A 128,686-nucleotide genomic window follows, 5' to 3' on the forward strand; every position below is an offset into this window, starting at 1 on the left:
GAATTCAAGGAGGTCTAAAACGTGGAGATTCGTCAAAATCTCGTTATTGAATTTTTTTTTTAACAATTACTATACTCTTTCTCTATACTACGTATACAAGAAAGTAAAAAAAAACAATGTTTTAAAATTTAATATAAAGTAACAATCAAATTTGTGCTATGATATTTTCGGGAGTTATTGATGGGAACATATTTTAACGTAAGCAGTAATATCTCTAATAATAGTAATCCTCTTCTAGTAATTCCTTCTTTAGAGTTCAGAAACGCATATGATTACTTACACATAAGTACTTACTTTTATAAATAAGATGACAAATATAGTTTTGGTTGAGTATGAAAAAGATGTTTCTTAAATATGATACATTCGAAAATACTAAATTGGCATAATCCTTTAAGCTTGAAGAGATAACAGTGTATCAATGTCGACTGCATCATTTTCTATGTGATTATCACGTATCACATATTATCTTTTTATTCAGCAATTTAAACATGAATTCCAAATTTAATTCCACATTTAATTATAAATTTCATGTACCAAATCTAATTATCTAATCTTTTTAACGTGTGAGTAATTGTGTTCATACATAGACAGACAAATAAGCAGACAAAATATCTTTTGGCAACTTTCTTGAAAAAAAAAATCAAACTAGATATTCAATTTCGATTCCAAGATTACACACTAAAATTCAACATTTTAGTTTGTTGGGGTTTTGAGTTATCTAATTCACATACCGACACATACATAAATTGCTAGAAATCCAAGTCGTCGATGGTTTTAGACAAAAGTATATTATGAGTGTGCTATTATAGAAATCAAACAATATGCCAAATTTCATCTTTTTGTTGTGTTTTTGAGTTATTGTGTCCAATGACAACCCAAAATTAAAAGAAAAATTAAATTGGTGATTGCGAATTTTAAAAATTTGCAATCATAAAATTTTAGAACAATCTGTATGGGGTTATATATCTGTAGGAAGCTAGGAGAAATTATTTTATAATGTTTAATTCGTTTCAGAAATGTGATAAACTAAAAGAATTTTTTTTTTACCTAAATATTTATCTCTTGCTTTGTATGAAGTTTGGCAATCTATTTTTAAATAGCTTCCTGTTGAAAGACTTAATCATGGCGCCATCTATCTGCAAAGAAGTTTTTTAATCGATTGAAAAATTTGTACCGAAGAGACAGATAAGTAAACGAGGTAATATTGCATTGTCATACAGTTTTGAGCTATGTTTAAAGTTTTCATTTCATCGGGGAGTTAGTTTAATATCGATAGCAAAATTGGCACCGAACAGTTAATGAAAACGTGTTATAATAACTTTTTTGGACTAAGATAGTTAAAAAAATGGAGCTTCATCAAAATCTAGAAGTTGTTTTGATTAATGTATTCCTTTTTCACAGATTCGGGAAATAAAGTTATAGATTAATGATCCTTTTCTTAGAAGTGTATGCCTGCATTCCATTCATGACGTAATGCAATAATCTACAAGATATACTAAGCATTAGTTACCTTTATAGTGTTTATATTTCTGTACGTTGTAAATTAACTAAATGCCGCACGAATTCTAAGCCTATACGACGTTTAGCTCCTGTTACCAAAACACTTTTCACATCCATAATATAAATCTATTCCAGAGGTGAATGTTGGTTCGACAATAAATTTCTTTCTTGTCCAAGATCCTTGTTTTGTAAAAAAGCATTTTGTTCGGATTTTGGGATAATGAGATGCAGAAATACTTTTATTAAGTTCTTTACTTTGAATGAGTCAACAAATTCCTTCATTTGTATAAAAAATCCTAATTAAATACGAGTCTCCTGCATAGAGCCTATTATTCTCTGAAGAGACAATTTAATCCTTATTTAAAGAACTGTTGACATCAAAGGAGATGTGTTAATTATTCAGAAAATAAACGTTGTATTTATTATGATCCTGAAATTGCTATCTGGTACAATCAAAGAATTAGTTTTCTGTCGAATTTGTTTCTTGTAAGTAAGAATTCAAAACAACTAGCTACCATTTGCGACTAGCTTGTTCGCCCTGATTATTGACTCTTTTTTAAGCTATTAAAAGAATAATATAGAATGTATTTAAAAAAAAACTTCAATTTGTTATTTGATACGAATGAAAGACATGAATTTAATTGAATTAATCTGCTATGACTTACTGTGGATGGAAGTTAAAGAATGTGTATAATACAAAATAAAGGGTGTCCTAAAAATTAAAGCCAGATTTGAATTTTCCAGCATTATGCAGTAAAGTATTGGCAACAGTATTAAAAAGTCATTTGACAGCTGTATGTTTAGGTTAGAAGAAAAATTATTACAAGATAGAACAACGTGTTTTCACTGTCGAACAATATTAAAAAAAATAATAATAATGAAAGTCTGGCGGCCACAGTTCGAACATTTTCGAACTGTCCCCTTAGATCGTGTGATTTAACACCATTGGATTTCTTTTCATAGGGTTATTTGAAATCAAAGATCTATGCCAACAAGCCCACAAGCACGCATGCATTGAAGGAGGAATTCAATGCTGCATCAATGAAATTCAGCCACATTTATGCAACATGGCATGGACACTTTCGATAAAAGAATGCGTTTGTGTCAGCAAAGTCATGGCGGCCCTTTGTCCTATTTGTTATTTCATACATAACCCTATTCGGCGTACTTTACGTTTCCATAAAAATATAACAATTTAAAGAAAAAAAACCTTGTGTTTTTTATTTAATTCAAATCTTGCGTTAACACTTTGTTCTCTCGTGTAACACTCCATTTTTACTAACCCTAAATTAACAGCTGTCAAATGTTTCTTTTTAATAGGGTGAAAAGGTTGCGTTAATTTTGGGACACCCTTTAAAAGTGGAAGTACAAATCTTATTTCGGACCAAAGAAAGCAATTTTTAAATCTTAATTTTAACACTGGCAAAAGCACGAGATCGAGTGTTTTGATGGATGAATTTTGAATTCCTTCATAACAATAAAAATATTATTACAAATTGTTCATTAAATTCAATTTTTTTTAAAATTATTAAAAATGAAGGAAAAGTTACGTAGAAATGAATTGATATCATTAAAAAGATATTGAAGAGGTATGAGACGCGGGAGGATAGAACCTGGGACCTTTTCGTTAGCAGTCCAGTAACGATCCGATTTTACCAAAACAGCTGTTGGGGTAGAAGCGCTGTTACTGGCTTATATGCAATTCACCACAGTACTCTCCCTCCAGTGAGTCGAAGGGGAGACGAACGATATGGCGTTGAGTGGTAATATATTGAGTAGCTGTTGTCTTAATGGGTCTGTACCCTATTTTGAATAGAGCCAAGCGTTATGGCTAGCGTTTTGTGGGTGCTGAGGCGCCAAGTGTGTCTGGCGGCTTTGGGGTTGCTGCGTCACGTGAGTCTGACGACTTTGCTGCGCCAAGTGAGTCTGGCGACTTTAGTTGCGGGTAGATGGTTCCACAGAAGCTGTACGAAGGTTGAAGGTTCAGCGTCCGAGGTCACAAATGAAGAGGTATGAGACGCGGGAGGATAAAACCTGGGACCTTTTGGTTACCAGTCCAGTAACGATCCGATTTTACCAAAACAGCTGTCCGGGTAGAAGCGCTGTTACTGGCTTATATGCAATTACCACAATATATATTTTTTTAATTTTGAGACAATGCAAAAACCAGTTTTGTGAGATAATAGAAAATATGGTCATCAATTTCCATAGATAAGAAGTAGTAACCACCTAAATGGCGACATTTAAGCTTGTTATTGTACCAACAATTGTTTACTATTACCAAATTCTTGGTGGTACGGCGAGCTCTCACCAGAGTATTTGTAATAATATTTTGCAGCTTCCTTAATTAGTGAAGCGCTGAATTTAGAAGAGTTCTGAAAATGTTTAGTCAAGCAGTATGAAATGCTCGTCGTTTATATCTGGCAGATGTCGTTCGACAAAAGGTAATAAGAGCGCCTTCTTTGTCACGTACATTAACGTTTTGAATATAAAGAGAGTGGTATGGATTTATGAATGTTATCGATAGATTGCTTACTTTTTCAGTACTATAACGTTTAAAAATATTAATTGAATTATAATTGTCGAACACCTTTAAAATTTATTTTCGAATGCGTATAGTAAAAAAAGAAGATAAATTGGTTCGATCAAATGTCTGATAAAATTTTTTCAAATATTTTTTTCTCTCGGAATTTTAAGATTGCAATAAAATGTATTTATGAGCCAACATGAATATTTTTGCCATTTTCAAGTTTGAAAGATTATGTAGTAAGAAAAGGTAGGCTACTCACACAGATGAATACATAGTATCTTACGTAGTCTGATATATTCCTCAGAGCGTACTTACTCTTTTTTTCTTTTCAATATACTCGCCACCTTTGGCGACCAGTTAGCTTACCCAGATTATTGACTTTTTAGGTTGTTAAATGAATTAAGGAATACATTAAAAAAGATTTCACCTTGTCATTTGGCACGAATGAAAAAAAATGAGTTCTATTGAATGAGTTTACTACAAATTAGTATATATCTTAATATATATAAATTACGTGTCACGTTGTTTGTCCGCGATGGACTCCTAAACTACTTAACCGATTTTAATCAAATTTGCACACCGTGTGCAGTTTGATCTAACTTAAAAGATAGGATAGCCCTTTTTTGAATTTTTAATTAGAATTTTAATTATTAATTAAAAACTAACTTTCCCGCCAAAAAAATCTTCATTTTCCCCACCGCCAAATGAGTACGGCTTCAGTTTTTTTCCCAACAGTCATGAGGCTAGCCTTAAGATTTTTCGGCTGATTATTTGAAACGATTCTATTTATTTTCTTAATGTTTGATGCATTTAAAATTAAACATTGTTAATGAATCGATCTTTCAGATTCATTCGTAAGTACTTTTGAATTAAAATAAAACAGAATAAAGGAAATTAAAAATTTCTAATCTAGCGTTACCCCAACTGGCGTAGAAAAACTCACGCATTTGCGTTACGTTTCGAATCCGAATGTTCGAAATATTTATGATCCTATCCGAAAACGTTTCTCAGGAATAAGATATCATTTTCCACAATTATTTTTTAATGCATACAATAAATTTGATACGTTGCAACGGATAAAGTATCACGATCTTATGTTTGAATTTTGTATTACTGTTCACGGTGGCAATTCTCAGAAATAAGATATTTTATTTGAAAATGATTAATTACAAACGTTTTAATGGATCACTGATTAATATAACATACTAAAATTCTGCTTTTTTTTAATTATAAAGAAGTTTGGAAAAATACTTGGAGGGGCACGCGGATAATTATTACTTTTCGTTTTGAATGAATTCCGATTCTTTATCTGACTGTTTACTAAGAAAAATGTTGTACGGCAATAACATTTGTAACCTTCATTGAATTTTCAATTAAATGATTTTATTTCTTTTGTTAAGGATATCGTAAAAAAGGTAAGTGAACGAGCCAATAATAAGTTCCTCTAATCGGATAATAAAAAAATATTAACTCATTTGTATGCTAAATGAAATTTAATCTTTTTTTATATAAATTATTGAAGATATGATAATAAAAAATGGTTACAATAATCGTTTCAGTTTTTCATTTCTTTACTAATAAACTGCATGTACGTATCAAGTTATGTCAGCTATCATCAACTCAGCTATCATTCACTTCAGCTACAATGCTTATCATTATTTAATAAATGTTTCTGAAACTGATTTCATTTTGTAAATGAATTTTGAATTATTGCAACAGACAAATGTATCAATGACGGAATAAATCTCATGGCAACTTCATGTGTGGAATATAGAACTTTTTTTTTTTAATCTTTCCTTTAAGCTGAGGAAGCCAGAATCTGTATCACTGAAGTTAGAGGATTTATTATACATCATAAAGGGTTTATACTAAGAAGGAAGGTGTTAAGAAGGAACAAATTATTTGTTCATTATTTGACAGTCACAATTATTTGTTAGCTCCAAGCGATTCTAACAGATGGCGGTATCTGTTGACTGGATTGAATAAGTATTCTAACAGATGGCGCTGTGTTAAAAGTACCAACGTTTCACATAAGCTATGATTTAATGGCATAACCACCACGTGTTGCAGAGGCTAAAGTATAAGTTAAATTTATTTCGTAGTAAACGCAATACAATGAAATTCAATTGTTCTTACTTTTTCAATTTTTGGTATTAGCATAGCCGACCACGTGTTATTTAGACTGAAGTATAAAATGAATTCATATTATAGTAAAAGTAATACAGTGGAATTCTTCTTGCTTTTTAATTATTAGTGCTTCATTGTTCAACAATCTTTAATTAAAATATATACATGTAAGTATTATCACATAGTTATATTATTATATATTTGCTATACATCAAATCACACTGTATGATATATGTATTTTGATGGTTATGAGGTATTTAAGGCTTCAGGATCAAAAATTAATTAATATATATATATGAAAAAGTGGTACAAAGCTTCTCACACTTTTTCAATAATTGTACAAATATTTTTTTTTTCATTATTTTTATTCAAGCTCTATTAAAAATTATTTTGCACTCCTCATTTCAATGTGTTATAATAGCGCGTTTTTCAGTTTTTTTTAATTATTTGAACATTTAAATTATTATTTTCAGTCGAATGCCACCGAAAAAATCTAACCTCAACAACGAGCGGAGCAGAGAGGCACGACGCAAACGTGTTGAAAGAGCTCATCAGTCGGCAGAACAAATCGCAACAAGAAATGTTGTTCCTCTTTCTGTCATAGATCCCAAACCCACACACTTGCAATGCATTCGTTAACAATCAAAATATTCAATAGAAATAATTTGTAAGGCAGAACAACGTTTGCCGGGTCAGCTAGTTACAAAATAAAACCAGAAGTGGGCATTTTACTACAGAGTTAACGATTAAAAAGCACTGATTGAATGCTTTGATGTTGAAATCTGGAGAAAAAGGAATCTATTTAACATTTATATAGTTTAAAAGATGGGAAAAAAACTGAATTTACAAGACAGCAAAATTTAGAAGATAGATTTATCGCTTCTAATAGCTCTATAATGTCATGGGATTGGTCTCCATAAGAAAGGTTCATGCATACTGCCGCATTGAAGAAAGAAAGTCGAATCTCCATGGCCGAATGGTCTTGGCACTGGTCGTATTATCAGGAGACCTTAAGTTCGAATCCCGCTAGAGACAATGTGATTCATAGTATATATAAATATTTAATCCCTTGATTTTATGTTTTTCTTTATTTCATGTTCCAGAAGATACTGGACATTTCTTTAGTTTACCAGACAAGTGTTCTTAACTTTCCCTGCTAGTATAAAAGCAGAAGATTTGTCAGTCACTGTGTTCTGAGTTCAGAGTTCAGTTAATAAATTGGTTTAGCTCTACTTCTTGTGTGTGTCATTGAGTTCCACACTAAAGAACCTACGTGACACCTAAAGAACCTAAAGACATACAATGAACAGAACAGAACCAAGACAATTGAAATAACATGGCTTTAATGTCTGACAGTTTAGCGGAATCAAGTATATGAAGTTATATCTAAGCAATTTATCTGAAATCAAAGATAGCCAATATTCCTGGTGAACCATCTGATCGCCTGAGGCGACTAGTATAGGAAATAAGACAAATAACTTATTTAAAATTTGCGTACTATAGATTCATTGCTCGAAGAGGAAATTAACATTATTGCTATAAGCCATTCGCTTGTAATAATTTAGATTCTATTATCATATCGATAAATCAAACAAAATTCAGTTTAATGAGTCGTATAATATCAAGGACAATTATAAACAGCTACTCCAACCTATCCAAAGGGATACGGATATATCTGAATGACCGGCCGCCACGAAAGCATTGGCAAGAATTAAGGTTGTGTCATAAGGGCCATCACTGGCCACGGTACAATTACTCCCGTAGGAGGCACATCCCGTCATCGATAGGGGGTAGTTGATTCCACACCATTTCTATTCCCGCCAGGGTGACGAGAACCAACCACTGCAACGTAAGCTTTCAAACCAAACACGTTCATTAATAGAATTAACGCACATGAAGAAACTCATTCGATTTTTTAAAATCAGCAATTTAATCAAACTTTAATTAATTACAATCAGCAATAAAATTTTACTTTTAGCTATTTTAACCAGTAGTTGGCGTTTGTGTACAACACTGAGACATTAAAAGTCATTGTCTTAAAAGGGAATCGGTGTTCCGTCCTTTTCGATGAGGGCCCCGTTGTGCGATTCATTGAGTTTGCCCATCATATCAAACACTTCTCGCACTCCCTCTGAGACTTCTAAAGGGGCCTCTTTCTTTCCCATGTCCGTCTTCAGCCATCCCGGGTGGATGCAGACGACCAAGATGCCCTTGTCCTTCACTTTAAGGGAAATGATTCGCATGGCCATGTTCAAGGCCGTCTATAGAGAGAAAAAACAAAGTAATAATATAAACAAAAAACTCTCTGTCATATTCTCTAATAAAGGTATTATCCCAGAGAGCCCCTTGCATGGCATTGGCGTACAATAGCTACGAAATAATTTTTTGGTGTGAATTCAGCATTTTTATTGAATCTATCGTGTTACCCTTGGCGAGTTATTTGGCGATTAATTCCTGGCATGCGCCTTAATGATATCCGAATATCGAATTTGTGTTTGAGATATGTTTTTCTCAACCAAATGAAATAAAGATGTGACACAGAACTACGCTTGTAGTCACAAATTCTCATACTAAATTCGATATATTTAAGTTGTTGTAATTTTGAGTAATCGTGTTTACTTATTTCTAAAAATATAGACGGACAGACAGTCAACCCGTAATTAGATTTTACTCAAAATTTGGCATATGTCTACACTATAGATGTTAAATCTGTGTACCGAATTTTATTAATTTAGCTCTCTTCGTTTTGTATCTATCGTGCTAACGTATATTCAAACAGCCAGACAGACAGACTTCCTTTGAACAGATTTTACTCAAAATTTGATAGAAATCTGCAAATTTAATGCAAAGACCCTTACACCAAATTTCCTTTCTTTAGCTCATAGCATTTGTTAGCTATCTTTGTCGCAGATCGACAGCCTGACGAATATTTTCCAAAAATGTGTTTTCTGGAATTAGGGAGGTCTAAAAGGAGAAGTTTTATCGATATCGCGAGTTCGAATTTCTTGACGATTACTATAATTTCTCTATACTACATATGCGAAAAAGTAAAAATTGCAAAACATAATTTATTCTAGCATAAATTACCATTATATGGTATTATATGGCGCTAGTTGTTCAAGCATACTTGTTGACAAAGGTCCTCGAATTTGAGATGAGTTATACCAGTTCGCATTTCGAAATGGGCTGAGAATTAGACTCTCCTTTTGTTGTGAAGAGTTGAAAGACTGTTATTGAGGACTGCTATTGTTAGAATGACGTTACTTGAAGCAATTCACCGAAAACGACCACGCAGTAATGGTGTTCATGCCAGGCTAATGTCCTTCAAGCCCAAGATTTGTCACAAAACTTCAAGTGGAGTTTTAGTTGTTAAAGGCATCGAATTTTGAAATCAATTTTTAACCGAAGTTCCGCATGCACACGGGATTAGAGGAGATTAACATTAAACTTACCATGCAGGATCTCATGATCTTTTCATGGACTTTTATTTTCTCCTATTCGAAGTATGGAACAATTATTGTCATCATCAAAAAATCGGAATTCCAAATTTTGACGAATCTTCATGTCTTAGACCTCTTTGTGTTTGAAAAATATATTTTTTGGAAAATGTCTGCCTTTTTGTCTGTCCGTCTGTCTATCTGCTGTCTATCAGCTGTCGGATGAAATTTAACTTATGGTTTTGAGCAAAATCCTTTGAGATGAAATCTGTCTAACCGGCTTTTCGAATATAATTAAGCATGATATCTACGAAACGAAGAGAGCTAAATGAATAAAATTTGGTACAAAGATTTAACATCTATATTGTAGACACCTACCAAATTTTGAGCCAAATCCAATAAGGGGCACACCATCTGTCGGGCTGTACTTCAGAAACACATAATCGATCGCGGTAACAGAAAAACGCAATGATTTAAATATATCAAATTTGGTATGGGATTTGGGTACTACAAGTGCAGTTTTATGTCCAATTTTTGTTTCAATCGTTTGAAAAAAATACAATTAAAACACAAATTCAATTTTGGATTACTATTAACCACACACTGAGATTAATAACCAAAAAATTTGGCAATACAATCAATAAAAATGCCAAAATTTCGAGAGTATTATGCGCAAATACCATGAAAGGCGCTCTCTAGTTAAACATTTTTATTTGAAAATATGCGAGAAAGATTTGGAGACACTACTCCCACTTTTTATCTTTAAAAGTTCTTAGAAATGATATTATCATTCGGACATTTGACTGTACTACTTTTAGTTAAATATACATAAAATATATTTTTCAATATTCAACCTTTTCTTGTTATTATTTTTACCGAAAGATGTATGTAATTTGGATTATTTACTGTAACATGTAATTTGATTCGTCAAAGTATTTATATGAAATACATATTTGTATGCACGTTTGAGTGCCAAGCCCATTGAAAAACACATTTTTGCTATTGTTTACATAAGTTTGAAGAAAAATATTGATAAGTTCCAAGGATGCAGAAGCGGATATTAGGGTTATTGTGGTTGTTGTCTCCACGGATAATAATCTCACCAACGCATCACTAATTGTAAAATTATCCGCGTAAATAAAAGAAAATCGCTAAAATTTGCCAAGAAGGTGTTACACCTTTCATCAAAATTATATAAATTGGACCATTGCGCGTTTACTGTTTACAAAAGTGAGCCAAGAATCAATGGCAGTGGTCTTCCTAAAACTTTCATACTTTCTAAAAAAGTTATTCTCCCCCCCCCCCTAAAAAAATGGCGGACCTTAGGCAAGGCAGAGAATACCTTACATTGCATTTGCGTATAAAAGCTATGAAATATTTATCCTTGGCGAGAACTTAGCAATTTCGCTGAACCAATCGTGTGATTTTTGGCGAGTTTCTTAGCAATAAATCCTTGGTATGGCTTTAATAGTAACCGAAAATCGAATTTGTACTTCAGATGAGTTTTTCTCATTTGATTGAAACCAAAATTTGACACAGAGCTACTAGTATAGTCACGAAAGCACATACTAAATTTGATACATTTACGTCACTAGTTTTTGAGCTGTCTGAAAGTACAGACGGACAGACGTTCAACCACTAGTTGTATTTGACTCAAAATTCGATCGGTTTTTACAATATAAATATTAAATCTGTATATCGAATTTTATTCATTTAACTCGCTTTATTTTTTAGATATCGTCTTAACTTATCGTCTTTAGGTATCGTCTTAACTTATTCGAACAACCGGACCGACAGACTTCTTCTGAATAGATTTTGCTCAAAATATGATGGAAATCTATAAATTTGATGTGATGTCCATATACCAAATATCATCCGTATATCTGAAAGTGTTTTGAGTTATCTTTGTCACAGATAGACAGATGAAGAGACAATCATTTTCCAAAGATGCGTGTGTGTATATGTGTGTGTTTAAGTCATGGAGCACTAAAACGTGGAGGTTTATCAAAATCTCGAGTTTGTATTTCTGGATGATTACATTACTTTCTCTATAGTAAGTATAATAGAAAGAAACAAATAATATATAAGAAAAATTTAAGTCAATTCCTACTTAAGTCAACAAATTTTTTTAAAGATTTTAGTTACTTTTTATTATTTATATATATATCTTATATTATTTATGATTGGGTGTCACGTCTCAGAGCTTGGCGACAAATTTGGCGACGTTTAAAAATATGTATTTGAGCTTGAGTGGATGAATTAAAAGTATTTCATTAACGATCGAAAATTTGAACAAGATATATATATATATATATATATATATATATATATATATATATATATATTTAATGCTATTTTGGTTGAAGCAGAATGCAGGTTCGAAGCAGTGAAGAGACTTTTTACTTCTAATTTAATTTTAAAAATTCCGGGAAACCATAATTATTTACGGACGGACAAGGCACGTCTGCCACTGCGCGAAACAAAAGCAGATGTAAGAAAAGGACTACACAGAGGTGGTGGTGGTTAAAGGAGAGCCCGCTTCCAACAGAAGCTATCTCCTGTAAATGGCAAGAAGTTGATGTAAAGTGACTTGGCTTTACATGAATGCCATGGACATTCAATGTTCTTTAGCGTGAGGTGGTTGCACTTGAACTGGCGCTACTCTGCGAAGCAGAGAAGGTGGAACGCCTTCCAATAGGAAGTCAGCAGCAGTGGGGAGGGTGCGTTGGGTTGCAGTGCGGATCGGAGTGTTTAGCCGGCAGAGAGTTTTGTTTACAAGGTGAGTTAGACTATTATTTGTTCAGAGCCAATTAGCATGCGCTCACATAGGTTGGAATACAGTTTGGTATAACATGTCAGAATGGAAAGTAGTTATGAAGAGATTTTAGATCAGCAGTACGTTTCTAGGTCTAATAATATGTGGTTGGGGGGTATATTTTTCTATAGCTTGGATTGCCTCATTTTCGTGTTCATCAAGTTTTTTGAAGAAATTGGTTGCAATTTCCTGAATGGTTTGCTTGAAAGTTGGGTACATGAGGGCTTTGTAAATTTCCGAGCTGGGCATAGCCCAGGTAGCGCCACATATCTGCCTGACAATTCTATTCTGTTGTCTTTCAATTATTTTCAGGTTTGTTTTGGCTGCATGTCCCCAAACCTGGCATGCGTATGTCAATATTGGATGCAAATAGGCTGTGTAAATAAGTATTTTAGTGTCCCTGTGCATCTTGGAATTCCGAGAAATTAGGGGGAAATATCTGCGCGATTGAGCTCGGAATTTATCCCTTACATAATGAAAGTGTGCCCTCCAATTTAATTTTCTGTCCATTATGACACCTAGGTTCTTGGCTTCCTGAGACCACGGGATGTACTTTCCTTTGATTTTTAATTCTTTCGAAATTTTTGTCTCTGGGAGCTTTGTGAAGAAAAGGACTACACAAATGATCACTAGTCTTATATAACATGGGATTTCCGGCCACGCGCCAATTGAATACACGTGTTGACATTTGACAAGGGCAACGGAAGTATCACTTTCATTTGATACGTAGTACTGATGGCGCAATATTTTTACAAAGGAATCAATAAAACCGAAAGTGGAATTAGATTAGGAAATAAGATAATACTTTACTATGGGCTAAATTAAGATACAGTTTTGGAAATTAATTTGGATTAAAGAGTTTAAAATATCATTACATATATATATATATATATATATATTGTTACAAAATTTTTCTTCTACAACAAATACCGCTAATCAATTGTAAATGCGCAGCACATTTAATTGCTATAGTTCAGCAGATTTCTTGCTATCTAATTCTCCAAGTCTCTTATTTTGTCGGCGACTCCGACTCCTCTCACACCCGCCTTCTGACGATACACACAACTTCTTCCGATACACACGACACGACTTCCTCGTAGCTTCTGAGTGCCCGTCTTTTATAGTTCCGGGAGGCGGGGTTAGAGTCTTCAGACCAATCAGGGCGTACCTGGCTGTATCTCGGGTCTTAGTGGATGGATCGGGAAAGTTCTCGAACTTTCCAGTAGTATCCATTTAGTCGCCAAACTCGCCAAATTTATCGCCAAGCCTCCAAATGCTCGCCAAGTCTGTCGCCAAGCTCTAAGTTCATTGATCTCAGCACGTACAGGACCGATCGTACAACGGTCTTTCTTACGATGACTCTATTCGTGCCGGGTAGCAATATTATAGGTTTGTAACAATATATATATATATATATATATATATATATATATATATATATATATATATATATATATATATATATATATATATATATATATATATATATATATATATATAGGGAGAGTGTGAGCTAATAGTAGGAATTGAAAAAATAGGTGCTTGTACTAAGCTCAAAGTACAAAACTATAAATATTGGAAAAATGATAATCAGATATTTGAAATTATCGGATTTTGCAATAGCATGAAATTTGGTGTAGATACCACGGATCATATGACAAGAAAAATGAAGGGCTTTTTTTTCAATATATTTGATCTGGCTGCATTTCATTTATGGATGTTGTGCACAGAATCAATAGGAAAATATAACAAGGAAACAATTCTTGTTCAAAATGTCGGAAGAGCTTGTTGAAGAGTATCAATAGTTTTATTGGAATGATATATAGGAAATTTCTACTGCTTAAAGTTTGAATTTAAGTGTGCAAAAATATGCCAAATATGGTTTAAAAAACAAAACAGATCTATAAACAACTGTGTTAAGTGTAAAAAATATATGCATTTGAAAATTTTGTAATATGAAGTTCCAAAAGTTGGAAAATAATTCGGTGAACGTGAAAACGGTTTTTACCTTATTTATTTCCAAATTAAATATTTTTATATTTCTTTCAATTTAATAAATAAAGAAGATTGAATACACTAAATTGAACTAAAAGCCCTTTTTTGCTATAAATTTAAAAATATATAACCTTTTAATCAGAAGGTCGTTTGAACCTTGTTACTGAAAAAGGCATATGTGAAATGTCGGTAAGTTTAGTGTTCAATCCATCGAGACCGAACGATTTCCAAACGGTGCTACATGGAATTTTAGAGAATAGGTTTGTATTCAGGTGTCATCCTCGTCATCGATGAACCAAGTTTCAAATTTATGAAGCTCATTTATAGCTTCATTTATACTCCTCTTATAGTTTCAAACTGAGACGTTTATGTAATATAAATTAAACTAACCCAGAAATATATTAAGGAAAGGCAAGTTTCTATTCGGCTGCTAATGGTCCGATTCCTTAAAGTTCCATCGTCTCTAGGTTTTTGGCGAAAATTATGCACTGCTTTAAGAAATATAGTTGACTCAATTAATACCTTTTCTCTGACATAGGAATATTGGAAATATTTAATTTAAGATTAAGAATATTTGAGCTCATAGTAAGGAAATTACAGTTAATGTAATCTGATGTGCGTGTAACTTAACAGTGGGAATATTTAACCTAAAATTAAGAATATTGGAGGTCCCAGTAAGAATATTACAGCTAATGTAAACTAACGTACATGTAACTTAATAGAGGAATTATTTAAACTAAGGTAAGAATATTTGAGCTTCTAGTAAGAATATTACAATTAATGTACATGTAATTTAACAGTGGAAATATTTAACCTAAGATTAAGAATATTTCAGCCCCTAGTAAGATTATTATAGCTAATGTAATCTAACACTGGGAATATTTAACCTAAGATTAAGAATATTTGAGCTCCCAGTAAGAATATTACAGCTAATGTAACCTAACCTACATGTAACTTAACAGTGGAATTATTTAAACTAAGGTAAGAATATTTGAGCTTCTAGTAAGAATATTACAGCTAATGTAACCTAACCTACATGTAACTTAACAGTGGAATTATTTAAACTAAGGTAAGAATATTTGAGCTTCTAGTAAGAATAGTACAATTAATGTACATGTAATTTAACAGTGGAAATATTTAACCTAAGATTAAGAATATTTCAGCCCCTAGTAAGATTATTATAGCTAATGTAATCTAACACTGGGAATATTTAACCTAAGATTAAGAATATTTGAGCTCCTAGTAAAAACATTATAGCTAATGTAATCTAACAATGTCAATATTTAACCTAAGGTTAAGAATAGTTCTGATATTAGTAAGAATATTACGGTTTTTGTAATCTAATGTACGTGTAACTTAATAGTGGGAATATTTAACGTAAAGATCAAGATTATTTGAACCTCTAATAAGAATATCATAGCTAAACATTTTAATATGGCTACTGGAACTTGTGTACACTTGTGTTCCTTTTTTCTAGTTTCATTTATATAAAACCAACTGACCTTGCTGATCCTGTATCCTATAGATCGCAACCAATCCGGGTCATCTACCTGTGCGCCGACAGATGCATATTTCGAAGTTATGCTGATGACTGCTGCTCTGGACACGCTCATACCAGCATGCGTCTTACGAGCTGCTGCTTTTTCTAGAAGTGGAAGCATTTCCTAAAAGAAAAATTGAAAGACTTAGGCTGTACAGTTTTATAAATAATTACAATTGGAAACTGAGAAACTGCCGGAGTGGTCTCGTCAAAACTTTCTCGCATACTCTTTAATAATAGTGTTGTCCCAGAGGACACCTTGCATGATGTTACCATGCAATAGTTACGAAATATTAAACTTTGGTGTGAACTCCTTGCGAGATTTTTGGCGATTAACTCTCACAAACGGTTAAAGGTTTCTGAATAAAGGATTTCTATTTTATACACTATAGAAATCCTTTATTCAGAACCGAACCATTTGAAATAAAAATTTGACACAAAACTACACTTGACACAAAATACCATCCAAATTTAACCCTTTCTAGGGCCGTGGGAAGTATGCTTCCCACCAAATTTATCAATCTTTGTATGAAATTATGTAGGTTGGCATAAGTTCCGATAAATTTTTTTAGTAATTCAGAAACTTAGATGCTTCAGTTCTTTATCTCAGACAAAATGATGTGTCTTGAATTGTTACTTAATTATTAATTAACCAAATTAATTAATGAATCAAATTAAAGTTATCTAATAAGCTAAATGAATCTCTTTAGTTAATCTAATTTCAAGCCTACAAATATTTTAACATAATATGACTAGAAAAAGATGGCCCTTTAAAGGTTTAATACGAATTTGAATGCTGGAAGAATTTAATTTTTACCAATAGAAATTTTCTCTACAACCTTCATATTTTTGAAGATTATATCCACTAGAGAATCTCAACGATTCTTAAATCGTCAAATTCCATGTATAAGAGACAATTGTGCTGTTATTTTAAGCTATAAAGTATATTTCCAAATACTTCTGCCTGTTTGTCATCTTAAATTGGTACTAAAACAAGCAACGAAAGTTTTGCAATGAAAGTAAAATAAAAACACTTGTAAGTGGCATGCTCGAAGAAATTTGGAGCTTTCCTCTACTGTCAATTCCGAAAGATTTTGGTATTCTATTTGAGGTACAATCCCCTCAATACGAAGTATTTCTGGGCCAATCGTTGTAATTTGGAAATAGTTCATATTTTGGCCGATAGGTGACACATCTTTCCTATCTGCCTATTACTCCATCTACTGAAATTTTTTGGATAATCAACATCTTACTTCATTTGAAGCGTTTACAAGGTATTTAGTTTATTCTCTACGATCGTCAAGAGACATTCGTACTTTTCTTGGAAGTAGATGATCTAGGAAAGTGTTTATAGCCTTTCAGAAAGTGACCCAGGATAAATGAATATTGGAACTATGACTTGGAAAAAATTAACTCGCCATTGAAGCGGTTTAAAGCTAGAAGTATCAAAGGAAGTTCTTATTTCTCTTACCTTAAAAAACAATATGGGTGCTATGGTATTGGTTTTAAGGTGGAAGAGCAAGTGTTCCTCTGTTATATCCTCGAATTCTAACTCTTGGAGCACTCCAGCATTGTTGATTAGAAGGGTCAGTCCTTTATCTTTCACCTTATCTTCCACGACTTTACGAGCGGCTGTAATATCCTTAGGATTATTGACATCTGCGAAAAGTCAAATATTTTATTAGTCAAAGAAATAATTTTTTAGTTTGGGAAATAACCATCTTTGGGTATTTCATCTTCATATTATCATTTAATCTAAAGATGGTATATAATTAAAGTTCCACTTTGAAATGGTCATAAAAGGAAAACTACTGGACCAAATGTTAACAAACTTGATAATAATTTAAAGGAGGTCCTAAGAATTTCTTTTCTGCCCCAAAAAAGTTCAAAAACTCAATGCCAGAGGAGAAATGGCGCCGTATGCATTATTGTTAAGCAAAATAGGAGAGGAGGACATTGGTTTAAAATGTGTTTCATCGTTTCTGAAACGTGCTACAAAGCATGTTCTATGTGGCCTCCACCATTTTCTGAAAGGAAGTTAAATCGCATTACTGCATTCTCAGTAGTAGCTTTTAGCACATCAGGAGGAAAGTTACGCACATGTCAGTGTATCGCTTCTTTCATTTACGCCAAATTGTTTATTACCATAAACAGGGCTTCTGAAATAACACACAGTGAACATGCTTTGTAACAGGTTTCAGAAACGATTAAACACATTTTAAACCGATGTCTTCATCTCCTATTTTGCTTAATAATATTGTATGAAGCGCTATTTCACACCTGGTGGTGAGTTTTTGATTTTTTTTTGGGCAGAAAAGAAATTCTTAGGACCTCCTTTAAATTATTACCAAGTTTGTAACATTTGGTCCTGTAGTTTTCCTTTTATGAACATTTCAAAGTGGAATTGTAATTAATTACCACCTTGTACATTTGATATAAATGTATCTTCTGTAAATTACACTGTTAAATCGTCTCTTGCTGTATTAACTCTTTGAGGAGTAACTGCATTAACTCTTGCTTTCTCGTGTAGGAAGTGTAAAGGAAAGTTCTGCAATCGTCAAACAATTCGGAGTCGAGGCCGGCGTCCTTGCATAGGGGTAGCGCATCTTCCCTGTGGTCTGGGTGTCCCGGGTTAGAATCCCGGTTCGGCCATGGTTGTTCTTCATCTGTGTTCTATCTGTGAGGTGTGTGAATGCGCCCCCCCCCCCTGTAAAAAGGGGTTGCGCAAGCGAATGTGTGTGTTTCATCTTCATATGAGCTAGAAGTCAGACTTCTGCCCTCGGGTGCTCGGGGGTCTTTACCCTCAGAAGCTACTGCACCCCCCTTCCGTAGTAACGCGGACACGATATCATCATCATTCGAAGTCGAGGTTTTCATGAATCTTTACAGGCATTACTGAATCCTAAAAACAGATTCTTTTAGTATTATATTTGTCTGTCTGTCTGCCTGTTTGTTTGTGAATATGATAACTAAAAAAAAAGCTTTGAGTTGAAATTTGGTACATAGAATTACGACTGAATTTGTTGACTTCCATGAAATTTTAAACGAAATCCATTTAGAGGATGTCTGTTTATCTGTTGTCTGTACGAGTACAAACGAACTCGATAACTGCAAAACGCAAGAGCTAGATAAATGAAATTTTGTAAACAGGTTTATCAGCTAAAATATAGAGAGTTAACAGATTTTTAACCAAATCCGTCAAAAAATTGACTGTCTGTCAGTTTTCACTTTCACATACATGCAAATTCAATAGCTTAAATCAATAAAATTCGGTATGCTGTCTTGTGGCCATAATTACAGTTTTGTGCCAAAGTTTGGTACCAATCAGCTAGCAAAAAGGTGTCCAAAATACATATTTTTGTAGTAGATTCAGTAAAAATACAAGTTCCTCGCCAAATATCTGTTTTTTAACTATCGTTCATTAATGCCATGAAAAATATTCGTGGCTTTACCTAAAATCCACAATCTTATGCGGAAGAAGGGAAACAAAACTTTTATTAGAGAATTTGGGAGAAGGTTTCAGGGGGTGCATTCCTTCTGGTTCTTTTCAAATTTTCTTGCATACTTTCTAATTAAAATAAAGTCCTCGTATTTTCATTATTTGTCCTCTTACCTACGCATAAAATTGTGGACCTTGAGAAAGAGAGTGAACGTCACGACTTTTTCTTTTCAGAGTACTTCAAATACAAATACAAGAGTGGTCACCCAAAAACATTCTCGCATACTCTTTAATACACTTGTCATGCACAGACCGACAGACAGTCAACCCGTTGTTGGTTTTGGCTCAAACTTCGATACGTGTATGTACTAAAGACGTTAAATCTTTGTATTAAATCTTATCTATCTAGCTCTCTTCGTTTTTCAATTATTGTGTTAGCTTTTATTCAAACAGCCGGAAAGACAGATTTCTTCTCAGCTGATTTTACGCAGAATTTGATAGAAATCTGCAAGTTTGTTGAAAAGATCACATACCAAATTTCAATTGTCTAGCTCAGCGGGTTTTTGAGTTGTCTTTGTCACAGAAAGATAGACGGACATTTTCCAAAAAGTGATTTTTGAGTTGAGTCAAAATCTCGTGTTCGAATGTTTTGACTATTACTATACTTTCTCTATATTACCCATGCGAGAATATAAAAAAGTTATGTGCATCATAGTAAAATACAGAAATTCAGCATTTGGCATTATCTCTATACAACTGAGAGTGTGGTGAAAAGCTTATAAGCCAGATAACAGCTACGAAGCAGAGTAATTACTTTTGTTTTGTGGTCTTGTTACTCGGTTGCGAACCGCAATGTCCCAGATTCTATCCTCGCTCATAACCATCCGCTATATTGGTGACCTCGGACGATGAGCCTTCAACTTTCGTACAGCTGTTGTGGCGCCATCTACCCACAGCAACTCAAAGTCGTCAACTCACTTGACACAGCAACAGAAAAGTCGTCAGACTTACTTGACGCAACAGCAACCACTCATCCACACTTGCTCGCTATAACGCTTGGTGCTACTCAAATGGGTACTTGTGTGTTAGACTCAACAGCTAATACATCACCACTCAATAGCCGTATCATGCGTCTTACCTCCGACTCACTGGAGGGAGAGTACTGTGGTGAAAAGCTTATAAGCCAGATAACAGCTACGAAGTACGAGTAATTACTTTTGACTTGTGGTATTGTTACTCGGCTACGACCCACAAGGTCCCAGGTTCTATCCTCAATCATAACAATCCACTACAAGAGCAATAGTTATCTATCTATTACGTCAATTTAGATTGCGATCTTTGGTAAGTTTCTGACGATTAATTGCTGGCATGCAGCTTATACACAAATACCTTAAAAACCAAATGTGCATTTTGGACGCTACTGACCAAATGAAATCCAAATTTAACACAGAACCACAATGTAATTTATTAAAATCATTACGTTTTTAAGTTGTTGCGTTTACATGCATATGGAAATATAAATCGATAGACAATTAGTCTATTTAAGGATTTGGTTCAAAATCTGATACGGATCTGCATTTTAATTAGGTGCGAAATATCTGTACTTAGTTTTTTCTATTCAGTTATTGTAATACTGATATCCGCACAGCCGAATAAACAGATTTCTTCTGTATGAATTGTATGAATTCCGTTCAAAAGTTGGTCGAAAATCTTTGAATTTGATGAAAAGACCTTACACAAAATTTCCCTTTGATAAGCTCAAGGTGTCATTGAATTTTTGTGTTTATAGACAAACACACAAAATTCCAAAAATTGTATTTTTAGAACTCAGAGAGGTTTGGCACATGGAGAATTGTTGAAATCTCGATTCGTATTTTTTTTTTTTGACAATTACAATGCTTTCTATTTGTAATTTCACATACGAGAAAGTAAAAATACTGGTAGCGGATTTGGATTGGACTGGTAGTGAAATTCAGTGCGAAATACCCTTTAGTCCATAAAGGAAAGTTAACCCAACTTTCTTTTGAATATATTTGATAATCCAATTCTAACACACACTACAAAGGGAAAAACCAGTAACTTATTTAACTTACTAGGAGATGCTTAGTAAGTTAAATACCAAGGAATTTTTATTGTAGAAGGTTATAATAATCTGAAACGGACCTTAAGTCATATAGTAATGAGTCAGCAGTTGAGTACAGCAGAGAAGAATAGCAGACGTTTGAAGAGACGTAAAAAGTTATGTGAAGTCTCTCTTCCTACTGAGTTCTATCTGGCCAATTTTTGCTGTTGCGGTTGCTGTCTACCTACTAGTGTGCTGCTGCTGTTTGTTAGTAGTACTATTCTTGTGTACGCTCGGGTGTGTTTTGTTGTCTGTATTCGTGTTGAATAAATGTAGTTATTTATAAGTGAGATTGTTGGAACACACACATTTACTCGCTACAGTGAACCCGCTTGATTGTCATCGATTTGATAGAGAACATATAAATATCCACCACGTTTAATCCATTTTGTATTAACTAAATTTCACAAAATTCATAAATTTTTTTAATTAAACTTAAATTTAAAATGAAATAAAAATTTGAATTGGTGAAACTTGTGACTTTTGGGTGCCAATCTAAAAGATTAAGCAAGTGACTGATGCTGAAATTTTGGAACTGTTCGAAAATCTATGAGGATATACGAAGTTAAATTTGAAGGTAGGAAGATAGTTAAAAGGGAGGTTAAATCTTTGGCTATTTCAACGAAGAATATAAAATATAACTATGTGATCTAAGATATTGCCCACGCCAAAAGGAGTTTCTTTTTTTCTAATAGGCAAGTCCATTTTTTATCAACTAATATAACATACGACTAATTTTGGCTCACCTATTCAAAACGTTATTTAAAAACAGATTAGATTTAATGTATCTGTCTACATTTAAAAGGCTGTTTTTGGTCAAAATTCACAATTTTTTTTATCTTTTTATTTTAAAACCAATTTATTTGGGATTCCAAATTTGTGTTTGTTTTAATTCTACGATAAATAGAAACTGAGGTATGTAATTTTTTATAAACCACTGAAACGAAAATCGAAACTACCAACTGGAAGTTGAATGTTTTCAGCATTTTGTCAAATACACCTCTCTCTGAATTATAATTTATTTTATGATGTGTTGTATCATTACTCATATTAGAATACGTTTTATGTAGTTTTAATGCCGAAAGGATTGGCAATTATATCTGCTTTTGAACATTGTTTATATTTATAAAGCTTTTTTAGTATAAGGCAAATGAAAACTTAAAATCAATTTTTTTATGATGGGAAAAAAACAGGATTTCGTAAAAAAAATTCATACGCAAAACATGATATCTTAAAAACTTATTACTACTAAAAAAATGAAACTAAAAATTTGCATATATGTTATCTGAAGTATTATAAAGACAATGTACTAGGTAAATAATTTTAAAATGAGTAGCTTTTGTTTTAGAGCTGTCTAATGTAATTTTCAACATCGAATTTTGCGAAATTTTCTATACAGAAATACTCGATAAGCTATAACTTTTTTGAAAATGTACATATTTCTTAGATTCTAGTTCATTCCTTTCACCATAGCTGTAAGTATGTTGTGTATACAAATAATCGGAATATGTGCAATAGAATTTTTTGTGGAGTGTTTTGCTTTTTGTTGATATTTTCACTACTTTTTACTCAAATTGATGCATTTTACAGAATCTCAATTGGTCCAAAATTTCCTGATCATATTTGTAATCACATTGATCCAGAAAATGAGCTGAAATAGCTCATTAGAGGGATTTTCAAAAATTTGTCGCCATAGGTAGACAGATTCCTTGAAAACAATAAAATTTCATCGCATCTGTTTTTAAAATTGTGTACTGTAAAAGATTATTTTTAGAGAAGGGATAAATACCAACTCTGCTTTCATATTCAAATATAATAGTTTCGTTTAGTTAGATTAGTGCACCATTCGAAAGCTACACGAGCACTAATTTGAAGCGGAAATATCAATTTTTAATGACGTAAAATGAGAGAGTGATGTAGCTCCTTCTCTAAATACTGCACTCAATTATTATTACTAACAATTTATTCAACATGCAATACGCCCACAACATAGTATTTACAAAAATAATAGGCACTCAAAATTTGCCATTTTAAAAAAATAATCGGCACTCAAAATTTGCCATTTTTAAAAATAATCGGCACTCAAAATTTGCCAATAGCCCATAAAAATTATAAAAAATATTGTTACTGAATTCGGGGGTTCCTTCCAATTTGTTGGTCGATGAAGAAACACAATCAGAATTCCCTGAAGTAAACGATAGCTTTTATTAAACGCGAAGAACACGAATACACACACAACGAATATGCAGTCGAGACGAGCACAGGCAACACATTGTTGCACATTGCAACAAACAGTAGCTCACAAGTAGTAATCGGTAATAATAACAACCACAGCACACAAAGCGGCCAGACAGTATTCAGCAGAAGGAGGGAATCTACGTAGCTTTACTTTACGGTCTCTCCAGACTTCTGCAATTCACCACTGTCTCCTCGCTTTAGGTCCAACTGCCGACACACTACTACACGACTCGAAGCGCAATAAATACTAAGACTCGGCACACAGCTCAATTCAGCAAATGCTTGAGCTCCACACAACGTTTGCGCTTCTTTGGACTGGTCCAACTATTTGCCGCTGACTCTTTCCACGATTACCACTCAATACACGACTGACCTTTCGGCTAATCTGGAACAATGTGGTTCTGGAACAATCAGGCATATCTCGGTGCCTATTGGCTCAATTGCTAAAATTCTGGAAGTTTTTAGTACTATCTATTTTGTTGCCGAATTCGTCGCCAATTCGCCAATGGTCGGCACGTTTGTTGCCAATTTGGCATCCACTCAGCATCCAAAACAGCTCACTGTAAAACGGTCTTTCCAGTGATTTGACTAACATTGCTGAGAAGCAACATTACAGATTTGTAACAATATATATAATATTTCAGTTATAAATGTTAAAAGGTCTTTATATCTTTAACAAAGAAGACAGATGTTTTATATTTATTTTATTGAACTCCCCTTGATAGAGAAATGAATTCAGTTAAATGAAAACAGAATTAGCAAAGATGTCTACATAAATTTACACTTACCAGCTTTAATCAAAACAATTTCAGTTTTCGTAGTTTCTTTCTTGATTTTCTCCAGATCCTAAGAAAAATTTAACCGATTTCAGATCTCACATTTAATTTAATTTTCAGGTACTTACAATGTATTCTTACTCAAGATAATAGAGTAGAGAAATGTCTTTTCAATGTTAAACAGTGCAGAAAATGATTTGAATGATCGAATTGAATTTCAAAGTAAATCATTCACAGGTATTTTTCTGCACTATTTAAATACTATACATATATATGTAATGATATTTTAAAATTTAAATTTAATCTTAATTAATTTCCAAAGTTTTATCTTCATTCAGCCCATATTAACTTCCTTCCAAAATATTCTCTTATTTCCTGATCCGATTCCACCTTTTTTATTTAATTAATGCAACGGAAACTCTGTAAAATTGTTGATATCGACCAGTTCCCACACTCAGAGTGAAGGGATAAAAATGAGTCGATCTAACACATTGCTTTAAAAGATTCTTATAATTCCTTTACCAAAATGGACACATGTAAAGAAATCCTTATCAAAATCTCACATTTTATAATCACGAGAATAAATCTTTCATTAGATTTTCCTCTTTTCGTTGTTGTGTCGTTCTGTGTTGATGTACTCTTCGCTTCTGCTTATACATAAACTATGCCTCCCGGGATGGAATAAAAGCGAAGTTTAAAATTCGAAAGTGTCTTCTCTCTCTTCGGTTATGATTCTGCTTAAAAATCATTCTGCTTACATACTATTTATATAATAACATATAATATACAGATGTAATAATATACTGTTAATATATTGAAGTAATATATGTATTAGCTATAAAAGGCTAAGATAAAGTTACAAAAATCACGTTGATGCCAACAGTTGGGCATTTTTTACTTTCTCATATATGAAATACAGAGAAAGTTTTGTAATAATCAAAAAGTTCAAACATTATATTTTGTCGAATCTTTAAACTTTAGATTTTCTCCGAGTTTGAAAATCCCTTTTTTTGGCCCGATATCTGTCTTTCTTTGACAAAGAAAGAACAGCTTTGAATTATATATAATGTATAGTCTTTAACACGCTTGTAATTATTAGCTTAACATGGTTATAATTATTAGCTTTGAATTATATATAATGTATAGAAGAAATTCGGTGTGCAGTCTTTGAATCAATTTGTAGATCTCTATGAAATTTGAAACGAAATCCATTCCAAAGAGGTACGTCTGTCCGGCTGTCTGATTGTAAGTTAAACTGATAGCTACAAAACGAAGAGAGGTAGATAAATAAAATTTATTTCATAGATTTAGCATTTAAAGTGTAGATATCTGTCAGATTTGAAACTAAAGCTGCCAAGGGGTTGACTTTCTGTCGGTCTAAAACATGTAAATGTGGAAACTAAAAAACGCAAATATAGGATATTTTGAGACTGAAAATGTTGGTCTTTTTTTTAATCCAGTTTTCACATAACCCTAGTTACACGCATGCTTATCATATTACCATGAATGGTATTTGCTTATTTTTGCGGCCCTGGTTTTATCGCCAAGATTATTGCATTATGTATAAGAAAGCTTGGCGATCTCTTGGCGTAATTAAAAATGTATGAACTAATTATTAGATTAGGGATCTTAGAATTAATATCGCAAGAAGAATTTATATTCGAACAGCCGGGCAGATAGACTCTCTCTGACCGGATTTTACTTATAATTTGATAGAAATCTGCAAAGTTAGTATAAAGATCGTATACCAAATTTCATTCATCTAGCTAAAAGCGTTTTTGAGTTATCTTTGTCACATGCGAATATTTCCTAAATATGTGTTTTTAGAGTTCATGGAGGTCTCAAACACAGAGATTCTTCAGTTCGTAATCACATTTGTCCACAGTAGAAATTGTTCATCAGCCGACTAACGTGGATAATAATATTATTATAATTTACTTACAATTAGTTAATTTTAATGATGAGTTAGTTGCAGTCAATTAATTTTAATTATAAATTAGTTGAAGACAAGAAAAAAAATCACCTGGATTTTGGCTTTATCTCTGTAAGTGGCAAAGATGATTTGAGGAGGTTTTTCCACATTCACCAATTGTCTCACAATTTCCAATCCAATGCCTCGATTACCACCAGTTATTAATGCACTTTCAATTTCCATTTGTGATGAGGATAGTTTTAACTGTCCAATAATTTAAAATTAATTGAAAAACTTATTAATTTTACTTTAAATCCACTGTTTTTCTCACTAGAAGTATTGGCATTCGCTGTTTTGTCTGATTTAAAGGAATGCTAGAAAGGAAGAGTGAGATAAATGTTTCGAAATGTGACATTTAAGTTTTATTTTATACAGTGTGATTCAAAAGGAATTAGCCTAAGGATGAATGAGGCATTTTAAGGTATATCAGTTTTATATCAGGAAATAATTCGGCACGAAACATGCTTGTGAAACAAGAAATTATTTTGTCTAAATTGAATATTCGACAACATGAGTCATCAATGTTTTAACTAAAGGCATAGAACCAAAAGAATTGAATTGTACAATAATTCAGAGATAAAAGACATATAATGTCTTTTATCTGTGATAGAGGTGATAAAAGACAGTAAATAGAGGTGAAAAAGAAGTGGCACAATGAACCCTTAATGAGCGTGAATTTGCTAAAAGCGGTTTTGCTTATCATCACTTGATAGCATCTATCACAATTTTCCAACTTTTACAAAAGAAAAAAGAAAATTAATTTCAAAATAAAAAAATAGAAACTAAATTTTTAAAAAATGTCCATTTTTAACTATCCTCTTATTGTCTAACCTGTTGTTTACAAGCTGGCCAATAAACTATTAAAAGTTTTAAAATTAAATTCAACCAAAACGTTTTATATGAAGTACTTTTTTATTCGTTAAAAATGGACCCATTTAAGGCAGTTAATTCAACTTGAAAACACAGGCTGGCTTAACTGGTTTAATAATAGGAACTAAATAAAGTAAAAATTCTACATCTTTAATTACTACCTTATATGCCAATCAGGCCAATAAACAATTAATTTTTTTTTAAATTTCATTCATCCAAAACTTTTCATATGAAGTTCTTATTTATTAGTTACAAATGAACCTATTTAAGACAGTTAATTCAATTTAGAAACACATCAGGAATATTTTCTTAACTAGTTTAATAATAGGGACTAAATAAAGTGAAAATTCTACAGCTTTAAGTACTACCTTATTGCCTAATATGCCAATCAAGCCAATAAATAATTAAATTTTTTTAAAAATTTAATTCATCCAAGACTTTTCATATGAAGCACTTATTTATTAGATAAAAATGATCCTATTTAAGGCAGTTAATTCAACTTAGAAACACATAAGGAATTTTTTCTTAATTGATTTAGCAACAGGAGTTAAACAAAATAAAAATTCTACAGTTTAAATTATTTCCTTATTGTAAAACTTGCTGTTTACAATCAGGCCAATAAACAATAATTTTTTAAAATTAAATTCAACCAAAACTTTTCATATGAAGTACTTATTCTTATGTTAAAAATGAACCTACTTATGGCTTAATAAGCCCAAAATTTGATTTTTCTTATTTCTTTGGATCGTCTGTTTTTGCCTTAGAATGATTTATACGTTTAGCATTTTATTTTGATGGTTTTCAAAATTGAAATTTAGAATTCTGTTTTCTTTGCTATGCCAAAGCAAATCAAAACCAAAATGGCTTCAAGAAAAATCAAAATCAAACTATCGTTAACGGAACACAGAAAAATCTGCTTATAACGTTTATGGAGGGTATAAAATGCAGACTTTATATTCAACTTTTACAAATTTTGCTTATAAATTTATTTTATAAAATATAAAATTGAAAAAGATATTAAATGAGTTACTTGCAAAAATAATTTTTGTATCTTGACAAAATGGCCAATGCCTCTATTTTGAGTTAGACTGGTGATTGAATGTGTGATTGTGATGTTGTTTAGTAGAAAATTCGCGGCCACATGTGCGTGACGGAGCACTTGCTTTTATCTGTTTTGATTTAGAAATATAAAATTTTAGTTTGATGCGGTAACAAACGCCATATCTCAGGCTTCCAAAAATGACCTCTTGACATTTTATGTAATCCTTTTTCATGAATTAACAGAAAATATTTTTTTAAATGAGAGAAAAATTTTCTAAATTATTTCCAACATACCAAAAACGTGTTGATTTATGCATATTGTAGTCATTCGCATGAATACTATTAAGTGTCCACCAAGTTTTTAATTTATTGAAAAAAGGTATTCTTAGTATAATGTAACGGATTCCTTTTCTTTGACAGGTTTAAAACTTTCTCTTTACTTGAAATGGAGGCTCTTTCAATAAGAGCAGTATAGTTTTTTCTTCGATAATTTCATTCGCACCCGGTTTCCGTCCTCTTCCTGGCAACACACCCTTAGTCTCCAGTCTCTTCAAATTTCATAATCCTCTTCTTCAAACCTTGCTTCGACATGGGCCCTTTTTGCAATTTCTTTCAACGACGATATTTACGCAGTGCAGCTGAGCTATTGCTGCCGTGTAATGCAACGAAGAAGAAAAAATAAACTCACGTACAACTTAAAACATTTTGTTATTGAATTTAGAAGATGTGTGATAACTCAACTCTGTTTGGCTAAGCTTTGATATACAGTCATTTGGCGCCTTGCGAGGTTGGCAATTTTTCGGTGGTGCTTTTGTTAAAGTTACACTATTGCTGCCATTCGCACCACATTCGGCCATTTCGCAAACATTTGGCGATAAAGTATTTTTTTTTTTGGCGAAAATGACTGTGAATCAAAGTTGTTCCCTCTGTTTTGTTGATCTACTTTTGTTCGAGAGATTTAAACTATGCTTTGTTCTTACTTCTGGTAATCTTCGATCGCTATATTTAATGCCATGTAAAATTTAGTTGTTTATGTCATCTTACTTTTTATTTACTAATTTTAATAAGAACACGCCTAATGTATGACGGAACGACTTCTTCCTTTTCGCTTTAGTCATTACAGCCGTTTTGGTAAAACAATTTTACCAGAAAAGCTTGATCTTTCTTCTGTAACAGCATGATTAACGGCATAGACACACAGAATGATTTTCGGGCTCTGATTGCAAGTCTCTCTGTAGGTTTGACTAATTTGCATAAGAAAATCTTAAAAAGTGCCATCTGATGATCAAAACTTGAGTTATTTTTTTCATTGCAGAAATCTTTTTCTCATGGTCCATACAACGTATATACTAAGGTCTGAAGGCTTTTCAAACCCAGTTTTAAAAAATCGTTTTTTTAAGGTGAATTTGTTACATTTGAAAAGTGGTAAATTTTAAATTAAGTTCTAAGCTGTAAATTTAATTAAATTTTAAATTAAGAAAAACTGTTTTCCGGAACGCCTGGATATTCTTCTACTTCTTTTTCAAAAAAAATTTTTATTGGTTGGGTTTTATTTGTCTAGCAAGCTGAAAGCGTAGGGCGACGAGATGCCAATTTATTAACAAGTGAAGATATATTTCAATTTCTATTAAATGAATTAAAAAATTTAAACACTGAAATAAGTTTGAAATTATTATATGCTTTAGAAGAATGAATTCAAGAAGACAAGTAGAATTAGCAACTCTTTTGCTGCATTTGGAATATCCACAAAGCATCTCTAGTTCAGCGTAGAAGTCTAGTGCACTTTCTTTAGATTCAAAAACCGAAATTATCTGGAAAGTTATCTGGAAAGATATTGTCTAGAATATTTCCAGATTCTTACGTGGAAAACGATTCTGATGAAGAGTAAATCGAAGAAATTACTCATCAGGGTAATGCGTTTTTAAAAGAAAGCGTAGGAAAATGAATTCATAAGTTTCTTGAAGACCCTGAAGAAAAACTTACAAATCCAAAGACACTGTAAATTGAATATTTATTATTTTAGGTAACGAATAAAAGAAAAAAAAATAGATTTGTTATTTGATGCCATGAAGACTATAAAACCAAGCTCAGTAGCTAGTGAACGAGTATTTTCTGTTTCAGTTGATTATATGTCCAAAATAAGAACAAGACTTAGCCACCGTTCAGTGGATATTTTATGTTTTTTTTTAAATCCTATTTTCTTAGGAGAAATTAAAATTGTGAAAATAATATAAATATTATTTGAAGTTTTTGTTTGAGTTTTCGCTATTTTGTGTAAGTAATATGTATATGCAATTCTTAATTTTTTTTATATTTTGACTTTAATATTCATTTCGTTTTTTGTTATTTTATATAAATTAAATAAAATATTTTTCCTTATTTTATTTTTAAAAAAAATTGGAAAACCGGCTCAAACCGTTTTTTTTTGGAAATATTGAATTCGAAATCTGGTTTTTCAAAAAGTTGGTTTTTGTAAAAACCCTAGTATATACCAAGTTTCATCAAAATTCGGTTGGCAGAATGGGTTCTAGAGGGATCTGAATATAATCACTTTATTATAACCATCTTGTACAAGGAAGAAAATCAGCTATGCATTTTGGACGTTCTTTTCTGACCGATTGAAACCAAAATTTGAAAGAGAACTACGATTTTAGAAACGAGATTACATACCAAATTTCATTTATATAGGTTGTAGCATTTTTTAAAATTATTGCGTTTACATATATGTGAATGTACAATCTGACAGACAGTCAACTGAATGACGGATCTGATTCAAAATTTCAACCTGATCTGTACTTTAGATGTGCACTGTGCACCATAAAAACTGTGCACCATATTTTATCGATTTATGTTCCGTAGTTATCCTTGTACTCAAAACAACAAAGAGACAAATTTTCCTATATGTGAATTTCGTTTAAAAGTTGAAAAAAAATTTACAGATTTAGTGAAAAAAAAACACATATCAAATATTATCTGTCTAAATCAAAGGGTTTTTGAGTCATCGTGTTAAAAGTTAGATAGGCAAGCATAATTGCAAAAATGAGTTTTCTAGACTCAAGGCTGTCCGAAACGTGATTATCCGTGAAACTGTCGAGTTGAATTTTTTGAAATATTACAATACTTTCCTTTCTATACTACAAATGTCAGAAAGTAAATATAAAGTCAATCTTTTTACGAATTGTGTCTAACATTTGATATCCTTCTCGGTTTTATAATAAAATTAAATACCAAAATTCAAGCTACAACTAATAAAATTAGACTGTTTTTATTTATTTTCAATTAATCCCGGGGAGGCACCTCGAAATGAGGATGAGATGCTTCCGGCATGGTGGTTGGATCTCACCACACTTGTAGGGGCACAAATAGGTGGGGGATCTCCTCCCATCGATGACGGGACGTAGATCCTTCGGAGTGGGTTGTACCGTGGCCGGTGATGGCCCTTTAGGACTCAACCACAGTTCCCACCAGTGTTGCTGTTGCGGCTGTCTGGTTATTCAGTAATTTTTCCGTGTGCCTTCGTGGTGGGTCGGAGGTCAGATGTATGACTTATTTATTCACAATTTCAGTTATAACTACGTTGTATTTGAACTTAACAAGCATGTAAAATGAAATAATAATCCGATTATTAAACAATACACTGGCTGGATATTAAAATTATTTCGATGTATAACGGCATTTTCATTTCACATCCAAACATGATGTTTAATGGAGTCAATTCGGGAAATCGTAGTGACATGATCATCGTGAACTCTGCATGTCATCTAAACGCACGTTCCCTTATTTTACATTGTAATGTAGTGTTTTTTTATTTCTTCAAAATGCGTCATGAATCACACTATTAAAAGGAGAGGCGCATTTTTTTAAATGTCTTACGTGGATATAAATTGACTGCATTAAGCACCCATGAATCTATTTGAACTTGAAACTACAAATCAAATAAATCTTATATAAATATTTGTTGTTTTCGATTCATCAACATATTAGAGATTCATCATTTTTACTTTTACATATACTTAGTACAGAGAAAGTATAGTAATAGTCAAAAAATTCGAACTGGTGATTTTGACGAATCTTCACCTTTTAGATCTCTTTGAGTTAAAAAAACACATTTTTGAAAAATGTTCGTCTGTCTGTCTGTGACAAAGATAACTCAGAAGCACTTTGATCCAGACAGATGAAATTTGGTATATGGTCTATACAGATAGACATACAACATTTCTGGAATGTGATAAAAAATAAGCTTAAAATACTAATTAATTATACAGGGTGTTTATAAAGTCCCGGACCCATTTTGATGTTTAATAACTCATAAAATAATAAAGATAGATTTAAATTAATAACATAAATGGTTAAATAGACTCAAAAAGTTTCATGACCCTTGTCAATGAACTTCCACGTGTGCCCCCTTCGTCGCACGGAGAATATCAAGTCGATAGTCAATTTCACGCCAGGTAGCGACAAGCATGTCGGCATCCACAGAGCCATTTGCGCACATTATGGCGATTAACAATGCCAGAAACATGAAAGGATGCTTCATCGGAGAACATTATGCTCTTCAGAAAATCAGCAGCATCTTCTATCCTCCTTAGCAAATCTGTTGCAAAGGCCATCCTCCTTGGTCTATCGTTCGGTTCCAAAACTTGAACAATTTAAACTTTGTATGCATGCAGAATTAATTTTTTCTTAATAACCTTGTACACCGTCGAAATTGGGATATCCAATTCCGTTGCCGCTGATCTGACAGATATTCTAGGATTGTGTAAAAATGTCTCTCTGACACACTCAACATCAAAATCACTTGTGCAAGGACGTCTGGAACGTTTCTTATCTTCGATACTTCCAATTTCTAGAAAATTCTTTTTCCACCGCAAGATGCTGTTTTTGGATGGAGGATCTTTTTGGTAAATTCTTCTAAAATTTCTCAGTGCTTGCACTATCGATTTCATTTCTATGAACCACCATAAAATCTGTGCTTTCTCTTGTGGTGTATGCATTCTCCTTAATATCCGCTAGAATAAAACATCACATACAAAAGTACTACATAGAACAAACACATCAAAAGTAAACATAACATTGCAATAGTTGCCAAAAACAAAAGAGAGAAAAATGCAATTAATAATCAGACAATATTTAGAAAAGTACAGATATTTAGACTGGAAAATGAAATTATCTGAAATTAACCACACGTGCAGACGATATTTACAAAAGTAAAGATATTCAAACCTGAAAAGGAAAATATATGAGTTATTCCATCAATAAATACCATAAGTTTGTTTATATCTTTATTATTTTACGAGTTATTAAACATCAAAAGGGGTCCGGGACTTTATAAACACCCTGTATATCTGTTTTGTGTACTTATATTTCAGACGAAAGGTTTTGCAAAACTTTTCGGCGAAAGGCTATTTCAATTTCATATTTGTGACAATATTTTACGGACTTTATTTGTACAGCGTGATATAGAGGTTTTCAAGTGGTAATTTTAGTTTGAGTATCGGTAATGAATATACCTCAGCAGCTGCAAGTTAGTTCAGTTATTCCTGTGTGTGTGTGTGCGTGTGTGTGTGTGTGTGTGTGTGTGCGTGGACGAAAAGTCGCAGCAGCACTATAATTTATAGTGCTGATTAACAGATATAGATGCATTATGTATACCTCCTGTTCGCTGAAAGATGCACATACAGTTACAGATGACGTTAACAAGGTGTGGAAATTGTCACCTAAGAAGGATTCTCAGATATTGAATGAGATTTCCTCAAGTTCAACCTTACGATACAAAGAAAGTTATTGCAAAAATTTAAATCCTATTTTATTTTCCTAAGCCATGTAATTAACTTTTTGACTGGAATTCGTCTTATTTTGAAACAGAAGAGAAGCATTGAACTCCATATTTCAAAATGGAATGCTATTTCCATTTCTGTCCAGGAAAGTTCCATGATGAGATTCGTTCAAGTTGGAGAAAGTCTTTAGCATGGCAGAAATGCTCTCGGAGGGCTCCAACGTCGCCTGGTCGGTGCCCATGTCCGTCTTCACCCAGCCGGGACACATGTTCACCACCAGGATACCTTGGCCCTTGATTGTGAGGGCAATCACTCGCATGGCCATATTTAGAGCAGTCTAAGGGGAAAAAAATCAAAATTCGTATCAGATTATTTTGTAAGGTGATGATTAACAATAATTATAACATTAAGATTAGAAACAATTATAGAGTTATAGATTAGAAACAATTATAGAATTATAGATTAGAAACAATTATAGAATTTCGTACAAGCACAAGAAAATTGCTAAAAAATTGTATAACACATTTTCTTACATTTTCAGAAAACATCTAACCAAAACCAACAGGAGTGGTATCTCCAAACCTTACTCGAACACTCTTGTAATATCGTAGAGAGAGCCTTGGTGAAGGGTTAATCACACACTAAAATGCAGCTTAATCTTTCAATCACAAATTAAATGTTTACAGTTTCAGTGCAAATGACGCGACGCAGTAATGTATCATAAGGAAATAAAATATGCTTCATATCTTTAATTTTAAATACAAATTTAAAAATCTATGCTTCCTGGAAAATATTTTACAATTTTATATCATGAATTACAGAATATAACTTCAAAATAGCACTGTCAATGAACTTGTAAAAAAACTTATGTAATCTTTCCTTTAAGTTATTATTTCTACAAATTTTTAATACTTTTGGACCAATAAATTGCAAAATTATTATTTATTTATTTAATCATTACTTTCATTGTTAATTTGAGTACGACCTCTAAAACACGAACATCTGATATGTTTTTTCCTCTTTGCTAGCTCATATCCAGGCATCGAAAAGTGTTTTAAGTCAGCATTTATGTAGATTCATATCTTTGAGACGTTTTGTGAAAAATTTCTGAAATTTTGCACATGACCTTATTAGAGGATGGGGCACAATTTACTTACTGGGAATTTTTTGTACGGGGTCCGTATAAAAATTTAAATTTTGCATTTTTTAAAGTTTAATCCCCTGGAAATTTTAATCGATTTCATAACATTTTACACCCTTTTTCATGCAACTTTGTAATTTACATTATATGTCTATAATCAATATTTAAGGAAAAAAAGCCGCGATCGAGGTTTTTGAGACAACTTTTATATCTCTATACTAGATTAATTAATTCGGATAACAATTTAAATTCTGAAAATTTAAAAATTTATTATGAATAAAAAATAAATTATAAATTATTCGTCTTGTAAACTACACAGATATTAAACAGAATCTTTCGTCTTGAATTTTCAACTGTTGAAAACATTAGCAAAATTGTATATTGATAAAAAAAAATGAAAATGGTTTGAATTTCAAAATAGAAATGTAATTTATTGTCCGGAATTCGTCAAAATACACTCATGTCCAAAATTAAGCTCACAAACATAAAATATGCGAAAAATGAAAAACTATTCACAGTGGTCACGAAATTTGGCACAGAGGTACGCTACAATGGAAGAAAGAACATAGACACATAACAACATGGAAAAGATTTTAATTGGGGATTAAGAAACAGGGTATATCAAAAAGTGTTACATTATGAATCAGAGATAAAGCATTTATCTCGGGAAAAGCCTGTCTTATATGGAGTGCGACCACCGTGCACTGCTGTACAGGTTTCATAACGAGCTTTCATACTGTTTATGAAGGTGTCAATAAATGCTTGGGGCAACAAAGCCCATTCTTCCAAAAGCGCGGCTTTTAACTCTTGGAGGGTATTAGGAGAGGGGTTACGCTGTGCAATGACTCTTCCGAAACCGTCCCAAACATGTTCAATAGGACTGAGATCCGGAGACCTCGGGGGCCTGTCCATGCGTCGAATATCCTCTTCCTCAAGAAAATCATCAAAGATCTGGGCTATGTGTGAAAGCGCGGTTTCATCCATAAACATGAAGTCTGGGCCAAAAGCCCCCCGGAACAACCTCACATAGGTTTCAAGGATCTCATCCCTATAGCGATGTGCATTGACAGTACCAGCATCGAAGACGTGCAGTGGTGTACGACTGCCCAACATTATGCTACCCCAGACAAGGATTCCTCTGCCACCAAATCTGTCGATTTCTTTTACGTAGGAGGGATGATATCGAGCTCCTCGCTCTCTCCAGATGAAGATTCGACGAGTGTCACTCTGTGTGGTAAATCTCGACTCATCACTGAAAAGAACACGCCCCCATTCTTGCTGTGCCCAAGATTGATGTGTTCGACACCACAAGAACCGGGCTTTTCTGTTGGATGCAGTCAAATGGACGCACTCAACTGGTCGCCGGGCATAAAGGGCCCTCTCTGCTAGACGTCTGTATACTGTTTGTCTGGAAATTCTTATTCCAGACGCAGCAGCAAGGTCACGAGCAAGTTGAGGAGCCGTTGTCTGCCTATGCCGTCGTGCGCTTAATGCCAAATTGCGATCCTGTATTAGAGGGGTCGTTGCTCTGTGACGGCCTTGGCCAGCCTTCCTGGTTACAGTACCACTTGTTTAGAATTGATTCCACAACCTGAATACCACTTTTGGTGCCACTTGTAACCATCGAGCCACCTCCGCTTGAGACATCCCAGCTTTAAGCCTGCCAACGGCTCTCCATCTCAAGGAATCGTCTAAACGATTATGAGAACTCATTTTCACTGGAAACAGGTTAAATTTTTTGTATTAATACAATATTCACAAAATTGCAGATACAAATCCCAAATGCCTAAACGGTCCAATTTCAGTAGTTCTTCAAAAACTAATGCTAAACAATATTTTTTCCCACAACAAAGGTTAATATCGTGTTACCGGTCCTTCACAATACATAAAATATAATTTGTTTAAATTTTATTGGTATCCATTTAGAATTACTCTGAAAAACATTTTTTTGACCTTAATTTTGGACATAAGTGTAAATAAATGAATAAATTTAAAAGACTACCAAAATTCAGGGAAAATGTGTACGACTATTAAATTGATATCAATTAAAAAGTCAAATTTTTGCGTTTTAGAATGTGCAAAATTCATTTTCGTGCAATAGTAATTTTATAAGTGTTTCCCACCTTCCAAAGTAAATATGTGCCAAATTTGGCAGCTTTAGGTCAAATAGCCAAAACACTAGCACGTAGAAAGTCTCTCCACTATTGGTAAAGATGTTGACTTCAAATATTTAGTTAACATAATAGTACTGTACCAAACACACGCATACATACGCACGCACACACTCACGCACACAAAGTCTCTCCTTCAATATTAGTCAAGAAGCAGTCTTCAAATATTTAGTTATCTTACTAGTCCTGTAGCAAACACACACACACAACAAGCAAGCACGTACGCAGAAAGTCTCCCTTTGATTTTTAGGAGCGAAGCCATTTTCACATATTTAGTTACCTTACTAGTCCTGTAACTAAGGACATTGAGCCATTCTTTAGAATGTGAATCAGTGAGTTCAGTGATCGATCCCATCAAGGATGATATGTTGACGACTGCTGATCTGGAAACTTTCATGCCAGAGGTATCCCGAGCTGCTGATTTTTGCAGAAGAGGAAGCATTGTCTAAAATAACAAAAGAATTAGGAATAAAAATAAAGAGTTTTCATAAAAATCTCTAGGATTGCAATATCGGACCAAAAGTTCAATACCGGTATTCGGTATTTTTTAAATCTTAATACCGGGATACCGGTTTTAATACCGGTATTAGGAATTTTAGAAACAGAAAGAAAACGCGGGTGTTTCTTTGTTTTATTTGCCAATTTTATTAGAGAGTGTAAATATTACAAAAAATAATTTGTAACTTATAAATTATAACAGTATATAAAGAACCACAAAAAAGTAAAGGAACATCTTATTTATTTAAAATAGAAATAAGTGTAAATATCACTATATATTCTGTGGTACTGTTACACATTTTTGAAATGTGATCTTAAAAAACATAATGCACCTATTATACTGTCATTAAGCCTGGACCGTAATTTTGTACAAAAATGACCAGCTACCGAAAACGCTCTTTCGTCATCTACGCTAGTGGGTGGTACTTTTAGCAACGCGCGATATACTTTTTCCAAGGATTTACCTCTAAATTCCTCATATTCAAATAAATCGATTTCTCGTCGGATGGTTTTGGATATTGCTTATTTCTGTATTGTATTTTGGTTTGCTGAATTTTTTTTATTTATCGCTTATTCAAATTTTTGTTCAAGAGACAATTCCTTTTCACTATCGACATTATTGTCATCATGATCTTCGATTATTGTTCCGAATTCTTCTGAATGTGGATAGGTTTGTGGGTAAGAATTTTTAACAAAGTTTTTTATAAACTTGATCAGATTTGAATTGGTTAGTCCCTTTTCTTCTTTTTCATTTTCATTTTTAAAATAATTCTAATTATGTAAATAACGTAAGACATTTTCAATTTCTGTATGCCTTTCTTCTGTGCGATTTTTCAATGTAATATATAATTTCTCGGATAGTGATGTGTGTAGTTCTTTCAGTGACTGCAACATGAAATTTAAATTATAGGAAGCAATTCTTGATGGGATAATAATTCATCCTCATTAGCAATATCTTCTTCAATAATTAAATTGTCATTATCTTCATTGTCAATATCACTCTCTTCAAAGTCGGAATCCGGAGTTTCTGTATCCACAGTATTTGGATCCTTCTGTTCTTTATTTTTTTGGTATAATACATCTATTTCACCCAATTGAATTCCATGAGCATAGCACAATTGCAGATTTGCATCACCCAACTTTCCAACTTTTTTCATAACTGTTCCTCCAACAGTCGTTATGGATTTAATATCTTCTTTCAGGGATAATCCAAGTTTCGCTAATTTAGATTTAAGCACTTTCACACATCATTGGCGATCACTGAACATATAGTGGAGACAATTTAAAAAATTTCTGGTAAATACCGAAAAAAAAACGGTATTTAAACTTGTGAATACCGGTATTACATAATTGTACAAATGGCTCAAAACACCGATATTCGGTATCCCGGTATACCAGTAATGCAATCCCTAATTGCAACAAATACTGTAGTTACATATATTCAAAATAATTATATTTCGTTTATCGTAACATTTGCCAACATTGTACTACGATCATACAACAAAACCAGTGCATATGGTCTCCCCGAAACTTTATCGCATATACTCTGATAAATTTGTTGTTCCAGAGAACACCTTGCATAGCAATGGCATACAATAGTTACGAAATTCTAAACGTTGACGTTTAACTTTACTTTTAAACTTTTGCGTTAAACTTCGGCATTTTTACTGAATCTGTCGTTTAATCTTTGGCAAATGATTTAACGATTAATCCCTGGCATGCTGTTAATAGTTCCGAAAATCGAATTCGTGTTTTAGATGAGTTTTTCTCAATCGATGAAACAAAAATCTGACTCAAAACTACAACTGTAGTCCCAAAATCGAATACCAAATTTGATATATTTTAGTCATTGCGTCTTTGATTTATCGCGTCTATATGATTATAAAATTACAGTCCGTCAGACGGTCAATCCCTTGCTGTATTTGGCTCAAAATTTGATAAGTGTTTAGACTGTAGATGTTAATTCTCTGCAGTTTATCTATCTAGTTCTCTTTGTTCTGTGCAGAGTTTATCTATCTAGTTCTCTTTGTTCTGTGCAGAGTTTATCTATCTAGTTCTCTTTGTTTTGTAGTTATCGTATTAAATTATATTCGGACAGCTGGACAGACAGATAAAAAAGAATTAACAGAATTAACGGATAAAACAGAATAAAAGAGTAAAAAAATTCTTTTGCGCACATCCTATATTCATAATTTGGTTTTAAAAATATTTCCTTCCAGATAATCTTGATTTAATTCCCAAGAGCATTTCTTTTCTGCTGTTATGTCCCCTTATTTCTGTTCAAAATACCATTAATACGTGCCCACATATTTTGACTATATATTATTGAATCAGTTTGTTTAAGGAAAACATGGAAGTATTATGTTTTCATTCGGGACACATGAGTTGAAAATACAATCATAGGGAACATCAGAAACTGCTCAGTATTCATTTCTCTATGTTTTTGAAAAATGTTCCTTCCTTTTACTTTCTCGTATACGTAATATAGAGAAAGTATAGTAATCGTCAAAAAATTCGGACACGAGATTTTGACAAATATCCAAGTTTCAGACTTCCATGAGATCGAAAAACACATTTTTTAGAACATGTCCCTCACTCCTTCCTCTCTGTGACAAAGATAACTCAAAAACGCTTTGAGCTAGACGGCTGAAATGTGGTATATGTTCTTTACATCAAATTTACAGATTTCTATCAAATTTTGAGCAAATTCTGTGCAGAGAAAGTCCGACTGTTCGAATGTAAATTAACACGTTAAATACAAAATGAAGAGAGCTAGCTAGATGAAATTCAGTACACCGATTTAACTTCGATAGTGTAGATACCAATCAAGCTTTGAACCAAATACAATAAGGATTTAATTGTCTATCAATCTGTCCTTTCGGAAACATATAAAGGTGTGATTCAAAAACGCAATGACTTCAAATATATTAAATTTGGCATGGGATTTTGTGACTACAAGTGCAGTTTCAAGTCGAATTTTATTTTCGATTGGTTCAGAAAAACGCGTCTAAAACACAAATTCGATGTTTGGATATTTTTAAGCACAAGGAAAGAGTTAATCGCCAAAATATCGCCAAGGATGACACGATAGATTCAATAAAAATCTCAATTCATGCCAAAAGGTAATAATTCGTAACTATTGGACGCCAATGCTCTGTAAGGCTTTTCTGGCAAGACTAATTTATTAAAGAGTATGTGAGAACGTTTTGGAGAGACAACTCCCTCTGGTTGTTTTATATAATCAATTATTCAGATAAACAGTTATGTTTCCCAGACGAAAACATAACTAATATGGTTACTCATTCTTATCTCTGCAAGTTCTTTTTTTTTCTCTCTCTTTTCTTTAATACATCAACTCTTTTGTTCTGGGAATGTGGGGTAATAATGATTCAACAAATTTAAAGAACAATTGAAATACTTATGAATTCCATGTAAATTTTGCATCGAAATATAACGTTAATGAGAGAATGGCTTAATCCTAGGTTATTAGTTTAGAAATAACATAATTTGATTCGAAGAAGGCAACAGTCATAATGTTCAAATTTTTGTTCAAGAGACAATTCCTTTTCACTATCGACATGAGTGTCATCATGATCTTCGATCATGATGACACTCATGTCGATAATCATATAATCAATTATTCAGATAAACAGTTATGTTTCCCAGACGAAAACATAACTAATATGGTTACTCATTCTTATCTCTGTAAGTTCTTTTTTTTTCTCTCTCTTTTCTTTAATACATCAACTCTTTTGTTCTGGGAATGTGGGGTAATAATGATTCAACAAATTTAAAGAACAATTGAAATACTTATGAATTCCATGTAAATTTTGCATCGAAATATAACGTTAATGAGAGAATGGCTTAATCCTAGGTTATTAGTTTAGAAATAACATAATTTGATTCGAAGAAGGCAACAGTCATAATGTTACGATTGAGCCAAAGTGTTCATTGGTATGACGAAAGATACTGTTCGTTTCAATATCCCGAGATTACTACTCAGGGGAGGGGGAGGGTTCTCGGGATACTGAAGGGGGAATACTTACTATATATAACTAAGGGGTGGGATGCGAAAGGATGAGCACTTTTGCGGAGTTCTTCATTCTTTGATCTTGATTTTGTCCCATTAGGTACTTTTACGCTCATTTTTTTTTCATCCTTTCCCTTTACCAGGAAGACACTTTGACCAGAGAGCGCTTCGGACGGTATGTGCAAGTATACTCCAAAGGGTATGAGCAAGTACCTGTGGTGTCTTAATCGATGAAATTTTGTCTCTGGCCAAGATTTTGAAGGTCGAGGAGAATAGCAACGATATTGATGAAGGAAAACACAATCAGAACTGTCGAAGAACTTTTTGAACAGCATTCTGTGTTACAGCAAAAAGCTGAGCAGGAGATTTGGTCAGAAAAGGAAGAAATAATAAACCTAACAAAGTAGCAATCTTCCATTGAAATAAGGGAGATGCTACATTGTGTGTAAGCATCGGAAATTATTGTATCGTACGTTAAGATTCGTTACCATGATAAGGCAGTAGCTATACGTGCAACAAATTCATGCAAGGATAATTCTGCGTCTGATTTTCGATAAATTTTGATGCACTGCTAATGATAAATGTCTTTAGACAATTTTCTTGTAAAACAGCGTGCTTTATGAAGAATAAATGACGTTCTTTTTTTTGCTAGGGTATTTGTAAAGAAATGGGAAACGTTGTTCTATTTTTTTATAGATTCCTATGGAAATAATTGTTTTATTAACCTATGTTCGCATTGCTAGTAAGATTCGGGAACATATTTCGCCCGCTAAGTGAAACCTCATTGCATTTGAAAGAAAAAACAACTAGAATTAGAATCCCCTGTCCTTCACTATATTCATATATGATAATGCGTAGAATTGATTCTTATTTTAGATTCAATGAGATTTTTTTATCATTGGAGAACATGATGTTGTCTTGATTTCAGATTTTAAATCCACAAAAAACACAAGCAGAAAATTGGTGATTTATCGCTTTTGAGATATCAATTTTTCCGCTTTTAAGGTTATTAGAAAATAATGCAGAAAGTTGTCACATTTGGCGATTTATTGTCAAAAAAATTACAATTTGGCGCGAATATCCGCCATGTATTCGATTCTCTTGTTTCTCCAATAAAAGGCAGGGTCGCAAGAAGCTATCGCCCAAAGAAGCACAAAGAAGAAAACTGGAATCAGAGCTAAATAGAGAGGGGAGGTATCAAAAGGCACATATATATAAAATTATATAATTTTTTTTAGCCAGTAAAAAAAGTTTTGGAGCTCGAAGGAACGATTTTGAAATGGGGGAAAAAAAACCTATCATTTTTCGAAATATCCACCCATGCGTAATCTGATAGTCACGTGAGACTTTAAAAACGATTTAAACTGGTTTTTCACGTAAAAAAAATTCTGGCCTCGAGAAAAAATTCTTTAGAATTCGATTGATTTTGAGATGGTCAAAACCCAACGATTTTCTACAAGTTGGTGATTGCGATATATGAGTCATGTACGAACATCATGATTTGCTGTCGGATTGATACCATATGTCTTTAAACAATAATGTTCTTTCATGACAACTTAAAATTCGCGACAGCATATTTCAATTTTTTTGATATCTTATTCTTACCTTTAAAACCATGACGGGTCCAACTGCATTAGTGTTGAAATGAAACAGCATATCCTCCTCCGTTATTTCGGGAAAACCTAGGTATCTCGCGGTACCTGCATTGTTAATCAAAAGACTGAGCCCTTCGTCTCCAACTTTTTCTTCTATGATCTTTTTGGCCTTTTCAATGTCGTTACAGTTCGAAACATCTGTGAACAAAAATATGCAACTGTTTTATTTTCCAAATTTGGATATTCAACGTTACGATTTCTGCCTGATATTTTTTATTCAATATTAGTTTTAATGGATTTGAAAATTCCGAATAATAAACTTAACCTATAGATTGAAGGTAAAAATGAAGTGCTCTTCAGCTTTCTTGATAGATATAAATTTTGCCAAGCAAGATACCACACGAGTTTTGTTGGTTATCATAAGAGTTTATACGATTCAAATAAAAGCATGTCCCTAGTAGATAATAATAATAAAAAAGATACAATGAAAAGGGTTTATTTTTGCATATATATGATAATACAAAAAAAGTAAAAAGTTAAGGCTTCAAATAATTTAAATTTGTTACGATTTTGTAATCAAAAGTAAAAAAATGTGATAAACTTTTGTCTAAATCAATCGAAATGAAGGTGTCGAAATATTTACAATTTCGATAATACCTCTACCTATTACATCTACCTCGAGCTAAAGTATTCGTTCAATTATATATGCAGGTTTACATTAGTATCTTTACATATTTGTAATTTTTCTTTCCTGTGCAATAAGTCTCTTGGTAAAAAAGTTAGTTGTTGTTGTTGTTTGTTTCTTATGGCACTGGCCACTGACAAGCCCACTGTTACGAAGACAGCTGTTACGAAGACAGACCCACTGTTAAGCCTGAGGGGAACGTCTCATTTTTTATAGCAGCGCCAACTAGGGCCAAGAGTACGACTTTGCCACTCACGCATCACTCATTCGCTTGCACAACCCCTTTTTACAGGAGCGCACATTCACACATCTCACAGATAGAACAACAGAAGAACAACCATGCCCAAACCGGGACTCGAACCCGGGACGCCCAGATCACGGGGAAGACGCGCTACCCCTATGCCAGGACGCCGGCAAAAGTTAGTTATAGATAGGATGATGGGCCATGATCACCGCCTTGGGCGTCAAAAATGAAAGACTTAAAATATTCGAGAATCTTGGTGATATCTTTGTTCGGAATCGAGTTTTGATTATTATTATTCTAGACGCTTCTTTGCTCTTCATGGAAATTATAAAATGCCGAGAGACAAAGCTGACAATCAATCGTCAAGTGGGTAAGAGTCGAGTCGGGGAAAAGTGGTTGAAAGAAGTATCTCGTTGAAGAAGTTTTCTCTGGGCGTTTTGAACTATTATATTTGTTTAACACTGATTTTCTATTTACATAATGTTCTTCAATGCAAAAACTGTTCTTATGTATGCAGTGGTTGCGTTTTGGTACAATGTATTCAGTAGAATAAAATATCGTCATTTCTTATCGAACTAATTGGACTTTTCCATTGTACAGTCAACCGATGAATCCACACACTTAGATGACAATGTTTGATGGAGTACCCGCCCGAGAGGTGCTACCTCCGAACTTTGCTATTGATTAGGCATGGCTTAACATAAACTGACATGAGCTATTAACGTCAGCTAGTGATGGTGGTAGGAGAAGCACTGAACGGAATCTTCTGGAGAAATTTCGCTTGGCAGGTGAGGGAGAGTGGGAGTGATGTCGGAGCCAATAGGATAGCAGTATGTCCAGGGAGTAGGGGAGGGTGAGATATAAAGGTTTCCAGGGGAAGGTGAGGGATAAACTATTGTTCGTAAATAACCAATCAGGAAGCTGGGTAATTGCAGTGAGATGTCTTTAGTTTTGAGGGGATTTAGTCCATCAGAGCATTGAGAATTATAAGCTTTTTCTCTTACTTCTTGATCGTTTTCTTTGCGAGTTTTGCAGCTTCAATTAATTTTGTGAATTCTTTGAGTATTTCTTTGATTTCTTAGTATTTCCAAGGTTTCAAGAATGGAGGGGAAGTTTTCTATTGCAGTCAAAGTTGAGGTCATGTTCTGTTTTCGAGGTGGGGGGACCACTTAAGAATCTTGATTTCTCTGATGATTTCTGGTTATCTCTGCGTAGGAAGGTCTTCCGTTGATTGTTATCAATTTGGAGAATTATATACAACTTTTCCATGCAGCTAATCTACACACTACAAGTTGGAATGCTTTTATATAAACCCGCTGATTAGTGAATAAAATAGCATGGCTTACTCATTTGTATTAAGACAACTTGCGTTTCTTTGCAATTCTCTTGTATGTCTTTGAGATCCTGAAACAAAAAAAATTATTTAACTAACTAAGAAATAGTTTTAAATTAGAATATATTGTTATTAAAAATATATTTTCATGATTCTAATGAAAATTGTTTTGGAATCTGAGTGAGACAAAGTAATTCCTTTATCAATTCCAAACTTCCTAAGGCTTCCCTGAAAAAAGTCTACTGTGTTGCCTGGTTTAATTTTTTTTAATAATAAAGAGCTATTCTAATAACTTAATTGAATGATTAGTATCTATAGTCGAACGCCAATGGTTGAATCTGAACTTGTTTAGAAATTCTCTCTATTCGAATTTTCACTTTCATTCAAGGATGAAATTAGTAGAATATCTTTGTATGTATGGTGAGTATTTGTTTGTAAGCATTTATTTGCTGCAGGAAGCAATTAATAATAAATATTGCAATTTGTTATCTTTTTGGGGCGTATACCTTCGAAACATAACAAATTGAAGCAGTAATTGTAAGGACTAATTATATGATCGGCTGTTGAATTAATTATAATACTTTTTAAGATTTCGAAAGAAAATTACTTGTACATTCATTTAAAACGTTTCTTTTTTATTGATTAGTAGATTTATAACTAATTTGTTAACATATTGGCAATAATTGATATTAGAATCACTAATCACTGACCACTCCGCCCCGCAGGTAGAACACGGTTAAAACTGAAAAACCGGACCACGGCGACAGCAATACTGACGAGAACTGTGGTTGAATCCTAAGGGCCATCATTGGCCACATTACAACTCTTCCCTTGGGAAATACGTCCCGTCATCGATGGGAGTTAGCCAATCCCCACCAGGAGCGCGAGAACCAACCACCATACTGGAAACTCATCATCCTCATTTTTGAAGTGCCCCCTAGTGGGAGTAACTGGTATTAGAATAAAAAATTTTATTTCTAGCATGTATATTTGAATTAATATTAATTTTGTATTCATACAATATAAAATCAATTGCAAAATTCGAAATAATTTGCCTCTCTTTATGTAAAATGCTCTAGGACTAAGTAAAGTGATAACACCAACGCATGCTTTTTATATATTGTTACGAATCTGTGATGCTGCTTCTCAGCATAGTTGGTTCCATCATTAGAAAGACTGTTTTACAGTCCTCTGTATTGGACGGAGTCCGGGTGTCGCGTAGAAGGTCCCAGAGCTTGGCGACAAACTTGGCGACCATTTGGCGACTTTGGTGCCAAAATAGATTATACCCGAAACCTCGAGAATTTTCCCGATCCGTCCATTGGGAACCGAGATACGCCTCGGAAGTTCCTGATTGGTTGAGAGGTTTCTAGCCCCGCCTCATGAAACCTATAAAAGGAGGCAGTCTGCAGCTGCCGGGGTTGTAGTCGGAATCGACGGTAAACAACGGGTCTTCCAAAGATTAGCAGAGCAGCGACGGAGTCAAGCTAGTGCTGAACTAAGCAGTGCGCTACTGTCAGCACTAGGGTCTTGTTGTGTGCTGCTGTGTGCACGTCTCGGCTGAAGATAATTGTCTTCTCTATGCTGTATATAGTTGTCGTCTTTGTGCTGTCCTGTGTGTCGTAGTGTCAATAAACGTGTTGTGTATTCGTCTACTGAAAGGACTGATCGTTGTGTTGTGTTATGTTCATACCACACACAACCACTAAATACACACAAGTAAACGAACCCCACGGATTGATAGTGATAGAGGGAAATCCGTAACAATATGTTTTTGAAAATGTTATTAAAATCTGTATACACTGATCTTTTTCATTTTCATTTTAGCATTTGGATCGGTTTCTTAAACTTTTTCAAAGTGCAATCAATTTCTACTTTGAAAATTATTCACCAGCTAGTTTTCAGCTGTCCAACTTTAAGCTGCAGTATCACGAGAAAAATCAAGCGACTAAAACGTATATTTGCTCAGTTTAATTCTGAAAATTCTCCGGATAGTAAGTGAATAAATTCTGAATACAACCCCGCGGACATTCTGTTATCTTCAGCATCAGTACAAAGAAGAAACCATTCTGGTTCATGATCATGATTTAACAAAGAATTTCAACAGATACTCTAGAAGACAAACATTTCGCCTGATGATGGAGAAAAAAAACACAAAAATAAAAAATTTAAAAAAGATAATCAGAATTTAAAAAAAAATAAAAACACTTTTCCTGTTTATATTTTCAAAACAATTACAAACACATTCACACAGGGCCGGCCATTTGGGGGGTGCGACGAATGAGGGATTGAGGGAGCCCCAACATGATCAAGAACTAAAATAATATTCTGTCCGGTAATAGCGGGGGGGAAAAAAGAGAAGAAAAAGTTTAACTGGAATAATCGCGGCGCCGATGGGTTTTGAAATATAGGAAGTTTAAACATATATTGCAGCTGAGTGCAAGTGTGCAACATATTATAAACATAAAGTACGATTATTTACGTCACCTACTAGGTGAAATTGCATGTATTATTTTGATAATTCATACTATAAAATATTTAATATTGTTTAATCGCTTAAGGCACTTTCTATAGTAAGCATCGGAAAAGAAATTGTAAAAAATTGTCATTTTCCTAAAGAAATTAATAACCAAAAAAATCATGCATTGAATAAACAAGCAATAATAATATATGTTCGTATTTGTAATTTTATCATGTGAGAACATGATGTTATTTTTATTAGGGGATTTTGAAGCTCGAAATTGCGTAGGTAATGAATAAAGCATAAATGCCAATTTTCATCATCATCTTTTAATCGCACATACTTTTTTTTACCTGCTTTTACCAGCATTGCTTTATTATTACGTATGCTTCTTTGACAACAGATGCGTTTTTAAAAGGTTGGCGTAGAACTATGATATCATAGATGGAGTCAGTCGAGCTGAAAACTTTGTTTGCCAGCTAGAAAAATTGAAAATAAAAGTTTAAAAAAATGACATATATATATATTTGGTTGAAGCAGAGTGCAGGTTGAAGACATAGACGAGACGGTGTATTTTTAATTCCGTTTTATCCTCTCTCGGGACGCAAATATGATTATTTACATGAAGGCGCAGTGCGGCACAAAAGCAGAAGGCAAAAAAGGACGAACAAATGATCACTAGTCTTATATAATTGGATTTCTTGGATAGGATTTCTGGCCAGGCGTCAATTCAATGCACCTGGTGACCTTTGACACCTTTTCAAGGGCAACCGAAGATATCCGAAGAAGAAGAAGAAATTGGAATTGGATTACGAAATAAGAGAATATTTTAGAATGAAGTTAAGATGGGCTAAATGAAGATAAAATCTTCGAAATTAATTTGAATAAATTAAGAGCTTAAAATATCATATATATATATATATATATATATATATATATATATATATATATATATATAGAGAGAGAGAGAGAGAGAGAGAGAGAGAGAGAGAGAGAGATGGAGGGAGGGATAGAGACCGATGGAGAAGTCTCTTGATTGTTTCAAACCGGTTTAAACTGTTTAATGACTTAAATTAATTAAGACAAATAATGACTTAAAAATAATAATGTTCTCACACGAAAACTTGAAATTTGCGATTGTAGATTTCATTTTAATTTTTTCAAATTATTATTAATATTATTTTTACTTTGCAAAACCTCTAGGGTCCCAAATGGCTTCTTGCACCCAGATCCTTTCATAGAAAAGGCAGGCTCTGCATGCACACTTAATTTGGAAGATGAGTCCGACAATTCTTTTCGTCTCACTGAACAATCTCAACTTTTTCTCATTGAATCTTCATAACTTAAAACATGAACAAAAGAAAAAAAAATCTTGTATGAAATATTGAAAACAGTAATGAAAATGATTTAAGTTTCTTTCCAATAATCAATTGCAGAAAATTAGTCAAAAATATATTTTCATAAAATTGTCAAAATTAAAAAAAAATGCATGATAACTATCGTTAAATTGATACCATTAAATAGAATATTATTGAATTTTAATATGGTTGTAACAATCGTTTTCCAGCTGTAAAATTTTTGAGAATTATTGCTGAAAAACAAAATTAGACTAAATTTTTATTTAATTAAAATTTCTAAAACATCGCTCGAAGTTGTACACTCCAACCCTCCAAAGTGCATATATACCAAGTCTTGTCGCTTTAGGTAGGTCGCTTAACGGTATGTCGCGAAGAGCGCCAATGCTTACCCTTTCTTTTTCTCTCTCCCTCACACATACATTGTTCTTTACCATTAGTAAAGATCGCGAATTTAGCTTAGTTAGTTAAATTAACGTCTCGTTTTAAAGCAACACTAGGGATATTCGGGACCTCGTCATTTTGAACCGCTGTTAGATGATGAGGACGAGACTTGAGCTGCCACACACACCCTCTTTCCAAACTAGTGGTAGGATGTTTGGCCCTGACGGATTTAACGTGAATAGCTACGTTTTACAAATGCATTCTGTGAAAAACGCAACTAGGTTTTCTTTTAACTCGAAAGCTTTTCCATCTAATTTTAATTTGAGATTTGTATTTAGATTTGCGGCTAATTCTGGCTTTAAATAGTCAAAAATAAAACACACATTCGACTATTCCCTTTAATATAGGATACAGCTAAATAAGAAACATAACGTACACGAGATTATGGAAGGAGGTGGTTTCTTATCAACATTTAGAAATTTCACCGCCGGCGTCCTGGCATAGGGGTAGCGCGTCTTCCCCGTGATCTGGGCGTCCCGGGTTCGAGTCCCGGTTTGGGCATGGTTGTTCTTCTGTTGTTCTATCTGTGAGATGTGTGAATGTGCCCTCCTGTAAAAAGGGGTTGTGCAAGCGAATGAGTGATGCGTGAGTGGCAAAGTCGTACTCTTGGCCCTAGTTGGCGCTGCTATAAAAAATAAGAGACGTTCCCCCTCAGGCTTAAATCGCTGTCTTCGTAACAGCTTGCTTGTCAGTGGCAAGTGCCATAAGAAACAAACAAACAAACAAGAAATTTCATCAAAGCATTTATAGTTTTAAAATTTTACACGGCTGTAATGGTTTAGTTATATTAACGTCCTGTTTTTAAAGCCCGTTTTCCTAAGGTATTTTGGGACTGACCTCGTCATTTTGATCCGCGGTCAGATACTGATGGCGACACCTGAGCTGGCACCCTATTTCAGAACCTCCACACCACACCAGAGGTAGGGCATTTGGGCCCGACGTATTTACCGCGCCCCAGACCCGCTTACACGACAGTTCTTCGGTAGAACCGGGTATCCTCCGCTTACCACTACGCTAACTCGGTCCTACACGGCTATAATACTAGAAGCCCCAGATTAATCAGAACAGCCACGATTTTTTTTTCTTCATCCTGGTTTGATCTGTTTTATATAAAATATTTGCTAAATTGGAACATTTATTCTCGTATATGAAATAGAGAAAAAATATTGTAATTATCAAAAAAAAAAAAAAAAAATCGAACTCGATAATTTGACGAATCTCAACGTTTCAGTCCTCCGTCAAAACAAATTTTTGGAGTTACTTCTGTCTATCTGATAAAATGTCAACTGAAAAATGCTTTGAGCTAGACCAATGAAATTTTGCTTACGGTCTTTGAACCAAATCTGTAGATTATTTTGAAATCTTGAGCTTAATCCATTCCAAGGAAATCTGCCTGTCCGACTGTCCTGTTTAAGTTACCATAACTACAAAACGAAGAAATGTAAATGAATAAAATTTGGTGCACAGATTTGAAGTCTGAAATGCAGATATGTATCAAATTTGGACTCAAATGTGTCAAGGGGTTGAACGTTTGTCAATCTTAAATTAATTAAAATTTAATGTTAAATAAAATTTGGTAATTATTGTAAATTAAAGTTTGGTATGTGATTGTAATTCTGCAACAAATTTTTGTTTTCAATCTATCAGAAAAAAAAGACGTCCGAAATACATCTTCAAATTTAGCCGGGTACAAGCGAAAAATCGCCAAATAATGTATAATTCCTCCAAATTTCTTACGCCAAATTCGCGATTGGTTCACAATTGGCGACATTTGCGCCCGTCTAACGGAAGAGAACCAAATTATGTTATAAGATGCTTACTTGCAATTGAATTAAACATCGAAAAAGTTAGCACACATTCTAACAGCTTTAAGAAATTCAGTGCATTAAAGAGATAATTATATAACCTAAATTGCATGCTCACTAATGCTCACATAAACTAATGCTCACACAAACACAAAGATCAAACATATATTTACAATTTTAGTGAAGGCCAAATTTTATACTATAAAATAACATTTATTGTATTAAACAAGATTTAGTGGATACAAAAAACATTTTTTTTGCATACGATAAAAATTATTTACAAATAAAATTTGATTCAAAAATCATACACTAAAATTTAGATATACAGAAACATTAAGAAAAACAATTGCAAAATTTGATCTGAAATGCGACATATATTTATAATTATTTGTTACAAAATTTGGCAAATATGTACGATGGAAAAAATGCAAAATTTCAGCTATCATGCAACAGCTAGGTAAACTTTCAGTACACAGATTTCGCCAAAAAAATGGATAAAGATCTGCAATTTTGATATTAGAAATGCACGCCAAATTTCATTCCACTAGTTCTTTCATTTCAAGGCGCTGTTTAGTTATCATATTATTATCATATTCGAATATTTCCAAAACAGGTTTTTTTTCCTGATTTATGGGGAGTGGAAAAGCTAGAAATTATTCGAAATCCTGACCTCATGACCACGCTTGTGCCTACTGTGAGCCCCTCTTTTAATAGTAAGTCATTTTAATTTCAACTCCTTTTTAATTTAATTAAAATTTTAATGATTTATTTAATTTTAATGTTTTATATTAGTAATTTTGTAAAATACATATGCGCTTTTATTTATGTAATCGGCTAAAAAATAATTGAGGTAAATAATAAAAACATTTTAAATTAAGCATAATTATTGGTTAATGAATTTTGGGATGATTAGAATGATTTTTCATTATAAAACTTCATGTAAGAAAATTTAAAATGCTCTCGTCAAATATTATTCTTTATCAATATTTAACACAAACTAATTGAAACTTGGATCTAACACCAAGTTCACATATATTATATTGGTTCATTTTTCAGCCACATTCGTTTGTATGCTTTCTCACTAAAGTTAAAGGAAAAAAGAAGTTATACATTTCAGTTTTATTTGACGCACGCCCCCCCCCCCCAAAAAAAAAACACTTACTTGTATGGTGTTTTTATTCCTGTATGTGGCAAATACGAGACGCGGTGGCTTTGGCAGTTTTACTAATTGCTTCACAAATTCCAAACCAATTCCACGGTTTGCACCGGTGACCATGACACTTTCGGCTTCCATTTTTAAATCTAAAACGATCACTTTCTGCCTTCCAGATACGACTCGTTGCTCTTGGAACCTTAAATAAAACTCTTTCAATTGATAGAATCCTTTGTTTATACTCAGTAGAGGATAAGTGGATGTTAGCAGTATCAGACGTCAGATGTGATCATGACAGAAATTTGGATTGAACTGAAGCGAGGCCACCGCTGTTATGGCCTTGAATGACATTATTTCCTACAGATAAAAAATAGTAAAACATTGTTCTTACTATTAAATAGTTTTAACCTTTCGTTTTGGCATGTTCGTTTTTATTTCTTTCACTACAACAAGGCTAATTTGCGGTGGCTCAATAGGAATTTTTTTTTTATTTTCTCGTGTTCACAAGAGAAAGTATTGCAATAGTTGAAAAATTAGACCTCGAGAATTTACTAATCTCCGACTTACCTGAAAACGACAAAATAATTTTTTAAAATTATGTTCATCAATCTATCCGTCTATCTGTTTCTGAACACGATGGCGAAAAAAAAAAAAAAAAGAAACGTGATTAGATAGAGTAATAAAAATGTACTTCTTGGCATTAATAAATTTAAGTATTTTGCGAATCCAGAGCCCTCTAATTAATTGGCTAATTTTGTTTCATACAACTCACCATTTTTGATTTAGTTATACGTTAATGACTTATTATATTCTCATATATGAAGTGTACAAAGAGAGAATATTGTAATTTTCAAAAAAATTGATACTGAAATTTTGACTAATTTTCAAGCTTCAGAACATCTCTGAATAAAAAAACACCATATTCATGAAATCATGTCTACCTGTAAACATTGTAACTAAAAAACGCTTTGAGCTAGGCGGATGAAATGTGGTATATGAATTTCACATCAAATTGTTAGATTTCTGTCGAATTTTTAACGAAATCTATTCCAACGGAGTCTCTCTGTCCGGTTGTCTGAATGCAAGTCAGTAGGATTAACTATAAAACGAAAAGAACTCTATGAATAAAATTCGGTACACAGATTCAGTACATAAAATGTAGATGTGTCTCTAAATTGGAGCCAAATCCGTCGATGGATCGACCATCTGTTGTTTTGTACTATTACATTCCTGTAAACGCAGTAATTCAGACTTAAATGAATGAAACTTCATTCCCAGTTTTAGCATTATAAATTGTAAGTTCTCAGCATTTCTTTGAAGAAAATCGAAAATCAGCTATAGGATTGACCGTCAGTTGGTGTGTACTTCCCATATGTAAAAGCGAAAAACTCAGAAATGTTTTGACTTAAATGAACAAAATTTGATGTGTGGTTTTGATCGATCACAATTTTAGTTTCATGTCGAATTTTGTTTTCAATCGATCTGGAAAAAAAACGTCCAATATACATATTTGATTTTTTTTGGTACTTCTGTATTATATACAGAGCGGGAATTAATCGCCAGAAGGAAAATAATTCGCCGTCTTACGCTAGATTCAGGCCAAGCATATTCCAATATTCCAAATTCCAAACAAGTCCAATATACATATTTGATTTTTTGGTACTTGTGTAATACAGTGATGGCCAAAAATTGTGGACACTTTTGAAAATCGTTATGTTTTCTAACTTTGTATGCTTATAGAAAATATTATTTTCACAAAATGGCAATTCTTACATATCATTTTAAAGAGAATTTTATGCTGATTTCAATACAAAAAGAAAAATTCAAATATTTGCAATACAAAAAAGTTATTTCTTACATTAATATGAATAACAAAGACAGTCATGAAGTAGATTGCAATTTCTAACTTCCCAGACAGATCACTGTTCTTGTTCTGAAAACCAATCAAATATTAATAACTGCTAGCAGAAGCTGAAATAATATTTAAAGTTGGAACAAGTTATTATTTGTTTTTTTTTTCTGTAGAAGGAAGACTGCTTTTTTATGTAATCAAATTGGAAGTTGGAAATTTGTTTAACTTTTTAATATACATTTGGAATTTTTGTAAATATTTCTAATATTCAGTCAAGAAGCAATGCCATCAAATAAAAGAATATATTTTGACACCAAGAAAGAGAACTAAGATTATTATGTACATAAACGCTATTTTTCCTACGTATGTTGAAATCACAAGACAGGTGGTGGTTCAGTGACGACATCTGGAGTCAAAAAATTTGGTATTTATACATTTATAATTTTATTTTGGCGGTATTTCAAGATTGAAATTTAGAATTCTGTTTTCTTTACTATGCCAAAGCACATCAAATCACCGAATTGGCGCCAAGAAAAATCCAAATCAAACAAAACTATCGTTAACGGAACACAGAATAATCTGCTTATAACGTTTATGGAGGGTATAAAATGCAGACTTTATTTTCAACTTTTACAAATTTTGCTTATAAATATATTTTATAAAATATAAAATTGAAAAAGATATTAAATGAGTTACTTGCAAAAATAATTTTTATATCTTGAAAAAATGGCTAATGTTTCTATTTTGAGTTAGATTAGTGATTGAATGTGTGATTGTGATGTTATATAAAATTCGCGCCCACATGTGCGTGACGGCGCACTTGCTTTTATCTGTTTTGATTTAGAAATATAAAATTTTAGTTTGATGCGGTAACAAACGTCATATCTCAGGCTCTCAAAAATGACCTCTTGACATTTTATGTAATTATTTTTCATGGACTAACAGAAAATATTTCCTTTAAATGAGAGAAAATTTTTCTAAATTATTTTCCACCATAACTAATACGTGTTGATTTATGCATATTGTAGTTATTCACATGAATTTCTAACTATTATTGAATGTCCATCCAGTTATTGATTTATTGAAAAAAGATATTCTTAGTATAATGTAATGGATTCCTTTTCTTTGACAGATTTAAAACTTTCTCTTTACTTGAAATGGAGGCTCTTTCAACAACTGCAGTATAGCTTTTTCTTCGACAATTTCATTCGCAACCGGTTCCCGCCCTCTTCCTGGCAGCACAACCTTAGTCTTTTAAAATTTCATAATCCTCTTCTTCAGACTTTGCTTCGACATGGGTTCCTTTTTACAATTTCTTTAAACGGCGATATTTACACAGTGCAGCTGAGCTATTGCTGCCGTGTGGTGCAATGAAGAAGCAAAAATAAACTCACGTACAACTTAAAACATTTTGTTATTGAACTTAGAAGTTGTGTGACAATTCAACTCTGTTTGGTTTAGCTTTGATATACAGTCATTTGGCGCCTTGCGAGGTTGGCAATTTTTCGGTGGCGCTTTTGCTACCGTTACGCTATGGCTGCCATTCGAGCCACATTCGGCCATTTTGCAAAAATTTGGCGATAAACTATTTTTTTGTCGAAAATGACTGTATATCAAAGCTGTTCCCTCTGTTTTGTTGATTTACTTTTGTTCGCGAGATTTGAAATATGCATTGTCTTTACTTCTGTTAATCTTCGATCGTTATATTTAATGCCATGTAAAATTTATTTGTTTATGTTATCTTACTTTTGATTTATTTATTTTAATAAGAATACACCTAATGTATGATGGCACGACTTCTTCAGTTCGTTTTTGTCAATCGCCGTTTTGGTAAAACGGCTGTTACAAGTAAAGCTTGATCTTTCTTCTGTAACGGGATGATTAACAACGACAAAGACACACAGAATGATTTTCGGGCACTGACTGCAAGTCTCTTTATAGGTTTGACTAATTTGCATAAGGAAATCTTAAAAAATGACATCTGGTGGTCAAAACTTGAGTTATTTTTATCATTGCAGAAATCTTTTTCCCATGGTCCATATAACGTATATACTAAGGTTTGACGGCTATTCATACCTGGTTTTAAAAAACTGGCTTTTTTAGGTAAATTTGTCACATTTGAAATGTGGTAAATTTTAAATTAAGATTTAAGTGGTAAATTTAATTAAATTTTAAATTAAGAAAACAGGTTATCTTGGGTATTCCTCTTCTTCTTCTTCTTCAAAAAAAAAAGAATTTTATTGGTTGGGACTGATTTGTCTAGTAGGCTGAAGGCCTAGGGCGACGAGATGCCAATTTATTAGCAACTAAAGATATATTTGAATTTCTGTTGATTGAATTAAAAAATTTAAACACTGAAATAAGTATGAAATTATTATATGCTTTATAAGAATGAATTCAAGAAGACAAGTAGAATGAGCAACTCTTTTGCTGCATTTTCAATATCCACAAAACATTTCTATTTCAACGAAGAAGCCTAGTGTACTTTTTTTAGCTTCAAAAACTGAAATGATTAAGTTATCTGGAAAGATATTGTCTAGAATATTTCCGAATTCTTACGTGGAAAATGATTCTGATGAAGAGTAAATCGAAGAAACTACTCATCAGAGTAATTATTTTTGAAAAGAAGCCGTAGAAAAATCAATTTATAAGTTTCTTGAAGACCCTGAAGAAAAACTTACAAGTCCAAAGACAATGAAAACTGAATTTTCTTTATTTGATGTTGCGAAAGAAAGAACAAAAAAAAATCTGGATTTATTATTTGATGCCATGAAAACTATAAAATCAAGCGTAGTAGCTAGTGAACGAGTATTTTCTGTTTCAGGCAATATTGTGTTATTGACTTAACCACCGTTCAGTGATTATTTTATGTTTTATAAAATCCTATTTTCTCAGGAGAAATTAAAATTGTGAAAATAATATAAATATTATTTGAGATTTTTGTTTGAGTTTTCATTATGTTGTGTAAGTAATATGTATACGTAATTCTTAATTTTTTTTTTTAATATTTTGGCTTTGATATTGATTTCGTTTTCTGTTATTTTATATTGTTATTTTTTTTCTTATTTTATCAAAAGTTTTGTAATGAAAGAGAAAAAATTTCAACATGTTGTCTAACATTGCAAAAGGTTATATTTCAAAAATATAGAAAGAAAAAAATCAGCGTAAATGGTTTTCGTAAGTGGAAGTGGTCCCCTTTCTTGCATATTCGCAAATAAATTTATTTTCAACTTCCCCTACGCATAAAATGACGGCCCTTGGGCAAAACTGTGAATTACCCGAGAGCTCGCGTTTTTATTTTCGGTGTCCAATACATGAGAGCTTTGTGCTTCGTAATAAAATAAAAAATCCGGCATTTGTGTATTAATAGCATAGTATTATCGAATAAGAGTTACGAATTAGTGATCGAAGTACCAGAAATAAGAATAGTTACGAAATACCAGAAAATCGAATTTATATTTTGAAAATCTTTTATCCGACCGCTTGAAACCAAAATCTGAGACGCAACTGCAGCTGTAGTCTTAAAATCACATATTAAACATCATATATCTATTTAAATCACAGAGTATTTGAATTATCATGTTTACATGCTTGAAAATGTATAGACTTACGAGTAGTCACTACATTGACAGATCTGGTTCCGAATCTGACCTGAATATACATTTTAGATGCCGAACCTGAACACCAAATTTAACTTATCTAGCTATTTACGTTTTATTGTTAAGGTATTCATTTGTACTGGAACAGGCAGACAAGCTTTCTCGGAATAGATGTCGTTCAAATTCTGCAATAAAACTACTCATTTGGTGCAAAGTCTACATAGAAAATTTCATCTGTCTAGCTTAGAGCAATTTTGAGTGATAGTGTATTTACAGACACACAGACAACATGTCTGGAATGTGATAAAAATAAGCTTAAAATACTAAATAATTATATATCCGTTTTGTATACTTATATATCCAGACGAAAAGTTTTGCAAAACTTTTCGGCGAAAGGCTCTTTCAATTGCATATTTGTGACAATATTTTACGGACTTTATTTGTACAGCGTGATATAGAGGTTTCCAAGTGGTAATTTTAGTTTGATTATCAGTAATGAATATGCCTCAGCAGCTGCAAATTAGTTCAGTTATTCCTGTGTGTGTGTGTGGATGAAAAGTCGCAGCTGCACTATAATTTATCAGCAGATGCATTAAGTATACCTTGGAGATGAAATATTACCTCAGGCTTCGCGGAACGATGCACATACAGATACAGATGACGTTAACAAGGTGAAAATTGTCACCTAAGAAGGATTCTCAGATATTGAATGAGATTTCCTTAAGTGGAATATTACGATAGAAAGAAAGTTATTGCAAAAATTTAAATTCTATTTTATTTTCCAATTTTATTTCCATGTAATTAACTTCTTCACTGGCATTCGTCTTATTTTGAGACAGAAAAGAAGCATTAAAATCCACTTTTCAAAATGGATAGGTATTTCCGTTTCTGTCCAGGAAAGCTCCATGATGAGATTCGTTCAAGTTGGAGAAAGTGTTTAGCATGGCAGAAATGCTCTCGGAGGGCTCCAACGTAGCATGTTCGGTGCCCATGTCCGTCTTCACCCAGCCGGGGCACATGTTCACCACCAGGACACCTTGGTCCTTGATTGTGAGGGCAATCACTCGCATGGCCATGTTTAGAGCAGTCTAAGGGGAAAAAAAAAATCAAAATTCGTATCAGATTATTTTGATTGATTTTTTCTCTTTACGAACTCATACCCACACATCGAAAAGTGGTTTAAGTCAGCATTTATATAGATTCATATCTTTCAGACTTTTTGTGATAAATTGTTGAAATTTTGTACATGATCTTATTAGAGGATGGGGCACATTTTAATCACCGGGGGAAATTTTTTGTACGGGGTCCGTATAAAAATTTGAAATTTTGTATTTTTTGAAGTTTAATGCTTTGAAAATTTTAATCGATTTCATAATATTTTACACCATTTCTTATGCAAGTTTGTAATTTACAGTATATATCTATAATCAATATTTAAGGAATAAAAGCCGTGGTCAAGGTTTTTGGGACACCTTGTGCATCTTTACGCTAGATTAATTAATTCGGATAACAATTTCAATTTTAAAAATTTAAAATTTATTATGAATAAAAAATAAATTATAAATTATTCGTCTTGTAAACTACACAGATATTAAACAGAATCTTTCGTCTTGAGTTTTGAACTGTTGAAAACATTAGCAAAATTGAGCATTGATTTAAAAAATGAAAATAGTTTGAATTTCAAAATAGAAATGTAATCAAAATAAATAAATAAATGAATAAATTTAAAAGATTGCCAAAATTCAGGGAAAATGTGTACGACTATTAAATTGATAACAATTGAAAAGTCAAATTTTTGCGTTTTAAATTAAATTAATAATAAATTAATAATAATTAAATTAAATTAATAATTAAAATTCTTATAAAAATTTCAAAATATCGATTCATTTTGCATATTCCCACATTCCAAAGTAAATACGTGCCAAATTTGGTAGCATCAGGTCAAATAGCTGTCCTGTGGAGTGCCAAAACACAAGCACGTAGGAAGTCTCTCCACTATTGGTAGAGAAGTAGTCTTCAAATATTTAGTTAACTTACTGGTACACGCACACGCACACGCACGCACACACACACGCACGCAAACACGCAAACACACACACACACACACACACACACACACACACACACACACACACACACACACACACACACACACACACACACACAAAGTCTCTCCTTCATAATTAGTCAAGAAGCAGTCTTCTGATATTAAGTTACCTTATTAGTCCTGTAGCAAACACACACAACACACACGCACGCATGTACGCTATTGATTATTAGGAGATAAGTCGTTTTCACATTCTTAGTTACCTTACTGATCCTGTAACTAAACGCTTTTAACAATTCTTTAGATTGCGAATCAGTGAGTTCAGTGATCGATCCCATCAAGGATGATATGTTGACGACTGCTGCTCTGGAAACTTTCATGCCAGAGGTATCCCGAGTTGCTGATTTTTGCAGAAGCGGAAGTATTGTCTAAAATAACAAAAGAATTAAGAATAAAAATAACTTCTTCATAAAAATCTTTAGGATTGCAACAAATACTGTAGATACATATATTCAAAATAATTATATTTCGTTTCTAGTAACGTTTGCCAACATTGTATTACGATCATACAACAAAACCAGTGTATCTGGTCTCCCCCAAACTTTCTCGCACATACACTGATAAGTTTGTTGTTCCAGAGAACGCCTTGAATAGCAATGGCATACAATAGTTGCGGAATACTAAAGGTTGGCATTTAACTTTACTTTTAAACTTTTGAGTTAAACTTCAGCATTGTTACTGAATCCGTCATTTAATCTTTGGCAAATGATTTAACGATTAATCCCTGGCATGCTGTTAATAGTTCCGAAAATCGAATCTGTGTTTTAGATGCGTTTTTCCCAACCGACTGAAACAAAAATCTGACGCAAAACTACAATTGTAATCCCAAAATCGAATACCAAATTTCATATATTTTAGTCATTGCATTGTTATTACGTCTATATGATTATGAAATTACAATCCGTCAGACGGTCAGTCCCCTGTTGTATTTGGCTCAAAATTTGGTAGGTGTTTAGACTATAGATGTTAATTCTGTGCATAGAGTTTATCTATCTAGTTGTCTTTGTTTTGTAGTCATCGTAGTAAATTATATTCGGACAGCCGGACAGACAGATTTCCTCAGTGTGGATTTTTCTCAATGTTTGATAGATATCTACAATGTTAGTATGATGACCGCATAACCACATTTCAACCGTCTAGCTCAAAGCGTTTTTGAGTTATCTTTGTTACAGACGGACAGGCGGACGGGCTTTTTCCAAAAAATGTGTTTTTTGTTTGAGATATAAAATGTTTGAGATATAAAACGTGGAGATTCGTCAAAATCTCGAATTCAAATTTTTTGGTGATTACTAAATTTTTCTATACTACGTATGCAAGAAAAGAGTTAAAGATAAAAAAAAATCATTTACTCACACCTATATTCATAATTTGGTTTTAAAAATATTTCTTTTGAGATAATCTCATTTTAATTCGCAAGAGCATTTCTTTACTGCTGTTATGGCCTTTTATTGCTGTTCAAAATACCATTAATACGTGCCCACATATTTTGATTGAATCAGATTGTTTATGGAAAACATGGAGGTATTATGTTTTCGTTCGGGACACATGAAGATACCGGGTTAGCAAGAAATGTTAACCACTTCAGAGAACTCTAAAATGCGTTCTATCGATCTAAATGAGATAAAATTTGAACTACAGATTATTGAGATGGTGCGTTTTACATAGATTAAATAAAAAAATTAGTACAAAAATTCACCATTAGGTGGCGTTCTAATACACATAAAAATCCTTTAATATGATTTATAATTGTTAAATAAAGTAAAATTAAAATTGCTCAATATGTCCTCTTTCATTTTCAACAATATGATCTTATTGGAGAACCATATTTTCTATAGATGATCGGTAAATAGTTCCTTTGACGGTAGATAGTTCCTTCAAATAACCCCACATCCAAAAGTCGCAAGGGTCTGACGAGCGAGGAGGCCATGCTATTGGGAAATGATGGCAGATAACTTGCGCTTCTGTGAAATGCTGTATCAACAATCGCTTTACACTACAATCAATATGAGGTGGTGCACCATCCTGCATGAAAATGATGTTTGGAAGGCATCCATGCTGTAGAAGAGTTGGGATTACAAAATCCCTTAGCATATCATAGTACCGTTGTCCTATGACGGAACAGGTTTGGATTCCATTTGAAGTTATCTCTTCAAAGAAATACGGTCCAATGATGAAGGTCGCTGTTAAACCACACCATACTGTCACTTTTTCAGGATGCTGGTCCTGGATAACGTGAGGGTTTCCTCTGCCCAAATTCTACAATTGTGGGTGTTAACTTGACCATTGAGGCAAAAGTGGGCCTCATCACTCTACAATAATTCCATGGCCAAATTGTGTCAACCACCATTCGAAACGGAATTGAAGTGGAAAAGTTTTACGGACCTCTAGATCCTCGCCCTGCAACAGGTGCACAGACTTGATTTTGTATGGAAAAAAATGCAAAATCTTCCGTACGATTTTTCGTACAGTTGAATATGGCATATCCAGAACACGGGAAACAACTGGCAAACTCACACTATTATGCGGCGACTGACTGCTGGCTTCAACGAGCGTGGTCGCAACGTTTTCGAAGCAGGAAGACAGGATTTTTTTTCGTCTTCTACCAGGAAGAATGCCAAATTGCTATTTTTTCAAATTTCTGCACCGTCTTGCATAGGGCACCTGGAGACATTGGATCTCTTCGTATCTGCTTCATCCGATGATATTCCTTTACAGCTGCAACGGAGTTTTGTTGGTAGAACAATTTCACTCTTTCTTGCTACGTAGGCATGACGAACAGAGAAAAGATTAATGTTCTTGCAGAATCCGCCTTCATTTTATCCAAAGAAAAATGGTAATAGACATGTGCTGTAACGCAAATTATGTTTCACATTTTCTATATATGCAAATAAATGCCATTTGTGTTACAGAGCCATCTATCGGTGAATTTCTGTACTAATATAATATTATAAAATTATATTTAAATATTATACTTTTTATTAATAAATTATATTTATTTAATTATTATACTTTTTATTAATAAATGTAAAGCGCACCATCTCAATAATCTGTAGTCCAAATTTTATCTTATTTGGATCAATAGAATGCATTTGAGAGTTCTCTGAAGTGAGTAACTTATTTCTTGTTAACCCTGTACAATCATAGGGAACATCAGAAACTAGTACTCATTTTCTCTAAGCTTGTGAAAAATGTTCCTCCCTTTTACTTTCCCATACATGTAGTATAGAGAAAATATAGTAATCGTCAAAAAATTTGAGCTCGAGACTTTGACAAATCTCAACGTTCAGAGTTCAAAACACATATTTTCTGAAAATGTCCCTCAATCCGTCTGTCTGTGACAAAGATAACTGAAAAGTGGTTTGAGCTAGACGGTTGAAATTTGGTACACGGTCTTTTACCACATTTGCTGATTTCTGTCAAAATCTGTGTAAAATCTGTTCGGAAAAAGTCCGACTGTTCGAATATAAATTAACACGATAAATACAAATTGAAAAGAGCTAGCTAAATAAAATTCACAGATTTAACATCGATAATGTAGATACTTTTCAAGTTTTGAACCAAATCCTATAAGTATTTGACTAACTGTCGGTCTGTGCTTTCGGAAACATTTAAACGTGTTGATTCAAAAACGCAATGACTTCAATACATCTACTTTGGTATGGGATGTTGTGACTACAAGCGCAATTTTGTGACGAACTTCTGTTTCGATTGGTTGTGAAAAATGTGTCTAAAACGTAAATTCGATTTTTGGATACTTTTGAGCACATGTCAAGAATTAATTGCCAAAACGTTCGTCAATGATGATACGATAGATTCAACAAAAATCCAAATCCACGCAAAAAAATTCGTAACTATTATGTGGCAATGCCATGTAAGGCTTTCTCTGGCATAACAAATTTATTAAAGAGTATGCGAGAGAGAGGTTTTGGAAAGACAACTCCCGCTGATTTCTTTATATTGTTACAAAAATTTTCTCTTCTACAACAAATACCGCTAATCAATTGTAATAGCGCAACACATTTAATTGCTATAGTTCAGCAGCTTTCTTGCTGTCTAATTCTCCAAGTTTCTTATTTTGTCGGCGACTCCGACTCCTCTCACACCCGCCTTCTTCCGATACACGCAACTTCTTTTCTTCTCTCTTTTCTATAATACGTCAACTCTTTTGTTCTGGGAATGGGGTGCAACTATGATTCAACAAATTTAAAGAACAATTGAAATGTTTACGAATACCATGTGAATGTTGCATTGAAGTACAACTTTAATAGGAGAATGACGTCATTCCAGCTTCGTAAACTTAGAAACAATACAATTTGATGCACGAAACACAGCTGTTATAATGTTACGGTTGGACTAAAACGTTCATTGGTATGATGAAATTTACTGTTCGTTTCAGCATCCCGCGGCTATCACTTTTCGGTGATCTGACTTAAAGCTGAGATATGGAAAGATAAGGGCATTCCAGGAGTTCTTCAGCTTTTTTTCGCGTGTATATGCGAGTGTCATGTCGTTTCTAATCGTACTATCTTAATGTTGCTCAAAAGCGAGTATTGATTGCTTATATGGTTAGTTCAAGTGGCAAAAAATCTTTCAAAGTTGGCAAAAAAGTATTTTATATAATATCATTATCTACGTTGTTAACCTCAAAATGTTCTAAAAAATATTACACTTGTTTTCTGCCATTTTTAAACACCTTGTGACATAAATATATATTTGAAACCTCGAAAAGATATCACTTTCGAGCTAAACATTTAATCTTTGCTTGTATATAAACAATCATAACGTTTCCATTCATTAAAAGTTTAAGTATTATTCATTACGTATCTGCAATAGGTATTTTGTGACAATTTATCCGTGATAATAAATAAATAAATGAATGTGTATCAAATAAAGCGATAATAACTGGATATTTCAGCTTTAAACAACATATTATGGCCTAACCAGAGCAGTATTCATAATAAGTTGTTTTAAAATAGTCTCCCTCTAATAAAAAACCTTGTTTATAAGTGATTAATTTTCATAAAGGCAGAATTAATAAAATGTTATACGTATATAAAATCAGCGACAAAAAAAACAACAAATATAATGACACTTCAGTTAATAAAAAATAGTTTTAACTAAATATATATATATGCCAATAATTAATTGATTACACAGAACATTTAGTGGTGAGGAAAAGACAAATACAAAATTCACTCATCAGTGAGGTTAGAACATTTTTTTTTATCTTCATGTGCCTTTCAATGTCGAAATATGAAATCTGGTCTATCAACAGCTGCTCAACAGCTTTACATCTAGATGCCCCAATCAGCGAAAGTTAATTTATAATACTTTTACAATTAAAAATTTTAAATAGCAATAATTGACACTTCTTGTAATTAATTCTAAATTTAAAGAGAAAACTCCTCAATTCCATGAAACTTTTTCTATAGCAATCGGATGCGACAAAACAAATGTTTTGTATAGTCAACTTCATTTTTGCAGTCAAACTTCATTTAACAATCACCTCGCATAATGAACAAAATGAAATGCAAAAAAGTAACTGGATTAGCGAGCGATGTTTCGCAGAAAGAGTGGCGAGGAGACATCTGTGACATTGCATATTGGATTCGCCTGTATCATTCTATGATGAGCGCTTGATTGAAAAAAACCTCACATCTACATGGAAGAAGTTTTGACCAGAGAGCGTTTCGAACGATATGAGTAAGTATATTCCAAAGGATGTTAGCAAGTACATGTGGAGTCTTAATTGATGAAATTTTATCTCTGACCAAGATTTTGAAGCTAGAAGAGTGTAGCAATGACATCGATGAGCTGGTGGAAGAACATAACCAGAATTGCCGAAGAATTGTTGGAACTGCATTATGTGTCACAGCAAAAAGCTGCGGAGGAGATTTAGTCGAGGAAGAAATAATAAAATTAACAGATTTATAGAGTGAAATAAGGGAGATACTGTATCATATGTTGAGAAACATCATCATGATACGGCTGTAGTATGCGTGCTACAAATTCATGTAAAGATAATGCTGCATCATATTTTTGATAAATTTTGAAGCACAGCAATTTATTTGGCATATTTTCTTGTAAAAAAGCATGCTTTACAAAGAATAAACTACATTATTTTTATTTGTTTATAAATGGAAAACAGTGTCCTATTTTTATTTGTTTTTAAATGGAAAACAGTGTCCTATTTTTAATGGTTTCCTATAGAAAAAATTGTTTCGCTTAAACATCCAGCTGCTTATCCCGCTATTTCCGCGGGTTGGCAGTCAGTCAATTTTCTCTTGCATCTAGCTTTTTTAATCAGTTTAAAATGTTTATTTTTATGATTACAGATTTTTATTATATCATATCATTATCGTGTAACAACATACAGAATCAGTTCGATTTGAAAATATTTCAACTTATTTGCAAGCCTCGCATCTAAACAATTATTTTAAAAAACTACGCAGTCAGAGGGTTAACAAATGTTTCGCATCACGAGTGTGATTCATGAATGAATCACACTCGTTACACTGGATTCAACTGCAATTGAAAACTAAAACAAGAATCATAACCCCCTATAATTCACATGATAATGCTCAAAATTGTTTCTCACTTTATATTCATTGAATTTTTAAAAATTACTTATTCTTACCTTTAAAAAAATGACAGGTCCAACTGTATTAGTGTTGAAATGAAACAGCATATTCTCTTCTGTTATTTCGGGAAAACCTAGATCTATCCCCACTCCCGCGTTGTTTATCAAAAGATTGAGCCCTTTGTCTCCAACTTTCTCTTCAATGACTTTTTTGGCCTTTTCAATGTCGTTACAGTTTGAAATATCTGTGAACAAAAACATGTAATTGTTCTTTTTTTTTCTTTCAAATTTACATGTACAAAATTATAATTGCTGCCAAAAATCTACGGATTTGAAAATACTAGGAAAATAAGCTTAACCAATAAATTAAAGGTGAAAATGTTCAGATCAAAAGCTTTTTTCACAGATATCAAAAAACATATCATAACAGTTTTGATAGTTATTATAAGAGTTTATATGATTAAAATAAAAGCACGCTGTTAATCTATGTCTATATCTATACTTATAATAAAGCTCAATGTGTGTGTGTGTGTGTGTTGGCGCTCTACAGGCCAGACCATTCAACCTACAGCTACCAAATTTGGCACGTCTATACCTTGGAGGCCGGGAATGTGCACCTGGGGGTTATTTTTAATTACAATTTTATTTATTTAAAAATTAAGCAAAATTTTGGAGTGTTTCTGCTATAACTTCCGAAAATACTACCGCACAAAAAAGATTTTTACATGAAGTTAAAGATCAAAGTTTTATCTTTTAAATGATACCAATGTTTTAACCTTAAAATTAAATTTTTATTTTTAATGATTTTTTTAAATAAAAATTTTAACTATATTTTTCAACAATTTTTTTTTTCGTACAAAATAAAAATAAAATTTAAGCTGCACGAGCACGTTTCGCCTTCATGGGAAAAAATTAGCTTTTTTCAAAGTGTTGCCATCACATTGATTAAAGCTCCAATTAAAAATAAATTAAATCTTTTTGGAAATGAAATCTGCAAAAATATAATTTTCAGCACGTGTCTGTAGGAAATGAAACAAATATGAAATATTATTTTTTTTTAAAAATAAATTCAAGAAAAATTATTTTATGATCTTTTACACTCTCTATATTATTAATCCAATAAATCAGTTTTATTTTAAGGCAAGTTTTGTTTAATATGAACAGGATATCCATTCAAATCAGGGCCACACAGCCAATTTGTAAACCTTTAGTAAGACACAGATCTGCTAAAATGGTCTAAATGGAAAATGATTATATTTTATGTAACTTGATTCAATAAATGCTCTAATAAATAACGAATTTTTGATTTTGCATAAAGCTTCTGCTGTGAAAATCACGATTAACAAAATGTTCTTGAAACACCAATATTTTAAATAAAAAGAGTTAATTTCCAATCAGCTAAATCAATCACTTAAACTGACTGATTTATGAAAATTTCAATATCACTATTCAATAAAAAAAGGATAATTTTAGATTTTCCATCGATCGTTTCAAAGAAAATACGCCAATCAGAGCGCCGGTTTCTCAAGATTAATTCGCCTAAGATTATGAAAATGTTGAGTTTTTCTAAATTTTTAACATTCAAAACTTCATAAATAAGTCTTCGTTGATCGTGCAAAATAGAAACATTCATTCATTTATTTAAAATTTGGTGTGTCCAGAATATTTCTCAGGATATGATACCTTACTGCATTAAATTTAGTTTTCATAATTTTTGAAATATATTGATAGGCCGGAACAAAATATTATTATTGATTTCATTTCAATCCTTTTGAAAGCAAAACTAAAAACTGAATTTTATGCTGAATCTGAGAAATTTTTGTTCAATTATTTTTTGAGATATTACATAAATTATGAAAAATATTTTGTAGTTCACATAAGACTTAAATACCGAGCGATTCTGTTTGCAATACTCATATTCAATAATAGTAATAATAAATAAATAACAATAAAGATGATAAATAAGATAAAACGCTTGGTTTTATTAAAAAATATCTTTATATTAATTGCAATTTCATCATTTCCACTTTAAATTAAAGTTGAAGTTTTACCGGAAATGACAACACATTAGCAAAATATATCTATAGTAAATTGAACGAAACGATCTAAACAACAGTATAAGTTTGGTATGACTATCAAAATTTGAAGATTAAAAATGTTTTGTTTGAGAATCTATTAAGAGACCAGTTACTTAAAATATTTAATTGAAAATTGTAGCGAGCGGTAATACTGGCGAACCGGCTGGTCGCCAAAGGCGGCTAGTAAATAATAAAAAGAGACATAATTCAAAGAATTTATTTCCACATACATGTATTGTAATACAAAAAAGCAATAGGTAAGTATTAATAAGTGAAATTTGCGGCGATTTTGTGATTAGAAGTAAAAATATCTGTTTTTTGTCTAAATAAATAGAAACAAAGGTGTCGAAATATTTACAGTTTTTCCCATCACTATACATCATTACCTATTGTTTCATTCTCGCTCTTAAGCACTCTATCTGTTAAAGGGTCCCGGGATTATAAATATAAAAAGAAATCAAAAGAATGCCCATTGTTAGTTACTACGTGAGAAAATTGGTGGCCGCTTTATATTAGTATTGCTACGTATTTTTAATATTTCATCCCTGTGCGATATATCTCATGGTAAGAAAGTTAGTTATAAATAGTTTCAACGGATACTGAATGGATGTCGGATCAGTGACCTCAAGCTTTAGTGAGATGACAAAAATTAAAGATCCAGAATATTCGAGAATCTTGACGATAGCTCCATTCGGAATCGAGTTTCATTCAAAAATAGAGAAAACTGGCAGTTAGACATAGGATGAATAGCAGTAGAATCAAGGGAGAATGGTTAAAAGAAGTCTCTCTGAGAATTTTTATCTATTATATTTGTCAAATAACGATTTGCGGATTATGTGCTATTGTTTACTGCAAATGTTGTTTTGGTGTACTTTTCGGCTACGTTTTACTTTTATGTATTCTGTATTCGTGTTGAATAAAGCCTCGTTATTTGTCGAACCAACTGGACCTTTTCACTGCAGATGGATTTTGGATTTCAGTAACATTATGCTGGTACCCTTTCATAAAAATAGACTTTCAAAGTTGGGATGCCTTTTTTATAATCCCTCTCGATGGTGAATAAAATGGCATAGCTTACCCATTTGGATCAAGACCACTTGCGTTTCTTTGCACTTCTCTTGTATGTCTTTGAGATCCTAAAACAAAACAAAAAATATTTAACTGACGAAGAAATAGTTTTAAATTAGAATATGATTCCATACGTTTTGGAGCTATCCTGAAATTTAGGATTCTAATGTGTTGCCTGTTCTAATTCTAATGTGGCTGAAAAATATTGTTTTATAAATAGCTATTCGAATAGCTTAATTGAATTCTAGTGAACATCATTGGTTAAATTTGAACTTGTGTTGAAATTCTCCCTATTCGAATTTTTACTTTAACTCAAGGATGGAATCTGTGGTATCTAACATAGTACAATTTCATTGCGTGGTGAGTATTTGCTTGTAACCCTTTATTTGCTGTAAGAAGCAATTATTGGTACCGATTATTGATATTTCTTTCTTTTTGGAACATATCACTTCGAAGAAACCCCCGGGGGGCACCCCGAATTGAGGATGAGATGCTTCCGGCATGGTGGTTGGATCACGCCACCCTGGAGGGTACACTAATAGGTGGGGGATCTGACTCCTCCCATCGATGACGGGACGTACTTCCTTCGGGGAGGGTTGTATCGTGGCCGGTGACGGCCCTTAGGATTCAACCACAGTTTCCGTCAGTGTTGCTGTTGCGGCGGTCCGGTCATTCAGTTTTTATGGTTTAAATCCGTGTGCCTTCGTGGCGGGTCGGAGAGTTAGATGGCTGATATCATTTCGAAGAATAACAAACTGAAGCAATAATTATAAAGACTTATTACTTGAATTGATCGTTGAATTAATTATAATACTTTTTAAAATTTTGAAAAAAAAAATCCCCTGTAGATTAATTTAAAACGTTTCTGTTTTATCAATTAGTAGAATTATAGCATATTTGTTAACATATTGGCAATAATTGATATTAGAATCATTAATCACTAACTGACTACTCCGAGCCCCCCCCCCCCCGTAGACTGAATGACCGGACCACCGCAACAGCAACACTGGCAGGAGCTGTGGTTGAGTCCTAAGGGCCATCACCGGCCACGGTACAACCCTTCCGTTGGGAAATATGTCCCGTCATCAATGGGAGGTAGCTTACCCACCGCTTTATGTACCCACCAGGGCGGCGAGAATCAACTGCCATACCGGAAGCTTCTCGTCCTCATTTTTGAGGTCCCCCTAATGAAAATAATTTATATTAGAAGAAAAAAAGTGTATTTTTCATATCGACATTTGAGTTTGTGCTGCCTTCAATTGTTAGATGGCAGCCCAATACATTCTTTTTCTATGGTACCTTGTTATTTATATACAAATATATAAGATGATGCAAAACCAAGATGGATGGATGCCTATAAAATTGAAAATCATTCATGTGTTTTCTTATATAAAATACTTATTTATTTTGCATTTTGTAAGTAATAATTATTCTTAATCTTTTCTTTGTTTTATAGTTTTTACATTGTACACAGAATTATATGTTACTATAATATGTAATTATATTTCAGAATTATACGTTATAATTATTGTTTTAAGTTTTGTATTTTTCAAATTGCCACCAAACTTTCAAACATTTTCATACAATATAATATCATTACAAAAATAGTATTTCCATAAACGACTGTTTGATCTCAAAGTCCCAAATTATTTTTCTTGCAATTAATATCCTTTGCGATGGCTTATAATAAAAATTATACTGTAAGGTGTTTACTTGCAACGGAATTAGGCATTTAAAAAATTAGCGCAAATAACAAGTTCTTAAAAACCTTTAAGAAATTCTCTACAAAGGGGTAAACCGAAACTAAATACTAAATTTCATTTATCTAGTTAGTTGTATCGTTGAATCATAGTTCTCACAAACACATGTTTACAATTTTTTTGCGGGTATTCAGATCAAAATTTTATACCAATAAAATTTTGATTTAAAAATTTTACACTAAAATTCAAATATCTGTCTTTAGTTGCCACCTTTCCAGATGTACGATAAATAGAGAGAGATACAACTAAATAGTTGCAAGATTTTATCTGAAATTCGACGCATATTTATAGTAGTTTTAGTACAACATTTGGCAAATACGTACGATGGAAAAAATTCAAAACTTCATTAATCCAACAATAAGTTTTATAGCTGTTGTGTACATGCACGCAAAGAAGCAGTCTGGTAAATTTTCAGTACACAGATTTCGCAAAAAAATAGATACAGATCTGCAGTTTCGATATCAGGAATGCACACCAAATTTCATTCGGCTAGTTCTTTCAGTTCCAAGCATTATTTAGTTATCATATTTAGATATATTTCTTAAACAGGTTTTTTTCTGATTTATGGGAGTGGAAAATGTAGAAATTATTCAAAATCCTGACCTCATGACTCCAGCTTGTGCTTATTGTAAGCCCCCTCTTTTAATAATTAGCCATTCAAATTTCAACTCATTTTTAATTTAATTAACATATTAATGATTTATTTAATTTTAATTTTTTATATCAGTACTTTTTTTGGAAAGCCATACGTTTTTTTAATTAAATAATTTGTTAAGTAGAAAAAAAAAATAATTGAGGTAAATAATAAAATCCTTGTTAAATTAAGCATAATTATTGGTTAATGAATTTTGGGATGATCAGAATGATTTTTCATTATAAAACTTCATGTAAGAAAATTGAAAATGCTGTCGTCAAATATTATGCTTTATAAATATTTAACACAAACTAATTGAAACTTGTATCTAACACCAAGTTATATTTGTTCATTTTTTTCAGCCACATTCGTTTGTGTGCTTTCTCACTGAAGTTAAAGAAAAAAAAAAAAAAGTTATACATTTCAGTTTTATTTGATTGAATTTATTTTTTTGAGCAAAAAAAAAAAAAAAAACCACTCACTTGTATGGAATTTTCATTCCTATAGGTGGCAAATACGAAACGCGGTGGTTTTGGCAGTTTTACTAATTGCTTCACAAATTCCAAACCAATTCCACGATTTGCACCGGTGACCATGACACTTTCGGCTTCCATTTTTAAATTTAAAACGATCACTTTCTGTCTTCTAGATACGACTCGTTGCTCTTGGGATCTCAACTGCCTTCTAGATACGGCTCGTTGCTTTTGGGACCTTAGCTGCCTTCTATATACGATTCATTGCTCTTGGGACTTTAGATAAAACTCTTTCAATTGATGTTTCTTTGTTTATGCTCTGTAGTAGATAAGCGGAAGCGAGCAGTATCAGACGTCAGATGTGATCATGACAGAAATTTGGATTGAACTGAAGCAAGGCCATCGCTGTTATGGCCTTGAATGGTATTATATCTTACAGATAAAACATTGTTTCTATTATTAGCTAGTTTTAATTCCTCGTTTTGGCATGTTCTTTTTTATTTGTTTCACTACGGAACATGGCTAATCTGCCTTGACTCAACTGGAAATTTTTTATTTCATCGTGTTTACAAGAGAAAATATTGTAATAGTTAGCAAATTCGACCTCGAGAATTTACTAATCTTCGACTTATCTGAAAACGACAAAATAATTTCTTTAAAATTATGTCCATCCATTTATCGATATATCGGTCTATCTGTATCTGAACACAATGGCTAAAAACGTGATTAGATAGAGTAATAAAAATATACTTCTTGGCATTAATAAATTCAGGTATTTTGCGAATCCACGCCCCTCTATTAGTAATTGGGCAATTTTGTTTAATACAACACTCCATTTTTGATTTAATTATACGTTAATGACTCATTATTTTCTCATAGAGGAAGTTTACAAAGAGAGAATATTGTAATTATCAAAAAATTCGAAATTGAAATTTTGACTAATTTCCAAACTTTAGAACATCTCTGAATAAAAAAAAACATATTCATGCAATAATGGCTGTCTGTAAACATTGTAACTAAAAAACACAATGAGCTAGACGGATGAAATGTGGTATATGAATTTCACATCAAATTGTTAAATTTCTGTCGAATTTTAAACGAAATCTATTCAGACGGAGTCTGTCTGTCCGGTTGTCTGAATCCAAGTCAGTAGGATTATCTATAAAACGAAAAGAACTATATGAATAAAATTTGGTACACAGATTTAGCCCATAAAATGTAGATGTGTCTCTAAATTGGAGCCAAATCCGTCGATGGATCGACCCTCTGTCGTTTTGTACCATTACATGCCTGTAAACGCAGTAATTCAGACTTAAATGAATGAAACTTCATTCCCAGTTTTAGCATTATAAATTGTACATTCTTAGCATTTTTTTTGAACAAAATGGGCTATAGGATTGACCATCAGTCGGTGTGTACTTCCCACATGTAAAAGCAAAAAACTCAGAAATGTTATGACTTAAGTAAATAAAATTTGGTATGTGGTTTTGCGATCACAATTTTAGTTTCATGTCAAATCTTGTTTTCAATCGATTGGGAAAAAAACGTCCAATATACATATTTGATTTTTTTGGTACTTGTGTATTATATACAGAGCGAGGATTAATCGCCAACAGGAAAAGAATTCGCCATCTTACGCTAGATTCACGCCAAACATATTCCATAGATTGATATTGTTCGCCATTATCATACAATTGTTAATGCATAGTTAACTTCTTTCTTTACTATACAATTCTCTAAACAACTCACATGAGTCGGAATCTGAAAAAAAAAATCTGAGCACTAATGATATTTACGGTCTTGCCCAAGATTCAGACTTATCTAAATTTGCAACAATGACATTTAAAACAAAGAAATTCACACTAAAATATTCCAAAATAATATGTAGTATATGGTAAGAAAAACGAAAAAGAATAAAATCAATAGCTTTTAAAGAAACTAAATGAACACTATTTATTTATAATATTGTTTACATTTCTATCTTCAGCTGTTAAATTCTATTAAATAGGCTTTAACTTCGTTTCTAAATATCGTAAACATGAAATAAAAGTGCTTTTCATAAAGCAAAAAGACAGATTTTCAAATAAAACATTTTTTAAAAATTGTGATTTTCTGCCAAAAATTGTTTTTTTTTTTTTATCGTAGACGATATTTCAAGTACTTCAAAGGTTTGTTGTTGGTCTTAAATCCTATTTGCAATTGTATCTGGCAATTAATGCAAGAAAATTTTTTTATTTATACAGGTTTCTTGTTGTGCTATATATATACATCTTGCCGGGTGAGAGCCATTTCTGTTCTCTCGTACACGTAGTACAGAGGAAATATAGTAACCGGCAAAAAATTCGAACTCGAGATTTTGACGAATCTCCCCTTTTTAGACCTTTTTGACTTGAAAAACATATTTCTGGAAAATGTCCGTCTTTCTGTCTATAACACAGATAACTCAGAAACGTTTTGAACTAGACGATTGACATTTAGTATACAGTCTTTATACCGAATTTGTAGATTTCTGTCGAATTTTGAGCGAAATCCACTCAGAGAGGAAGTCCGTCTGTCCGGTTATTCGAATAAAAGCTAACACGATTACTACGGCACAGAAAGAGCTAGATAGATGAAATTCGATACAGAGAATTAATATCTATAATCTAGACACCAATCAAAAATTGAACTAAATCTGAATTAATCGCCAAATATCTCGCCAAAGATGACACGATAGATTCAGTAAAAATGCTAAATTCGAGCCAAAGGTTAATATTCCATAACTATTGTTCGCCAATGCTACGCAAGGCGTTCTCTGGAATAGAACCTTTATTAGCGGGCATGCGATAAAGGGGAGTGATATCACTACCGCTGGTTTTATATTTAATTCACAGAAAAACAGTTCTTTTTCTAGATAATCCTTTGAGTGTATTATTCCGTATCTTATTGTAAAAATGACTTTTTCCTTTATTTCTTATCCTCCTTAAAATCTACATATGCAATTTTTGGAATACCCTATGCTTAATTAATCAGCCAAATTGCGCTTCTGATTGGATATCTAATGATATTTCTTATCTCAGAAAGACTGGAAATCTGACAACGGCATTAATATAATTATACAATATAGGCGCTAGCTTATACAATATCGGTGATATAGCACCTATACTGTACAAGCTACATTGCATCATTATAGGTGCTATGTTGTATCATTCACATTGTGCTAGCTTGTAATGTCTGTTGTTTATCGATGTAGTTATCGTCATTTTGTATAACTTGTATCCAGCGATGTGGAGTTAGTGAAATATATGAATAATACCAATTAGGCTGATACTTCGAATGGAACGATATATTGATTTTAGAACATATGGTGCCGGTGTCCTGGCATAGGGGTAACGCGTCTTCCCAGTGATCTGGGCCTCCTGGGTTCGAGTCCCGGTTAGGGCATGGTTGGTTTTCATTTGTTCTATCTGTGAGATGTGTGAATGTGCCCCCTTGTAAAAAGGGGTTGTGCAAGCGAATGTGATGCGTGAGTACCTAAGACGTATTCTTGGCCCTAGTTGGCTCTGCTAAAACAAGAGACGCTTCCTTGGCTTAAAATCGTTGACTTCGTCAGCGAGCCTGTCCATGGCAAGTGCCATTATAAACAACAACACAACAAGAATCTATGGCATAGTTGGATAGAAAATATTAAAAAGTGGTTCCTTCTTCTCTGAATCAAATAATAATCAAATGAGTTCAAATTTAGGTATAGTAAATTCCAATCCCAAGAAGAGAGAGAAAAAACTATCACGGATTGGTTCTGAATTGCTCCAAAGATTCTTAAATCAATACATCATTTCATTCGAAACATCAACAAAACTGGTATCGATTCAGATACTCTTCTGGCTTCACATCCCTGGTTACAAGTTATACGGAAGGATAATGATTATATCGTATGGCAATAGACATTACAAACTACTAACCGAGTTGTATCCAATATAATTATATTATAACCACAATTAAATATTAAACTCTTGTAAATTATCAATTATACGCAATAATATACATTTCAAAATGGAATGGTATTTCCGTTTCTGTCCAGTAAAGTTCCATGATGAGATTCGTTCAAGTTGGAGAAAGTCTTTAGCATGGCAGAAATGCTCTCGGAGGGCTCCAACGTCGCCTGGTCGGTGCCCATGTCCGTCTTCACCCAGCCGGGGCACATGTTCACCACCAGGATACCTTGGTCCTTGATTGTGAGGGCAACAACTCGCATGGCCATATTCAAAGCAGCCTGTGGTGGAAAAATTAAAATTAATTTATAATGATTGTTATTTCTATTAAGGATTTTTAGACTCAAATGACGTAGGATTTAAGTGAAATGAAATCTATAAGTGATATGATAACAATGGATTGATATTAGTTGGTGCCATGACAAATTAATTTTCACATTATGGCTGCATTAAATCTCAAGCGCAGTTCCGAATGGGAATTTGACGAAACAGTAAATAGATTTTCACTTTTCTAAAAAAATTAAATAAAGTTTATTCTTTCACTGAAACACCAGATAATTCTTATATTGATGTAAATTCTTTAAAATACATATAATTGAAATATAATACATATAATTGAATACATATAATTGCCTACATATAATTGAAAAGGAGTGAGGTTTGGTTTGATGGACCAATTGGTGCAAGAACCATTTATGATTAAACTGTACCAAACATATGGTGACAGTTAATCTTATTTTAAAAGTTTGTTTTTAAATTGAGCCATTTTTCAAGATCTGTCAGTCTGTAAATTCTGCTAAAAGTAATCGCATGATGAAAGGGATAGGGGAAACAAATCTATCTGAAGATGATCAGAAGAGAGACAAGTTAGTTCAATAAAAAAAGGATAAAAATCAATAACAGTAGTACAACAGACGCATCAAATAGGTACATTCTGTACCTACAAGATTGTACCATTTTGTATTACTTGTAAGTTCTTAAGTTCATTTATAAGTCAACCATCTAACTATCCGACCCGCCCGAAGGCACACGGATTTAAACCATAAAACTGAATGACCGGACTGCCGCAACAGCAACATTGGCGGGAACTGTGGTTGAGTCCTAAGGGCCGCCACCAGCCACGGTACAACCCTCCCCGAAGGAAGTACGTTCCGTCATCGATGGGAGGAGCCAGATCCCCCACCTATTAGTGTACCCTCCAGTGTGGCGAGATCCAACCACCATGCCGGAAGCATCTCATCCTCATTTCGAGGTGCCCTCCCCCGGGGGGTTAAGTTCATTTATAAGTAAGTTTTCTTGTAACGAAAAATATGCTGATTAATAACGTTGATAAAGATTAGGATTAAGACTTAATGATGTAATTTGAAACCAATAATCATTTTTTATTCATTATTTAAAACTTCTCATGTGCTTATAATCTGATGATTAAAATACAATCAAATGATATCTATTGCACATAATGTTATTAATAAAACGATCATTATTTTCTGGAAAATGAGGCATCAGAATTTTTTTATTGCTTTATGAAAATAGCTGTATTTAAAATGCTGCTTTATTTGGAATTGATTCCTTATTGCATAACTACGTCCAAAAGTTAGTTGTGTATATGAAATAAATTAAACTTATCTGCAATTTTAGCATCTGGGCTTTTAGTTTATTCACATTTCTACCCAAATCAATCCCACCGGAGGGGACCTTAGATATGAGGAAGAGAAGCTTCTGGTATAGTGGTTGGCTCACGCTACTCAGTTGGTGCAGAAATGATGTGGGGTTGACTACCCTATCGATGACGGGACGTACCTCCCACGAAAAAATTGTGCTATAACCGGTGATGGCCCTTAGGACTCAACCTGAGTTCTCGGCAACGCTGTCACGTCGGTCTGGTCATTCAAATTTATCTGTGCGCCTCAGAACGGGTCGGAGTGGTCAAAAGTGATCCTTCTCCAAATCAAATTATTATAACTTTATTTGTCTGAAATCGATCTGGTCTTACAAATAGCATCTGGAGACTACATAAAGTTGCAGAATCAGTAATACTCTGTATATTTATTTCCTGAATAACGGAATTCATTTTTGCTATGCCATCGCCAAAAAACAAACGCGTCGCTATAGTTATAGTCATGGGCCAGCAATACACTTTAAAAATAGTCTCTAAGATAAAAATTACCCTCATCTGTCAAAGATAACTCCTTCAAGTAAATAACTTCCTTTCTTAACTTGCCTTCAAGTGAATAACTTCCTTTCTTAACCTGCCTTCAAGTAAATAACTTCCTTTCTTAACTTGCCTTCAAGTAAATAACTTCCTTTCTTAACTTGCCTTCAAGTAAATAACTTCCTTTCTTAAATTGCCTTCAAGTGAATATTCTCCTCTTTGTCTCTTGGTCCTGTAGCATGTATATTGAAAATTATAGTTGAAAAAATAGAGATGAGATGGAGATTCAGGAAACAAAAGTTGAGGGGGGGGAGGTATTATACTAGAGATATCTTCCACCAAATAAACGTGGTTTTTATTTATTGTCTCTTATAAAGGTATAATGCTACAATTGAGACATATTCATAGATCTTATGGACTTGAATTGACACGAATAGAAAATGATTTATAATAATTACGTAGAAATATTTAAAGTTAATAAAGGATAAATAGTTGTCTTCCGTACACTGTGTCAACAAAGGACTAGTTCATTCAATAGAGTACAGAAAAAATTCCAGCCACTACGCAGCGAATCGATCTAGGGTCTGTGGCAGATTGGTATGAGCGAGGATAGAAACAGTGACCTTGGGGTTCTCAGTCCAGTAACATGACCACAATACAAAAGCAATTCCTCGTGCAGCGTAGTTGTAACTGGCTTATAAGCTTTCTCCACAGGCTCGTCCTCCAGTGAGTCGGAAGTGAGACGAACGATATGGCTGTTGAGTGGTGATGTATTAGCTGTTGATTCTAATGCGCCTGTACCCATTTGATTAGTGTTCCAAGCATTATGGCGAGCGTGTGTAAGTGAGTGGTTTGCTGATGTTGTTGTTGCGTCAAGTGAGTCTGACAACTTTGGATTGCTGCAGCCTTTTTGTGTTGCTGTGTCAAGTGAGTCCGATGTCTTTGGTTTGCCATGGGTAGATGGCACCACAATAGCTGTACGAAGGTTGATTGTCCGAGGTCACCAATGTTGCGAATTGCGATGAACGAGGATAGAACCTGGGACCTTATGGTTCGCAGCCCAGTAACATGACCACAATACAAAAGCAATCGCTCGGGAAGTGTAGCTGTTAACTGGCTTGTAAGCTTTCACTACAAGTCATATCCAAATTCAACAGTTTGTCGGGATCAAAACACCAAAGACCTGACGTTACTACTGCTCAATAAAAGCACTACAGCAACTCTTTTATCGGAGATTGCAACAAGGCTTTCATTAATTCTCGATAGATTTCCACACTTTCTAGAAAAGAGTAGAAGCATCGAGAAGCTAAGTCGCCAAGTCTATCTCCATATAGTTGAATGTGGCACTAACAACTTCGCCAAGAAGCCAAAAAAACTTTAGATTTTACAGTATTCGTAACAATACAAAAAGAAAGTATTGTAATTTCTAAGAATTCAAACTCCAGATTTTGACGAATTTCCACATTTCAGACCTGAATGAGATTGAAAAATAAAATGATGGGATTTTGACTATCTGTCTGTGAATACAATAATCCCAAAATGTTTTAAACTATAAATAAGAAATTTGATATGTGGTGTTCACACCAAATTTGTATATTTCTATCAAATTTTGAATGAAATCCCTTCAGAGAAAGTTCACTATATCGAATTACAAATAAACACGGTATTTACAAAGCGTAAAGAGCTAGATGGATAAAATTTAGTACACAGATTTAGCATTTAAAATATAGATCAGTATCAGACTTAAGTTGTTTTAGAGAATACGCAAAAATTAATTTCTAAATTACCACATCGGGTAGTTTTATTTAATAATACCAGCCGTCTTTGGCGACCAGCCGGTTCGCCAATCTTAATGCACGTTAAAATTTTTAAAATTAAACATTTTATAGAACTTCCATTTTAATTACTTCTTCATTAAAATATTTTAAAACTTCAAATTTTAATAGTCATATAATTCACTCATAATATTATAAAGGCCTTCAGTCATAACGTGATATGTATCTCTCTAATTTTCTGTTAGCTCCCGTAGAATTTATGCTTTAAATTAAAATGGAAATGATTAAACTGCAATAAATATAATAATATTTTTTTTTACTGAAACGAAGTGTTTTTTTAAATATGAGTACTGAAAACAGAGTCGCTGAGTATTTAAACTTTGTGGGCACTAAAGAATATTTTTCATAATTTATATAATATCTCAAGAAGTTTTTAACAAAATTTTCTCAGATTCATCATAAACAGATCAATTCATTAACAATGTTTAGTTTTAAATGCCTCAAATACTAAAAAAATAAACAGAATCGTTTGAAATAATCTGTCGAAAACATATTAAGCCTTCAAAACCAAGTCCATATCCGTTGTCAACAATCAGAACACAATGCGCATGCGTGAATTTTCAACGCCAATTATGGTAACGCAAATGCGTGAATTTTCTACACCAGTTGGGGTAACGCTACGCAGATTAGAAATTTTTAATTTCCTTTATTCTGTTTTATTTTAATTCAAAAGTACTTCAGAAGGAATCTGAAAGATCGATTCCTTAACAATGTTTAACTTTAAATGCATCAAACCTTAAGAAAATAAACAGAATCCTTTGAAATAATCTGCCGAAAATTTCTTAAGCCTATCCTCTTTAGCGTGGGAAAAATAACTGAAGCCTTACTTATTTAATGGGAGGGAAATGAAAAGATTTTATTTTTGGCGGGAAAGTTAGTTTTTAATTAATAATTAAAATTCTAATTAAAAATTCAAAAAAGGGACCCCAGGTGCACATTCCCGATCTCCAAGGTATGCACGTACCAAATTTGGTAGCTCTAGATCGAACGGTCTGGCCTGTAGCGCGCCAACAGACACACACACGCATTGAGCTTTATATAAGTATAGATAAGATGCGCATATTGGATTAAAATATAGTTCTGTTTTTCATTCTTTTTTTCTGATAAAGTTTTATAAATTGAGATGATGTGAGACCATCATAAATTAATTTCAGATATTAATAAATTCTGAAAAAATTGCAAGATTATTCATAAAGTAATTTACAGTTGTCTAGTTACCTTACTGGTCCTGTAACCAAACACTTTTAACCAATCTTTAGGTTGTCCATCAATCAATTCATTCAGAGATCCTTTCGTGGAAGATATGTTGATGGCAGCTGCTCTAGAAACACTCATTCCTGAAGTTTTCTGAGCAGCTGCTATTTTCAAAAGAGGAAACATCACCTAAAAGAAAAATAAAATCTGTAATGTCGTGTAGAATATTTATGGAAATTCATGCATATATCTCTTCGTGGAAAATATGTTGCATATAGCTGCTCTAGAAACGTTCATTCCAGAATCTCATTCAATTTCAATTTAATTTCTGATTCAGCTGCTATTTTCAAAAGAGAAAATCTTACTTAAAAGAAATTAAAATCTGTTATGTCATGAAGAGTATTCATGGATATCCATGCATAGATCCCTTCATGGAAAATACGTTAAATGCAGCTGTTCTAGAAACTTTTATTCCAGAAATTTTCTGAGCAGCTGCTTTCTCAAAAGAGAAACAACACTTAAAAGAATTGTATTGTTTTGAAGAACATTCATAGAAACCTGTTTATGCTAGCCGCATTTCCACTGGAGCTTTAAAAATGCATCTATTCCAATTTTTAAAAAATATTTTTCGTAACATTGGTTAAAATATTCTCATTGCTATTTGAATTATTTCATAAATTTTTGGAAAATAAATGCTTTAGATCAAATCCTGTATTTACAATTTGCTTGTGAAAGATTTTAATCATTCCGAGTTCAAGACGCTTTTCTTGTATCAGATCATAACAGCTAGAATCTGCTTTCGAATTTATCTATAACACATGACTAGGTAATGTTATAATATGTCTTGACTACAATCTCGATAAACAAAAAAGCGACATACTCTAACAAGCAAATCCCCAGACCTCCAAACCGCTGACAAAGCCGAAATCCCTCAGAATTTATATCTAAATCCAAAAGGCTTAGTTAAATATTATTTTTAACTAAATAATAAACTTCAAAAATTAATAGTTATATTCATAAAATCATAAAGATATGTCAATAACGAAAGAAATGTTGTAAAATAAGAATGGCAACCATATCTTGAAAGATGATTTAAAAATCCTTTATAGTAAAAAGAGGGGGGGGGGCATCGGTCTTAGCATCCAAATTTGTAGATTTCTATCAAATGTGAACAAAATCTGTTCAGAGAAAGTCTGTCTGTTCGCTTATCACGACAACTAAAAAACGAAGAGAGCTAAATAGATAAAATTTAATACACAGATTTAACAACTTTAGCATAAAAGCCTACTAGATTTTGAGCGAAATACAACAGGGAGTTAACCGTCTATCTGTCCGTACTTTCTAAAACATGTAAACGCGATAATTAAAAAACCCAATGACTTAAATATATCAAATTTGGTGCGAGATTTGGTGATTCTAAGTATAGTTTTGAGTCGAATTCTTGTTTCAAACGGTTGGAAAGAATGTGGTTGAAACCATAATCCGATTTTTGTGTACTTTTGACCGCATGCCGGAGATTAATCGCCAAGGATGGCGCAATAGATTCAGTAAAAATGCTAAATTAACGCCAAATGTTAATATTTGTATTGTAGTCCAGTGTCATACAAGGAGTTCACGGGAATAACATCTTTATTAGAGAAAGTGCGAGAAAATTTTTGGAAGACCACTTCCACTGGTTTCTTGGGACAACCGTCTTTGAATTGGATTTTCAGATACTACTGACTTTACAAAAGCAATCATCAGTACTCTTTTCACCTTTTACATCAAACATAAATACACAAAATTCGTCATCGTTTTTAATTCACTGAAATTTTTTAATCCTCACCTGCAAAACCATAACAGGTCCAATGGTGTTGATGGTGAAATTAAACAGCATGTCCTCTTCTGTTATTTCGGGAAAACCTAGAAACGTCGCTATTCCTGCGCTGTTAATCAAAAGATTGAGGCCTTTTTCTCCTACCGTTTCTTCGACGATTTTTTTGGCGTTTTCAATTTCGCTTTTCTTTGATACATCTGAAAAATAACTCCATAAAAATCATTAAAAAGGACTAAACATTTAAAGTAATCCAAATTGTAATTGATTTAGATATATTTAGAAATTTGATGATTCCAGAAAGTAAAATTACCAGACTCTTAAAAGACCAAGCTATGCCAACGGCTTGTGGCCATATCTGAATGATTTTGACTGTTTATTCAGAGATATTTGCTAAACTAGAAATCATATGATTCATACAAAATATCATCACCAAGCTGATATTTGATCTCATATACGCACCCATGAGTAGAAAAGAAAGGAAAAGAAAGCAGCTAATTTCTGTCACAGCAGTCCGGTCATTCAGATTTTTTTCGTGTGCCTCAGGCCGGATCGAAGTAGTTCAGTATCTGATCGCTTTATATTAAATGATTAGAAAAGAATACCTTGGGAGTATCTTGTATTTAAAAAGTTATAGCCATAAGAAAGAACTTTTGAGCGCCATTTTACAAATGAATGTGAAAACAACATTTTGTAATTTTCTTTGAAAAATATATCCTATGAAAAGATACATCCGTAACAAAATAACTTCGAGCGCCATTTTACAAGCTAATGTGAGAAGGACATTTGTAATTACCTTTGAAAATACTATCTTGGTAGTATCTTGTCTTTGAACAATTATATACGTAATAAAATAACTTTAAGCGCCATTTTACAAGTGAATGTGAAAAGGACATTTTGTAATTACCTTTGAAAATACTATCTTGGGAGTATCTTGTGTTTGAAAAGTTATATACGTAACAAAATAACCTTGAACGCCGAAATGCTCTGATCTCACTCCTTACGATTTCTTTCTACAAACTCTCATTACTGGTTAACATTGTTAAACTCAAATGTAAATAACTGCCCAAATGGCATGCTGCAAAATGTTTCTAATAAGAGTGGTTACGCAAAAGATATCATTTACTAGAATATCACATTCAATATTTATGAAATTAATACTGAATATAATAGCCATATAAAGTTGTATGAAATTTACAATGTTACTTTTAAAGATACTGATAGATCAAGAATGTGACTTTTGTAAATATAAACTTTCAAATTTTATATATATTTCCTATAAGATAAATAAAATAGTATATCTTACCCATTTTTATCAGGACAATATGTGTTTCATCATGCTTCTTTTGTATGTCTATAAGATCCTGGAAAAACGTAAAAAAGACGTATATGAAAAAGAATTAAATTCGAATACATGAATTATTTTCTTATCTAAATAAGTAAGAAAAAATAAAATTCGAATTTAACTTGTTGCAATAAGAAGGGTTTCAAATTACCTGCATTCTCAAATGATATTAATATCTTGAGCAGCCGAAATATTTTACACTTCACCAGTTTTTATTTTATCAATGCATTTTCTTTCGATTTTATATTATTGCATGTTGTAAGAATATATAGAAATATGCAAAATATTAATATTTTTCTTTCGTATTTTTCTATATTCGTACATTCGTATTTTTCTTTAACCTTCCAGGCATTCTATACATTGCCTAGGTGGATAAAATTCGATACACAGAATTAATATTTATATTCTAGACATCTAACAAATTTTGAGCCAAATTCAACAAATGATTTACTGTCGGTAAATACTTTTAGAAACATATAAATACGATAACTTAAAGACGAAATGACTTAAATATATCAAATTTGGCATGTGATTTTGTGATTACAAGTGTAAATTTGTGCCAGACTTTTGTTCATTCAGTTGGGAATACGCATCTAAAACACAAATTTGATTTTCGGATACGATTCATTGCCTGTCAGAAATTAATCGCCAAATAGCTCGCCAAAGATAATTCGATAGACTCAGTAAAAATGTTATATTCACGCCAAAAGTTAATATTTCATGACATCTTTAAAAGAATGTATGCCAAGAAATTTTGCGGGGGCCATTCCCGTTACTTCATAAAATATTATTCATAAAGTCAAGCCTTGTCAGACACGATTTATTAATCAAATTTATATTAAAAATCCAGAAAAAGAAACACTCACTTGTAGGGTATTTTCATTCCTATAAGTAGCAAAAACGAAACTTGGCGGGTTTGGCAGCTTTACGAATTGTCTCACAAACTCCAAACCTATTCCTCGATTTGCACCAGTGATCATAACACTCCTTACTTCCATCTCCTTGTTTTGATTTCAGAGTTAGAATCCGTAATTCTGAGAAAGATTAAACGAAACTGTTACAACTGAAAACGCTCTTTCTTTACTCTGAAGTAAATGAAATTGAAACAGGCAGCAAAAGTGGTTATCAGAAATTAGAAGTGTTTAGGTATAAATAACAAATCGACTCAAGGCCATCGTCATGAGGCCTTGGATGACGTAATTATTTTTAATTAAAACAAAAGTTGTTTCTATTTGACTCGTTGTTTTTATCTTTGAATTGGCTGTTGATATTTTTCTTCCTTTTTCTCCTAAATAGAGCTAGTTGTTTAGCGACAATGTGGATTTTCCCCCCTCTCAATATGTCTATTCATATATGAATTGTTTTTAATAATGATATTTCGGATTGTAGAATATGTTGTATTCATTACAGAATCAGTAAAATACTCATACAAATATTTAAATGGAATTTTTTATTTGTTTTCAGATTTCACATAGAACTTCTGGGAAGATTCTAAAATGTGTTTCACGATGATCAGAAATCATTTGTAATAAAACGTAAACGAATAAAATCTATTGTTTTTGTTATTTTCACATAATAGGAGCTATAGATGTATAAACTTAACTCTGAAATGAAAGCATTGCTGATATGATGTGTCAACAAAAACATAAAGTTAATTTGAATAGTATTGAATCAAGATTTGGCCTTTTTTAAAATAATGGTGTACTTTTTAAGCACAGAAACTAAACAAATATAATTTCTACTTATTGAAACGCATTCTAACCATTTAACTATTTTTATAGGTAGAAAAAAAATTGAAATTACAGTAGACTCTCGATTATCCGCGGGCGGATTATCCGCGGAGCGGATTATCCGCGACTGCCGCACTAAGTGTTTTATTTATTTTGCTTCCAAGCAAAGGAAAAATGCTTCCAAAGCAAGAAGCAAACACAAATGACTGATTTCTTCAAAAAGGTGTAGCTTTACAGTTATGCTTTTGTAATTACATAATACATTATAGTACTAAAATAGTACATATGTATTAATTTTTCTGTGTATCCTTGACGCCTCTCGTAAGTGCAAAGCACTTTTCTATTTTCATTAACAAAATGCATTTTAGGTTAGTTTTGAGTGATATACTAAAATATTAAGCGTTAGTTAAACATTTCCTGCTGTTTATTTTACGTTTTAATGTACATGAAACGATTTTTCAAAGTTGGAATGCCTGTTTTCTCTTTTGCTTACCCATTTTTAGCTTTTTTCGGATTATCCGCGATTTTTGTTATCCGCTGCGGCCGCGCCACCCAGTTCCGCGGATAATCGGGAGTGTACTGTACGTATATTATCAATATACATAAAATTATATATTATATTTATTACGTTATAATTCAATATCTTTATTATTAAAATTATAATGAAAATCCCTGACATAATAATCCTGAATTAGTTCTCAAACGTGATATTTCTAATTTCGTTCTTTATCTTTGCAATCACTTTGTTGACAAAAAATTTTACAATTGGTATTTTAGGTTCTGAATGCCGGCGTCCTGGCATAGGGGTAGCGCGTCTTCCCCGTGATCTGGGCGTCCCGGGTTCGAGTCCCGGTTTGGGCATGGTTGTTCTTCTGTTGTTCTGTCTGTGAGATGTGTGAATGTGCCCTCCTGTAAAAAGGGGTTGTGCAAGCGAATGAATGATGCGTGAGTGGCAAAGTCGTACTCTCGGCCCTAGTTGGCGCTGCTATAAAAAATAAGAGACGTTCTTCCTCAGGCTTAAATCGCTGTCTTTGTAACAGCGGGCTTGTCAGTGGCAAGTGCCATAAGAAACAAACAAGGTTCTGAATCATTTTCTGTTATTTATTCTGGTTCACACGGAGATTAATTCGTTTCACTGAGTTTTAAAACTAACCAGAGACGGCAACCAACTGCATTGGAGGTCTGATACTCATTTAGCTCAAGGTGTGTAGATAGCTCAATTGTAACACTGCTTCTGTAATATTGTTTCGCTGCAATGTTAGTCTCAACGTTGAAAAAAGATATCTGGATACCAAGTCAATGATTTTAGGCTTTGGCGACTAATTTAGTGAGTTTGGTGATAAAAATAAATGTTCTAAGAATGTTGGCACTATGGCAATGTCGGTACCATTCAAAAGACAAATTCCTAAATTTTGAAACAATACAAAATTGAATAACATTTTTAGAAGTTGTTGCGGAAAAAATGGCAAAATTCTGCTTAATTTTTAAGTAATTAAAGTTTTAATGAAATTTTCAAGAACTCGTTGCGTGGTGCATAGTTCCACCCTCTAAAGTATTTCCCGAATACCTTGAAAAATATGTCACATTTGGTAGCTATATATAAAATGATCTGGCCTACACAGCGCCAACATGTGCATATTAGTCTTTATTAATAGTAGAGATTTGTTTACGGTTAATAGTGGATTTAGGATTAAGTTTTGATTTCTAGATAAGAAAATCGGTTATTCCTATAAATGGTGTTTTTGAAAATCCACCATATATAGGAATATGGTGAATATAAACACCTTGTTGAAATACTAACCAATTGATATGGATTGGAATTTTTGTATAATGAGTTATTAGTTCAAGTAAAATATCGTGAATTATAAAATGTGACAGATGTTTTATAGTGTACATAAATTTCGAAATTCTAGTCGGTCTTTCAGTCCAGCTTCTAGTCTGATTGCTTAAACTTGTAACTCTATATTGTAACATAACATCGGTCATTTAGAAAAATGGTGATTAGACAATTTCCTATCTTCATCTTTTAAAATCTTTTGAATATCAGAAAAAAATGAAGCTTTCATTCTAAAGTAATTATATTATATAAAATATATTATAGCTTCGTTAAATTATTTTTTTGAAAAGAAATAAGCTGAATTTCTTTTTTAAAATGCTATACTTGCGTTCAAGTTTTAAACTTACTTTTCCTGTATTCTTTACATTCAGTTTTATAGATTTAAAAAACTGCAGTTGCAAAACCGAAAGATTTTATATTGTAGAATCTATAGGAAAAATAGCATACATGCATATAAATAATTACAAGATGTAAATTAAAAAAAAATACTTAAATATAAGCAAGTACAATCACAAATAATTATAAATATGTTGTAAATGTAAGTGTAAATTACAATTTACTTATATTTACAAATACGTATATATAAGTAATTACATTTTTTTTTTGTCTGCCAAGAGCATCTGAAAGAGAATTTGTAAGTTTTTTTCTTGGGTGCTATCCGGATATTTGTTCATCTAGAATTTTGAAATCTGAAGTATTAACATTCTCTCGTAACTCCTTGTGATTTCAGTTAGTTATTTTATGCGTTTTCCTGCTCAAAACCTTGCTCAAATACAAAATAATAAGACAATATAAAAAATTAAGCATTTAATGCAATACAAAATATAAAAGGAATAGGAATTTTTATGTATTAAATCTGAATTCATTTTTGTTAACACTTTTTTTAATCCTTCATATGATATTAATCGAAAATCTGAAAGATTTGCTAATCTCACATCGCGAATAAATATATTTTGCATCACTAACAAATTTTTCTCTGAAAAATAAATTTCGATCAATTTAATAATTGAATAAAGGAGCAGAAAACTTATTATATTTTTTGTTTTGAAACCGGAAAATATTTTGGTAAAGAAATTTCAATAAAAGTGACATTTTTAATTAATTTTCAATTTAAAATTTGATTTAAAATTAATTTTTTATTTGATATAAATCTGAAAATAATTTTATAGATAAATAAAAATGTTATTGTAAAATTCTGAAAAAAAATTAATTGCAGTGTAGAGTTGGGATAAAAAAAATAAATTTATTTCAAAATTTGCCAGAGCATTTATAAAATACTAGAAATGAATATTTATATATATCATGTATTTGCATATTCATTTATTTTCATATATTTCATAAAGTTACAAAGTAATTGAAATCAGTGTGCTTCCAATGTTTTCTGTGCTTTTGATATAAAGTAGTAGTAGTATTTGGAGATAAGATAAAGACACGATGTACGTGTAATGCTAATTCTCAGTGAAAAATAACTTAAGTGGGAAGTATTATCAGAATAAATACTTAACCGTACACGTCAATGTTTGTTATAAGAATGAGTTGGAAATACCATTGAAGATTGCGCTATCAGGCTGTATGAAATCATTAGCCTCCACTATCAATTTGTAAAATGCACATTGTTTTTTGAGTCAAAGCAATGTTAAATGTCATTGGAGAGAAAACATTTCTCACTGTTACAAATACATACCTTTCAATCTTTATTCGATGCATTCTAAAATATATCTTTTTCGCTGTGACCTTCAAGGTCAAATCAGAAAAATAACGGCGATGCACAAGCTTTAAAAACTTTTGATGTAACTGCAGTGAATTCTTGGTTTTTGTAGCTCTAACAAAATGAGCCATTACTTAATCATTAAATGATGTATTATGCACCTTAGTAGCTTGTTGCTTACTTACTATATAACGTTAAAGTATTTAAATTACGAAACACATTATTATATCCTGTTAAATAATTTCGGATTTAACGATATTAAAGTTAAAAGCGAATGATATGTATCAATAAAACCTTTTATTAAATGCAGATAATTCTAATAATAAATTTTAAAAACGAAAATTTAAAAAAAATTTAATTCCGTTTTGCATTTGTTAGATAATAAAATTAGTTTGTATTTCATCATAAAAACAAAAACATTATTACAGATAATGTAAAGTTAAATTTGAAATATTTTTGACTAAACGAAAAAAAAAATTAAGTTACTGAGATTGACTTCAAAGTTTAATGATAATGATTTCAAAGTTTTAAACTTTGAAACGTTGATAATTGTCTTCTTATGTTATAAAATAGGTGTGTACATATTTCTTCAAGATCGAAAAGCGTTGTAGATTTTTATAAAAGACAAGAAAACAAACATTCATTTTGATCTATATATTTAAAAGTTGCTTAAATCTGTGTAAAAAGTTCTACAAAAAATGTGTAAATCTTCAAAAAAAACAAAAAAAAAAAACATCGTAGAATAATTAAACAATTAAACTTAATTGTTCAATTATAACTTTAAATAATAATTTTATAATTACCTATTTAATTATTTAACTTTACTTTAATTAACTTTAAAAGTAATTAAAATATGGTCTATTTAAATGCTTAAGTTATCACTGAATGATTTGATATAAACATCAAAAAATCATCCTTAAATATCGGTATATATGTATACACTAGTCGCCTTTAGCAACCAGCCGGTTCACCAGTATTAATGATTGCTGAAATTTTTAATTAAATATTTTATGTAACTTGGTCTCTTAATAGCTTTTTCTGCAAATATTTTTAAGCTTCAGATTTTGATAGTTATATAATTCAGTCATACTACTGTGTAGGCCTTAAACAGTTTCTGTTCATTCTACTACTTATCTCTGTCTGTAAATTTCTGTCAGCGCCCATAAAATTTCTACCTTTAATTTGAATGGAAATGTTAAGCTGCAATTAATATGAAAACATTTTTCACTGAAACCAGCCATGTCCTTTTTTGAATATGAGAATTGAAAGCAGATTCGTTCGGCATTAAAGTTGTATGTGCACTGCAGAATAATTTTCGTAATTTATATAATATCTTAAAGAATTATTCAACAAAAATTTCTCTGATTCATCGTAAAATTCAGTTTTTAGTTTTACCTTCAAAATATTTAAATGATGTAAATAAAAAAAAAAAATTTTGAAGTCAATAAATGTACTTAAGAAAAAATTATGAAGTTTAAATTTTACACATTCCTCTTGTCCTAAGGAATCATATTCTGAGATATGCTTTTGACACTTCAACTTTTAAATAAATAAATAAACGTTTGTATCTTCTGAGATAAAACTTGACCGATTTATGAAATTTTTATAAATCAATTTTAGAACAATCAACATTTTCATAATCATAAGCCAATCACAGTTGGAAAACTCTGGCAGAAGATTAGCGTATCTTCTTTAAGACAGTCATTGAAGTGATTTAAAATCGCCAGTTCTTATAGAAGAGTGATATTCAAATTTTATACATTAATCAGTTTTAGTGATTTATTTAGTTTATTGGGGTTCAACAATTTTTATTTAAAATATTTGCGTCTCAAGAATATTTTTTAAAAATATGATTCAAAGGGCAGAGGACTTATGTAAAAATTTAAAATTCGTAATTCATTGGTGCCTTTATTGACTCAAGTTACATAAAATATGATTATTTAGTTCATTTAGACCATTTTGTTAGCAGATGTATGCCCCAAATTAGCTGATGGGCGCTGATGTGAGTGATTATCTTTTATATATTAAGCCATGTTTTCCTTAAATTAAACTGTTTTATTGAATTAATAATATAGATATTGCAAAAGACCATAGAAAATTGTTCCTCCATTTCCTTTTTAGAAAATATCATATTTCAAATATTTTTCACTTCATACAGACACATGCTGAAAATGACACTTTTATATATTTAATTTGCAATAATAGATTTTTTTTTAATTTGAACTTCCGTTATGGTGATATATAAAATTCTGAATTTTTCTAGCTGGCAAAAAAAGTTTTGGAGCTCGAAGGATTTTGAGATGGAGAAAAAAAAACATCCCTCTTCTAAAAGTTGACGATTGCGAATACAATAATCGTGTAATCATTCCAAACCAATTTAAGCAAAAAAAAAAAAAAAAAAAAAAAAAAAAAAAAAAATCTGGCCTCGAGATAAAGTTTTGAAATTAGAACGATTTTGTGGCGAGAGAAAAAAAAAATCGTTTTCTAAATATTGACGCATGCGTAATCTGATAGTCATGTGCTTTTTTAAACCAGTTTAAATTGGTTAATGACTTAAATTAATTAATGAAAACAATGATTTAAAAAATAATAGCGTTCTCACATGATAACGCGGAATTTGGAATCGGAGATTTTAATTTTTTATTAATTTAAAATTGATTTAAATATTAAAATTTTTGTACAATAATCTTGGAGCGTATTATCGCACAAAAACATTTTAAACTCTATTATACAATTTAAAAATTAGATTTTCAATGATATCCATTTTATTTCTGTCATATTTTCTGAAATGATTATAAATTTCCATGATTAAATTTAAATGTATTTGTTTTATGTAATTTTAATGTTTTTTTTCATATTTATTTTCTTTTATAGAGACATCTGTTGGAAATTACACTTTAATGTATTTAATTTGCAATAATATTTTATTTATTTATTAATTTTAACTTCTTTTAATATGATGGCAACACGTTGATAAAAGCTAATTTTTTCCTATTGATTCATAACTTGCACGTGCAGGTTAAATTTTATTTTGGGCGAAATAAATTGTTGAAAAATATAATCAAAGTTTTTTTTAAAAAAAATCGTTAAAAATAAAAGTTAATTTTATATTTTAAAACACTGGTATCATTGAAGAGATAATTTTGTTGAACTTCAATATGATGTAAAAAATCAAATTTGTGTTGTAATATTTTTGAAAGTTATAGCTGGAAAAATTTCGCTTGATTTTTAATTAATTAAAATTCTAATTAAAAATTCAAAAAAATCGCTCCGAGGTGCACATTCTCAGCCTCCAATGTACATACGTGCCAAATTTGGTAGCTGTACGTTCAACGGTCTGGTCTGCAGAGCGCCAACACTCAAACACACAGTTTTATTATAAGTTTAGAAGTAATTCTGCCAATTCTTTAATGTCATTTCATATAAAGTTCTTCTAAAATGAAGGAAAAACTAAAGTTATTAAATTATAAACTTACTATCATGTTTGGAGATGGTTATATTCAAGCTGACATGGCCTCGGAAATGACTGAGACTTTTTGCCCTTTAGATGCAATAGAAATGTTACATATTATTAAAAATGTTTAAACTAACAAAGAATCATAATATTTAAAAAAACTAATTGATGTGATCAATGACACTCAGAACAGAAGAAGTCATCACGTCTTCATGAAAAGTTATGGCATGAACATGAAGAGACAGAACGTGTTAATAATGTACGTTCAGTGGTTCAACAAACAAACAATTTTAAATAACAATAATAAATTTAATTATTAAATTAAAACTCCAGGAATCAAGCCCTTCTATGTAGATTCAAATTATGTAGAAATCGGCTAATCGCTTTAAATTAAGTAATAAAAAATTGGATAAAATATTATAAATGAATAAAAAAAAACAAGTAATAAAACGTAAGAATTAAAATTGAATTTTTAAATTGAGAAGAGAAAAAGGAAAAAAAAAGTAAAAACTAGTTATATAGTCCAAAACGAATAACAACCACAATATGTTATTTTCAAATTTATTCGAATGCATTATATGCACAGAAAGCTATTTCACATTTGGCTCTACACTGTCAATATTAAACCTGATTCATTACAATGTTTTCATTAAGTTTTTCCCACAGTATCTTATTCAAATTCATTTTACGAAATTAACATTCATTCACTTACTTTTGGTTCGTTTTATCATATAAAAAATACCTTCCATAGTTTCAGTAGCTAGAGAAGGATTTTCAATCTTAAATTGCTTCCACAATTTTGAATTCAAAATATCATCATCGTGTTTAAAAATGAAAGAGTGTACAGATCTTATCAATTCTTCGTCATGGTGCATATGTGCAAGAATCAGAATGTTACAAACACTGGACACAGAAAAATTTGCTTTTAAGACAGCCGAACATTGATCTCTGAGAGTTAAAAGTTCATACTTATCCGCAGCTCTGTACAAATCCATCGCATTGTCCCCATGCAGTTCTGGCACAGTGTCTGTGTAGATGTAAGATAATAAACTACTGAGGGTACTTGGGAGTAAATCGGGAATGTCAACATGATTGGTGATGCTTTCCATCATGTGGTTGGTGAACATGGCACTGAAAACAGGAGATCGTGCACCAAGAATGCTTTTATGTGCTGGAAATGCTTCAGAGCCACATCTGAGAATAACATCACTGAATCTTTTATCTTCATACAAACACTTAATGGCACTTTTCAGAGAACAACAAACGGCATCAACTTCATCGGCCACAATCGTGATTCCTTCCAAATCTTGGAAAGGGAACTAACTGCCTGTAAGTTTCAATTCGACTCCAGACAGGCCCAATATCGATTTCGAATTCACACCTCAAACACAATACATCGTTCTGCAATAAGCATAATTTTTGTGTCACTAGCCGAATTTTGGTCAAGAAATAACGAAATTCAAACACAGTTTCGTCGTCAACGTTTATCCAATCATAAATGTTGTCGGTGTGTACTACATTTCCCTCCCCATCTAGTACCGATATTTCAGCGTACATCCAGTGATCTCTGCTTGCTGAACGTCTTTCAACTTTGAAGTGTATATTACCTTCATCATATTGATCACAAGAAAGGCTCAGAATGAGTTGTGGGGCACCTGTTGCGGTTGGATTTAATACATGGATCTTTCGGTCCCCAGGCTGAAGAGAGCTGAAATCACTTATGGACCATACGGTGGAACGTCTATCCACTCCCATGTGAGTTCGTGCAAAACATGAATCCATTTTGGAAATTGATGTTCCAGTTCTCCACATTCGACATCGAATTGTGAGTATGTCTTTTGGTAAAAATTCAATCCTTCTATCAAGAAAAATTTCGTCTGATCTAGCAAAAGCATCAAATTCCATATAACTGTTTTTCCTCATAGGCTTTTTATCCATTCGTTTAATAAGTGGCGATCCATTGGCAGCCAGAAATGATAGCTCGAGCTCTATTTCAATACTTTCAGGACCAATGTCATTTTTTTCTCTTCTTATACAAAGGGAAATCCAACCTGTTTCATAATCAGGTTCCATTTCTAAATGCCACTCTGTTGCCTCCATTGAATCCACTGTAAATACTGGACTAGAGATCCGGTCTGATATATGTAATGTAGAGCTGTTCTCAATTGCCCAAATAAATGTAAAGGGTGCTTTGTTTTCATCCTCATTCGCCATGAGAAATTTATTTTTTACCAATTTATACTCAAAAATTCAACAAAAGAAGAATAGAATTAAGGCTAATGAACTAGTAGATAAAAAAATTGGACTTTCACTAATTTATATTCAGCCTTTAAGTATAGAAATTGCAATTCGCACTGATGAACTCGCCAGCAAATGAATTTCAATTTCACTAGTTTTATTTTCAGCCTTAGAAGAATCCAACTGTCGCTGATGTACTCACCAGCAAAAGAGCTTGAATTCCACTAGTTTATATTCAAAATTTAACGACGGAACCAAATGATGCTGATGAATTATTCAATTGAGAAGTTTAGCTTTCTCTAATTTATGTTAAGTCTTAGTGCAGAAAATCCAATTCACTCTATTGAATTTTTAATTTATGAAGCTCAAGTTTCCATTTAAGATTCAGCCAATAAATTGTAGAAGATGTACTTCAAGTACGAAATAACCCAACTCAAGCAGGATTGTTAATCTCTAGTTTTGCTTGGCGCGTCTTTCTGCTGTTTCATTGGAAATGTGCCAGAATAATCTAATCAGGATGGCTATCATTAAATTATCAGTAAAAGAGTCAGTACGAGATTGCCCTTCGTTCTGTAAATCAACTATTTACTCAGCAGAGATTCTTGAGTAGACTTCTTTAGCTCAAGTAGATAAGAAACATTTAAAAAATTCGAAATAAAGATTGTTGAGTTCAATCTTTTCTTCTGATATTGATAAAATTCTTTCATCAAGCGACTTCAAATTTAATACTGTTATCTTTTATCGTAGATGATTTATCACTAAAAATTTACAAATTCCAATGATACATTTATAAGTAGGATTTATTATTAAACAGGAAACTAGGCAATTTCCTAGCACACCATGTCTTTGGAAGGGCGGGTGTAAAGATTTGAGAATTTTTTCCTCGGGGTAATCTAATTTTGTGCTTTCATGTGATTTATAAGAATCATGAAGGGAAGACAGGGACTAGTTGTAATAATTTTTTGAAGAAATTTCTAATATTTTTTAAATGTATTTGAGATTTCTTATTTATAAATATTTTGTTTTATAGCGTAACTATTCATTTGTGTTATGTCTAAAAAATTCAACATTTTTCTTCATTTTAGTACCAGAAATATTTTTACAAAATTTATTGGCTGTTACAACTTTTTCTGGATTTGGGGCAAGTTGCTACAGATGTGGGACATTTTGTAACAATAAAAACAACAATATTTTAAATAAATTTTTCCTTACCGTTTTTTATTAATTAAAATGTAGAAGATATATGGTAATTATTATCATTTGATAATAATCATCATAGTAATAACAAATGATATCAAGTGATTTAAATTGAAATGAAGATAAAATTATTTAAACAATCAATATGAAAGTCAGTCTGCATCAGAAATGCAATTAATGATAGCAAATGACAGATTGGGTTAGTTACATGTAACAGATTGTTATAGAATAAAATGTACTATACCCAAATGTACTATATAAATGTTTTATACCCAAATTCTGAAATTGAAATACTGAGCTCATTTTTCCTAGTTGAGAATTGCGGACCACGATGGTCTGTTTTTGATATCTTGCCTCTTCGGGCTGAGTGTTAGTAGTTCAAGACCCGATTTTTCTGAAGAAGGCCGTGTATTCGTATCTGACTTACGCATGATCTGCAGGTGTTGAAAGGAAGTGGAGGAGATTAAGTACCGCAGTTCGAAATTACGCGATCTATCTTAAAATAGCAATACACATTACCGGAAGATACAACAAAACCATTCTCCTTTTTAAAAATTTGTGTCAAGTGCAAATTCCTTTTCTTCACATTTTTTGTCCCCTTCCATTTTTTAAATCCGCCCCCCCCCCTTAAACCTTTCCTTTTCTCTTATGCTTTTTTCTGGTTTTCATTTCTTATTAGTTATGTTGTTATTTCCTCTTCCGATAGATCTTCATCCGGTGGCTGAGATAAGAATTTTATTTTATTTTATGTTTTAATTTTGGAGATTTTTTAGATTTTTTCAGAGGTGAATTCTTAGAGAGTAGATATTAATTCTTCGAATTAATATTTAAAACAGAACGTCTAAATGTTCGAATCGAACAAAATCGAAGAAAAATCTCGTAAATTGTTATATGTTACATTTTATCTCTTGGCTTTGTAGCAATTTGCCTCATTGCGTAATTTCTGACATTTTTATTGGTTTATATAAAACAATTCGGTTAAAAAAGACTAGAGCAGCTTTGTAAAACTTAATACACGGGAAAGTAAATAAGTAAAGACATTTTTAAAACAATCAATTAACTAATCTTAAATCAAAATTTACGAAATATTTTTTCCCATTTGCTAGTTAAAATGGAGCATTTGTTCCCAGTTTTTTACTACTAGTTTCCATAGAGCATCGACTGCATTAACCGAATTATACCAATTGTAAAAATCATGCTTAGCAACGTATGTGTTACAACTTATCTCTGTTACAATTAATTTTTGGCTTATCTACTAGAACTTACTGAAGTTAAATGAAGTAGTGTTTGAATTTCAGAACATCATACTTACATTTTCCCCCTCAAATTCGCTTACAGAACCAGTGTGATCCAATCCTCTCACAGTTGGTTGATTGACTTCTTAGTCAATATCTATGGCAAATTTGGGATTAGCGCATGAAGATTATGTTTTAAAAATGTTTCATAATTTCTTTGTTACTTTGTTTAAAATTATTTTTAATTCAATTTTAATACGTTTGTTATTGAACTTAATTATGTTGATAGAAAATTAAAAAAAAATTATATATGGAAGAAGGAATTGGATGTGGATCAGAAACTTGCATTGCCCTCCTACAGAATTTAACAGGGTCCTGTTTTTGAAATGTGTTTAAAGGTTTTTTATTTGATTCCTTTGAACAGAGAAAGGATAATTTTTATTTTATTCATAGACTCGGAATTTGAAATTCCATTTTAAACCTCTATTAATAAAGACACTTTTTCGAGGTTCAATAGCTGAATAACTTCATTTATTTAACTTTAAACCAGTGGGGGGGGGTCCAAAACTTTCTCTCATACTCTCTAATAAATTTGTCGTGCCAGTAAACGTTTTACATGGCATTGGCGTGCTATTGTTACAAAATATTTTTTGATGTGAATTTAGCCTTTTTACTGAATTATCATTGGCGTGGTATTTGGCGCTTAATCTTTGGAATTCAGTTAATAGTAACCGAATATAGAATTTGTGTTCTAGACACGTTTTTCTCAACCGACTGAAACAAAAAGACACAAAACTGCACTTGTAGTCACAAAATCCTTTGGCAAATTTGATATACTTAAGTCATCGCGTTTTTGAATTATCGAGTAAATATGTTTCTGTAAGTACGGACTGAAAGATGGTCAATCCCTTGTTGGATTTAGCTCAAATTTTATAAGAGTCTACACTGTAGATATCAAATCTATGCACCGAATTTCCTCTATCTAGCGCTCTTCGTTTTGTAGTTATCATATTGATTTATATTCGAATAGCCGGACATAAAGATTTTCTCTAAACGGAGTCTGCTCAAAATTTGACAAAAATCTACAATTTGGTACCATACACCAAATTTCAACCGTCTAGCTTGAAGCGTTTTTTAGTAATATTTGTCACAGACTGACCGACGTACATTATCTGAAAATCGATTTTTCGAGCTCAGACAGGTCTAAAATGTGGTGATTCATCAAAATCTCGAGTTCATATTTTTTTTGACGCTTACCACGTATACAAGAAATTAAAACATCAATGCGATCAAAGCAAGTAATTTTTTCTAATGCTGAGAAATTAGTTAAAAATTTTAAATTTTTGAACTTTAATATTTTAAAACCTTATTTATTAAAAGAAAGAAAAAATTTAAATAGCCTATTAGAAAGGCTTTCCTGATCAAAGCAATAAATAAAAAAAATCTTTGACATATACATCCTTTTAACTTATCAAGACAAGTGTGGACAGCTCGTATTCAAGTTCCGGGTGTGATGATAAAATTACGGAAATAATCAGCTTATCAATTTTAGATCATAAAAATTCAAGTAAAATAAAATGTGATGATAATTTAGATAACAGATAAAGTACTGCTCTGAAAAAATATTTTCTGTAAATATATTTTTCTAGCTAACTTCTGTTGAAATTATTTCATATTTGTTTTTTACTAGCTTCCTTTTGTTTTTTACTAGCATTTGATTAGATCTAATGATTAATGCTACCTAAAATCTTCAAATAAATATTTCGTGCAACATTGAAGCATCTATTATTGCAGTTTTCATGAAGTATTTGATACTGTTAAATGTAAATATTATGGTTATCATCAATAACCAATGGTTAATTTAGGTATTATTATGGATTGTAGTAAAATACATTATATTTTTTACTTTTGAATATTGAGTATTTAATAATTTTTAAAAATTATAATGGAAAATATGCTATATATTATCATATATTTAAAAATCGTTTCATATCTATACAAAGAGTACTTTTTTACGAAAGATAATTCGTGTTAGACTTGTGTGGATAAATGGTGCTTCTTAGATTCCATCCTGTAGGAGCATCTTCTTCCGAATTTTATTCTTCTTGAAGGGTTACCATTAAAATGTCATTCAATAAAAAGAACTTCGAAATTCTGTGTTGTGTGGAGTTTAAAGATATTTAGAAAAAAAACTGATAATGTTATAAAGAAATCTTTCAATTCATTATTACGAAATTGAAAAATATGAAATTAAATTAAATAAAGATAACTAGATAAATATTTATTTCATTCTTTTTTTTGTCAAAATTGCATATTTTCAGTCTAAATCAATTCAAATAAATCTTAAAAATCGCAAACAAAATTTTAAAAAATAAAAATAGTCTAAGCCAAAGTAAACAAATATTTTTTCACATATATTAGGCATTTCGAAAGAGAAATGAAATCCCTTACAGTCAACCGAAAATCGAGATATATAGTCAATTTTAATTTTTATCCGAAACAAACCAAAGCATAAAAATTTAACAATATTTTTTAAAAAGCGAAATGGAATCAGAATTATAGATAATAAATTAGTTGGAAAAAAATTCTGTAGCTAATTTTTTTAGAAATAAAATTAAATTTATCAATTTAAAATTATTTTAATTATATGAAAATTTAAACATTTCTTTCAAAAGTGTCACAAATCAAAGATATTTCTTAAATTTTTGACAAAAAGTCTAAAACCAGAATTTATTCAGCCTAATTCTGAACAACTAATCATTGCTGTGTTTTGCATGCTTTCTAGAAAACTATCCGTTTTCTTAAGCTTCAAACTATAGCTTGCAGAGCATCTTCAATTCTTAAAACCAATTTAATACTCCAAGCAATTTAGAATTCCATCGGCTTGTTTGTTCTTTGAACATAACAGCGTATCTTACAAACATTGTCAGATTCCAGAAGGTTTACCATTGATCATCAGTTATTATACAAAAAATAAACGAAATAATATTAATAAAATATGTTTATCAAAGAAAAAAATCGTTTGCTTTTACGTTTTAATAATATTTTAACAAAATAAAAATAGTAGCAGTTATAAAATGTCTGAAAAGAAATCGTCTGCTAAATATCTATTAACAGATTTAGATTATGATATTTATCGAACAGCTGTGGTCGCATATGAAACGGCACAAAATGTCATACAAACCACTCGAGATACATGATTGCGACTTTAAGTGAATTATTTGAATATTATGATTCAGTCATTTTTTGTATACTATGAGTAAGTTCACTATTTATATACTATGATTCACAAAACAAAGAGTTTGTGTATGCTGTAATAGTCTTTCATCTAATTTAAAAATAAAATCCTTATAATTCGCGTAATTGATTCATTGAAACTTATTGCTCATGATGTTGCAATAGATCCATTCCGAAAATTCTACAAAATCCTTGAAAGATCGGCTTATTTCCCTCTCTTATCATGTCTTAACATAATGGGGTTAAACGAAGCAGAACACAACAAGAGAGGGAATAAATAGAAACGAAAAATAAACATAGCTCAACGAAAGAGACAAGAAGTTCAAACTCCACGGCTTCTGTTTGTGCCATTCAATCGTCAACGTTCATTCAATCGTTAACACGTTATCAGTTTGGTGTAGCTGCGGCATTTCATATTTACATAGATAACGGCAAACTCTTCATTCATAACTGTGTTTTGTTTATCATCTACAAAATATTCTGTTTTCTGAGTGAATTATTTTTTGGCTGAATCATTTTGTGTATTTCTGCAGATCAGAAGAATTATTTTTTTAGCTGAATCATTTTGTGCATCTCTGCAGGTCAGAAGTGTTTATAATTTACAAAAAAAATGGATATAGAAAGCGTTTTAGTCACTGGAGCAAATCGTGGAATTGGTTTGGAATTTGTGAAGCAATTGATAAATTTGTCCAAGCCTCCACGCTTGTTATTTGCAACTTATAGAGATAGCAATGCCAAAGAGGTAACATTCTTTTCAATTTATCTTTTTTATCTTTTCGGTAAATGGCATTTTAGATAAAATTTATTTCTCTTTTATTCTTCATAATTTGTTTAAAGGATAATCTTTATTTTTTGTGTATTAGAATAGGTTTCGGTTGTCTTTTAAAGATGAAAAGCAATGAAAAATTGATTATTATTAGAATAGGAAACTGTAAAATGTTTATATGTCTATGCATTATGTTATATGTTATGTATGTCGTTCTTTTCTTTTCTTTTTTTTCTTTTCTTCTTTTTTTAGATTGAATATTTCAAGGATTTTTTAATTATCATTTCAGTTAGATATATTTGATATATTTCTTATCTTTTATAAATACGAATAAAATATTTTCGTTTAAAAGTATAAGTTGCAAGAAAGTCAGTTGATAAAGTTATTATTCTTTTTTAGAATTTTTAAAGAACATTTTAAAGCTGATACAATATTAAATAGTTAAATTACAAATTTTGACCGAAAGCTATCTAGTAGTTTGGAAAAATTATTAAATAGGATACAATTTTGCGTATAATTTGTGATTTTATAAAAATTTTTAGTAAAAACATATTTGTGATTATTGAATTTGATGTTCCATTTATTTTCTTTTAATAAATTGCGAATGTTCTCAGTCAAACTAGACAACTGCATGGGGAACTGGGATGAAGGGGGCCGCAAGTTGTGCGATTGAAATTGTTATTTACCTACTGCCAAATAAGCAAATTTTATAAATTAAAAAAACAAATTATTATGTATGTTTACATTGCAAAATTAAAATCATTTTTAAATAAAATTGAATTAATTATAACTTATTATAAACTGAATTATTAATTATTCATTTAACTAGATATGTGATGGTCGATTTGTGAAATACACTTCAAAATAATAATATTCATTAATAACAATTCAATTAATAAAATAAATAATTTAAATAATTTAATAATAATTTTTGATTTTAAATTTATTTAAAAGAAATTATGTCAATGAAATCAATCGGTGATTAATAAATAATAATTAAATATTTAGATAAATGCAATTTATTTAGATAATAAATAGATAATAGATAATAGATAATAAATTTATTTAGATAAATTAAATTTAATGCATAGAGTACTTGTAAGTAATTGTCATTGATTAGCAATTTTGAATAAATCTTAAAGAATTTTACTATTTTAATTTTTTGCCCAATGAAATAAATATGAGAAAAAGGAATAAATAAAAATAAATCGTTTGGATATTGATTTAAGTGTTTTGAAATGTCAATATATTATTACTATCATGTATTGAAATGTATTCACATTTCAATATTTGATTACGATGAAGGTTCGTTTATTGAAAAAGATTCTCATAGTATATGCTGCATAGAGCTTCAAATGAATGAATTGAAAATGTCTACTCAAAATGCCTAAATAAAATTTAAATAATTCCTCTCGTATGTAATAAACTTCATTGATTTAAATCACTGCGTTAATAAATTACCCTTTTTATATACATCAGAAAGTATGGACACACAGATGATCAACCGCTTGACAGATTGGATTCAAAATTCAATAGGAATCTCTATTTCAGATGCCAAACCTGTGTACCAAATTCTCTTTGCGTTTTATAATTGAATTCATTTGTACTCAAACAGTCGAATAGACAAACTTCCTTTAAACAGATTTTGCTCAACGTTTAACAGAAATCTGCGTATTTGATGGAGAAAACCATATATGAAGTTTTATCTGTCTACTTCAAAGCTTGTTAGAGTTATCTTTGTAACAGACAATTGACTTTCAGATAGCAAAAATGGCAAAAATATATTTTGGGCCTCAGGGAAGTACGAAACGAAGAGTTCCATCAAAATCTCGTATTTTAATTTTTTGATGATTACATATTCTTCTCTATACTTAGTATACGATAAAGAAAAAATGAAATAATACATATTGAAGCTATCGTAGGTAACGCTTATATTGCTATGAAACAATTTAGTATTTATTGCATAAAGTAATATCGAAATACAAATAATATAAAAATAAAATACAAATCTAAGCTTGCTACAAAGCTAATATTATTGTGTTTAAGCTTTGAAGTTTATAGCAAATGCCAAAAGATTGTATGATTCGGCAAGAACTGAAACTTTATTTCTGCATTTTAAACATATTTGAAAGAAATTAAATATCGTTTGCCAATGTTCTTCTTTCAATTAAATGCAAACAATACATTTTTCTGATAGAAATTACAAATTAATCGTTTAATTTTTCATTTATATTGGAGGGAAATAATCGCCTGCTTTTCTTAAATAATATTGAATAATATCTTAAACGCATTTAAATATTTTAATTATAATTATTAATTGGAGTAAAAGAAAATTTACAATAAGTTTTTTTTAAAATATTGTGTTTGATTGCATGTTATTACATTTACATTTGTGTATTGATTGCATGTTATTACAAACTTTAGGTTTAGAGGACTAACCAGGGTAACCTTTACACATCTACAATTATTTGAAATAGTAATTTAAATCGCTTCGTTTTATTATTTATATTAACTTGATTTGTTTTATCAATAGTCGAACATAAATTTAGTCCTTTCAGCAATTCTTTCCAAGAAATAAAAGTATTAAGAGACAAATAGAACGCCCATGATCTTGAATTACAGTTGATAACTTTCTCCAGTTATTATAGAAACATATAAATCGTGTAGATTTTTCATTTCCCCTGGAAAATAATATACAGCAAAAACGAAATACCGAGTCTTGCGTTTTTGAATAAATTAACCAGCTGCGAAGCTGCATTTCACCATTTGGCACTTTTTAAAAATAATTGGAAGTAGTGGAAAATGATCTACCTTCAGCATTTTTAGCAAAAACTCCTTTGTGTTGTACCGGTCTGTTTTTAACACAAAATATTTTAAACTTATCAGTTACAATGTTTGGTCATAAACCTGAATCACTTTTATTCACTTGATTACATTTGTTACTATCGATTTCGTCGTTATTTTCTTATTCACTCATATTTGTATAAAATATGGTTCTTCAAAGTGCAAGTGTGCACCAATAAGATTTTCCTAGTTTCTATACTTTCATTGCAAGATTGTGTAGTTTGTGCGGAAGTTTTCTCACCAGTTGAAGTTTGAATTGGAACTTTTGAAGTCAAAGCAATTTTATTGCCTGAATTACTTCGTAGAAAAGAAAAACATATATTAATGACTTTTTGAAATTTAGCTTTTCTTCTTTTCTGCTCATTTTCTTTTTTGAAAGCGAGTCTTGACACCCAAAGGGATACTTCCTTGGCTTGGACATGATTAGATCTAACAATTTTAAACATTTTATAGTATGAATTATCAAAGTAATATATGTAATTTAATCTAGTAGGTGAGGTAAATGGCTGTACTTTATGTTTATAATTTGTTGCACACTTGCACTAAACTGTAACTTATCTGTTAACTTCGTATATTTCAAAACTTATCGCTTGTTCCAATTAGATTTCTTCCTCCCTTCTTCCCATGTCGCTATTAATGTTCAGCATTATTTTAGTTCTTGATTATATTGGGACCCCCTCAATCGTGGGGCCCAGGTGCATAGCATCCGCTGCACCTTCCAGATGGTCAGCCCTGTACAAAGCTATTTATAAAACTATTTATCACATTAAAATAAAAAACAAAATGAATCAAGAAATTTTTAACATTTGGTGTAAAGTTTCTAAGAAAAATTTTATTGGTATTTAAAGAATTATAATTTGATATAGCTTTTTAAAGATAATTCAAAAGCAAAATGGGAGTCAAAAAAGTATTAGGACACTTTTATAAAGAGAAATTCAACAGATATATAGCACCCCAATAGAATTGAATTTACTATCACTTTGTAAATTATAATTTTAAACATAAAATTTTCAATAGATAAGATTAGTTATAGAAAAAATGGCGAGAAACAAAGATTTATCGGTTGATGTGTGAAATCTTGTAATAAGTCATTGGAGAAATGGGGAATCAGTTCTCTGTACAGGACATATCTATCTGTTTTTAACGTTATTCACAGGTTGAAGAAAACAAACAATGTTCAAAACAGGTAAAGATCAGGGCGTCCAAGGACATTAAATGAAAGTGAAAAGAGGTGGATTGTGAAATAAGTTCACTTTAATCCAGAAACTAGAGCAATAAAATTGACTCTGCAACGTAAAAGTAAGTTTGGAAAATCTTTAAATTCTGAAATTGTCTGAAGTGATTTAAGAAAACATAAATATCACTTCAGAGTACCTCAAAGAAAGCACTACATTAGCAAAGCAAATCGACAAGCTAAGCTAGCATTTGATAAATGATTGTAAACCATCCAAAAGAATTTGGGGAAAATGTAATTTTTGTTGATGAAGGCAAATATAACATTTTTGGATCAGATGCCAAGCAAAACGTTTGGCGGAAACCAAATACAGCTATGCATGCCAAAAATTTACGACATATTGTCAAATATGGAGGTGGCAATCAAATAGTCTGGGTTTGTATGTCAAGCACTGGTGGCGGGAACATAAATTGTATTGGTTGTATAATGAATAAACATGTCTGTCTTTACATTCTTAAGCGAAATTTAAAGCAAAGTGTAAGCAAGCTGGGAATCTCAAAACATTTTAAATTACTACAAGATAATGACCCGAATCATAGAGACACATCACTGATATTTGCAAATAATGGGTCCTCTACCACTGCCCTAGTGTTATTAAGACTTCTGCACAAAATCCAGACTTTAATCCTACTGAGTATGTGTAGGATTATTTGCAGCAAAAACTATATGAAAATCAAATTTCTAAGAAGCAGGAGTTTAGAAAACATTTGGTCGAAGTGAGGGCCAAAATCGATGGATCATTTTGCAAAACATTAGTCCAACCCATGCCAAATAGACTACGAGAGTTCATAAAAAGCAAAGGCGGACCATCAAAATATTAAATTTTAAGTTGCATCATTTTTCTTTATTTATTGGGAAATGTCCCAATACTTTTTTAAGCACGTTTTTTCACTTGATTTTTTTTTTTATTTTCAATTGTAACCATGATTGCATAGATAGTTTGGTTTGAATTATTATAATTTGTATACATCAAAATAATATTTATTTCTTTGTTTTGGTTTCATTTTTATATTTTAGTGAAACATTATCATAAAAATTTGTGAACTTGTGGGGTGTTCCAATATTTTTTTGAGCATGTTTTTTCACTTGATTTCTTTTATTTTCAATTTTAACCCTGATTGCATAAATGTGATTGTTTGAATTACTATGATTTGTATGTATCAAAATAATATGTATTTCTTTGTTTTGGTTTCATTTGTATATTTAAGTGAAATATTATCATAAAATTCTGTGAACTTGTGGGGTGCCCCAATACTTTTTAGACAGACTGTATATACATATAAAAATTTTGTACGAAAGATGATTTCGGGTTCTGGGGGGCTATGATCGGTGAAGATTTATAAAAATTTGCCCAAATTCGTATCATGAAAACCATTGCAATCGATAATCTTCCTATAAGGAATCCATCTAAAAATGCCTAAAATGACTGAAGTGTGTACATTCAAAATACCTAGATCCACATTTCTCATTTATATGTCGTTTCATTAAATTCCCGATTCACTCGCAATCATCAATAAATTACTTCTTCATTTATATGACACAAGACTTCGTTTCACTGCTGATTTTCTGTTGATTATGTGAACTGTGATGACGACATGACACCGGAATTATCCACAATTGCAGAATTAAGAGAAGAAATATTGTATGACGCCAATTTAAGCTATGGTGAAAAACAATTTGAAGAAATTTTTCCATCCATCTTTAAAGAAGCAAAGGGTTTTATTGAACTTTTGAAGGAATAACTGAATAATTGAATTTCGATGATCAATAGTTAATTTAATTTTTTTTTAAAGAAAAAGCACTCACTGTACTTAATTTGAGTCTGTATTATTAAATTCAGACACTCAGACAGACAGCCTAATTTTTTTAGTTAAATATTGTTTAGTTAAATAGTTAGTTTTTAAAAAAAATTAAATACTGTAACTATTCAAATACAGTGAATAAAATAAGAAATAAATAATTAGCACTCAAGATAGGTGGTGATAATTAGCACTCAAGAATGGTGTGATTTTTCTCGCTTAAAAATAAATGCACGATTTAAAAATGTAAATATGTTTCGATACTATGTTGTGGTAGAGCACTATTATTAGCACAATATATTAGCGCTATTTTTTTAAACTTGAAAATTATTACTTTTAAGTGGATTTGCATTAGTAGTATTAAATTAATAATAATAATAAAATTAGTAATTAATTTCCAATTTTATATCATTAATTCAAAAGATGGAAAATTGAATAATAAACGATAATTTACTTTATTTACTGATTTTTGTTGGCAGTTTATTTTTATTTATAAGAAATTTTTTGTTTTGAAACATTATTGGAAGTTATTAAAGTGTAATGTCTTGCATTAATAGTCGATGAGAATTTAATTAACTGTTACATGTTTCTAGGCCCTCGAGACAATTAGAGATTCTACACAGCAGACGCAAATTCTTTTAATCCAATTGGGTAAGTTGTACTATTTCTAATTGATGATATACTGATATACAAGGAAAATAGAAGGTGAACTCAAATTAGTTGGGCAAAAAGGAATGGTAGGTTATATTTTGTTATACAGCCAATGCTAATGCAAACATGATTGAACGATAAAACACACAAAGGTTACCATTTCCGGAACTATTCGACGTAGCTGTTCCCTTTTACTATGGAAGTATTCCACTTGTAAATCAGTTTTTGTTGTTAAATGTAATATATACAAACTGTTTGTACTGAGAAAACTTTGTACTGAAAATAGTGTGTATTCTTTCGAAATTTTTAGTGTTCTCGACATAATTTGCGTTTCTAACCGCAGACAGCAATTCAGTGTTTAATTGCAATTATACAGGGTGTTTATAAAGTCCCGGACCCATTTTGATGTTTAATAACTCATAAAATAATAAAGATAGATTTAAATTAATAACATAAATGGTTAAATAGACTCAAAAAGTTTCATGACCCATGTCAATGAACTTCCACGTGTGCCCCCTTCGTCGCACGGAGAATATCAAGTCGATAGTCAATTTCACGCCAGGTAGCGACAAGCATGTCGGCATCCACAGAGCCATTTGCGCACTTTATGGCGATTAACAATGCCAGAAACATGAAAGGATGCTTCATCGGAGAACATTATGCTCTTCAGAAAATCAGCAGCATCTTCTATCCTCCTTAGCATATCTGTTGCAAAGGCCATCCTCCTAGGTCTATAGTTCGGTTCCAAAACTTGAACAATTTGAACTTTGTATGCATGCAGTCTTAATTTTTTTTAATGACCTTGTACACCGTCGAAATTGGCATATCCAATTCTGTTGCCGCTGATCTCACAGATATTTTAGGAATGTGTAAAAATGTCTCTCCGACACGCTCAACATCAAAATCACTTGTGCAAGGACGTCTGGAACGTTTCTTATCTTCGATACTTCCAATTTCTAGAAAATTCTTTTTCCACCGCAAGATGCTGTTTTTGGATGGAGGATCTTTTTGGTAAATTCTTCTGAAATTTCTCTGTGCTTGCACTATCGATTTCATTTCTATGAACCACCATAAAATCTGTGCTTTCTCTTGTGGTGTATGCATTCTCCTTAATATCCGCTCGAATAAAACATCACATACAAAAGTACTACATAGAACAAACACATCAAAAGTAAACATAACATTGCAATAGTTGCCAAAAACAAAAGAGAGAAAAATGCAATTAATAAGCAGACAATATTTAGAAAAGTACAGATATTTAGACTGGAAAATGAAATTATCTGAAATTAACCACACGCGCAGACGATATTTACAAAAGTAAAAATATTCAAACCTGAAAAGGAAAATATATGAGTTATTCCACCAATAAATGTCATAAGTGTGTTTATATCTTTATTATTTTATGAGTTATTAAACATCAAAATGGGTCCGGGACTTTATAAACACCCTGTATATCTCCTTCCTAAAGCTGTCGTTACGCTATTTTGCAGACATCTTCCAATGCTGGATGCTGGCAGTTTATTGCGCCTTGTAATGAGACTTCGAGACACGAGCTTCCAATGTTAAATTTCGAACATTCACGTAGGAGGATGTTCCATTGATTATCGGTTTTTCACTCTCGAGTGAAATGAAATCTCGAATATGCGTAAAATATCTTCCCTCCTCAACTGACCCACTAAGCAATGGATCGAACATTCACCACATCATGTAGTCAGAACTTTTGTATTTGCAATTGACAAATCATTTGCTGAAACGTTTGACCCAACATTTTAAGTCAAGTTCACGAGTTCGGTATAACGAGATCCGAATAAGAAATACGGGCAACCGCGAACTACGTCTCCCTCTGCTGAAGACCTCAAACAGATAGGACTAGCTGTTTGAAAATTTAAAATACAAAATTTCCAATATAGCACTTACTGGGTCGGGTTACTACTTTTTCGTAAGTAACTCGATGACTATTTTGGAACGGACCTGTATTTCTGTTGGCTGATGAGCGCGAAATCTAAGCTACAGGTGATGAGTACCTCCTGAGTGATTCTAAATAACCCTTATTTTCCCTGGAGAGAAACGGGGAAGATAAGATGTCACACATGTCATGCGGAAAGTGGCATTTTGGCCTCTTTTTCAAGTAATTATGATACTAATGTATCAACAATCAATTCAAGATTCCAAAAGTGAATTTTGTATTTAGAAGCATAAAACTTTGTGTCCTTATAAGTGAGTGTAAGAATATATAATAGTATATAATTTGAGAGACTGAAAGAAAAAGAAAAATTTGAATTTAAAAATCATTTTAAAAACAAAGGTTCGTTCCCACACTTTAAAAAGATTTCGTATGAATCGATTGCTTAAATGAATGAAGTCTTATAATCTTTATGCAGAGATCGAATGAATATTTGGAAAAGCCAGAATTAAAATTTGATATAATACTATACATTGTAATTAATATATATATATTAAAATTTGGCAAACAAATCTATTATTTAAAATGCGTGAAATTCTTTAACATGTCGAATACCATATTAATTTCTCTTAATTTCATGCCTAGACAGCATGGATTTCTCATTAAGCATTGAATATTTTGGAAAATATTAATTACAAAAGTTAATTTAAAGTGAATTTATGTAATCATTCGTAATGCATTTATTTTATTGAGGTCGCAGGTGATCTGATAGCTCTGAAATGCAGTCGTTTCTATGTTCCATATTGCATTAATTTCTTCGCACCTTTTTAGTAACAATAATAATATTAAACAAATTTTAAAACATTGAAAATTTACTCGAATTATGTGCTTCTAGTGATCTTGGCTTCGACAGTCACTGGAAAGTCACTTTTTTGTAATTCACCAATCACTTTCTGATAAACTCAATGCCTGTCACCTGTGACATTTAATAATAGTGAATGCCATGAGGGTAACCGCTGAACCTCGTCATTCAATCTGTAGTGAATATTCAATGTTGAAAATTCACTAAAAATTAAAGTGTATTTTGAGTGATTAAACTTCCAGTTTATTCAAGCTTTATCATCAGTGTCTCAAGAATTTATAATTTTTGTTTTGATCTCAATGTTATTGATTAGAAAATATATTCTACATTTAGGTTCAATGGTAAAAGCGACTTAATTTATTACTTTTGCTTATTTTTAATATTTATAATTTTTCCTGCGCTAGATGTGACGAAGGCAAAAGAAATTGAAGACGCACGCAAGATAGTCGAAGACGTGGTTGGAGATAAAGGACTGGATCTTCTGATCAATAACGCTGGAGCTTTAAAATTTGAAGGCTTTCCCGAAATCACCGAAGATAATATGTTGTTGCACTTTTCTACAAACACAGTAGGACCTGTCATGGTATTAAAGGTACTGATACTTTTGTATAAACGATACATTTACATGATATAGAAAAGCCCGTTTATTATGTTGTCCTCTGTTTCTCGCAATCCTTGTTTAGGCTAAAGTTTACGGTATGTTCTCATTTCCAAATAATTACTCGATCGTAAACTTTTGTCAGTACTTATAATTCTCGCCAAACGGCCACTAATTTGAATTTTGAGGGTAGAAAATACTGAAGAAGTATTCAACTTTCATTTTGCAGAGTTGCAAATGAAATTTTGAGGATTGCTACGATTGAACATAATTTTAATTTGGCGACTTTATTTCAACTCTAAACGTTATTGAACAATATTAAAGGGTACCGAAAGCATGTTCAACAAAATTACGGTGGGCACGTGGGACCCCAAGATATCACTGAGAAAATTTTTTATCTCTTTCGTTAATTTAATAGTAATAATTTCAGAGATGCTACCTTAGAATGGGTTTAGGGGACATGCAAGTTTTCTAAGATTTCTCAAATTATGCAAATTAGGTATATATTTGTTTAATAGTTTTCAGCTAAAATGAGTTCTCTTTCGAGTATCAATCTAAAGAACGCTGGCTGCATTGCGGTTTGGGGAGGGGGGGGGAGGGGAGAGAAGGGAATTTTTCTTATCTTTGAAAGAGAAACTTGGCCATTCCAATATGTTGAAGTACATGAACTCGAATGATCCACGGAATGAGAGGATTAACGCATATCTATTAAAATTAGTGACTAACATAGTGGTAAAAAAATCTGTGAATTTTTTTTAAGTTCATTAGAAATTTTTATACATGTTTTATTTGTTGTTCAGGATAAGTCAGGAACAAAATTGTAACATTTTAAAGTATTACTCTTAATAAAATTATTTGCGAAGGAATTTTTAAAAATTCCAAGAAAATTTTAAATTAATTTCCTCATGTTTTTATTGCTGTTTTAGTGCGTTATGGAAAAACCATTTCTTACATGAAATAGTAGAAAGAAATGTTATATCATTATAATATTATGCGAACATGAATTATTAATATATTACAGAGCATTTTACAAACAATGTACCCATCAAAAAGCTAAAGGTCGTTTTTAAGGAAAGGAAAAGAGATTTATAAATTTGAAAAATATTTAGATGATAACTGTTTTCGTTTTACCGGAATGTGTCTTTCCTTTTTTCTCTAATGGAAATCTCTCCATGTGAGAAATAACGGAAAAAAGTGAGACAAATGTAATTTCGTTGCAAAATCCGTTGCATGTATGAGCAGAAATCCAAAAATTTCGCTCACAGATAACAAAATTATATTCCACAAGAAAAACTCAAAACAACTAAAGCACTCTCGCCGGGATCAAAATTACAGAAAATTCACTCGACTCATTGGTTTTAAGGTTTTTGGGTTTTTATATTCTCCTTTAGAAGATACGAAAGTTTATATAAGGATCTTCGAATGATGGTTTCTAACACAGATATCGCCTTAACTCCTGTACTTCCGAAAGCTTCCATTTTTGTAGCCAAAGACATGATATTCGTCACTAAGGCCATGATTATTAACCTGGCATCCATTATTTGTAAAATTCGCCTCCATGCACTGACATTTATTGCACAGGAACAAATATTACAGATTCTTAAAAATATCATATGTTTAATCTACTTCAGAAAGTTGATAAGAAATTCGTGATGAATGAATATGAATAAAATAGTGTATAACATTTCAGAAAATAATTATTTCATTTTAACATTATATGAACATGAATAATAGGTACATGGATTACTGAACATTTTTACTGATAATTGTTAATAATTTGCTAATTTTTTAAGGATAAATTCTGATAATATTTTGATAATTATTTTTTCAAATTAGAAACTATCTCTTTTTGGAAATGACAGTAAAACTTCTTTAGTGCTTTATTCAATGAACGTTCAAAAAGAAGCATCATTTTATTTTCTCATATACAAAGCACCTAAAGAGAAAGTAAAGAAATTAATGTAATTTTTGATGTTTTAATTTGTAATTTTTGATGTTTGATGTGGTGAAATTTGATATTTCAAATCTGCCGAGCTCGAAAGAATCATTCTCAGAAATAAACTGCTACTTTCCTTATAATAGATGCGTTTTGATCCCAGAAGAATAGGGTTTATAATCAAAGTTCCACTTTGAAACCGCCATAAAAGGCACACTATTTGGGAAAATGTTATCAAACTTGATAAAAGTTTATAGGAAAACATAGGATGTTTAGAACACATATATTTTCCGAAGAAAAGAAATTCCAAAATCCAATGCTATAATATTGTTAACCTGCCTTGGTTTTGGAACATTCACTGATGGATGTGGTCCTAAAAGATCGAAATAAACACACACACGCTCCACCAAATCGAGATTTAATAAGAATTCCTGGAAGTTCTTGGCTAACATGTAAGTTTGTTTGATTCAAATCCTGTAGTTATGGCTCTTTTATTGAAGTAAAAATTGGCCTGAGATGTCTCACGGCCAATGTTCGTTAACAAATCGCATACAGGGTTATTACTTGCAAGTAATGAGTTTTTGAACTTTTCTGTCTTTCGTTCTCTCTCGTTCTATCTTTTTTCTTTCTTTCTCTTTTTAACCTTTTCCCTTTCTCTCTCTCTCTTTCTTCCTTTATCTTTCTATCTTTCTTCCATTCTGTATCTCTGTCTCTCTCTCTTTCTTCCTTTCTCTTTCTATCTTTCTTCCTTTCTCTCTCTCTCTTTTTCTATCTTTCTTTCGTTTTTTTCTCTTTCTTTCTTTCTCTTTTTTTTTTTCTTTTGCAAAAAATAAAACTCCATGTTGTCCTATAAACTATTATCAGTTCTGGTAGCCTTTTTATCTTATAGTTTTACTTTTATAGCCTCTTCCAAGACCCTGTATATCATGGGTTTCTATAAAATTATATTTTATATTATATACTTGATATCAGCATTTGTTTTGCAGGAATTGTTTCCACTTCTAAAGAAATCAGCTGTCCGTAAAACCACTGAGACGACGGTTTCCAGAACAATAGTGATCAACCTTTCTTCCATAGATGGATCCATTGGTAGCCTGAGCTTGGAAAATCCAGACGGATGGCTTCACGCCTTCGGATACAAAACAAGCAAGGTTGGTACATACATAAATTAACTCTAGTGCAGAACAAATTGCCTTTAGGAGAAAGTGCTTGTCTTTATGCGAATTGTCTTTATGGAGAAACGAAATATTATATTCAAATTCAATCCCCCCCCCCTACATGTCTAGAACATTGCATTCTTTTGTATCATAAATTCTGTAGAACAAGAATATTAAACTACTATTTCACTTCCGCATTCAATCCGTATTTCATGGGTTGAAAAATCCAATTTGTATGAAAAAAAGTGTCATCGGTTTACAATAAGCATTTATATTCTAGTTGCATTGCCAAAAGACAACGCTTGTTACAGCAGACCAGTTTTTTCTAATTAATTTATGCCATACATATTTCATTATTATGTATGAAACATTCTAGTGATTAAGGATAATTGCACCAAGGGCAGGGATTGTTGACAGCATGGCAGGAAATCCAGAAACGAAAAAGCTCAGTTACTGACTGAGCCAGTAGTTGACTGTTGGATATGCCCATGTATGCCTTGGCAAAAACTGCACAACATTTACAGTAAATTCCGTCTTTAATATTGCAATACTTGAACCATGGGTAATAGAAAATTATATTGAAATTTCCTCTTCAATTTTTAATTTCCAAATGAAGGACTTGGAAACACACATGTAACTATTGGCGACCCTAATTTTTTAAGAATAACAATTTTTTTCTTTGCCAGTTTGCTTACCATTGATGTGATTTGATATGTCATATTTTTTTCAAATTGCGATGTATTTTTTTATTTGTTTGAATAATTTCTGAAGAATAGGGACATTTTGAGTTCTGTGCTTGTTTTTTTTATTTCCGATTCCAATAAGTGATATTCTACTACCCCGCTCTTATTTAATATACATTTTTCTGCTTTAAATTGGCATTGGAAATTTTCTCACAAAATTATAAACTTGAGCAAAAGAAAATAGATCGACCCAGATTTCCCTACCACTGTTCTTTTACAAAAGTCGAGAGCCGAGACTATCATTCGTAGACGATTCAACTCCACGGAGGGGTGATATGCTGTGATGGGAAATTTCAGAAGACCTGTTCAGGCAATCGTAGATCACCGTCTGGGAGAAAAGAATGCCTCCTATAAATTTTAGCCAGGAAGCTGGTGTAAACAAACATTGTAGTGAATAGCATATAAGCCAGTTAACCACTACGCTGCCCAAGTAATTGCTTTTGTATTGTGATCATGTTACTGGGTAACGAACCGCAAGGTTCCAGGTTCTATCCTCGCTCAATTAAGACCGCCACATTTTTTGGTTCGCACTCCAGTAACATGACCATGATGCAAAAGCAATTGCTCGTGCAGCATAGTTGTTAACTGGCTTATATGCTATTCACCACAGATAACGTCTGGGTCACCAAAATATTGCAGATTGAATTGAGCGAGGATAGAACCTGGGACCTTTCGGTTCACAGCCTAGTAACATGACCACAATACAAAAGCAATTTTTTGGGTAGCGTAATTGTTAACTGGCTTATATGCTATTCACTACAACATCTTTAGTAGGTTGCATCCCACTACCACCACCTTTTCATCCTCTACAAGCACTAATTCAGAGACAGCGGATTCTTTCCTCAGAAATTAGTTTTTAGATGGAATCTTTTTTTATTCTTTTCATGAATATATATATATATATATATATATAAGTATCGTTTTTGGAACAAATTTAGTGCCTTTATAATAGTATAATAAAAGAATTCTCTTAAAACATTTCAGTTTCAAGAAAAATCTCAGGGATGCATATAAACATGATGTCAGAGGTACACCCCTTCTGACTACTTTACTGAGTGTATTTATGACATTGTTTGTCAGGCTTCAAAACTATTAAAAAAAGAGCATGTTTGTCAAGAGCAACAGCAGTCAGTCAATCTTATCAATGTTAAAACCTTCTTTAAGTATCTCACACATGCATAATTCATTTTAAATCCTTTGCCTTCAAATTACATCTGGAATTCGTACGAAACCGGGACTAAGTACAGGCAAATGTGTGATTCAATACGCAAGAAATGTAATCGGAGATACAAGATCTTCTTGTACAAGTAGGGCTTTGTATGATACAAGACTTTACTGTACAAGTACGACTTTGCATGGTGCAAGACCTTACTTGTATATGAAGGTACAAGTAAAGTACATCTTCTCCTTAGAACACTGCATTATAATTTTTTTTCTTTTTTTTTTTTAATGTTAACCACATCTTAATGTATGTAGGCGATGAAAACTCAAGTTGAACAGATGTTACCTAAAATATAATACATGTTTAATTAAACTAAAAATATAAATTATCAATTTTTAATCTTCTTACAAAAAAGAGATCCCAAGTACAACAATTCACAATTAATAACTATAATTTTTAATGCTTTTTCGTGAAAATGTATGCATAATAAAAAAAAATTCTTGAATGAATCGAGAGCCTTAAAAAATTCTTTTACGATCACTTAGGAAAGTAATTATGGATTTATTAAAGAACAAAAAGAATTGTTCTTCTATCCATAGACTAACAATAAATAAAAATGTCAAAATAGCAAGAAATAATTAAAAAACTCTCAAAACAACTCAACGTATATAACTCAATACACTAAAACATTAAAAATGTTCATTGCCTTAAAACCTTATAACTTTAAAAAAAAGCACTTTCAAAAAATTTAAAACACTATTTTAGCATCAGACTTCCCCAAAGTTTGGGACAACTGTGGCCACCAGTTCCGGTGCCTCAGAGATACAAAGGATTTCCTCAAAAATGTATGGTACTAATCCCGAATTTCAATATATTTGAGGCGAAAGCTGGCATTCAAAAATTTGTTTAGATGTGAGATGCTCTTCAGAGCAGTTTTTACAATGATTGTATTCAGAAATAAATAAATAATTTTTGTACAAAAAAAAATTTAGAAACATAAATAAATATTTTACAAATTTTTTAGTTGTCTTAGAATTAACCAAATTTATTTCAAATAATTCAAGAACTACCAATGGATTCACATTGAAGCCATTAGTAATAGTCAAATTGAAATGTTTTTTTTTAACTTTCCCGTATATATATTATAGAGAAATTATATTAACCGACAAAAAATTTGAACTCTAGATTTTAAGCACTGTCCACGTTTTAGACCTTCCTCAGTTCGACACATTTGTAGAAAATGTCCGTCTGTCTGTCTGTGACAAAGGAAACTCAAAACCACTTTCAGGTGGAGAGTTAAAATTTGGTATACGGTCTTTACACCAAATTTTTAGATTTCTATCAAATTTTCAGTTAAATCTGTTCAGGGGAAGTCTGTCTGTCCGGCTGTTCGAATATATGTTAACGCTATAACTAAAAAACAAAGAGAACTAAATATATAATATTCGGTACGCAAATTTAACATATCGAGTAGATACCTTCCAAATCTTGAGCCAAATCCAACAAGAAATTGACCTTCTGCCGGTCTGTACTTTCAGAACAATTTAAATACCATAACTCAAATTCGCACAGATTTAAATTTATCAAATTTGGTTTGGGATTTTGTGACTACAAGTGTAGTTTTGTGTCAAATTTTTGATTCAATCGGTTGAGAAAAAAGCATCTAAAACACAAATTCTATTTTCGAATACTATTAATAACATGCAAGGGATTTATCGTCAAATACCTCGTCAAAGATGGCATGATAGATTCCGTAAAAGTGCTAAATTCGCATCAAAAATATTAATATTTTACAACTATTATACACCATTTCCATGTAAATTGTTCTCTGGTATGGCAATTTTATTAGAGTATATTCTAGATATGTTTGAGGGGATTTCACCCGCTGGTTATTGAATGTTTTTAGAAGTCTTAATTTCTTATTTGTCATTGATGCAACATAGTATTGATAATTCTTATTCTTCTGTACTTTCAGGCGGCGCTGAATATGGCCATGCGAGTAGTTGCCTTGACTGTCAAGGACAGCGGAGTTCTGATTGTCAATCTATGTCCTGGTTGGGTAAAGACAGACATGGGAAACATGGGAACGAACGAGGCGGAACTGGAAGTTGGCGAAAGTGTCACTGCCATCATGAAAACGTTGTCCCAGTTGAACGAATCGCATCATGGGACATTTATTGACAGAAATGGAAATACCATTGTCTTTTGAAATATAAATATTGATCTGCAATATGTTCTTTTTCAATCATCATTTTCATATCTGAAACTGGCGATTATTTGTTAAGTTATTTGTGTACTACGTTTTTAAATATATACAATTTTGTCTCTGTACAAGACTTTGTTAATGTTACTTTACATCATCATGCTGCCTTTTCGTGAAGTTTGCTTAGATTGTTAATATCTCTATTAGCACATAATACTGTACGATATATTCACTATGTTATTCGATATTTTGAATGATGGAAAATATTGTGAAAATATTGTAATAATGTTGTTAGGCATGTAATATTGTTTGTAGGGATGTAACTTAATATGAATATATATTAGTAATTTTTTCCGAGATGAAATAAACATAAAATTTTTCCTGTGTTTGGTGCTTTCAATTCTGGAATGCTTAGTTCAAATTTGTCGAACACTGTTTTTAATTTCTCGTATAAATGGAATAGAGAAAATCTAGCAATCACCAAAAAAATTGAAGAATCTCCTAGTTCTAGACTTCACTGAATTCGAAAAACACATTTTTAAATAAGGTCTGTCTGACTGTAACAAAGACAACTCAAAAATGCTTTGATCTAAACAGCTATAAGATCTTTACACCAAATTTGTAGATTTCTACCTAATTTTGAGCAAACTCCACTCAGAGGAATTCTATTCGGTTTTTCGAATAGAATTTAACATTTAATTCTATTAATTAACATTAATTTAATAGAATTAATTAACATTAACTTTTTAATTTGAAAATTCATAGAACTTAACAATAGAATTAACACGAATAGAATTTTAAATTTAACATAGAATTAAGCTTATAATAGAATTTAAATCCACAATAACTACAAAAGATAGAGAGCCAGATAGATAAAATTTGATGCAAAGAATTAACTTTTGTAATCTAGACATCTGTCATAATTTGAACCAAATCCAATAAAAGGATGACCGTCAGTCTGTCTGTACTTTTAGAAATATGTAAATGCGTTAACTCAAAGTAGCAATGACTGAAATATATCACATTTGGTTTATGATTTTATGACTACAAGTGCAGTTTTGTGTCAAATTTTTAATTCAATCGGTTAGGAAAAACGTGCTTAAAACACAAATTCAATTTTTGGTTACTATGAATGCATGCCAGGGATTAGTCGCCAAATAACTCGCCAAGCATGATACGATAGGTTCAGTAAACATGCTAAATTTACGTCCAAGGGTTGATATTGTCGCAACTAAAGTATGGCAATGCTATGCAAGGCATTCTGTTTTCATGGAGAGCATGCGAGAAAGTAATGGAGAGAAATACGATAAAATGTTTTAGTTTTTAGCAGAAATGACTGTTCTAAAGTATGAAATATTATCAAGTTTTGATTCGAAACAAAAAAAAAGATACACATTTAGCGGGCCAATATTATGATGTAATTAGTAATTTAATGGTGTAATTAAATATCATTATTCTTTTAGTTGTTTTTATGCCAGATAATATTAATGACTTTCAAAATCTTTCAAATCTTAATAATTGCACCTTTAATGATGATTGTAAAGTTTATATTGTTACAATCCTTCTTCAAATAATGAAAATTTCTAGGCTTCTCATCCTTTGAAAATTCGATACCACATAAATAAGAATTTAAAATGAAATCTTGAAAGTATTTTCCTATTAAGAATCAATTCAAACTCAATGGAATTTTATAATCAAATAATAAAAAAAATTTTACACTGATATTATTCAATTATATTCGTAAAAAAATGTTTTATGATGTAATAAATATATTATATATTGTAATAAATAACGGACAATAAAACAAAACAATTAATTAAAAGTTATTAATGACGAAGAATAATGCGAAAATGGATTTATTTCATTTCGGAAATAAACCCAGTTTCAGTTCCCCTAATTCAGCGAATGATTTTATGTTCACCGTACTGCTAAATATAAACATCTCCTTCTTTCAACGTTGAACACTAAGTATTTGATGAAAGAATGAAAATAGAATTCTGATATATCAATGAAACATATTATTTGAAAATATTTAAAAAATATATATTTTTTTTAAAAATTACCAAGATTCACAAAATTTCATATTATTTAATCGGTATCATTAAAAAGATAAGTTCTTAAATTTTGAAACGATATAAAAATAATATTTCGTGCAATAACATTTTTGGAATTTATTGAGAAAAAAATGCCAAAATTCTACTTAATTTTTAATTAATTAAAATTTTAGTGAAATTTAAAAAAAAAAACTCTGAGAGGTACATATTTCCACCCTCCAAGGTATTTCCCAAATTCCTTGAAAAATATATCAAATTTGGTAGCTCCATGTCAAATGGTCTTGCCTACACAGCGCCATCTATGTATATTCATCTTTATTAATAGTAGATATTTGTTAACGGTTCATAGTGGCTTTAGGATTAAGTTTTGATTTCATCATAAAATTGGCGATTTGAAATCATGTTGTTTCGAAAATCTCCCATATATACGAATCTGGTGAATATAAATACCTTGTTGAAATACTAGCCAATTAATATGGATTGGACTTTTTGTAGAATGGGTTGTTAGTTCAAGTGAAACATCGTGAATTTTTATAAAATGTGACTGATATTTTATAGTGCACATAAACTTTAAAATTCTAGTCGGTCTTTTCATCCGGCTTGCTAATCTGAACTCTTAAACTTTTAACATAGAAACTCATAAACTTGTAACTCTATATTATAACATAGCATCGCTCATTTAGAAAAATGCAGATTGGACACTTTCCTATCTTCATCTTTTAAGATCTTTTGAATATCTGAAAAAATGAAGTTTTCATTCTAAAGGAATTATTATATATAAAATATATTATGGCTTCGCTAAATTATTTCCTTGAAAAGAAATAAGCTGAATTTCTTTTTTTTTAATGCTATACTTGTGTTAAAGTTCTAAACTTAATTTCCTGTATTCTTTACATTCAGTTTTAGAGATTTAACCAACTGCAGTTGAAAAACCGAAAAGATTTTGTTGTAAATATAAGCGTAAATTACAATTTACTTATATTTACAAATAAGTAAATATAAGTAATTATAATTTTTTTTTGCCGAGTGTATCCATAAATCCTTTCTTGGATTCTATCCGGATATCTGCATATCTAGAATTTTGAAATCTGAATTTTCAACATTCTCTCTCGAATCTCATTGTGATTTCAATTAGTTGCTTTATTCATTTTTCTGCTCAAAACCGTGCTCGAATACATAATAATATTAAAACAAACTAAGCATTTAATGCAATACAAAACGTAAAAGGAATAGGAATTTTTATGTATTAAATCTGAATTCATTGTTATTAACACTTTCTTTATTCCTTCATATGATATTAATCGGAAATCTTAAAGATTTACTAATCACACATCGCGAATAAATATATTTTGCATCTCTAACATTTTTCTCTGAAAAATAAATTTCGATCAGTTTAATAATTGAATAAAGGAGCAGAATATTTATTATATTTTTTGTTTTGAAACCGGAAAATTTTTTGTTAAAGAAATTTCAATAAAATAATTGACGTTTTTAACTAACTTCAATTTAAGATTTGACTCAAAATTAATTTTTTATTTGATATAATTCTGAAAATAATTTTATAAATAAAAATATTATTGAAAAATTCTAAAAAAATGAATTGCAGTGTAGAGTTAAGATAAAAAATAAATTTATTTCAAAAATTGCCAGAGCATTTATAAAATACTAGAAATGAATATTTACATATATATCATATATATTTACATATCTCATAATATTTACATATATATCATATATATTTGCATATTCATTTATTTACATATATTTCATGAAATTAGAAAGCAACTGAAATCAGCGTGTTTCCAATGTTTTCTGTGTTTTTGATATAAAGTTGTAGTGGTATTTGGAGATAAGATAAAGACACCGTGTACATGCTAAATCTCTGTGAAAAATAACTTAAGTGGGAAGTATTATCAGAATAAATACTTAACCGTACACGTCAATGTTTGTTATAAGAATGAGTTGGAAAATACCATTAAAGATTGCGCTATCAGGCTTTTTAAAATCATTAGCTTCCACTATCAATTTGTAAAATGCGCATTGTTTTTTGCGTCAAAGCAATGGAAGATGTCAGTAGAGAGAAAGTATTTCTCACTGTTGTAAATGCATACATACCTTTCAATCTTTATTCGTTACATTGTAAAATATCTCTACTTCGCTGTGACTTTCAAAGTCAAATCAGAAAAATTAAGGCGATGCACAAGCTTTAAAAAAACTTTTGATGTAACTGCAATGAATTCTTGGGTCTTGTAGCTCTGACAAAATGAGTCATTACTTAATCATTTAATGTTGTATTATGCACTTTGGTAATTTTTTGATTACTTACTATATAACGTTAAGGTATTTAAATTACGAAGCACATGATTACATCCTGTTAAATAACTTCGGATTTGACGATATTAAAGTTAAAAGTGAATGATATTTATCAAAAGAACATTTTATTAAATGCCGATAATTCTGATAATAAATTTTCTGTAATTCTAATCCCGCTTTGCATTTGTTAGATAATAAAATTAATTTAGATTTCATCATAAAAACAAATCCATTGTTACACATACTGTAAAATTAAATTTTAAATATTTTTGACTAATAAAAAAAAATGAAAATTAACGAGATTGGCATCATTAAAAAGGAAATTATTTTGTCTTAAAAGAGTGCAAAAATCATTTCTGTAAAATAATATTTTCGAAAGCAAGTATAAAAATTTCCCAAAAATTAGGATAATTTTTAACTAACTAATATTTTTTTATTTAGTTTTAAACTTTGAAAACTTGATAGTGATCAACTCTTATCTTATCCTAAAAAATAAGTGTACAAATTTCTTCAAGGTCGTATAAAAGCTGTAGATTTATGTAAAAGAAAACCAAGCAAGCATTCATCATTATCTATAAAATTGAAAGCTGCATAAACTTTTGTAAAAATTTCTACAAAAAGAAATAAAGTGAAGAATAATTAAAAAATTAAATTTAATTGTTCGATTATGACTTTAATTAATTATTTTATAATTACCTATTTAATTATTTGATTTTTAAAATAATTAAAATATGGTCCGTTTAAATGCAGATGTGATCACTGAATAATTTTATATGAACATCAAAAAATCACCATTAAACATCTGTGTATATGTATGCATGTAATTTTGACAACTCTGTAACGTCATTTCATATGAAATTCCTTGAAAATGAAGGAGGAACAAAACTAATCAAATCATAAAGTTGATATCCTGTTCGGTGATGGTGAGAGGGTGACAGTCAAGCTGACATGGGCACGAAAATGACTTAGATCTTTTGCCATTTGTATGCAATGGAAATGTTACATGATATTTATGATGTATGAGTCTAAACAAACAAAGAATCATAATATTCAAAAAAACTAACTGGTGTGATCAATGACACTCAGACAGAAGAAGTCATCACGTCTTCATGAAAAGTTATGGCATGACATGAAGAGACAGAACGTGTTAATAATGTAAGGACAGTGGTTCAAAAACAAAAAAATTTTAAATAACAATAATAAATTTAATTATTAAATTAAAACTCCGGTCTTACCAGTATTGGAAAGGACAGGAATCGAGCCCTTCTATGTAGACTCAAAACAGAAACTGGCTAATAGCTTTAAATTATATAATAAAAAAGCGAATAAAATATTATAAATAAATGAAAAACAAGCAATAAAGTGTGAGAACTAAAATTCAATTTTTAAATTGAGAAGAAAACAAAAAAGAAGACTAGAGACAAGATATGTTTTTTGTCTCATTCAAAACAAATAACAACCACAATATCTTATTTTCGAATTTATTCGAATGAATTAGATGCACAGAAAGCTATTTTACATTTGGCTCTATTCTGTCAACATTAAGTATATTAAACCTGATTCATTACTTTATACTTTTATACTTAAATACTTTTATGAAATTTACATTCATAACATCACTTACTTTTATTTCGTTTCATCATGTAAAAAATACCTTCCATAGTTTCAGTAGCTAGAGAAGGATTTTCAATCTTAAATTGCTTCCACAATTTTGAATTCAAAATATCATCATCGTGTTTAAAAATGAAAGAGTGTACAGATCTTATCAATTCTTCGTCATGGTGCATATGTGCAAGAATCAGAATGTTACAAACATTGGACACAGAAAGATTTGCTTTTAAGACAGCCGAACATTGATCTCTGAGAGTTAAAAGTTCATACTTATCCGCAGCTCTGTACAAATGGATTGCATTGTCTCCGTGAAGTTCTGGCACAGTGTCTGTGTAGATGTAAGATAATAAACTACTGAGGGTACTTGGGAGTAAATCGGGAATGTCAACATAATTGGTGATGCTTTCCATCATGTGGTTGGTGAACATGGCACTGAAAACAGGAGATCGTGCACCAAGAATGCTTTTATGTGCTGGAAATGCTTCAGAGCCACATCTGAGAATAACATCACTGAATCTTTTACCTTCATACAAACACTTAATGGCACTTTTCAGAGGACAACAAACGGCAGGAACTTCATCGGCCACAGTCGTGATTCCTTCCGAATCTTTAAAAGGGAACTGCCTGTAAGTTTCAATTCGACTCCAGACAGGCCCAATATCGATTTCGAATTCACACCTCAAACACAATACATCGTTCTGCAATAAGCATAATTTTTGTGTCATTAGCCGAATTTTGGTCAAGAAATAACGAAATTCAAACACAGTTTCGTCGTCAACGTTTATCCAATCATAAATGTTGTCGGTGTGTACTACATTTCCCTCCCCATCTAGTACCGATATTTCAGCGTACATCCAGTGATCTCTGCTTGCTGAGCTTCTTTCAACTTTGAAGTGTATATTACCTTCATCATAATGATCACAAGAAAGGCTCAGAATGAGTTGAGGGGCACCTGTTGTGGTTGGATTTAATACATGGATCTTTCGGTCCCCAGGCTGAAGAGAGCTGAAATCCCTTATGGACCATACTGTGGAACGTCTATCCACTCCCATGTGAGTTCGTGCAAAACATGAATCCATTTTGGATATTGATGTTCCAGTTCTCCACATTCGACATCGAATTGTGAGTATGTCTTTTGGTAAAAATTCAATCCTTCTATCAAGAAAAATTTCGTCTGATCTAGCAAAAGCATCAAATTCCATATAACTGTCTTTCTTCATATGCGCTTTATCCATTCGTTTAATAAGTGGCGATCCATTGGCAGCCAGAAATGATAGCTCGAGCTCTATTTCAATACTTTCAGGACCAATGTCATTTTTTTCTCTTCTTATACAAAGGGAAATCCAACCTGTTTCATAATCAGGTTCCATTTCTAAATGCCACTCTGTTGCCTCCATTGAATCCACTGTAAACACTGGACTAGAGATTCGGTCAGATATATGTAATGTAGAACTGTTTTCAATTGCCCAAATAAATGTAAAGGGCGCTTTGTTGTCATCCTCATTCGCCATTAGAAATTTATTTTTTACCAATTTATACTCAATAATTCAACAAAAGAAGAATATAATTCAAGTTGATGAACTAGTAGGTTACAAAATTGGGTAGTCACTAATTTATATTCAGCCCTTAAGTATAGAAATTGCAACTCACACTGATGAAGTCGCCAGTAAAAGAACTTGAATTTCACTAGTTTATATTCAGTCTCAAAAGAATCCAAAAAATAACTTTAATTTCAATAATTTATATTCCGCCTTAGAGAAATCCAACTATTATTGATGAACTCACCAGCAAAGTAGCGTGAATTTAAATTCAGCCTTAGCAGAATCCAACTGACACTGATGAACTCGCCAGCAAAAGAACTTGAATTTCACTAATTTATATTCCGCCTTAAAGAAATCCAACTGTCGCTGATGAACTCACCAACGAAGTAGCGTGAATTGCACTAGTTTATATTCAGCTGTAGAAGAATCCAACTGACACTGATCAACTCGCCAGCAAAAGAGCTTGGATTCCACTAATTTAAATTCAACCTTAGAAGAATGCAACTGACACTGATGAGTTATTTAATTGAGAAGTTTAGCTTTCTCTAATTTATGTTAAGTCTTAATGCAGAAAATCCAATTCACTCCATTGAATTCTTAATTTATGAAGCTCAACTTTCCATTTAAGAATCAACCACCAATTGTAGAAGATGTACTTCAAGTACGAAATAACCCAACTCAAGTTTTTAATCTCAAGTTCAGCTTGGCGCTTGTTTCTGCTGTTTCATTGGAAATGTGCCAGAATAATCTAATCAGGATGGCTATCATTAAATTATCAGTAAAAGAGTCAATACGAGATTGCCTTTCGTTCTGTAAATCAGCTATTTAATCAGCAGAGGCTTTTGAATAGACTTGGCTTCTTTAGTTCAAGTAGATAAGAAACACTTTTAAAAATTCGAAATAAAGATTGTTGAGTTCAATCTTTTCTCGTAATATTGATAAAATTTCTTCATCAAGCGACTTCAAGTTTAATATTGCTATCTTTTATCATAGATGATTATTTGATATCATCTATGATAAAATATATATGATCATGTATATGATTTATTATTAAAAATGTTCAAATTCCTGTAGTACATTTAAAAGCAGGGTAGCTTATCAAATAGGAAATTAGGCAA

The 128,686-nt window shown here is 31.8% G+C and overlaps 6 protein-coding genes across 6 annotated transcripts; 1 reads left to right on the plus strand and 5 right to left on the minus strand.

Annotated features, from left to right (window-relative positions):
• Nucleotides 1–8,193: 8,193 nt before the first annotated feature.
• On the minus strand, nucleotides 8,194–31,787 carry LOC129987669 (C-factor-like). Its single transcript, XM_056095625.1, has 6 exons — nucleotides 31,746–31,787; nucleotides 26,543–26,695; nucleotides 24,532–24,589; nucleotides 17,416–17,603; nucleotides 15,907–16,068; nucleotides 8,194–8,418 (listed from the first exon to the last, which is right to left on the minus strand). The coding sequence occupies exons 1-6, from the start codon at nucleotides 31,785–31,787 to the stop codon at nucleotides 8,194–8,196; spliced, it is 828 nt and encodes a 275-aa protein (XP_055951600.1).
• Nucleotides 31,788–34,209: 2,422 nt separating this feature from the next.
• On the minus strand, nucleotides 34,210–53,386 carry LOC129988949 (C-factor-like). Its single transcript, XM_056097244.1, has 5 exons — nucleotides 53,104–53,386; nucleotides 45,890–45,947; nucleotides 43,625–43,812; nucleotides 37,772–37,936; nucleotides 34,210–34,516 (listed from the first exon to the last, which is right to left on the minus strand). Exons 1-5 carry the CDS (start codon nucleotides 53,233–53,235, stop codon nucleotides 34,292–34,294), a joined length of 768 nt encoding a protein of 255 aa, XP_055953219.1. The 5' UTR covers nucleotides 53,236–53,386; the 3' UTR covers nucleotides 34,210–34,291.
• Nucleotides 53,387–59,302: 5,916 nt separating this feature from the next.
• LOC129988559 (C-factor-like) lies at nucleotides 59,303–73,631 on the minus strand. Its single transcript, XM_056096812.1, has 5 exons — nucleotides 73,255–73,631; nucleotides 70,389–70,446; nucleotides 67,290–67,477; nucleotides 60,856–61,020; nucleotides 59,303–59,633 (listed from the first exon to the last, which is right to left on the minus strand). Exons 1-5 carry the CDS (start codon nucleotides 73,384–73,386, stop codon nucleotides 59,409–59,411), a joined length of 768 nt encoding a protein of 255 aa, XP_055952787.1. The 5' UTR covers nucleotides 73,387–73,631; the 3' UTR covers nucleotides 59,303–59,408.
• A 1,604-nt stretch (nucleotides 73,632–75,235) lies between these two features.
• Nucleotides 75,236–96,546, minus strand: LOC129989300 (C-factor-like). Its single transcript, XM_056097744.1, has 7 exons — nucleotides 94,997–96,546; nucleotides 94,307–94,371; nucleotides 86,422–86,589; nucleotides 85,517–85,574; nucleotides 84,223–84,410; nucleotides 82,422–82,586; nucleotides 75,236–77,497 (listed from the first exon to the last, which is right to left on the minus strand). Exons 3-7 carry the CDS (start codon nucleotides 86,551–86,553, stop codon nucleotides 77,273–77,275), a joined length of 768 nt encoding a protein of 255 aa, XP_055953719.1. The 5' UTR covers nucleotides 86,554–86,589; nucleotides 94,307–94,371; nucleotides 94,997–96,546; the 3' UTR covers nucleotides 75,236–77,272.
• On the minus strand, nucleotides 94,989–95,411 carry LOC129987670 (speckle-type POZ protein-like). The gene has a single exon (XM_056095626.1). The coding sequence runs from the start codon at nucleotides 95,409–95,411 to the stop codon at nucleotides 94,989–94,991; it is 423 nt and encodes a 140-aa protein (XP_055951601.1).
• Nucleotides 96,547–102,524: 5,978 nt separating the features above from the next.
• LOC129988795 (C-factor-like) lies at nucleotides 102,525–120,412 on the plus strand. The gene is made up of 5 exons (XM_056097067.1): nucleotides 102,525–102,933; nucleotides 109,428–109,485; nucleotides 112,655–112,842; nucleotides 115,771–115,935; nucleotides 119,822–120,412. The coding sequence occupies exons 1-5, from the start codon at nucleotides 102,802–102,804 to the stop codon at nucleotides 120,053–120,055; spliced, it is 777 nt and encodes a 258-aa protein (XP_055953042.1). The 5' UTR covers nucleotides 102,525–102,801; the 3' UTR covers nucleotides 120,056–120,412.
• Nucleotides 120,413–128,686: the final 8,274 nt, after the last annotated feature.

Source organism: Argiope bruennichi, chromosome 10 (genome assembly GCF_947563725.1).
Source record: "Argiope bruennichi chromosome 10, qqArgBrue1.1, whole genome shotgun sequence".
Lineage (NCBI taxonomy): Eukaryota > Metazoa > Arthropoda > Arachnida > Araneae > Araneidae > Argiope > Argiope bruennichi.

Coding starts and splice junctions, on each gene's coding strand:
- LOC129987669 (XM_056095625.1), bottom strand. CDS start 31,787: ATGGGAGGAGATCCCCCACCTATTTGTGCCCCTACAAGTGTG. Junction 16,069..17,415: donor CACCCATATTGTTTTTTAAG/GTAAGAGAAATA, acceptor TTTTTCTTTTAG/GAAATGCTTCCACTTCTAGA. Junction 8,419..15,906: donor TAGGATACAGGATCAGCAAG/GTCAGTTGGTTT, acceptor TTCTCTCTATAG/ACGGCCTTGAACATGGCCAT.
- LOC129988949 (XM_056097244.1), bottom strand. CDS start 53,235: ATGGAAGCCGAAAGTGTCATGGTCACCGGTGCAAACCGTGGAATTGGT. Junction 45,948..53,103: donor GGAATAAAAACACCATACAA/GTAAGTGTTTTT, acceptor TTTTTGTTTCAG/GATCTCAAAGACATACAAGA. Junction 37,937..43,624: donor GACCCGTCATGGTTTTAAAG/GTAAGAATAAGA, acceptor TTGTTATTTTAG/ACAATGCTTCCTCTTCTGCA.
- LOC129988559 (XM_056096812.1), bottom strand. CDS start 73,386: ATGGAAGCCGAAAGTGTCATGGTCACCGGTGCAAATCGTGGAATTGGT. Junction 70,447..73,254: donor GGAATGAAAATTCCATACAA/GTGAGTGGTTTT, acceptor GTTTTGTTTTAG/GATCTCAAAGACATACAAGA. Junction 59,634..60,855: donor TTAGTTACAGGATCAGTAAG/GTAACTAAGAAT, acceptor TTTTCCCCTTAG/ACTGCTCTAAACATGGCCAT.
- LOC129989300 (XM_056097744.1), bottom strand. CDS start 86,553: ATGGAAGTAAGGAGTGTTATGATCACTGGTGCAAATCGAGGAATAGGT. Junction 85,575..86,421: donor GGAATGAAAATACCCTACAA/GTGAGTGTTTCT, acceptor ACGTTTTTCCAG/GATCTTATAGACATACAAAA. Junction 84,411..85,516: donor TATTGTCCTGATAAAAATGG/GTAAGATATACT, acceptor GTTATTTTTCAG/ATGTATCAAAGAAAAGCGAA.
- LOC129987670 (XM_056095626.1), bottom strand. CDS start 95,411: ATGTTCACCAACCACATGATGGAAAGCATCACCAATCATGTTGACATT.
- LOC129988795 (XM_056097067.1), top strand. CDS start 102,802: ATGGATATAGAAAGCGTTTTAGTCACTGGAGCAAATCGTGGAATTGGT. Junction 102,934..109,427: donor GAGATAGCAATGCCAAAGAG/GTAACATTCTTT, acceptor ACATGTTTCTAG/GCCCTCGAGACAATTAGAGA. Junction 112,843..115,770: donor GACCTGTCATGGTATTAAAG/GTACTGATACTT, acceptor TTTGTTTTGCAG/GAATTGTTTCCACTTCTAAA.